Consider the following 140,700-nt stretch of genomic DNA (forward strand, 5'->3'; position numbering starts at 1 on the left):
GATTATTATTTACATAAATTATGCTAATGTTAGTAGGGTATGAATGTTAATAGCTACCGTATTCTCACGCTGATAAATACCAAACAAAACTTGATCTTCCCTTATTGTAGCGTAGTTTGGTTATGCCGAAAAATGCTTAGGTGGTAAAATTATAAGATATACGACGCACATTGTATATAGCTATATAAATACTTTTATGACTCCTCCATCTTGTAACATAATCACATAACCAACACAAAATAAATTTGTTTGAAATGGCTACCAGATGGTGACATTTTATATTACACAAAATATATAGACAAAGAAATAAAATGTCATACTGACGAAGGAATAGCATTATACATATCAAACAAAAGAGACACTATAAAATAAAGTGCATGAGTGGGGTTTACAAAAACTCTGCCAAACATAAAGACTTAAAACAAAAAACAAAACAAAAACATAAGAAAATAATTAACTGGAGTAAAATAAAAGATTATGGCTGAAAATATAAATGAATATAAGAGAAATTGTGTTCCATAAACGATAAATTTAGGATGGAAATATTATGACTGTACATTTACGACTTTGTCATGTTGGTAATTTTGTATTTGGAGTTTGGTTTGGTTTTATTTTAACGTCCCATTAACAGCCAGGGTCATGTAAGGACGTGCCCTGCAGGTAAGGCGTTAGAATTGTACCTGCTGCTCCTATGGCATGATCGTAAAAGGCGACTAAATTTAGGATGGTATCTTTTGTCTTCTTCCTAATTTACTTTCTCCTTCCTAACGTCTCACTTGACACCACCTCACTTTGGTCTTTGGTTGAGCGCTCGCCACTGTGAGGTAGGCTCTGTGTTCTGTCATCTGGCCGAGACACACCAAAGTCTATAAAAGTGGTAGTTTCTGCTCCTTCTTAGCGCTTAGCATACTGGGAGTGGAAAGACTGGTTCGCTCGCTGCCAGTATAATATGACCGGGTGGGGTGTGTTGTTTGGTGTCTTCGGCAGCATGATTCAGTGAAATAGCACTATAAAAAGGGTAACCGTTCCACTATACAAAAACACACAACACGAATATACCGCTGTCTCCCAAAACGCAACACACTGCATACATGGGAGGCCGTCCTGAAGAGACACTGGTTGTTAATAGGACGTTACATGTAATAGGAGATTTCAGAAAAGATGGCGATGACGTCACACAAAGTACATACGGGCGCTCAAAGGTACAACTCTTATATCTGTACACATAAACATTGAGGGAACACAGCCGCTTGCGTTGCTTGTTTACATTTTATTGTAATAAATAGTACGGCAATCCGAGAACTATTGTGTTATTTTAATTTAAATAGATGTAAATAAAAATATTTTACAACAATATACAAATTTAAACATATGGTATTCATATATTTTACTCTGTTTATACTCCATTTCCGACCGCTACGAGAAAACACGGTCGCCATTACGTATAAACATTGACAGATATATTGCAAATATCAACTTGAAACTACAAATTAAATTCAAAGTCTCCCAAAATATAATTATAAGCAATTACTCTTTTCGAAGTGTTACTTGATAAAACACCTTACGATGTGTGATTAGTGCAAAATTAAACATTTGCTTTCGTAGGTTACCCCAAGCCCACGGCAGCCATTACAGTACAGCCGGGAACCCGAATTTCGTCCATTTTCAGTGTCATAAAATTATATATTCTGGTTAATTTTTTGTCATCAATTTTAAGGATTTAGTTTATAACATAAAAAGGAGTCAGTTTGTGGGTTCTTTTTATAAAATTTTAATTTATAACATACAAATGAGTCAGTTTGTGGGTTCTTTTTATAAAATTTTAAAACAAAACTTTGAGTATTTAGGATTCTCGAAGCCGTGCACAATATGTATACTGGTCGGCATTTACAGTACTACGATCTGTAATTTATATCAATTTAAATGAAATCTACCTAATATGTATTCAAATTATCTAAATGTAATATCACTTCAATTTGAGACTTAACACAGCAGTCTATGGCATAAAAGAGGCTGAAAATGAAATAATAAAAATAAAATCTGCAGCATAAAAACTGAACGATTTCAGCATTTTTTTTCGAGATCGGCAGCCATACGTGTACGTGTAACACAGTAGTTTGTACTTTTTGAGATAAAAGTGTCGGTAATTATTTATATGATTTATTTCCCCAACATTGCTGTGGCCTGTGGTGATCTACCAGCGACGAAGCCATTCAGGAGCGGCCATTGTCTGGTCATGTGGTTCACGTTTTGTTTATATCATATCGTGATGTAAACAGCCTTTTCATATATAACAGAAACATGATACATTGAAATAAATCATCTATTCATAACAATTTTTTTCACAACCTGAATTATATGAACATGATCGGGTACATGTGCACGTGATGGCCCAGCAGCGATTCGATAGGTGGCTTCGACACTAAATCTACACAAGTAAATTTAGCAATAAACAAATGAAAATATAAAAATGTTAACATCCGTAACTTGTGAAACAATAAGAAAACATTTCAAAATCAGAATTTGCAAGTATGAAAGTGTAAACTTTTGTCAAAGTATCGATTATGAAGCAGGGATGTACAATGTACGTATCTGTTATTGTTTTTATTAGTCGCCATACTGTGTTTGTACCTTTGAGGACCCGGATGTAAACTTTCTGTGACGTCACGCCATCTTTTCTGAAATCTCCTATTGATCAAACAAACAAACCAATGTCCCAGATTTGTCGGTAGAAGAAAGCCGGAGTACCCTGAGACACCCCCTCGATCAGCGGTCAGTACCTGGCAACTGCCCCACGTGTTTCGAACTCGCAACCCAGAGCTAGAGAGCTTGTGGAAATATGTCAGGACGTCTTAACCACTCAGTCACCGCGGCCCTTTTTGGAGCTGCGTCTGTATCGTGATTAACGATCTATTTTTTCTCTTCTCCCTAACTGACCACTTTTCTTCATAACCTCTCATTTTACTCCACCTCAATTTTGGCCTTCGGTTTAGCTTTCGACACTGTGAGGAAGGCTCCGGGCTTTGTCACATGGTCGAGACACGCCATAGTATGTAAAGTGGTAGTTTTTGTTCCTGCTTAGCGCTCAACATAAATAAGTGGAACGACTGGTTGCCCGTTGTTAGTATAATGTGGTAGGGTATGGTATGCTGTCTGGCGGTATGTTTCTCAGAAAGCACTAAAAGGGCAAATTTTTCATTATAACAAAGAGAGACAACACGAACATATTGCAGCCTTCATAATTATAGACAATTAAATAAAAACAATGTATAATTTGCACACAGGAGAGGCTGTCCTTAAATAATCCGATAAGCGACTAAAATTTTACTATTTCAAGTTAACCTTAACATTACCAGTTTTAACTGTGAACTGTGCTTGTGTGAACTGTGATTATGTAACCGGGTGTAGTGTGCTTGTGCAAACTGTGATTATGTGACTGGGTAGAGTGTGCTTGTGCGAACTGTGATTATGTGACTTGATGGAGTGTGCTTGTGTGAACTGATTATGTGACCGGGTGTAGTGTGCTTGTGCGTACTGTGATTATGTGACTGAGTGGAGTGTGCTTGTGCGAACTGTGATTATGTGGCCGGGTGGAGTGTGCTTGTGCGAACTGTGATTATGTGACCTGGTGGAGTGTGCTTGTGCGAACTGTGATTATGTGACTGGGTGGAGTGTGCTTGTGTGAACGTGACGTGGAGTGTGCTTGTGTACTGTGGTGGAGTGGAGTGTGCTTGTGCGAACTGTGATTATGTGACTGGGTGGAGTGTGCTTGTGCGAACTGTGATTATGTTGACCGGGTGAAGTGTGCTTGTGCGAACTGTGTTTGGGTGGAGTGTGCTTGTGCGAACTGTGATTATGTGACTGGGTGGAGTGTGCTTGTGCGAACTGTGATTATGTGACTGGGTGGAGTGTGCTTGTGCGAACTGTGATTATGTGACCGGGTGGAGTGTGCTTGTGCGAACTGTGATTATGTGACTGGGTGGAGTGTGCTTGTGCGAACTGTGATTATGTGACCGGGTGGAGTGTGCTTGTGCGAACTGTGTATTGTAGTGTGAGTGTGCTTTGCGAACTGTGATTATGTGTGAAGTGTGCTTGTGCGAACTGTGAGTGTGGTGGACTGGTTGGTAGTGTGCTTGTGCGAACTGTGATTATGGTGGATAGTGTGCTTGTGCGAACTGTGATTATGTCACTGGTGGAGTGTGCTTGTGCGAACTGTGTATGTACCTGGTGAGTGTGCTTGTGCGACTGTGATTATGTGCTGGTGGAGTGTGCTTGTGCGAACTGTGATTATGTGACCGGGTGGAGTGTGCTTGTGCGAACTGTGATTATGTGACCGGGTGGAGTGTGTTGTGCTTGTGCGGTGAACTGTGATTACGTGACCGGTGGAGTGTGCTTGCGTAACTGTGCTTATGTGACCGGGTGGAGTGTGCTTGTTCGGTGTCTTAGCCTTAGGCGGCATGCTTCAGTGAGATAGAACTTAACACGAATACAATATACCCCCGCTACCACGTCTGCCAAAGGTCAAAGACATTCGCATGACAGAATCAGAGTTGCAAGAAGACATGTGCCGATTGAGAAAGCCACATGACTGAAATCATGTTTGACACACTTGTGCAATTTGTCATACATATATATCCGTACGAGTCGACATAGGACTTAGTCTTTTCTATAAGTAACTTTGTTGTCATTGCATGTTTGGATTTCATGTGTAGGGAAAGCTCGTATTTACTGCAGCCTCCCAAAATCTGCACCACACACTTCACACATGCACAACACCGCGTACATCGGAGGTCGTCCTTAAGGTGCCCTGCAGGTAGGGCGTTAGAATTGTACCTGCTGCCCCTATTGCATGATCGTGAAAGGCGACTATATTTAGGATTTTATCTTTTCTCTTCTTCCTAACTGACTTTATCTTTCCTAATGCCTCCCTTGGCACCGCCTCACTTTTGGCCTTGAGATGAGCGTTCGCCCCTGTGAGGAAGGCTCTGGGTTATGTCCCCTGGCCGAGACACACCAAAGTCTATAAAAGTGGTAGTTTCAGCTCCTGCTTAGCGCTCAGCATACAGGGACTGGGACGACTGGTTGGCCCGTTGTCAGTATAATTTGACCGGGTGGGGTGTGTTGCTTGGTGTCTTCGGCGGCATGCTTCAGTGATATAGCACTATAACAAGAGGCCCATGGGCCTCAACGGTCATCTGACTCATTGAACAAAACAACAAAGTCACAGTATAAAGTATTGGTTAACGATTAATATAAACAATACAAGGAACTCCTTAGTTGAATATGTAAGTTTCTGAAATAGGTAAATGTCATTCGTTGAACAAACTTGGTAGCCCTTCATCCATATATGGTTGTAACCCATTTACGGATTTTAAAGCCAAATTTCAGCAAAGCTTCCATTTTGGACATCCGCCATACTATCCCCATGGGTCTTAGCTCGGTCCTTTATAAAATATGATTGTCCTCACCTAAAGTTCCCCTTCAGAATCAATTAAAACCCCTATAGACCAATTTTCCTTGAGATTGGAGACTGAAACCTGAAAAAAGGAAGTGGGCCAGCGGCCATCTTGGAAAACCAAAGTCTTAATGAAAATGTTTGCATGTTGTTCGGCATTAATTTAAACCCCTATAGACCAATTTTCATTGAGATTGGAGACCGAAATCTGAAAACAGGAAGTGGGCCAGCTAACATTAAGAAAATTTGCCCTTTTGGGGCCCCACACCTCAGCCCCTAGGGGTCGGACCAGACTCATATATATAAAATACGATTGTCCTTCCCCAATGATGTTTCACACCAAATATGGATGAAATCCATCCAAGGATGAAGGACAAGTAGGATTTTAAAGCTTAAATTAAGAATATTTCCCCTTTTTAGGCCCCGTCCCTCTGCCCCTAGGGGTCGGACCAGGCTCATTTATATAAAACATGAATGTCCTTCCCCAATGATGTTTCACACCAAATATGGATGAAATCCATCCAAGGATGAAAGAGGAGTAGGATTTTAAAGCTTAAATTAAGAAAATTTGCCCTTTTGGGGCCCCACCCCTCAGCCCCTAGGGGTTGGACAAGGCTCATTTATATAAAATATGATTGTCCATCCCCAATGATGTTTCACACCAAATATGGATGAAATCCATCCAAGGATGAAGGAGGAGTAGGATTTTAAAGCTAAAATTAAGAAAATTTGCCCTTTCGGGGCCCCACCCCTCAGCCCCTAGGGGTCGGACCAGGCTCATTTATATAAAATATGATTGTCCTTCCCCAATGATATTTTACACCAAATATAGATGAAATTCATTCAAGGATGAAGGAGAAGTAGGATTTTAAAGCTTAAATAAAGAAAATTTCCTCTTTTGGAGCCCCGCCCCTCAGCCCCTAGGGGTCGGACCAGGCTCATTTTTATAAAATATGAATGTCCATCCCCAACGATGTTTTACACCAAATATGGATGAAATCCATCCAAGGATGAAAGAGGAGTAGGATTTTAAAGCTTAAATTAAGAAAATTTGCCCTTTTGGGGCCCCACCCCTCAGCCCCTAGGGGTCGGACAAGGCTCATTTATATAAAATATGATTGTCCATCCCCAATGATGTTTCACACCAAATATGGATGAAATCCATCCAAGGATGAAGGAGGAGTAGGATTTTAAAGCTAAAATTATGAAAATTTGCCCTTTTGGGGCCCCACCCCTCAGCCCCCAGGGGTCGGACCAGGCTCATTTATATAAAATATGATTGTCCTTCCCCAACGATGTTTCACACCAAATATGGATGAAATCCATTCAAGGATGAAGGAGGAGTAGGATTTTAAAGCTTAAATAAAGAAAATTTCCTCTTTTGGAGCCCCGCCCCTCTGCCCCTAGGGGTCGGACCAGGCTCATTTATATAAAATATGATTGTCCATCCCCAACGATGTTTCAAACCAAATATAGATGAAATCCATCCAAGGATGAAGGAGGAGTAGGATTTTAAAGCTAAAATTAAGAACATTTGCCCTTTTGTGGCCCCGCCCCTCTGACCCTAGGGGTCGGACCAGGCTCATTTATATAAAATATGATTGTCCTTCCCCAATGAAGTTTCACACCAAATATGGATGAAATCCATCTAAGGATGAAGGAGGAGTAGGATTTTAAAGCTTAAAATAAGAAAATTTGCCCTTTTGGTGCCCCACCCCTCAGCCCCTAGGGGTCGGACCAGGCTCATTTATATAAAATATGATTGTCCTTCCCTAATGATGCTTCAAACCAAATATGGATGAAATCCATCAAAGGATGAAGGAGGAGTAGGCTTTTGTATAAATAGTCTTACACACGACGCACGGCGCACTGCGGACGGCGCACGGCGGACGGCGCACGGCGCACGACGACGGACGAAACACGATGACAATAGGTCATCCTGACCTTCGGTCAGATGACCTAAAAAGGGCAACAGTTCCACTATACAAGAAGACACTACATGAATATACCGCAGTCTCCCAAAACACGCACCTCGCACAACATACACGCAACACACCGCATACATGGGAGGCCGTCCTTACATGACCATAGCTGTTAATAGGACGTTAATTAATCAAACAAACAAACAAACAAATGTACCTTTGAGGACGCGGATGTAAACTTTCTGTGACGTCACGCCATCTTTTCTGAAATCTCCTATTGATCAAACAAACAAACCAATGTCCCAGATTTGTCGGTAGAAGAAAGCCGGAGTACCCTGAGACACCCCCTCGATCAGCGGTCAGTACCTGGCAACTGCCCCACGTGTTTCGAACTCGCAACCCAGAGCTAGAGAGCTTGTGGAAATATGTCAGGACGTCTTAACCACTCAGTCACCGCGGCCCTTTTTGGAGCTGCGTCTGTATCGTGATTAACGATCTATTTTTTCTCTTCTCCCTAACAGACCACTTTTCTTCATAACCTCTCATTTTACTCCACCTCAATTTTGGCCTTCGGTTTAGCTTTCGACACTGTGAGGAAGGCTCCGGGCTTTGTCACATGGTCGAGACACGCCATAGTGGTAGTTTTTGTTCCTGCTTAGCGCTCAACATAAATAAGTGGAACGACTGGTTGCCCGTTGTTAGTATAATGTAGTAGGGTATGGTATGCTGTCTGGCGGTATGTTTCTCAGAAAGCACTAAAAGGGCAAATTTTTCATTATAACAAAGAGAGACAACACGAACATATTGCAGCCTTCATAATTATAGACAATTAAATAAAAACAATGTATAATTTGCACACAGGAGAGGCTGTCCTTAAATAATCCGATAAGCGACTAAAATTTTACTATTTCAAGTTAACCTTAACATTACCAGTTTTAACAGTGAACTGTGCTTGTGTGAACTGTGATTATGTGACCGGGTGGAGTGTGCTTGTGCAAACTGTAATTATGTGACTTGATGGAGTGTGCTTGTGTGAACTGTGATTATGTGACCGGGTGTAGTGTGCTTGTGCGTACTGTGATTATGTGACTGAGTGGAGTGTGCTTGTGCGAACTGTGATTATGTGGCCGGGTGGAGTGTGCTTGTGCGAACTGTGATTATGTGACCTGGTGGAGTGTGCTTGTGTGAACTGTAATTTTATGTGACCTGGTGGAGTGTGCTTGTGCGTACTGTGATTATGTGACTGGGTGGAGTGTGCTTGTGCGAACTGTGATTATGTGACCGGGTGGAGTGTGCTTGTGCGAGCTGTGATTATGTAACCGGGTGGAGTGTGCTTGTGCGAAATGTGATTATGTGACCGGGTGAAGTGTGCTTGTGCGAACTGTGTTTTGGGTGGAGTGTGCTTGTGCGAACTGTGATTATGTGACTGGATAGAGTGTGCTTGTGCGAACTGTGATTATGTCACTGGGTGGAGTGTGCTTGTGCGAACTGTGATAATGTGACCGGGTGGAGTGTGCTTGTGCGAACTGTGATTATGTGACTTGATGGAGTGTGCTTGTGCGAACTGTGATTATGTGCCCGGGTGGAGTGTGCTTGTGCGAACTGTGATTATGTGACCGGGTGGAGTGTGCTTGTGCGAACTGTGATTATGTGACCGGGTGGAGTGTGCTTGTGCTAACTGTGATTACGTGACCGGGTGGAGTGTGCTTGCGTAACTGTGCTTATGTGACCGGGTGGAGTGTGCTTGTTCGGTGTCTTAGCCTTAGGCGGCATGCTTCAGTGAGATAGAACTTAACACGAATACAATATACCCCCGCTACCACGTCTGCCAAAGGTCAAAGACATTCGCATGACAGAATCAGAGTTGCAAGAAGACATGTGCCGATTGAGAAAGCCACATGACTGAAATCATGTTTGACACACTTGTGCAATTTGTCATACATATATATCCGTACGAGTCGACATAGGACTTAGTCTTTTCTATAAGTAACTTTGTTGTCATTGCATGTTTGGATTTCATGTGTAGGGAAAGGTCGTATTTACTGCAGCCTCCCAAAATCTGCACCACACACTTCACACATGCACAACACCGCGTACATCGGAGGTCGTCCTTAAGGTGCCCTGCAGGTAGGGCGTTAGAATTGTACCTGCTGCCCCTATTGCATGATCGTGAAAGGCGACTATATTTAGGATCTTATCTTTTCTCTTCTTCCTAACTGACTTTATCTTTCCTAATGCCTCCCTTGGCACCGCCTCACTTTTGGCCTTGAGTTGAGCGTTCGCCCCTGTGAGGAAGGCTCTGGGTTCTGTCCCCTGGCCGAGACACACCAAAGTCTATAAAAGTGGTAGTTTCAGCTCCTGCTTAGCGCTCAGCATACAGGGAGTGGTACGACTGGTTCGCCCGTTATCAGTATAATGTGACCGGGTAGGGTGTGTTGCTTGGTGTCTTCGGCGGCATGCTTCAGTGATATAGCACTATAAAAAGGGCAACAGTTCCACTATACAAGAAGACACAACACGAACATACTGCAGTGTCCCAAGACACGCACCTCGCACAACATACACGCAACGTGACAGTTTTATTAGTGCGTGTCTGCTCTATTCTATTGTAGCAGAACTATCTATCGAGTTATCTTTATTTTCTGCATATATGTGAGTTTGTAATCCATGATATATTATAGAGCAACCGACGTACAGATATTTCAAATACAAGCAATATGTCAAACACAATGCTAATATATTGATCTTTTCATGATTATAACATTAATATAGTACTTTTACTTTACATGTATATATACTGAATATTATCATCTAAATAAAATTAACCATATATATACACACACGTTATTCGTCTTTGGGTGATGTAATAATTACATTGAAATATGCCATATCAAACGCAAATCGTCTCGATAGGGTCGAGCGCTAAACAGAAGGCCAAAAGTGAGGCGGTGTCAAGGAAATGTTAGGAGGAAGAAAGTATAGTAGGAAAAAAGAAACTATCCTAAATTTACAGGAAATGGATTTCTCATGGGAGACATCGACTGCTTGGGACACGAGGGTACTCGAGGGGACACGAAAAGGATACTTTCAAAAAAAATCAACATATTTCTGAAATGTCTGATAACGTTGATAAACTTGACAATGATGTCCTAAGCCTCTCAAACGTTCGTACATAGTTGATAATAGTTAATATCATATGTGCAGTAATGTTCATACTCATGAATCAAGAAGAGATTCAAATATTTTAGAATTGCAATACTTACAACGCACAGGTGTAAACATATTTACAAATACAGATAAGAGCTGAAAATGCTTTTTGGCAGTACTGTCAAAATCATTATATTTACATATACATGTGACACTTCCACTATACAAGAAGACACAACATGAATATACCACAGTCTCCCAAAACACGCACCTCGCACAAAATACATGTACACGCAACACACCGCATACATAGGAGGCCGTCCTTAAATGACCATAGCTGTTAATAGGACGTTAATTAATCAAACAAACAACATGTACAGGGCATTGAAATGTACACATACTGTCTAACCATGTCTCCGATTTGATACAAGCTCTCTTATTGGTCCACTCGCTCCTCGGAGTCAATCAGAGAGCTTCTATCAAATCGGAGACGACAGACAAAAAATTGCCGAGATCCGTGATAAACTGTTCTGTATGACAATAAATGGAGCGTGGGGATCGCTAAGGGGTACCAATGTGCAACCTTTATAAGCATGTGATTTTATATTGAGGATCTGTACTTCAGGGATGCATTCGTTTAATGGATGGCGATTTCATTCGGTCTGTGCTCATTAGGGAATCGTGACTTGGGGATGTAGCGTGTACTTTTCCGACTAACGATTTTTACACGAATCCTCGTAATTCAACTTTCGATATGAAATAAAGGTCGTCCATCATATTATATACCATAGTGACCAGTAAGGAATTGTCTTTAATATAAACTAAAAAATACCCAGATCGGATGATTGATGTGGTGTTCAGAGCATTTTAAAATTAATTACCCCATTTTCTGGAAATGGGATACAGGGCTACATAAAAAACCTTTCAGTATTTTTATTATTTAAAAAAAAAATTGCGTGTCGTAAACCCGTGGTTCAAGTTAATTCACGGGTGATTTTATCTAATCATTAAGAATTAGGAATTGTGAACAGTGCTCATATTTAATTGAAGGCTATTTTTCGACCAAATACGCCGATATAAGTTTCCGTGTACATTGTTTTCACTTCAAACCGACATGGTCAACACGTTTTAGTGTTCGTAATGCTTGTCATTTTTGACATGAGTCGGCAAAGACATACATCATTGACGGACATCGTTTCTGCAGTCGGAGATCCTAGTTCAATACAATCATCACCTAAAACATCAACTTTAGGCATTTACAGTTTCAAATATGTTTATTTGTCAACGTAACGTACCTGTAGTTCATGATCAGTTGGACAAACCATGCTTTACCTTTCGGCCGCCATGTTTTGTTTACGCAGTCAGTATAAAATGATTAGCCGTAAAGTTTCGTATTTTACTCTGGATAAAATCTTGCTACGATGTTTTAAGGATGTACTCCTCTGAGAAGTCAAAAAATTTTTTGTATTAAACTTTTTTGCTCATATAGATTTTTGGAAATAGGAATTCATATCATAAAAGAAAGTGGAAGAAAAAGCATATGTCCGTGTGCTCGTTTTTGAACTATTGCCACTCAAAGATACCGAGTTAACAAAATATTGGATTTTATGGGAATTTTGTCGTTTTGGCCATATACACAAGAGATCAAAGCCATAATTTCCTAATGAGGTGTTTGATATGTATGGATGTTTGTGGAATTTACTTTCCAGTAGTCTTCTTTACAAATATACCAGTTTTGATCAATAAGACTAATATTTTTCTTCAGAATAACAATATATGTTACCCCTACCCCTTAATTTTGATCTACAAAATGCAACATTTTCAGCCATTTTTGCCAAATTTAACACTTTCTAGAAAAAGTTCTGGTATTAAACTTTTGTTAATATTTTGCATATCAAGAGGGAAAGGGTTGTTCTTTCTAAATCAGGCAGAAAAATGAGGGGTCCGTGTGCTTACTTTTTTGCCCCATTTGAATATTTGTTATTTTTCAGTATTTTAGAGTAAAAAATAAAAGTGCTCAAATTACCATTAAGTGTTAAAATAAAGTGACAAAAGTGTATCATTTCACACATTAATGCTCAATATTTTGATTACCACGAAGCCAGTAAAGATTTACAGCAAAAAATAAGCTCGATACAGCTAAAAATTCTGGCGCAGTGATGATTTAAGTAAAAACAATTTCAGAATAAAATAATGGTAAAATTGTGGCTCTACTCATAGCGAAAAAAAGACACAATTTCAAAATGGCCGCCAAATGGGCCATTTCTTAAAATCCCCGTATAAAAATCTACTAACCCGACGCCATATTCCAAGGTACTGCCAGCGACCAAAACTATACGTCATCGTCTAAAGCCATATACCGACCGGGAAACACGCTAATGATATAGAAAAATGCATCACGAAAACACCATTTCTATCGGTGAACTGCAAAATGAAAACAATAATATGAACAGGTTGGTGACATGGCAATCGCTTGTTTATCTTGCGAACTGTCAATATACCGGAAGTCAGCAAATACGCACGCATCAACCGGTGATGGGACCAATACGCAAAAGCCGCTTGGCTCAGCCATTAGCGGCTTAAAAAATAGCTCGTCATCATTTTCGCCCAGTCACGACACATCTAGATTTTGATTCTTTTTATTTCGTGTATTAAATAATTGAACTGACACAAACCGTACAGTTGACAAGTCATGCATATTAGTTTTGGGCGCCACAGAGACGCAGGGTGTAACATGTATACAAAACTTGTTTCTTCACCAATAAAGTCCTTATTTAAACAGTGGCTGTTTCTTTTCGCATTATTGGCACGAAGAGTTTAGATTATATTTATAGATAGAATTTATTAATATAACTTGTCAAATTATTTAATTACATAATCATTCAGATACATTCTGTCTTGGGCGATGATCGGTTCGGTTGATTTTTATTGCAGGAGTTCCATTGAAATGTATTTAAATATTTTCACTATTTTTAAAAACTTGGGAATTGTAAGTGACAACATCAACAAAACAACAGATGTGTGACGTACACTCTAAAGATCTAGAAGGTCGACGAATTTCACTTCCACTTTCAGGAATTTTCATCGGTTAGGCCTATTGCCCTGCAGTTAGGGCGTTAGAATTGTACCGGCTGCCCCTTTTGCATTATTGTAAAAGGCGACTAACTTCAGAATCTTATAGTTTCTCTCCTTCCCAACGTCTCCCTTTGACACCGCCTCACTTTAGCCTCCTGTCAACGGTACTATGCGATCACAAGACAACACTATAAGACAATAGTGCCCTCAAAGAAGGTTATAATGTTTTTATTACATAACGAATTGAAGAAAATAAATAAATGATAGAACAAACAATAATGTTCGATCAACAATTACAATATATTTAGAAGAGTGCTGCCACGTCAAACCTAATGGTCGGAGGCGTCTTAAAGATACATTTTCCCAGGCAGAAATCAGGCAGAGTACTCACTGCATATTTCGTTGCTTGCTCAGTATCGGTTGCTGCTGACGGCTGATACGCAGCTGCTGGTACCGCCTGTGGGTTGAATGGTACAATGCCACGAGCCCTAAAACCGCTTACTATATTTTGTCCGGAGACTTCATTATCCCACGCTTTTCTGAACAATGCAGGGAAGCTTCCCTTGTTAACCACATGATAAGCAGACTTGGCAAGGAACTCCGAGCATGCTTCATTATACTGTTTATTGAAAGGTCCGAACACAGATCTATCTAACGGCTGCAGCATGTGCGTAGTGTGGGGCGGGAGGCAGAAAATGTGGACATTGTTCTGGACGGCCATCTCCAGTAACCCCAGCGTTTCGTGTAACGAATACATGTCCGTCTAACAGGAGGAGCTGGGGACGGTCTTGACCACATTGTTGTAAAATTACATCCCGGAACCACCGTTCCCCGAGCTCCTCCGCCGCTTCTGAAACATTCATTCCGTGAAGGGAAGCCGATGTCTTCCCTTTCACAACCACCATAGGGGACATTTTAGTTCCCACACCATTTACACAGGCCATAATTGTCAAACTAGTCCTATTTTCCGACACCCGGCTAACAACATTCCTGGCACCTTTATGTGAGATAACTTTTATGGGGTGTGTTGGAATTGCTTCCCCGTCTCATCTGGCCCTGCAGGTAGGGCATTAGGATTGTACCTGCTGCACCTATTGCATGATCGGGAAAGGCGACTATATTTAGGATTTTATCTTTTCCTAAATTACTTTAATGTTCCTAACGTCTCCCTTGACACCACCTCACTTTTGGGTTTTAGTTGAGCGCTCGCCGCTGTGAGGAAGGCTTTGGGTTCTGTCCCCTGGCCGAGACACACCAAAGTCTATAAGAGTGGTAGTTTCTGTTCCTGCTTAGGGCTCAGCATAACGGGAGTGGGACGACTGGTTCGCCCGTTGTCAGTATAATGTGACCGGGTGGGATGTGTTGCTTGGTGTCTCCGGCGGCATGCTTCAGTGATATAGCACTACCTGCTGCCCCTATTGCATGATCGTAAAAGGCGACTAAATTTAGGATCTTATCTTTTCTCTTCTTCCTAACCGACTTTATCCTTCCTAATGCCTCCCTTGGCACCGCCTCACTTTTGGCCTTGAGTTGAGCGTTCGCCCCTGTGAGGAAGGCTCTGGGTTCTGTCCCCTGGCCGAGACACACCAAAGTCTATAAAAGTGGTAGTTTCTGCTCCTGCTTAGCGTTCAGCATACAGGGAGTGGGACGACTGGTTCGCCCGTTGTCAGTATAATGTGACCGGGTGGGGTGTGTTGCTTGGTGTCTTCGGCGGCATGCTTCAGTGATATAGCACTATAAAAAGGGCAACAGTTCCACTATACAAGAAGACACAACACGAACATACCGCAGTCTCCCAGTACACTCACCTCGCACATCATACACGCAACACACCGCATGCATGGGAGGCCGTCCTTACATGGCCATAGCTGTTGATAGGACGTTAATAAATCAAACAAAAAATATAGCACTACAAAAAGGGCAACAGTTCCACGATAAAAGAAGACACAACATGAATATACCGCAGTCTCCCAAAACACGCACCTCTCACCACATACACGCAAAACACCGCATACATGGGAGTCCGTCCTTAAATGACAATAGTTGTTAATAGGACGTTAATTTATCAAACAAACAATCAAACAAATCCCCGTCTAATCACAGTTCCATATATTTTGGGGTTTTGGATGAAGGTTTAGCTCAGTCAGAATTGTGTTTAGTTCATCAAAGTATTTGTTTACAACTGCATAATTAAGCATTCTTGCACGAGAATTGCCGAGTTTTTCGGGCTTCCTAATTGTGATCTCGGGATGTCGCCGTTTCACCCCTTCCCACCAACCCTTGCTTGGAAGCTTGTGTTTAAACGGAGTGGCCTTCACTTTCCGGCAAAGAATAGCCGTGCGGGCATACAAATGACGGTGCAATATTCTCATTCCCCGTTTCGACGCCTCAATAACGTTTTCAACGATATTGTTTTCTACGTCGCTCCTTCCGGAAACTTTGTCTCCCAGCGTGGATTTCGGGACGTTGAAAGTTGCCGCCGCTCTTCGGACAGACATGTATCCATTTTTTACAGCGTCCACGGCCTTAACTAGATCGGAATGGTTGTACCTTAAAAGTGTGCCTCGTTTTTTCTCAGACATTTTTCCTGCAAAGAAACGTTTAATGGCTATTAGTTGTTATCTTTTAAGTGTAATAACGGAATTAATAAATAATTTATTAATAAGTGTGAATTAAATGTATACACGTATTTATAATATTAAATTATATAATATATAAAGACTGTCCAGACGATGCATAGCGCTAAAAGTTTGATTAGAGTGTTTAAATCTCTGAAAAAATAATATTTCCTTTGCATGTATGTGCTTTTATTAATTTACATTATATTTTCTGAATATCTATATATTCATGAAAAATAAAAGAATGAACTTTTGTTCACTTTTTCTGATTTATTTGTTCTAATTTTCTGATAGATTTAATGTTTAAAACATCTGTCCGACTTTTTATGACCTTTTGTCGATAGGACTTTAAAGTCGGACACTGTAAAAATACAGAATCTCGTTGATTTGTGTTTGCATAAGTGCAAAATTAATGCCAAACGTGGAAAATATTCATAAGAAATTTAAGGGGAAAAAATTATTTATTTTCTGGGTTATACATACCAATAACTTCCTTGTTCATTAACCTCCGTATAGCGACCTTCAAATATACCGCCATGCCAACTTCCGTTGTCCGGAACACAGAGGTCGCTTTCCGGATCAGATTTTAATTCGAACGGATGTCGTATTCTACAAGACGCAACATCGAATGCGCCCTTTCATAACAGGAAACGCAGAGGAAAGAAATCACAACAATGGGATGTTTGTATTTAGTTTACTTCGAAAATACAAAACTGTCCGACTTTTGATGGTCCACAATCACAATTTCGAATCTGCATTTGTAGAAAAAAAATGGAGTCTGTTCATAGAGCTGAAAAACCTTAGCATTGAGATCATTTTGCATGATACAGTTGCTAAACCATAAACATCGTGTTCATTTCGATCCTCAAACAGGATGTCTAGGGTAGCTGTTATAGACCGAAACCGATTGCTGAAACGAATGCATGCGTTTCCATGGCAAAGCCATCGGGTTTTTGCTGCACGTATGGTTGATAATGCTTTATCCCATAAACTCCTGCTGTACACTTAATTTAATACATCGAACTTCTGGGTAGAGTAGTGAAACAACTTCCAAATAGCTAAAAGCATCTAGTCCACCTGTTGTAGCAATTTGTACGTTTTCATAAGATGGCGTAAGCATAAAGCAAGTCTATAATTTCTACAATTTACAAGCAAGGTATACAAGCAAGCTGGTTCAAAGTGTATCATTCTTCTCTGCAGACCTAGCGAATGAACGTAATTTATTTAGAAAGTTTCTTTTGCTCTTAAGTTGTTTACAATTACCAAATACAAATTCACTTCAATTTTGATTTAAAGTTAAAGTCTTCAGAAAGATAAAACTTTGTAGATAGGAAAAATATTTGAAATTTCAGTTTGCTTGATTAAAGTTGTATTAACAACAAGGATCATGTAAGGACGGCCTCCCATTTATGTGGAATGTACGGAGTATGAAGTGCTTGGTGTGTGTTTTGGGAGACTTCGGTATACTGGTGCTTTGCCTTGTACATTTGTAAACTGGAACTCATGCTCTTTTATAGTGCTATATCACTGAAGCATGCGCCTACAGGTAGGGCGTTAGAATTGTACCTGCTGCCCCTATTGCATGATCGTAAAAGGCGACTAAAAGGATCTTATTTTTAGGTCACCTGAGACTTATTCTAATCGCCTTTTGTCCGTCGTCGTGCGTCGTCCGTCGTATGTCCGTAAACAATTTATATTTTCGACTTCTTCTCAAAAACCGCTGAAGCAAATTCAAACCTTCTAAGGCATAAGAAAATATAGATATAACAAATCTATATTAATTATCAATAACATAATTAATAAACATTTAATACATATTTCTTGATGTTTAAAATGAAAATGTAACATGTTACTTAAATTGAATAGCAGAATATCATGGCAGTCTGCGAAGTAATCCATGAAGTTCCATAGACATTAGGTCTATGGATATTTCAAATTGTATCATACTTTCTATAGGCCGCAATTTTTTCCATCATTGAATGATTGGTCAAAGTAATAACAAACTCTGTTTTTCAATGTTATTTTACTTGTATAATTATAACGTGCCTTCAACCCACTGTGCTTAAGCGGCGTTTGGATTTCTGACAAATAGCTGGCAAGCCTCGCACCACATTTGCCCACATTCAAATTTCAGCCAACCTCCCCAAATCTGGCAGTGAGGCATGGATGTACGCTCCCGTGTCTCATCGTCATAGGGCGTTAAAATTGTACCTGACATAATCTACTCTCTTTTCTGCTACAACTTACTGGTAAACATGATAACAGTTTTCTTCTTTTTCTTTTCCATACGTCCGCCGTGCAGGTAGGACGTTAGAATTGTACCTGCTGTCCCTATGATTTAATGGTCATTTAAGCATTGAACGTCTTTCAGTTGGCATTCATAGCCAATACAAATACCAATTGGACTGGGGCAAATTCCAGCTCTTCATGTTGATGAGTACATTTACAAATGTCATTGGAGTCATGTTTTGAAATTCTAGTTAGTGAAAGGTAGTCAGAATTGTTCAGTCCACTTTCTGAATCAAAATCAATTCTTTAATGTTCACCTATTAATGCGATATCCCTATCATTCTGTATTAAAGAATTAATTTCACTTTTGTTGAAAAATGTTATGGATTCATTCCAGTCATTAATGTGCAAATGATTCAAGTGCATTTCACAAAAATGTTCACTGTTGTTGACATGGCATGGACAGCATCTTGATCCTGCATGCAATTAATGACTTTTTTCTACAAAAGTTATACCTACATTCTGCAGTAACAGTTATCAATTTATCACCCTATCTCTCACATACACAGCATACTGAATGGCTATTCCCTGAAGACTGGATTTTTAAGGGTATACATTGTGGGCTGAACACAACCTTTGATGTTTTGCCAGGGGGTACGTAGTCATCTTCAACAGTAATAGTACAAATATTTTATTTGCAACAAACCTGTGTGTCTTTTGACGCCAAGAGAAATCTGTGCAAGTACACATGCATGTCACTATCTATAAAACAGGTAACTGATTCTTTATATTCCGGAAGTCCACTCAGCCATCTCCTGTTTTTCGGTTTCTTCTTTTGCCACATTTGACACAGGTGTATGGTTTAGGACCATCTCCAGGCATTCTGTAGAAATAAAAATAGAAAATAATTATGTAAATACGATCCTTATGAATCCATGAAAGTAATTATGTATTATAGATAAAAAGATACAATCTCTAAATCATACCAAATTAAAAATTGTGTATGGCTAATGTTTTCTGTTTAAACATTTTAAATATATATATGTATTAAGCTTTATGGCCCTGCAGGTAGGGCATTAGAATTTTACCTGCTGACCCTATTAAATGATCATAAAAAGCGACTAAATTTAGGATCTTATCTTTTCTCTTCTTCCTAACTGACTTCATGTTTCCTAATGCCTCCCTTGGCACCGCCTCACTTTTGGCCTGGAGTGGAACGTTCGCCCCTGTGAGGAAGGCTCTGAGTTCTGTCCCCTGGCCGAGACACACCAAAGTCTATAAAAGTGTTGGTTTCTGCACCTGCTTAGCGCTCAGCATACAGGGAGTGGGACGACTGGTTCGCCCTTTGTCAGTATAATGTGACCGGGTGGGATGTGTTGTCTGGTGTATTCGGCGGCATACTTCAGTGATATAGCACTATAAAAGGGCAACATTTCTACTATGCAAGACGACACAACACGAACATATCGCAATCTCACAAACCACTTCACACACGCTGCACACTGCATACATGACCCTGGCTGTTAATAGGACGTAAAAATAATCAAACAAGCGTGTTTGTCTCGATCTAGTCTGAAATGTCCTGCAGGTAGGGCGTTAGAATTGTACCTGCTGCCTCTATTGCATAATCTAGCCCTGCAGGTAGGGCGTTAGAATTGTAACTGCTGCCCCTATTGCATGATCGTAAAAGGCGACTAAATTTAGGATCTTATCTTTTCTCTTCTTCCTAACTGACTTTATCTTTCCTAATGCCTCCCTTGGCACCGCCTCACTTTTGGCCTTGAGTTGAGCGTTCGCCCCTGTGAGGAAGGCTCTGGGTTCTGTCCCCTGGCCGAGACACACCAAAGTCTATAAAAGTGGTAGTTCCTGCTCCTGCTTGGCGCTCAGCATGCAGGGAGTGGGACGACTGGTTCGCCCGTTGTCAGTATAATGTGACCGGGTGGGGTGTGTGTTGCTTGGTGTCTTCGGCGGCATGCTTCAGTGATATGGCACTATAAAAAGGGCAAAAGTTCCACTATACAAGAAGACACGACATGAATATACCGCAGTCTCCCAAAACACGCACCTCGTACAACATACACGCAACACACCGCATACATGGGAGGCCGTCCTTACATGACCATAGCTCTTAATAGGACGTTAATTAATCAAACAAACAAACTATTGCATAATCGTAAAAGGCGACTAAATTTAGGATCTTTTCTTTCTTTCAACCTTACGTTTTCCTTCCTAACCCCTCCCTTGACACCGCCTCACTTTGGCCTTTGGTTGAGCGCTCGCCCCTGTGAGAAAAGATCTGGGTTCTGTCCCCTGGCCGAGACACGCTAAAGTCTATAGAAGTGGTAGTTTCTGCACCTGCTTAACGCTAAGCATAACTTGAGTTGGACGACAGGTTCGCCCGTTGTCACTATAATGTGACCGGGTGGGGTGTGTTGCTTGGTGTAATCGGCGGCATGCTTCAGTGATATAGCACTATAAAAAGGGTAACATTTCCACTATGCAAGAAGACACAACACGAACAACCCGCAATCTCCCAAACCACTGCACACACACTGCACACATGACCCTTGCTGTTAATAGGACGTTAAAATAATCAAACAAGCGTGTTTGTCCTGATCTTGTCTGAAATGTCATGCCGGTAGGGCGCTAGAATTGTACCTGCTGCCTCTATTGCATGATTGTAAAAGGCGACTAAATTTAGGATCTTTTCTTTCTTCAACCTTACGTTTTCCTTCCTAACCTCTCCCATGACACCGCCTAACTTTGGCCTTTGGTTGAGCGCTCGCCCTTGTGATGAAAGCTCTGGGTTCTGTCCCCTGGCCGAGACACACCAAAGTCTATAAAAGTGGTAGTTTCTGCTCTTACTTAGCGCTCAGCATAAATGGAGTGGAACGACTGGTTTGCCGTTTTCAGTATTATTTAACCGGGTGAGGTGTTTTGCTTGATATTTTCGGCGGCATGCTCAGTGATATAGCACTATAAAAAGTGCAAGAGTTTCACTATACAATAAGACACAACACGAATATACCGAGGTCTCCCAAAACATACCCGCACATCATACGCGCTTTTTTGTTTGTTTGTTTGATTAATTAACGTCCTATTAACAGCAATGGTCATGTAAGGACGGCCTCCCATGTATGCAGCGTGTTGCGTGTATGTTGTGCGAGGTGCGTGTTTTGGGAGACTGCGGTATATTCATGTTGTGTCTTCTTGTATAGTGGAACTGTTGCCCTTTTTATAGTGCTACATCACTGAAGCATGCCGCCGAAGACACCAAGCAACACATCCCACCCGGTCACATTATACTGAAAACGGGCGAACCAGTCGTCCCACCCCCTGTATGCTGAGCGCTAAGCAGGAGCAGAAACTACCACTTTTATGGACTTTGGTGTGTCTCGGCCAGGGGACAGAACCCAGAGCCTTCCTCACAGGGGCGAACGCTCAACTCCAGGCCAAAAGTGAGGCGGTGCCAAGGAAGGTATTAGGAAAGATAAAGTCAGTTAAGAAGAAGAGAAAAGATAAGATCCTAAATTTAGTCGCTTTTTACGATCATGCAATAGGGGCAGCAGGTACAATTCTAACGCCCTACCTGCAGGGCAGAAAAAAACTCGATGAAAAGCTTTTCTGCGATAGACACATCACACACAACTCCAAAGGCAGAAAGTTTAATTTACACTGACGACAGGGTCATTTAAAGACGGCCTCTCATGTATGCAGTGTGTGAAGTGCGATATGCGTGTTTTGGGAGACTGTGGTTACTATAGTTTACATTTGTATATATGGAAAACACATTTATGACCATTGTTTGCTCAATTTTCGTAGGATATGGGTCAAACTTAGTTAGAATTATAACCTCATATCCATATTGTTCCTGGCCGACCCCGTGGGGACAGAGGGGCGGGGCTAAATGGGGTCAAATAGGCTAACATTTCAGAAATTTTCTAAAATTCTGGAAATGGTAGAATCAAATACTCTTTATGGATGGAAACGTCTTCAGGTGTTTTATAAAAGAAAATGTGAACTATATGACCCTGGGGTCTCACGTTTCCCCCTGGGGAGGGGTAAAGTTTATTTTAGTTTATATATGAAAACACATTTATGAACATTATTTGCTCAATTTTCATAGGAAAGGAGTCCAACTTGATTAGAATTATTATCCTGAGATATAGCATTTTAACATCCATTTCGGTCCTCGCTGACCCCATGGGGGACCAGAGCGGCGGGGCCAAATAGGGTCCAAATAACTTGAAATTCCAAAAAATCTTCTTCTGAGATCACAGATGTGATGGAAGCATATACTCTTCATAGATGAAAAAGTCAAATTTATAAAATCACTGACCGAATTCAAAGGCCAGTATATTAGTGTTCATGTCATTGTTTCATTCTAAACGAACTCAGGTGACCGTTAAGGCCCATGGGCCTCTTGTTGTGAATAGTAACTATTGTAGAAAATGATTAATGATTTCATAGCAATGTATACATTTAAATTTCTATATTGTATTTGTTGTTGCCTTTGTGGCACGTGAATAGTAGTACTAGTACTATAAATGATGAACAACAGAGAGCATAGGGGAGGCAACTCTGATAAAAAGGATACTAGGCGTTTTGCTTTACATTGATTAGTATATTTGGAGTTACTGGTTTAAGCTGAGCGCTAAGCAGGAGTATAAACTACCACTTTCATATACTGTGATGTGTCTCGGCAAAGGCACATAACCCAGAGCCTTCCTCGCAGGGGCGAGAAGGCCAAATGTGAGGCGGTGTCAAGGGACACGTTAGGAAAAATAAAGTTAATGAGGAAGAAGAAAAAAGATGATATCCTAAATGTAGTAGCCTTTTACTATCATGCAATAGGGGCAGCAGGTGCAGGTACAATTTGTTTAAACTGTTTAAACTAGTGATATTTTGTATACCTAAATTGATAGATCATTTCTTTGAGGTGCATACCACAATCTAAACAGTTTCTATCTCTGGTCAAACAAAGACAACATTACACACCTCACATTTCATCGCTGCCTATCTACTAGGCAAAGGAACCTTTGGCTTTAGCATTACACAATCAACTCTCTTTTCTGATACAACTGGTAAACATGATGATACAGTTTTCTTCTCTTTCTTTCCATACGTATCAAAAATATATTGGAAAATGCTTTCCCTAAATTCAGGCTGTCGAAATGTGATGAAAAACTGCTTGTAGACTGCGTATACAAAACAAATGCGTTTACAATCATAATGTCAATAGAATAAAATAATAGAACTTTCCTCCAATGGAGTTTACATCTTAAATATGAAGGATACTGGGAGACAAATTGACTACTTTACACCTAGTATACCGTGATTATAGGGGTTTACAATAGCAAGCTGTGACACAGTGATTTTCTTCAAACCAGTTCTGTGTCTAATAGTACGAACACATGACGAAAAACATCTAAAACCTTGTGAATAGGTGACACAATAGTTATGTTTTGGTCACAACCCCTTCCTATTAGGCTTAGAATTTTCTCCCGGAATGATTTTTAGCCATTTTGGCCTGGTCCCCGGCCGGACACCAGACATGTCCAGCAGGTGGCCAAGGCTTTCAGGCAGCTTCGGGATGGTGCCCGAAGAATTTTGACTCGAAGTTAAAATCTCTCCAGTGTCTCGTAGATTTTCATAACCGGCCACATATCCTTCACACATCGTTAAGTATCGTCCGATATCCGGCCCCGGCCGGGAATCGAGCGGCTGCGAGGTAGGCTCTGGGTTCTGTCCCTTAGCTGGGACACACCAAAGTGGTAGTTTCTGCTCCCGCTAATTAGCGCTCAGCATACAGTGAGTGGGACGACTGGTTGGTTCGTTGTCAGTATAATGTGACCGGGTGGGGTGTGTTGCTTGGTATCTTCGGCAACATTTTTCAGTGAAAGGGCAACAGTTCCACTATACTAGAAGACACTACACGAATATTAAAAAAAAACACGCACCTCGCACTACATACACGCTACACACCGCATACATGGGAGGCCGTCCATACATGACCCTGACTGTTAATAGGATGTTAATTAATCAATCAAACAAACAAACCATTGAACAGTTACATATCCATTCTTTCTATGCCATCTTAAGTCATCTCTATTGCAAAATTTCACACTGTTCTACAGAGTTTTTAAAACATAAAGGCATTGCTGAACTATTTTCTCTTATAGTAGATAGGCAGATTTGGATAGTATTTTTTTTCAAATACACAGATGTATAAATAAATGTCTACAGATAAACATTGATACAACTTTACATGGGAGATGATAAGATTAAAAACAACACGGTATTTCTTACCTCTTTTTACCCAAGAAAACAAAAACATTGTATGTATATCCGGTTTCCGTATCTGCAAGAATCCATGATTTTAAACCAAACTCAACAGGTTTATCTTTTATAAACTGACGTATTCCTGAAAATGTATGTCTTGAGGCAAACAATTCTTTCATCTATGACTACTTTACGAAACGCTTGGAACAGTTCTTGAGAAATTTTGTATAAATGGTTCAGCAACGAATTGATTCTGAACAGTTTGTCATCTTCAACAAAACATTTAAAGATAGTGATACAACAGACCTGCATGTGTATCTAATAAAAAACGCAACATAATTTGAAGCATGATCCGAAATATATTTCATACAATAATACAGTTTGTAAGTGCTAATACTGCATCATTAATATACATGTCGCATCAACTCAAAATCCATGTAGCACGAACTATGTGTCGTATTGAATACCAGGATAATGAAAGGCGTGCATGGGGACGTGCCAGAAGTCTGGTAATATCAACAAGCGAAGGTGTCTGTCAACATCTGCTGTTCCAGCTCGCGTTGCACCGGCAGTTAGATAAAATCTGTAAATCTATAAAGCCATGACATCAATTGCATTTTTCTATTATCATAATTTAATTTCATAGGTTAGAATTTTGAGGTTTTTTTTTTCATTTTCCCCCCAAAGACTGAACGAATTGTGCGTCGAATATTATGACTTCACACATACAGAATGACAGAATGTTTTCGTGGGGAATTTTAAAAGCGGTATAGTCATTGGCCCAACTAAACTATTAAATATAGCTAAGAGCCTAAGATATCAATGCGCCACAACTCTTCTTTTTTGTGTAAAAATAAGTAAAAGCAGTGAAATTATTGACTAATTAGTACCTACTTGAGTTATTAAAATTAAACTTTAATCATTATATATAAGGTGTATGCCATCCGTTACCATAATTTTGTGCACCTTGAAAAATCGTTGGCAATGGATTTTATTTTTTATTATTATTATTAAGTTTTGTGAATGTTATATATTGGTTATATAAATCTTTATCTTATTTCCTTGCTATACTTTCCTTTCTTTTCTTTCTGCTCTACTTATAAGTACAATATACCTCTATCAATATATACATTGTATATACATTTGTATTATATGGCTTAGCATACATTTAATCTACTATTACCACCTTACTAATAACAGCCTTCATGAGTGAAAGATAGTATGAGAGAAGAGAATATATGATTATGTATGCTTTTTTTATGTGTGGACGGAATAGTGTGATTGTTCTTGAATGATTAATATAAGATGAAAGTATGAAGTGTGATAAATGATAGATAATAAAGACGATGTGATGATGAATGTTGATGAAGATGAGGATGATAATAATTATGTTGATGATGATAAAGATGATGGTGGTGATGATGATATTGAGGATGAAGATGATGTTATGATGATGAGATAGATGATGATGATGATGATGATGAAAATCATGGAACGATGTTGGCTGTGATGATGGTGACGATTGATGATGTGATGAGGATATGAGTAAGATATTTTGAGAAAGAGCGTGATCAATGGTGATAGAGACATTGAATGTGAATAAGAATACAAGTATTTATTATGTGGTGTATTGCACATGAAAATGAAATAAAAAATAAATTATAAAAAAATATTTTGGTTATATTTATCGGGTAACTTATTAATCTCTGATTTAGCTTACATTATGTCAAGTCTTTTACATTTACTAGAAACTTGTCGCGCTCAAAAACAAAACCGGTGACATTTTACTTGAAGTTTGAAAGTTTAGCTGAAAAAGTTACAGTGGACTAGATATGCAACCACAAGCAATATTGGCTTAAGTTATTCTTGTTGTTACTTATCTATATATCTAGTTATATTATCCATTATGTTTACTTCTTTCTACAATATTTTTAGACAGTTATTAATTTTCCAAAAGCGTGGATGTAGGAAGGGAGACTACTCTGCCTACCTTTTAAATTGATATTTCGATTACCCCACAGGTGCCCCTTAATTCAATTCAAAACGAGGCCACCCACTGTAAATAACGAAACACATTGGACTGTGTGCCGGATCGTAGACAGGATATTTAAGAAAAAGTGTCAAAGTTACTGAAAAATGAATCAAGTTCAGCACTCGGATGCAGGTTTACGTGGAATAATTCGATATAACACTACATAAGGTGACGTGAACTCAAATAACGCGGGAATATTCATACGTCCGTTTTGGCCAGGTGTGTACTGTACACACGGGTGCGTTCAGAAACGGAGGGTACGATGTTTGTTTTTGTTTGTGCCCAGTTGGGTTATAACCCTTTCTGAAAGAATATATGTGTTGAACATTACAGAATATTCGTAAGTTATGAATGGAATACTAATTTACCCATATATGTTGTTATTCGGACCCATATTGTAGAAGTTTGACCTTTTCATTATGAGGCCCCCACTTGGGCACTTGCCAAACGGTGTCTATTTTCGTTGTTTACATGTCATATTAGACTGTTTATATGTGAAACAATTGTGATGTTGCGATGAAACTCTGTTTCTCTTAATGGATAAAAATTCCTGTGAACAAAGATCAAACGATGCCGATGAAAGTGACTGTTTGTTTTGATCGAGTTCGAGTCATCGTACCCTGTGGTGACGGGCACATCTTGGTTGGAGAATTAATCTCTAAAGCTGTTTTACGATACAAGAAGGCCGTAGGAAAGGTAAATATAAATGTTTCGTATAAAGTGTATATACATTAAGTAAACCACGTAATTACAAAACCCGACAAGTATACAACGACTGGGTACAGGTGAGACATCCGATGTGTTACCAATCTATAAAATGGCTGACAGACGCCAGTAATGAAAGGGGTGTCAAATTTCAGGTGTGTTCAGTGATGGGTGTGATGGAATTAGAAGATTACAAATACTTATTCTACATCTTATTAAACCAGGCACTTGTGGAACTGCCATTGCTGTTATCACTGTAACACTATTATTATCGGAATTTTTACCCTGGGGTACCAAAAGGGGGTACGGTCAGAACCATGTCATGTTAAGGGACTGTCAATATTAAATTACACCTAGATCTACTGTATGTAGTTGTGTGTCAATTCAGGAAATAGTTCATTTTATTCATGACTACTGACCCTATTGATACTGTTGTGCTGCAGGTAACAGACAATGAAGTTCCATTTACTTGTGTAGGGAAATTGGAATGTACGTACTGTGTAGCTAGTGCACTGTACAAGTATTATTGCCTCTAGGCCCTAGGCAGTAACATTTACTGCACAATACTCCAATAATCTATTTTGGATGATTCATTGCTTACCAAGCACCAAAATATTCATGTGTTTTTGCAAAACTTTGGCTAACAACCTAGTTTGGGAAACATTGTGAGCCTGCAGCTCAAGATCAGTGTATCCAATCAAATATGCATTATCAAAACCCTAATAATCTTATCATAGAAGCCATAGGTTTTAGATATATAATATTATATGAAAGAGATACAGTATGCAATATATGATTATGAATTTCAAATTTGTGTGTGTTTAGTCTGGATGATACAAATTTTGTTCAATACTTAATAAATAAAAAGAAACAATACAAGGACAACATGTGCATGCATAACTAATTAAATGATATTGTGTTGGATTTTACATGCAGCTGTCATGATCTCTCATCATGGTTGCCATTTAATGCTAATATTGATAATATCGTGAGTTCAGCAAAGCATCTGCAGTCTGTGACGTTATTTTTTTTCGTTGCTAGTCATTTGGACTAGTAAAACCCAAAAATTTAGTAGTCCGGTTATTTAATCACTAGTCCAAATTAAATAAATACAGCCGATTACAATTTTTGACCCAAGGTACAGTCTGCATAGATGCGTTGATGAATGCAAATTCTCACAAAATGAGGCTTTCAGAATGAAATAATCGCATACAGAGGACATTAAAAAAGTGTTGAAAATGCAATTGACCATCGTTGTCATGAATAGACCATTTTATACTGATTTTAATTGGGTGAAGAACCAACCACTAGTCCAATCGGACTAGCTAGTTCATTAAAAATTTTTTTTTACAATTGGCAGCATCTGACTAGTGCTTAAAGTCGCAGCTGCATCTGCAAGTGGATGGGGTTTTATCCTTAAGCTTGTACAATGTAATGCATATGGGACACAACTATAATTGTATGATACAATTATAGTTGTGTCCCATATGCATTACATTGTACAAGCTTAAGGATTAACATGACTTCCACGATTTACTAAGATGAGTCCTGGCCATATGCATGAATTTCCGATAGATGGGACTTATCAAAATTTTGAGTATCATCTTATCTCTAGAGCTATATCTCCTTGCATCAGGTCTTGTCAAGATTTGAATTTTGGTGTTCTATATAGCTAGTTATATATAGCTAGAGTAAGAGGTAGCTGACTCGAACGCCTTAAAAAATTGTCAGTGATTTTCAGGGTATTTCGGGAAAAATGTTTTGTAACAAATTGGGAAATTTTAATTGCAATAATTAAGAGCAGTTTTGGGAAAAAATTACCTGTTACTGATCATGGTATTATAGGTGATATCAAATTATAAGTAAAAAAATATTTTAGCAAGTACAAATTTAGTGTACTTCATATTTTCAGCAAGTGACAAAAAATGTAAAATTTAAGCCATGCTATGTATGACATGTACCCTAACCCTAGTATATTAAATCCAATTTATATTAGTATCATAAAAAATAATCATATTGGTGCTTTACTCATATGCTGGAAGTCAGAATACCGTATTTCACTGCAAATAAGACCCCTCCCGCAAATAAGACCCCCCACCTATTTTGACACATTTTCAGACTTAGGGGGGATGTCTGCAAATAAGACCCCCCACCTATTTTTCAGTTTACTGGATGATGGATTTGAGCAATGGAGTAATTAAAAATATCACCAAAATGACTTTATATCGGAACTTCTTTTTGTTTGTTTTATCGGCATAGAAAAATCACGTAGTAAACAACTGTTTGTGTGCTTGTTATTTTTTGTCATTTAATTCAAGTTAATTCACGGGTGATTTAATTTAATTATCAATAACTACGAATTGTGGACAGTGCTCATATTTAATTGGAGGTTATTTTCAATAAAATACGCCGATATATGTTTCCATGAACACTTCATATCGGCATGGTCAACACGTTTTAGTGTTCGTACGGCTTGTCATTTTTTACATGAATCGGCAAAGATATTCGTCATTGATGCAGATCGTTTCCGCAGTCGTGGATTCTAACTCAATACAATCATTACCTAAAACATTTACTTAAGGCATTTACAGTTTCAGTCTTGCTGTCTTGGCAAGGGGGATAAGAACCTGCCCCTTGTCTCAGCAGTTCATGGTCTGTAAATAAACAACATGGCAGCAGCATATGTTCCCATCTGGAAGTCTTTGATCTACTGGGAATTAGCAGGGATTCATTTGTAATGGTCTGAAGGAACTGTACCTATTTTGAAATTTTGGGCTCTATGATATCAGAAACAGACCTTGCTGTTTGTTTTGATGTCTATATAAATATATCAATGTTCATGTATACATAGAAAGCAGTGCAGAGTGTGTGTTAACAGGCCAGGTGATAGTTCTAGTGATGTTGATTTCCTCTTCTCAGTTCCGTGATACCATATGTCATATCGTATCATGTATACTACAAGATTCACCTGCATCAATTTATTATAATTTTTAGAGAAACAGAAACTTGTACTTACATTTGAGTTGCTGAACATAAATGACTATGTGGCAGCTTCCTTCAATTGCTATGAAATTACGAATGGATTCTCTAATTATAATGCTGGGCTATTATTTCAGTGCTTAGGTTTTGATGGATGGATATAATTGGTAACTTTTTCTTGATGCTACATGCATGCCATAATTATGACCATATTGGCAGTTTTTAAGGACTTTGTGATGTGAGATTGAATATTAATGTGTATTCACCTGGAGGTGGACTATAAGTATGGTAGGTATATGCAGTCATTAATTTATTCCTTTGGAATTCAAAATGCCATATTTTGAATCGAGGTAATTTAATTATTGATCATATTATTATATTATATACACTGGATTTAATGAGTATAGAGCTAGCTCAACTAGATCTGCAATTATAACAATGCAAAATCTTCAGATATGTATTAAAATAAAAATTTATATTATTTATATGTAGTATTATATTAAATTGTATAAATGTACAATTTGTTTACCTAGATGGTACCATATGCATTAGTATTAAATTGATGTACTGTAAAAAAAAAATATTACTTTTGTGGCAAGCCGCAACTATTTTATATTTTGCATTTTCAAAGTAAAGCTATCACTTTTTTGCCAGGACAATTGGTTTCAAAAATAGAAATAAACCTTATGTACTTGACTACTTGTGTATCTTGATATACCACATACTGGTACATCATTTTCCGTCATCGGGTGAATCCTTCCTTGAGTAAAGAAGGAATACATATATAGCTAGCTATAGGAAGTAAGAATGATAAAACATAACATGATCACATTGATTTTTTTAGAACATTAAAGACAGTTGTTCATTAATTTGCAATCCAATGGCCAACTTTGATGTTTTTTAATTTTTGCAGCTGTTGATCAACTCTGGGATCCAGATCCAGGATCCTTATAAAATAGACCATTTGCACTATATTTATCATGAATGACTTTATGTGTGATTGAATTGCATGCAAAGTGCAAGTGTGGGCACGGATATGCACATGACTAATTATAATTTAATTTTACTGACTGCACAGCTGGTGATCATGATCATTGGAAAGTTCTTTCTAGTAATTTACTTACATATACGGTCACGCATAAATTGTCTGCCAAAAATCTGAATATGATGGTGGAAGCTTTGATTAACTAGAAATTATATTAACATAATTATTAATGATTAATCTTGATACGTATGTACCCAGGTACTTATAATGATCAAAAAAGATTTCTAAAATTCTTAGATAATATATAATTTCTAATTGTACTTTGTTTCATCAAGATTATGTTATTAATCAAATTCCGTTTTTGTTAAAAGACCAGAACTGTTGCTATTATATTGCTTTTGGTGGCGACTGTTGCATAAAATATATGTGCCAGTGAGATACGGCATAATGCCATGTATTCTATAAGAATTGATTTAGACCAATGGCAACGACCATGGGCCCACTGCAGCTGTTACAAAGAAATATAAAAAGGGGAATATAGGGTATACCATATAGGCACAATTAATGCTAATGTACATATATATACATACAAAAAGGGCAATGTAAGCCCATATGCTGGCCTACTGTTACAGCTAGGGAACACAAAAAAAGCAATATATAGGGTAAAGTCAATGTGCACTCTTACAAGAAAACAAAAATGGCAATGTAGGCCCATGGCCCACTGTTACAAATGCAAGAAAACACAATTGCAACATGGCTGTACAATATCACAGCCTAACTATACAGACATGCATACACACAATGCATACAGTTTCTGATGAGGCTGTCCTAAATTATAATGACCCTATAAAGCTTGCTGTAATATTAGGATGTTATATAAAGCTTAATCTTTCAACCAAAAGTTATAGCATCTTATAATATGTAAGTTTATCTGATCTACATGATCATAAGGTAAACTTTGATCAGTTATAGTTGATCTGTTTGAATTATGATTAATTGTATCAGCTATCTTGTTGAACCAAGGACAATGGTGTTACATCATAAACAGTGATAACTGTATAGTATACACATGCTGGACTTGTATACAATGCTGAATTTCTATGGTTTAAATTGGTTTTAACATCAAGCATTATAATTTGAAGTATTTCTGGTATATATTGATTACACTAAGTACTGCTGGTGACTGGAATGATCGAGTTAACATTATGTGGGATACATTTGGAGTAATGTGTTCTGGTACTTTTACTACAGACTTTGTATGTAAGCTACCAGATATCTGTAGTGAGAAGACCTGACACCTGCTGGTTTAATATTTAGAGGAGATAATACAACTCCTGGTAATATAAGAAGATTCAGTGATCACCATGACATTGAAGATTTTGAAGGACAAACCTCTTAGATAAGTGTGTTTAGCTATGTGATATTTTGAATACCAAATGAATAATCTCCATGGTTTTCCTTCGTAAATGTATGCCTTAGGGTTTAGCTGACCAGGTTTATAAACGTATTATCTACTCAAAGTTGAGAGATGAGTTGGCTGATGATCACATAATGATCTACAAGACGCTCATGATATCTTCAAGATGCTCTTGCAATTTGGTCTTCATGGTACTGAATCTGAACCTTAAAGCATCGTGAACAGGGGAAGGGGAAAAGACTTTTTTAAAACAGAATTTTCCTGGATTACAAAGCTTAAGTGAGCAATGATGCCATTTCATTAACTGCATGATATAGTTGCCACGGAAACAAAATCTGTTCGATAAATGGTGTTGATCTCGGTGGATTTCCTTGGAAAGCTTAATTATAAGTGGAATAATATGTATATGTGAATGTGTTTGTCATTTTCCTGACTGATTACTATTTTTAGTTTTTTTCTTTAACTTTTATTGCAAAAATATGATGAAATTGATATATTGTGAAGCTCAACATTGAAATCTCATCCAACTGTTCAGGACTGGTTTTACATTAGTAAGAGCTACTAATACTGGCATTAAACATAGACTTAATTGCTGTGGAGATGGATCCGATCTTCCTGGATCATGAAATATGAGAGGCATGAAACAGTGATAAACAATGTTAACATGATGTGCTACACAGTACACTTCATATCCGTGCCATATGCATGATCAACATAAGTTGATATTAAACTAAGCTGTATAAATGTTAATGTACTTAATCAATGTTGGTTGCAGAACTGCGTGCATGCTTAAGCATTGCAAATCTTCATTATTTGATCCAGGCAAAAAAAAAAATGTACATGTATTTCAAGTATTAATTTCCGATATATGACGTCAAATGACACATAGGTATTAATCGGTAGATATTTCAGTAGATCATATTTCTATATGGACAATGGATGTGGATTTTTAGAAGATAATATGGTATACTGCAGTTACACATCACACTGATGGAGTGTAGAAATTCCTGGAATAAAACCTTTGATCAGCAACGTTAACCTTCAAAGTAAGACAGGGTTTTATAATTCCCATGAGGACATATTTGTGTGATGGAGCTGTCTCATTTTAAATTAAAACGTAAAATTTAAATCAAGATAGGAAGCTTAAGATTGATAGAATCTACAACAACGGCTGTAATGTTGTCCGTAATACTGGAGGAAGACAGTTCTGATGAGGCAAGTTTGTTGACATAATGATAATTATTTTACTAAAACTGATAAAATGAGCACTAAAGATCTGTATTACCATGGCCAGTTTTTGTAAATCATGAGCTTATGTATACTGGTGATTGTCTTCAAATAATAAGCTTAAAGGATTTGATAAGTTAATTTACTTTCAATATTTTTTTATCCGATTCTGCTTTACAGATTAAGGGGAGAAAATCAAGGAGTTTTATATTTCAGTTCTGAAAAATTGAAGATACCAATTTATATATCCAAACTGATCATGAGTCAGTTTAAAACTTGTTTAGAACTGTCAGAATTTAAGGACCTAGTAAAAACCCTTTGTCTTGGCTGTGAATTCATCAAGTTAAATATAACTCAAAATCTGTACATGTATTGCAATATAAAACTGTGAAATGGTCATGATCATGCATTCATGAGTGTTCTTTGTCTGCAGAGATTTAATGCAAATTCTATTTACTTCATAATTTGTAGTATTAAATTTCCTGATTTATAAAAGTTTTATCATGCCAGTATGTATTGTGTAAACAGACTCCTGGGCTGTTTACTTTGTCCAGGACCTGATACATTCTTGGTCTGACATTTCACAGACTATGTACATGTATATAATACACCTGGTGTCTGGCAACATTGATTTGGAAATGCTCTTAAAAATGTTTACCAGGGTAAATGTTGACTTGGAAAATTAAAAAAGTAATTGATACACATGTATTCCCAGTTTATATAGAAAAATATAGTTTTATGCCCATTATTATACCTTAAAAAATGGATGGGTTTCACGAACACGCTCACAACAAATTCATGGTTATAACATAGTAATTTTTATTCCCCATCAAGGTTTCTATATGATATATATATATTATGTAAATAACAAACTATGCTTATAACGAAGCCATTTTGTTGGTCCCCAGAGGTTCGTTATAACAGTGTTTTACTGTAATGATATATTTTCAGATGATAATTTTAATTTGTGAAGTTGGTGGATTTGTAGCGTATATAGTATATATATCATCGCACAGATAAATGCATTTAATACTGTCAAAAAGTTCAGCAAGTGTATACATATATATATATAGTGTGCTTTGGTATAAATAGCTAGCCGATCTTATTGGTCTTGATGATTTTGATGTCAAATCCAAGATCTACATTCTAGTAATGTACTGAAAACAGTGGACCCTAGTTGCTAATTAAAGCAGGTCTATTGTGTCTATTGGGTGGAGTTTCTACCTGTAGTTAAACATGGAATGCTGACTGGTATCAAATCAAATATTGATATAGATACTACACAAACACAATGTATCAGGATATGTATACCTCTAACACCTGTGGTGGGGACTTGATGCATGCACACAGCTCTGATGGGATCTTTCTATTGACGTCCCAGTATTATCAATAAAAGCCAGAGTATATTTACGTTATGTAACTACTAACAGGATGGAGTAGAACTTTATGTAGACAATTTGGATTTAGTACACCCGGTTTATGTACATATAATTATGTCAGATCAGGTCAATGTTACACGAACATTAGCTAATGGATCATGTTATGTAAGACACAATCCTTTTAAGTACACTTATATATGAAGGGACAGCTGATAATTAGCTAGGTGCTTGCATTGCTGAACAACATATTTTAATCAATTAGGTCTAATATCAGCCTGTATAGTATATTGTTCTATTGAAATCATGTTGAATTGAATACAATGTGTATTCTTTATTTCTTATATAGGTACTATATATGATATATCATGTAAGATGATAAAAAATCCAGTCATTTATTTGTACAACCCAAAGTCTGGCTGCAGTTATTATAATGCACAATTAATATTATGTTATAAATATGATGTAGTATAAAAGGATAGTTCAGAACCAAGTTTAAAATATTTTTGTTTTAAGGAAAGTGTACGTAGTGAATTTCTTATTCACATGTACAATTATAAACCTGTCTATAAAGACACCATGAACAAGTGGTCTTAAAATACACAGGTTTAATTCTAATGCATCATGTCCTCAAAGAAACAGAAAATTTTTGATTTACTCAGTCACCCCTGCTGAAGACATATTTTAAAAAAAATGCCTCTCTTGATTTAGAGGTTGGAACAGTTCATTGTGAGATTCTAGGGGTGAATGAATTAATGAGGTGGCCGTGGTCTTTGTATCGAGAGGTAGTCAATGATGCCAGTATACTAGTTGAACTTACTGTAGATTCAAAATCATCACAGCAGATTACCTGTCTGATACCTTAAATGTATTATTGCAATGAATTAACCGTCTGTTAATTACATTTCAGTCAAGTGACCACTGGGTAAATGTTCACAACCTGAAGACCAGTGCTGATGGTGGAATACTAGACCCGGATGATGTACTCAATGATGTGGTGGATGATAGAGAACAGGTAAGAGGCAATATAAACACCTAGCTTCAACCTCTCTTCTCCCCTACTTCTCAAAAAAAAAAAAAATAAAAAAAATAACCAGAACAACAACAAAAATTTCCAAGCAAAAAACAAAAGAAAGAAAAAAACAAACAAATTAAAATAACAATAAAAACAGAAGACATTAACCTAAAAGATGTTTGTTGACACATGAATCTACATGGTCTTCTATATATGGTTAACACCTAAAATCTACCTTTAGGTGAGCCATTACATACATCAAGAGATTGCGTGTTTCCTTGGAGATCAAAGTTTGAAAAGAAAGATATGTATTGGCTTAACCAGGAAAACTAGGATATCTTTAGGTCATTGACTTGTCGAATTAGATAAATCACTGCCTTCAAATTTAGCATCTGAAAAGTTTATTTCAAGTGTAGTTGTCCCAACTTTTGTTAAAGGAATTTAGCTTTTGCATGCTTTTATGAAATAATTGCAGATGATATAGACAAAGTCAGGGGTTCACTGAATGAAGAATATGCAAAGTACGAGTAGGGATTATGTGTGAAGTTCACCAGAATGTGATCTGACCCCTATAGGTCATGGGACTGTAATTTGTCAGAAGGATCTGAATTTTACCATATATCTTATATATTTGTATAGCTATATTTGTAGCTGGTGTGTTTAGTGACCAATTGGAATGACTGTCCAACCTGCTCTCCCATCCCTAACTTGTTACCCACTTTATTTGAGTCGGTAGTCTGTACCTGTACACTGCTGACAGGTCCCAGCTGACACACACTGTAGTTGGTCAGGGTGAGGAATGTGTACTGGTCCACTAATGAGGTTATTAGTTTACTATGTAGCTGTGCCCACAACCTCAGTCGGCAAGTAACCAAACCTTAACTCATTCACAACTCTTTTTATACATGGCCATTTAAAATTTGGCATTTGCATTATTCGATTGACCGCTTTAAAGTTCAGATGGCAGCTTAATTCGATAAATGGTTTAATTTGGTCTTGATCTGTGAAAAGCTTTCTTGGTGTGATTGTGCTCAGTGTTACAGTGTGTGTGTGTACCTGAGTACTATTTGGAATATTCATGATCACTCGACTGTACACTACTCAGCAGAGGATTTCAATTAGCACTCTAATTACATTCCAACAAATTTTGATCCAGTTAATCATAGATTGGTAAATTGTTTGCATTACTAACATTAGAATGGATAAAATGGCATTAAAACCTGAAGGAAGCTGGAGTTATTAACGTGTATATACGATATTTCTCAATAACAGTGTTATTTATATGAAGAGTTACATGTTCTTACTTCTTGAGTTCAACAGCAGATGTTAATTAATTTTCCATAGTATTAAAGGTAAACAGGTATTTAAGGAATTTGTATACAATATCAATAAACACATTGCATACCAAATCACCAGATGGCCAAGTGGTTAAGATCCACAAGCTGCCCATGACCTGTATGCAGGATTTCATTTTGAATCCCACGTGCACATGGGGCAGTTGCATATAGGTACAGCTATATATATAAATACTGACGGTTTTGCACTGGGACTCTGGCTTTCCTCCATCCGATATAACCAGATGCTTATAATTAAATGATCCTTTGTTATTATAATCAGGTGTGAAACAAAAGCAAAAGTGCAATATCAAATTCAGGAATGAGGTTTTGATTTATTATTTTGAGTGTGTTCAAAATCAAAAGAAAATCATGGCAGTACAGTCTAGTATCACAATGTAAGATATTCCAGCGTTGATCAATAACATATAACTTGGGGCTATTAAGCCATTAGCTTATAAAGACTGTTGATAAAGTAATTGGTCTGATTGGCCTGTAAAATAATCCAGACACCAAAATTGTACTGGACATCTTCATTGCAGGCTCCATAAACCTTTTACTATCTATCAAGTGTTTTATTATAGCCGTGATAAACTGGGGCTACACAATAATTGGTCCAGTCATGGCAAACAAATCGGAGGTCTAGGCTTTTATTTCTATCTCAATGGTTTATAAGGCAGGTCAGCTATTATCTGACCGGGATATCACAGCCTCTGCTGTAGGTATAAAATCTACTGAGACATACCAGCAGCATAGTATGGTAGGCATTATGGGAGTGTTAACAAGGTCTTTCACATCTTTATGCTAAAGAGGTGAGGAAGTGGGTTGGGGCTGTTAATCTGTTATATATCATGTACTTGCTGCTTGTTCAATTTTCCATGATACCTAGTTAGCTATAGCCAGTATTATATATATGGCTTTTTTTAATTATCTTAAGTTGATATGGAGTTTTTATTGGGGTATATTAGTTTCGTTACCATATTGAAGATATATTAAAACACTGTACTGCTGGGCATGCATGCAGTTAGCTGATTAATCCAGAACCTGTAGTTGCTATATTCATGATGCAGAGTTATCTACACTTTGGACACATATATATCAATTAATCATTTAATTGTTAATTAAATAAGATTTTTATTCTGTCCTTTTGGTCCTCTTGTCCAATTATCTCCCCTGTACTTTCACTCCACTTGTTTCTATATACTAGATCTCCATGTTGCTGTAATAACTACCAAAGTACCATGTAAACTCACACACCAGTACATATAGATACAGACAATTACTATAATTAGCTGCCAAATTTCCAGTGATATATCAATGCATACTGATGACCAGACCCATACAAGACAGATAAAGAGTCCAAGGTTATAGCCCTAGAGAAATATACTAAGTAAGTGCATCAGTGTGACCTAGTACATGAATCAAATATGACCTATATACATGTACACCTGGCTTGATAAATTGAGGTCTACATATAATGGCATGGACAATAAATGGTAGTTTGGCTGTATTAGATCTACTGACTGATACTACATCTGATGCTTGCAATATAGCTTCCTAGTTTCCCATGTTTTCTTTATTGAAATTATCTAGATACCTCCTCCCCCATCCACCCCCTATTAAATTTATATTTTACTTGTTAATTTAAATTTACACCAGCCTCCCCAGGAGGTATATGCAGTAGCAGCTCCCCCTCAGGTGATGCTACAGTTCACAGTGGAGAACACATGGTTTCCATCACCATATAATTATTTCATTAGCCTTCTGTAAAAGAGAACATCTGGTGTTACCAGAAATGGAATTCCTTCTAAATTATGAATTTAAAACATAGTAGTAGTGTAGTAGTATAACTTAGCCTTGTACAGGTCCAGTCATGCAGCTTTCAGAGCATAATGAGGCCATAAAAATATACCTGTCAGTATATTAATTATTATCCCCCAGCTAGCCCCTTATCCTTCAGTACCCCTTATCCTTGGTTTTCACTGTTACAACATTCCATTTTATCTCCTCATCCTCTAGATATTTCATCTCTCTGCCTGCTCTGTATAATCACATTATCAGATCAGGTATATCACTTTTGTACATGTAAAGTAATTATCACATATACACACATAACAGCTGACAATATTCCACATGCCTAAAACTTGACTACAATCTTGAATCTATATATATAGATCTTGATGCTAAATGAGTCAGTGCATCCTAACAGTTAATTATAGTATACTATCCTACTTTACTGATTATCAATTCAAGCTTAAGTTAGAAATTCTGGTTATTTTTGTTACCATGTATATACATGTAATTAGCTATAAGGTATACGTAGTCTAGTATATAGCTATTATACCGTACATATTTACACGCTAAGCTAGCTAAATAGCTCACTTGCAATAGATGAAAGCTGAAAATTTACTCGAAGATTGTGATCTATATTATAGGCTTTATAAGACCACTGATTGATGATTTACAGTGTCATCACATGAAAATGTCACATATAGATGAGAACACTCACACATACCAGACACTAATGTACCCATATTTAAGAGCAGTCTGAAGTTGTATGATCATAAGAGATATAATGTTAACTTTAAAAATCAGTCCAAGTTAGATATGATTTAAAATTTATCCTTCGACAGGTCATTAAAAGCTTATGATACTGGTAATATAAAAAGTTATAAATACTTCACCAACTGTAGATTTATCGTCACTGAAATCAATATTACTGGTCTAACTAATACTGAAGATGCTGCTGCAGATAAATGGTGAGTGCATTATATTCTCCATAAGCTGTATATGTCTACATAGCTGCTTTGATGCGGATGAGTTGTTGCCATATTAGAAGGGGTAACCACACACCTGCTTTACAGGTTAATTTATTTGTTCTTTATAGTAATGTTACATTTATCAATCTGAGAAATTTTAAAGTACCAATGCAAACATGCATGTAAATAATGTTTTTAATTTCATATTTAATTATTAATGAGTTAAAGATAATTTAACACGTGTAAATAATGCTTCTAAGAGTATCAGAAATAAATCCAGGCCTTGGTGTGTATATATCCTCTATATAGAATTGGAATACATGCACATGCATTGAAAGTTTTTTTGCAATGTCATTAAAATTAACTGTAGGGAAATCACCAATGATATTGTTTTTTGTTTTAAAAAAATTGCATTTTAACATTTTTGCATCTTATTTGGTTTGCAATGTCTAATGTAAGTTTTGATTTAAAGTAAATATAGCATGTGTGATGGCATTAAAATTAAAGGAAAAGTGTGAAATTAAAAGTCAAATATAATCATATATATAGCTTAATCTATCTCATGAATTTAAAGGCAATACATACAGTGAAATGTAGTCAGTCTCAAAGATAAAAAAAAAGGAATCAGAAGGTACACAAATGATAGATGTATTTATTGAAACTCCCTGAAGATCACAAACTTTGTTTGCTGATTCATTTATGCGAGGACATGAACTTCAAAGTAATTACTTACACGGCCCAACGGCTGTATCGACCTTTACTACTCAGATCCTGGGTATTTTATCTGTAGGTTTTCCCACAGTGTTGTACCTATAGTATTGTTATGGGATAGTGTTGGGGGACTCTCAAGACCCTAATTGGTGTTATTAGGGAGTGACCTCAAGGTCGTGACCTCCACTAGCATGAAGGTGTTTTAGGTCAAACGTGTGGCTCTTATCATAATTATACCATGTGTTCCTGTATCTTATGATGGTATATCTTAGACTATATAGACAAGCTCAGAATTAAGGAATTAAAGAACGGGGGAAAACATAGCAGCACCTGCCCAGATACATGTAGGAAGCTAAAGCTATCCATCTGTCGATGAACAGAGCATCAATGATGAGTGTGTCCTGTATTTCTTTAGATCAATATATGAACATAAAGCTGCCAAAGCTTTGAACAGGATCTAATCACAGAGTGTTAGGTACATAAAACTATCATCTACAGCATTAAAGTTTAAAAGGCCTGAAGAATCTAAATGTCGGCTAGTTTTACCAACAAAGATGACATTTATATGGGGGAAAATAATATCACTACAGATAGGTAGATAATATACAAATACCAAATGGTGCGTGTCAGTTGTTTTCCTATATTTACCAGTTTTACCTGGGAGTACTACTGAACACAAATGTACTGAATGTCCATTTAACTCTCAGCTTTTATCATGCAATGCCTAGAAAGTCTCTAGTCTAATATAAGCTAAAAATAGTACAGTTATGTCAACAGCAAAAACAAATTGTATTTGTAAATACCTATACAGTATCAATTTTGCTGTGTTAACTGTCCATTTATCATGATAAAGACACAATAAAAAAAACTTAATGATTGGTTAGCCAGCTGTCAATCAAACTACCCTGGATACTGCACATTATCTTTCAATTTGCATTGTCATGCTTTGACTTTTTTGCTAGATTGAATGAGTACACATATATATGCATGCAAGGGTGTCTTTCTGACAATGTATGAAATATTATATTTTCTCTGTATCTTTTATTTCATGGATTGCAATTTAGAAAAAAAATGAAATTTTGATAATGGTATAGTTCCATCACTGGAATATGAAATTCATGGATTATGAGTGCAGTTATTAAAAATATTGATCAGTCATAGATACATTTGTAGATACTGATAAATAATTCTGCACTATATAGTGGTTTATCATGTATATTCTGTATCTCCCACAGTTAATCGCTGACTATGAAGAGCAGGGAGGAAATGTTTACCAGCCACACAATGGTGATGGAGCCAGTGCTAGTTCAGCTGGAACAGCTAGTCCGGACATGTTCAACCCTCCGGACCAGAGTCCATCCTTCTCCCGGAAAGAACTGCAGGGAGATCAGCATGACATTGTGGTCACAACCAAGGATTTATCTACAGGTACAAGCTTTTCATACTGACACATATCAATGTCATCTATCTAGCCATATTAGATACAAGGTGGAAATATAACTCATCAAGTTATTAACGTTGTCAAGGAGATAAAAAGCTCATCTGTATTTTATCAATTTGATACAAAGGTCATCAGTATGGTGTCTATGTTGTCAAAGAGATAACAAAGACATTGACATGTATAGTCAAGGTGATGATGCGGTCATCGAAAGGTTGTCTATGTTCTCAAGGCAATATCAAAAGACAGCTGAAGGTTGTCTGTCTTGTCAAAGTGAAAAAAAGTTGATCATTCTAAATTTTGTCTGTAGTGACTTTTTTCTCCTCTCGACATATTACCACTGGGTTGCGATATACTGATCTGATCAGTGGCTTTTTAGGTCATCTGACCCGGACTATAGCCATCATGCTTCGTCCGTCGTCGTCCGTCGTCGTCCGCCGTCCGTAAACTTTTCACATTTCAATCTTCTTCTCAAGTTTGACCAGTGGGATTGAGCTGAAACTTACCTGAAATGATCCTGAGATGGTCCCGACAAAGTGTTCTTATTTTTCGGGTCGTTCCGAAATCCAAGATGGCGGCCACAGCCGCCATCTTGAAAACACATTTTGAACTTCTTCTCAAGTTCTACCGGTGCGATTTGGCTGAAACTTGCATGAAATGATCCTGACATGGTCCCAACAAAGTGTTCTTATTTTTCGGGTTGATCCGAAATCCAAGATGGCCGCCACAGCCGCCATCTTGAAAACGCATTTTGAACTTCTTCTCAAGTTCTACCGGTGCAATTTGGCTGAAACTTGCATGAAATGATCCTGACATGGTCCCGACAAAGTGTTCTTATTTTTCGGGTCGATCTGAAATCCAAGATGGCCGCCACAGCCGCCATCTTGAAAACACATTTTGAACTTCTTCTCAAGTTTTACGGTCATGCAATTTGGCTGAAACTTGCATTAAATGATCCTGACATGGTCCCGACAAAGTGTTCTTATTTTTCGGGTCGATCTGAAATCCAAGATGGCCGCCACAGCCGCCATCTTGAAAACACATTTTGAACTTCTTCTCAAGTTCTACCGGTGCGATTTGGCTGAAACTTGCATGAAATGATTCTGACATGGTCCCGACAAAGTATTGTTATTTTTGGGGTCGATCCGAAATCCAGGATGGCTGCCACAGCCGCCATCTTGAAAACACATTTTGAACTTCTTCTCAAGTTCTACAGATGCAATTTGACTGAAACTTGCATGAAATGTTCCTGACATGGTCTAAGTGTTCTTACATCTCTGGTTGATCCCAAATCGAAGATGGCTACCATTACACGATATCTAATTAATTTCCTATATGATTATTGCCAAGGTAATCAGATGACCGTTAAGGCCCTTGGGCCTCTTGTCTTCGGGTACTCCTGCTTTCCTCAACCAACAAACCTAGCACGTCCTGACATGACCCTGGCTGTTAATAGGACGTTAAGCTATTAAATCACAATCATCCTGACGTCCCAAATAATTCTGTATCTATATACCTAGAGTTTTGTTATAGTTATTTTTCCCAGAATCAGTTTTTAAGGTCAAACTAATCATTTTGTAATTTCATGTACAACTTATGTCTTCATTAGAGATGTTTAGATCTTGAATAATCCTTTTGTTATTGTCGTTAAATGTGTTATTACCTCCTCGTACAGGGTCTGGGCTGACGGTCAGACATGGCAGTGAGCCTATGTTGAATGTTACAGAGGATGACCAGTCAGCAGAATCACCATTAAAGGTCAAGCCAATCAAGGTTTGTATCCTTTTAAGATATTAAAATAAGTGTCATTTACTACATCTAAACAGTTACAAAGGTCCAGACATTCTGGACTCCATAATAAAAGTTGTATATTATTTAGCCTGTAACACAATATGATAGATTACCTCCCCTTAATTGGGGAACGTGTGTAAAGCGAAAATATTAAAGGTTTTTTTTTTTTGCTGCTTCATTCTAACCTATTCATCACTATGGAATTACATGTATATATAATTATGTAAGGTATTTAAAGGAATTTTATGATCCTCATCACAAAGCTGTTAAAATTTTTATTAACAGTATGAAGTTATGTGTGTAATTTGTAGTTGTCTGGCATTGGACCAAGAGAAAAGGTATTTGGGTGTAATTAGGTCTGTTCTGTCACTTCCTTATATATTTGTCCATTAGAGCGTCACCAAGGTACCTCAGGATATATTATTGTTCAGATAAATCTTTTGACACTTATAGGGCTCATTTAAAGTCATTTTGGTTGGTTAAATGTACTGAAAAGTGAGAAATAAGTACGTAATACTACAGCATTGGGATATCTAAAGCATTAAAGACATTAAACTTGTCAGTATGCAATTGTACAGGTGACTTCAATGTTTCAGAAATTCTTAAAATTCAAAATATAAAGAAATATCTGAGTAAAAGCTTATTTGAGGTAGATTTGTACTGTCCCAGAATAATCACAATGATTTTTTCAAATTAAGGAAACAAAACATGAAAAAAAATAATGATAGTGTAAATGGTTAGTAATCAATATCTGTAGATAGATAAATGGCTTGCATGTAGATAAATACAATGTTTATTATCATGGTATAAAAGGGTATAAACAAGTGTGTTACATATCTTAAGTTTGAAATATTTATACATTAATACAATTTAATGGAAATAGTTTTTAAAGAGCCCTGGTAGTTTACTTAGGAGCATTTAGATTTCAAATGCTGATTTCACTATTCATAACATTTAAATGAATTAACAAAAAAAGTGATTGGTATATATATATATACCAATCACCTGGAATGTTGTATATAGAAAGAGCTAGAGAATAACATTGATAATTATCTGGTAATAGTATATGATAAGTAGCCTAACCCATTCTTTACTGGCACACTTCATTACCTAGACTGTTGATACAGGTATCATGGTATACCTGTTATGTGTAGGTAAGAACCCGGAACAGTATTCATTAGACATAAACGTCTAGTCAGTTTCATTTGAATAAAAAAGAATATGAGTTAGAAACATACATGTTCATGGATTTTTTTCGAAATACTTAAAATTAAAATCAAGATTTTTAAATTTTACTGTCATAAGCAAATTTAGTTTATTTAGTATTTAAACGGACTTTGAAATTGATATTAGAATTATTGATATCTTTTCCAATAAAAGCTAACCATGCTTAATAGACATAATCTGGTCTGGTACTTTATCACTTTACTCATTCACTTGAGTAACCAGATTCCATCACACGACCTTTGACCTTGGCAGTGGGACAAACTTACAGTGTATTTCACTTTCCACACCAGTCCCTTACTTTTATGTGTATATTATTATTTCTTACCCACAAAACACATAATAATCAGCACACAGGCCTGGTCCTGTTGATTCTGACACTGCTCCACTGATTGGGTTCTCTACCATATGTTGTGATAGTACTTAATTTCTCCCAGGATCCTATTAAGCCTTCAGACCAGCTCATGGTTCATACTTAAGGCTTTGTGATGTGTTTATTTTCAAAACAAAAACCTCTTCAGCATTAGGATGTAAAGATGTTTTTGTGAAAAGGACCATAGGTATTTATATACATGAGTGTACATGTATATACATACCAATGTACACAGGTGTCAAAAATGAGGAGAAAGCTCATTAACAGAACCAGTTGGATGGATTTTCAGGTGAAAGATGAAGTCAAGCCGGTTGGAATTATGCACGTCAAACAGGCATCTCTTGATGAAGGAAAATCAAAGAATCCTTTTAGTCGATTTGCCAGGGATTCTTGGAGACAGTCCGTTGGATCTCGTCCAGATATGTATAAATGGTTGGAGGCACAGGAACGACAGCAGGACAAGTACCAACAGCCAGTATGTATTCAATTTCCACTGTATAAATCTTCTTATATATAGATTATTTGTTCTGAGACATTTTATTTTGTTGTCTGAGATTAATGGTACAATGTAAATGGAGATCTTTGAGATTTGGTGGATGGTTAATTAGGCTAGATATCTGGCATTGCAGCACTCATCCATTTACCTCTTTATCATGATTTTCAATTGACCAATGTGAGGTAGTTGCTAGGTACTGAGTATGGTTCTTCTCAGGGAACCTGTTATGTCAATAAATTCAAAAAGTGTGTAGAAACAAAACTACTGTGCATGTAGACTGAAGTGTATTTATAAAGAGCCAATCTACGGTGGAAATTTTCTATGGAAGTGAAGTAGGTTTTATCATGATTCTTAAACAAATTTTGAGTAATGGAACTCAATATAATCTATTGTAGGCCAAACATTATGCTGTGTGCTAAGCCGATGTACTGTTAAAACATAACCTACACAGTCATCATATCAAGCATTCTGAATATTTTGGAATACTGGCTAAACAAACATTCAAGAGATATCATTTTGCAATGTTTCTTGTTGAAAAATGTCCAAAGTATCAGATAATATGTATAAAGAGAGGCTGTGCTTTTCGCTTTTATTAGGTCACCTGAGACGAAGTCTCAAGTGACCTATTCTAGTCGCCTTTTGTCTGTCGTCGTGCGTCGTAATTGCGTCGTCCGTCGTCCATCGTATGTCCGTAAACAATTTACATTTTTCAACTTCTTCTCCAAAAACTGCGAAGCAATTTCAATGAAATTTTGCACAAACCTTCTAAGGCATAAGGCCAATCAAAATTGTGAATTATATGGTCATCACCCCCCAGGGGGCTGTGGAAGGGGCCAAAAGGGGTTATTATATTGAGTCAAAATTTCAAAAATCTTCTTCTCTACTCACAGATGTGGTAGAATCAAATACTTTTCACAGATAGAAAGGTCTTAAGGTCCTTTACAAAATTGTGAATTATATGACCCTGGGGGTCTGTAGTTTCCCCCTGGGACCCCCCTGGGGGCGTGAGGAGGGGGTTAAGTTTACTATACTGGGAATTATATGAAAAACACACATTATTTGTCATTTATATAGGAAATGAGTCAAATGGTTGCAGCATCAGTGTGAGATAGCATTTTAATATCTATTAACAAATGGTCTAGGATCCGACCCCTGGGGGAAGAGGGGCTTGCGGGGCATAGGCTATAACTCAAAAGGGATATTCAAAATTCTGGAAATTATTTAACTTCAAAATGTTCTTGTTGAAAAATGTCCAAAGTATCAGATAATGTGTATAAAGAGAGACTGTGCTTTTCGCTTTTATTTGTCATAGATCTAATAATATAAGGATGACGAGGTCATTAAAATATCTTTAATATTTTGATTTACAGATGGAAAGGAGAGAACCAGTTGGTAGCGTAAGCGTAGAAACAAAGGAAGACAACTCAGTCCCTCAGCCTGTGATCAAACCAGCCCTCACACCAAACTTATCTGAGTAAGGCTTTGTCTTATTACTATTAACCACCAAATCATTTTAATCTTTAATATCATTATAACTAGGCTATTGCAAAGCTTATGTAGTAATAGAGAAAGAGATGAAAAAACTTAGAATATTTTGATATAGGAATTCTATATGAGCTTAATGTTGTAAGCAGAAGAAATGTAAAATATCATGTTCATACCATTATAAGCTCAAGTTCTCTAAGGTTCTAACTTACAAATGGATATGTTTACTATAGCTAGCATGTGCAGATTAATAGAATCTAACATGGGTCGTTTTGTGTCAAAATTGATGACGTCATCTACAATACACATGGCAATTACGCCGCATGTATTGACGACGTCACGTTATTGTCTAGCGCATGTGAGCTGTCTTACACGCCCCTGTGTAAGATAGAGATATCTTTTCCCTAGCAACCACGGGATATCCCTGTGAAGTATGGGAGAAAGAGATATCTTTTCCCTAGCAACCACGGGATATCCCTGTGAAGTATGTGAGATAGAGATATCTTTTCCCTAGCAACCACAGGATATCCCTGTGAAGTATGTGAGATAGAGATATCTTTTCCCAAATAACCACGGGATATCCCTGTGAAGTAGGTGAGATAGATATCTTTTCCCTAGCAACCACGGGATATCCCTGTGAAGTATGGGAGAAAGAAAGGTCTTGTACTTCTATATAATGCTATACATCACACATTTTCAACGTGTGTATTGGGGTAATGTCTTCACTTGAAAAAGAAATAACATTGCAAGGATGGTTTTAACTGAATGTATAAATGATCTGTTCCAGTCCTGTAGAGATTGTCCTCATCAATGATGGAGGGCCACTCGGTATCCATGTCGTCCCAGAGTACAACGAATCTAAAAAGTAAGTTTATATGTATGTTATATAGCCTTTATTGTGATCTTTAGGTATGTGTACAGCTAGTCTGAAATTAATGATATGCTATTACAGCAATTAATGTGGTCTCAAAGTTGAATAAGCCTTATTAGTAAGTACATTTTCCGGGAATGGAATTTATATAAGTTAGAAACATGTTTTCCATTTCACAGATATTCTATGTTTTGTATGTATACATATACTGTATACCAAATATATGTTTGTAGGGAGCTAGGACTATTGGTCCAGGGTATAGAACCAGGAGGAAAAATCTTTAAAGATGGCCGCCTTAGTGTTAACGACAGAATTGTTACCATCAACGGCACCAGTTTACATGGTGTCAGTTTTGCCAGGTTTGTATAATTCTACTTTATTATGTACTTGCTAGTTGTCAAGGAGAGAAGTTATGAAATTTCAGTCTGGCTTTTAATTGATAACATATCAAACAGATCAGTTACAGAAATAATCCTATGCTTGTCGAAGTCATTAGTCAAGTTTAGATGCTCTGACCAGCGCATGTTTTTGCAGGTCTAAACTTTTATAACGATAAAAAACAACATACAACAATCTCATGACTTATTTCTGCATGCTTTGTAAGCAGGTGTTTTAAAATGTCAAGGCAGTTTTGTTTTTCAAAAATAATAGTACTGCAACAGAAGACTATGGACTTCCACTGTGAAGCTAGAATTAGCACTAATTTAGATAATTTCCCTATGTGTTTTATTTGTGTATATAAGATTGAAACAAAAAATGTTCTAAATTCAAAGTACAACAATAGATAAGTCAGTTAAAATTAGATTTAGTAATTAATTGATAATTAAGTCGGTGTAAACAAGATAAATGAGTAGTATCTTGTTGTTTGGGTGTGTGTTACACGTTGATGGGTAAGGGAGTGATATAGACCTGCCAATGTAATCTCCCACGGAGATAAGCTTGTTACCTACAGACTAAACATGTGTCAGCACTTCAAACAAGGACAGGGAATGGTACAGTACAGAGATAGAACCCTGCCAAATGTGTCAGTTCTCTGAAGATCACTACAGCATTAATAGGTTACTCAACACAGAGTTTTACCAACTCATCCGAGTAAACAAACATTGGAGAGATCATGTTGTTGTGTGCCTCCAGCTGTGTAGGCTACAAGTGCTACAGTTGACATAATTTGTGTCTACTGATATATGTGTTACATGAAGGTACTTATTGTACATAGTAAGTCTTGCCTATTCATAAAAACACTAAGAGGATGTGCTTTGTAAAATGTCCATGTGGAGCTGGATGAAAAAAGTATTAATTTCCCTATTGTTATATAGAAAATCAATCCAGCCTGTAGTTTATTGACTGACAATTTTATTTTTCTGATCAATATATGAAGTAAGGATCTTATTAGCGTTTCTATTGGCAGAAATAATACTTGTAAAAGGTAGGTGTTTTAAGGTACAGTTTAGATCTAATATGCTTATGTATATGTGTAATGGCGAATTTTTCTATTAATTATGATATGTATTCCAGGGCACAAGAAATTTTTCGGAAGGCTATGACCACACCAGAAATCCAGCTGTTTGTGGTGAAGAAGAAACCACCTCTTCCAAAGAATCCTCCGCCACCAGTCGCCCCCAAACCTCGGAGCCACACACCAGTCAAACCCTCTCCTCTCACTCTACCTATCTCTAATAAACTGGACCTGGTGGATCAGTTGTCTCCCCTTGGCCCTGAGATCACCAGCACTCCAACACCTTCGAACCAGAGTACAAGTCCTGACTCACATGAGGGCAAGTCTCCTCTGTCACAGCGGACATTCAGGGAACCTATTCGCGCTGCCCATCACCATGCCAACCCACTGTCCCCAATACGAAAGGTTCCGCCTACTCCACCTGCTAGAAATCCAAAGACCTCGCTCTCAGCAAATCCTGAGCCTACAATCTCCACAATCAAGGCTCCCACAAATACCAAAAGAATTGGCAAGAAAATCGCCATTGAACTCACAAAAGGTAAAAACATTGAAATCATTTTCCCAATTTTGAAGTATAAAAGATAATGATGCTTTGAATTTGTGTCGGTAAATCATTTTAAGGAATTATGAATTTTTCGTTTATGAGTTAAGTACAAAGATAGTGTTTACAAAAAAAATTCTGAAAATTGATTATCTGAGTTAAGATTAAAAAACCTACAAAAATAATTTAATCTCAAAATTAGAAGAAGAAAAAATCTGAAATTGATAGTTTGGATGTTTCATTTTTACTTTGAAGGCCCCAAAGGGTTAGGATTTAGTGTGACAACTCGTGATAATCCGGCTGGAGGAGACTCCCCTATCTACATCAAAAATATACTACCAGAAGGAGCAGCTATATTAGATGGCCGACTCAAGGCTGGTGACAGGCTGTTAGAGGTAAGCTAGGAGCTACACAATCATTTACATACTCCTATCAGTGGATATAATGAGGTAACGTTAAGGGATTATTACATCCTCAGGGTTTGTACTGGGTGTTTCATAAATAGGGTCTTCCTCAGATAAAATGGGGTCCCCTAATGTAAATAGAATGGAGTTTTAAAAAGTGGGGGACTTTTGATTTTCTATGCTTAAAAAGGATTTTTGGACGGCATATTCGCAAACCCTTATATATATTAGATAATGTAACTTGCCACTTGTTAATTATAGAGACTTTTACATCTCTGATGCTGTAACTTTGTAATAATTACTTGGTGAATCTGTAGGTTGGCCTAGGCTTGGTTTCCATAACTAGGTAAGCATTAGGGTGATAATATCATCTTGCAAATTGATCTTGATTACTTTGGAATTAAATTAGTGGGTGCTGAGGCCCTGGCTGAAGAAAGTGGCATTTCATTTAAAAATATGCAATTATGAGTGTGACTGTTTTGTATACAGATAAAGTGATTTTAAGAGTTAACTATTTTGTGTATAGATAAAGTGATTTTAAGAGTTAACTGTTTTGTGTACAGATAAAGTGATTAAAGAGTTGACTGCTTTGTGTACAGATAAAGTGATTTTAAGAGTTAACTGTTTTGTGTACAGATAGAGTGATTTTAAGAGTTAACTGTTTTGTGTACAGATAAAGTGATTTTAAGAGAAATTACTGTTTTGTGTACAGGTAAAGTGATTTTAAGAGTTAACTGTTTTGTGTATTTTAAGAGTTAACTGTTTTGTGTATAGATAAAGTGATTTTAAGAGTAATTACTGTTTTGTGTACAGATAAAGTGATTTTAAGAGAAATTACTGTTTTGTGTACAGGTAAAGTGATTTTAAGAGTTAACTGTTTTGTGTACAGTTAAAGTGATTTTAAGAGTTAACTGTTTTGTGTACAGTTAAAGTGATTTTACGAGATATTACTGTTTTGTGTACAGGTAAAGTGAATTTAAGAGGTAACTGTTTTGTGTACAGATAAAGTGATTTTTAAGAGTAATTATGTTTGTGTACAGGTAAAACAGTTTTAAAAATTAACTGTTTTGTGTACAGATAAAGTGATTTTAAGAGTAATTACTGTTGTGTAGAGATAAAGTGATTTTAAGAGTAATTACTGTTTTGCGGACAGGTAAAGTGATTTTAAGAGTACTTGCTGTTTTGTGTACAGGTAAACGATGAGGATATGATAGGGAAGACACAATCAGAGGCTGTGACCAGGCTCAAAAACTGTGATATGGGTAGTGTTGTTAAAATTACAGTATCTCGACAGGAAGTGGATCAGGAGGAACGTTTCCGTGTCCCTCGCAAATTGGTACGTATATAGGGGTGAAAGGTTTGTTACGAGATCCAAAGTATTAAATGATATTATAGTCAATGTGGTGTGTAATATTGGCTAAATTGTCTCTTTACCTCTTTGTATTTATCAGAAGTGACTTTAAATACTGAGGATTGGATTGCAATAAAACATTGATGATAATTTCACGTTAATTATTATATGATAGACATTTTTTCTTGCACAAAAAAGACAAGAATATATTGCAACAATAAGCCAATCTGAAGATGTATGAATATGGAAGGTTATGAAAAGCCAGTCACTGAGTACCATATTTGGAGCATGAATATGATCATTTAGATTAAGGCATGCTCCACTCTACTTCAGTGGCTGCTGTAGCACGCAATGACTGCTTGAAAGATAAATGGTAGTCTACAAGGATTATTGCTTTTGTTAATGATTATTGACATCTGACATGAGTTCTGGAATATAGGTTACATTAATTTAAAAAAAAATTTTAAGACATATATCTTAGATAAAGTGCGATGTAGGATGTACATTTCAACTGATTTTCTCTAGATATATAGACAATTAGCTTTCTGTTATAAACTGTTTAATAAAGGATTCTGCTTATGAACCCGAAAAGATTATTCTAGTCTTTCAAGTAATATTTTTATAATCATAAATTCAGAAAACCTGAATTTCCATAACTGGTCTTTGATTCCTACATTAACAAGTCTTTCAATATATTTTACTCCTATATACTATATCATAGGCTTATATATATATTTATAGCTGACAAAATCTTTGCTGTTGTTCCTGATGTTTTAATTTGCTATTTCTGTTGTTTATATTCACATATCTCACATTTTATGAGTATCTGTTGAAGCCATGAAGATGACAAGTTGTCCCCAAATTTGAGTTGAGGTCAGAACTGACCTATCACTTATCTGTGTATGGAGCCCAGTTGATAACCACACCCACGGTGTTTTAGACACACCCACTTGTGTGTTGGTGACACGCCCCCTCCACGGTTTTGTGTTGGTGACATGCCCACAGTTTGAGAACTAACCCAGCTATCACTGCTTTGTGTGTGCCACTGTAGATGTTTATCGTACCAATGCTACCTGTATCAATTATATGCATGCTAACTTTGTGGGTGTAAACTCCAATATTGTCACATCTTAACTAGTCTTCATTTACCTGATTGTGTATAGGTGTTATATATAAAGTTTGATCTTCTTTGTGTCCCAGTCTGTTCTCTTTACATTTTCATTTCTTGGTTTTCCTTTTGCTCAGTATTGTGGTTTGTGTGGACTAGAATTAGTTGCATAGTGTCATATTTTCGTAGCTAATTCAAGTTCAGTTTTAGTTTTATGTTCATATCAAGTCTCTGGTACATGTTCATGCTCAATCATTGGTTTATGATCATGTTCAGGTCTAGATTGTTTTTGAACTTCATACAATTTTCATATTCATGCATGAGATTATGTTCATAGTTTAGTTTTTGTTTATGTTTATGCTTTTCATTTGTTCCTGCCTGCTTTCATATTAATTCTTGATGTCTCTTTATTTACTTGTCTTGGCTACAAATTAAATTCAGGTCGTTGAGTTTAAATAATTAGTTAGGATGACAAGGAGCTGCATTTCTACTACTAAATAAATAAGGAACTTTCTGTTTTGTATGTCATCATTTGGGATTCTGTTTTTCTTCTTTCCATATTCTCTAGATGTGTTTCTATATGGCTTTTTCATGCTTTACTTTACCTGGTAGTTAGGTCCCTTACCTCTACTACTTTTTTTGTTGTATTGCTTTGAATTATAATTTCGTCAACTTTTTCAAACCATAAATTCAAATAGGAAAACTTTTAACTTAATAATGTTATAATTTCACAAATATAATCTAACAGCAAAATCAGCGTAATTATTATTCCATTAGACAGCTGGATCACTTTTCACCATTTCATGCATTAAGTTGATTTCATGCAAGTGTCCAATTGCATTTTTTGTTAATGTTCATCTCTGTAATTTGATGATTAAGATCAGTTTTAGTATGACTTCAGCAGTTTGTGATTCATATAAGTGTTCTTAAAATATTGTACTTGTTATAGAAAGTTAGTGACAGCATTGTAGGACATTAGAATAGTGTTTTATTTCAACTTTGCTTCAAGCAAGTGAACAAAAATGAATGATAACATAGTACTTGTAACCATATATACATTAATCAGTTTGATGTGTTTAGTGTAGTTAATTCAGTGTGTGTTATAGTTTTCATTTGTCTCCATGTCATTGCAGCAATGTGTAGTAACTGATCAGTAAAACAGGTTTATAACAGTTATCTCCCCTTATAAAAAAAACCTGCTGCTATTAAGTTAAAAGCATGCATTTTGAATTTAAATCATTGTTTGCTAAAATTTTAACGTATGATCCTTGCTTTCTAATTATGACAAATGAAGTAAGTTTTCTATAACAGTAGAGTAATTACTCTGCAGACCTACAGGATTTATAAAAAAGTTTGGCTTAATTTAAACTTAAAAAAATATAAAGTTTGTGTTAAATAGACTAAGAACAATGTGTAGTGTTGATTGTACAGAAGATGGCAGGGATAAACTTAGCGTATCAATTAGATAAATCACATTGGTCAAACAGGCCAAAATGACAAAATAATAAAAATAACAAGAGGTCCAGATTCAAATATTGAGTCTGTAATATTAGGGAGCGGTAGCAATCCTGATTTTTGAAATTTATGAATATTAATTATGATTTTCTAGAAGCATTTACACAGCATTGTTTTAATATTTAAAAGTAATTTTCTCCCTGCCAACTTGCCACTTCTAAATTTGTAGGCACGGTTTGTGTGTGCATGTACTTATATATTTATATGTATAGAATAGTTCTAGATCTCTTTTTTTGTGTTATAGTGATAATTTGAACACTTCAATTGTTATGAAAACAATAATCACATAAAGTGACTGTCTAGATCAAATACTGAAAAATTATTTTAAATTGCTTTAACATTTGCAAATAAGTTCTGATGTAAAATGTAATAGAAAGTGTAGTCACAACTTTAAATAAATGTTAATTTTCGTTTAATTACTATATATCACTAATGTAATTTCATTGTATTTACTAAACCATGTCTTTTGAAGTGTTCAGACTTATTGTTGTAGCTAGCACAATAACAGTCAAATTCTGATGAAACAGTCATGACCTCTGACCTCTCCCTGGACTCCTCTTGTCATCTTCTTGTGCGTTTTCAGGATAATGAGAAAGAAAACCAAAAACCAAATGTCTTACAGCCCACAGAAAAGTCCGGTGACGACGGAACACTTGTTGGGATGAGGAACAAAGAGATCATAACCCTTGATATTCCTCTTAAAGAGTCTGGGTCGGCTGGATTAGGGGTCAGTGTAAAGGGCAAGACCCAAACCACTGAACATGGACAGAGAGATCTGGGCATCTTCATCAAAGCTGTGATATTTGGAGGGGCAGCATCAAAGGTAATATATGGGGATACAGTTGAACATTTCATTATAAGCAATTGCTGATAAACTCTTAAACCGAGAAAGGTCATCTGATATATGCTTCTCAGAATTTTAACTTGCAAATTAACCTAGAAATTAATCTAATTTGGATGGAAAGGAATGTTTAAGTATGAAATAGAGCGTAAGATAAAACCTATACTCAAAATCATTGGGTAAGAATGTGATAAGAGTTCAATGATTCTATTGACAGGATGGAAGGTTAGTGATTAACGACCAGCTGTTGGAAGTGAACGGTGATGTGTTACGAGGCCTTTCCAATACGGAAGCAATGGATACACTACGGAATGCCATGCAGAAGGAGGGCCCGCTAGTGGGATATATACATTTAGTGATAGCTCGGAGAATCGGGGCTCCGTCCCCCTCTCCCTACCAGGAGTACACAACGGACTACATGTTGTTTGATGAACAACGTACTAGTGGTGACGATAGTCAGGAAAATAGGGTAGAAATAGAAAGTGAACGGACGTCAGGTGCTAAGGGAGGTAACTCTAAAGAGAGTAACAATAATATCAAAGATTATATTGATGGTGCTAAAGCGCGTAACTCAGCATTAGAGCGGCTGATGAGTGGGGGTAATGGCCTACGGAATGACTCCTATACACGTGCTACAACAGATCAGGATATGGAGGCTGTGGGGCTTCGTAACGAATCCTACACACGTGCCACCAATGATAGTGCTAACATGTTTTTACCAGGAATGTCTCCTGCTGCGAATCATCAACGAAGTGCGCCCACTCTCCGGCCTCGTGGGGTCGAGGCGGTGATGATTGAGGACGACCCTAGCCATAAAAAACAGGTAAGGCTGGAGATCATCCATATCTATTGAAACTTTATCAACAATGAATGGGCAATAGAAACTTCTGTAAGTTGTATGAGTTTTCAGTGTAAGTGTGATGAAATTCTTAACGTCAACTTTGACCTGAACCTTCAAACATCTCCTTATTAGGGTCTATAAGGTAAAGAAATTTGAAGTGTCGCAAGACAAAGGACATCTTTCAAATATTAAAATTCCTTTGTTGTAATTTATACAGGAAAATATATTGTAGCAGTCACAACTTTTGAATAAGACCATTTTATGTGAGTCCTGAATAGCCAGTTTCAGCACAATTTGCCTTGTGTATATACTCCACTATTAATACAGGTAACTTAGTTAAAAATGGCTTTATATCTGGAACAGTTATGGTTTGTATCTTGTGGTTGTAAGATTGTACTTCTTGAAACACTTATCTAGAATTATGACATGAAGATGCGTCCACATTCGACACTGGGAATCCTGAGGGGTTCCCCTCCTGACTCCAACAGTAGCAGCTCCGAGGACCTGAGGGAACACCCGCCAAGCTGGCTGAGAGGCCCCGACTGGAACAGACATCCCAGTACACCTAGTGATAGACATCCTAGTAACACTAGTGAAGAGCCCATGTGAGTAGTTACACGTCAAACTGTAGTAAAGGTCATGTTATACACTTGAGTGACCATTTTGATACAATGGTTAATCTTCTTTTCGTTTATGAAAGATATATTTATAAGCTAGATTTAATTTTACAGGTTTTAAAGTGTAACACATCATTTCACTTTAAACAATTACATAATAAAAATAACCAAAGCTTGTGATAGCTTTATTTTATAGTTATGACAAGGTGGCATAGAAAAGGGTATGTCATTCAATGAAATATGAAAATACCTGATTTATAATCTATAACTTCACTTAAATTGTCCTTAACTTTGATGTCAGGAGTCCCTTAGTAACAGAGCCATTTGCTCGTGATGCTGTTGGACGACAGAGCATGTCAGAAAAAAGGCGGGGCCATCAGGACCCTCGGGGTAGCGAATATTACCAGCGAGCCAAAACAATACGAGACAGTCAGAAAGGTAATTCATTAACAAAGCTATTAATCCCTATTTTGATAAATATATAATGGTGAGTTTACTTTCCTGTTTATTTTATCTTTAGTTGTTTGTAGATTGGTTTACAATAATCTCATTAATCAAATAAGTAATCTGCAATCAATTTAAGAATTGACTGATTTTGCTTTTTTATTTGTTAATAATATCCATGCTAATTTTTTTATTAAAACTCATTTTAAATGTTTATGTAGTACAGTACTGTATAATTTGTACCTTGTATCATTGCTTTATCTCAAACCATATGATCACACCATGGCAACCATTCTTGTCACATTACCATAGCAACAATGCTTGCTATATTATCAAGCAGCCATGCATTCATCACACATTACAATAGCAATCTAGCAGTACTTCCATCACTTCCATTGTATCACATTGATTATGTACCAAACTATTATTACCACAGCATCCATGCTTATCATGTTACCATAGCAACATTAGAATGCTGATTTTCACCTGGTGAAAGTTTCCTTCTCTTGGTACATTCCATGAAAGTTTTGCTGTGTTCGTTTTCAGATGAAAAGACAAAAAAACGGCGTTCCGCCTCCTTTCATGTGGCAGGTAGCAACCTGAGTTCTGTTGTTGATTGTATAGTAGTTTATGCACTTTGTAGTATACCCGGGAGCATGGCCTCAACTGATTCTCGATCCTTCTATCAAACTTCTACCAAACGTTGGCAATGTGTCCAGACAAAAATTACATCATGTCCTTAGATCAGAAGGCAATTTAAGTGTATGTTTTGAAAATTTAGTTTAAATAAGTTTTAATTTTTCAAAATTATTTCTATCAGTGTTTGAATAAATATTAAACAGAATTCAGAATAATAATTAATTTTAATATTTTGTAGATTTTTAGTCACAGTAAAAAAGTCTTGAAAAAAGAGTCATAATTGTGCAACAAAATGATTGTCTGGATCCATTAATTACAACTACTGGTAACCTATAAATTATCTACAAGTATTACTTCACAGTCAACTAAAGAATTTATTTCAATTTGATTGAAACACATTATCATATTGCTGAATTAAAAGTAATTTGCAAAAGTTTGCATTCATGTACTGATGAATAATAATTGTAGGCCTTCATACTTGTAATGGTAGTGATTTGAAGTGAATTTTTTACAGTTCCATATTTCTTATTGTGGAGAATATTTTACATTTAATTCAGCAAAATTAAAACCATTAAATGATAATTATATTTTCATAACAATGTTAATTGCTTATTTTTAATCCCATAACTATTCTTAGTAAATGAATGCAAACATTTATTGTATATGAAAGCATCATATAGTTTTAAGAAAACATACAGAGATGGCAATTGCAAGCATTAGGTAACACAAATTTAGGGACCAGTATTACAATATAAACACCATTATCTATAATATTTACACTAACTACAATTTCATATTTTCATCAGTTATGTCCATCACTCCGGGCCTCATTTAATTCAATCTAAGTGGCTTTTTATTTCTCCATTTACTTTAAACATGAAATCCTATATCTTGGCAATACATGGATGCCAGTGGAGGTGGTTTGACCATGTCTATAACTACCATGATATATTATATACCATTTCAGTACTTCCTTCTATAAACTCTGTAACATTAACTGTTCTGTAAAATATATTTATTGGATCAAAAAAAAGAAGAAAAAAAAGACAATCCCCCAAAAAACACTTATATTTTACACTATATGTGTGAAATATTACACGGGTATTAAGTTTTTGCTTATGATTTAATATTTAAATAATACATATACAGCTTTTTCTAAACATAAAGGCTTATAAAACAAGAGCACTTAACTATTAATAATCACATGATACAACTAATCTTATCATTATCATGCTTACCATTTTGTAACCTTGAGAAACTTGTACTCGGATATATAAACAATCTTGTAATAGAGTAATGTACATACAAAACCTCTATACATGTATATCAACCAAATATCTGGAGAGCAATTAAATGAGATTGAAGTTAGTGCACATAAAAACAAAAACTAAATTCAATTGTAGTTGTTAACAGACTCATGTTCATATGAAATGAACGAATACAAAATATACCAACAAATAATATTAAATGCATTAAATTTGTTGTTTGATTCTTCTTATTTTGTTAAATTATTTTGATTTGAATTTGATGTTTTATCAGTAGAATGCTTATTAGTTATGACAACATTTTATAACCATCATGCTATGTTACCCTTAAGAATTGATTGATTCAAGAAAATACTTTCCAACAATTACATTATCAAGCATAACACTTCTAAGACATTCATACTGTTGCTTATTTATAGATAATTGATCAATATTTAGGATCAGTATTAATTCATTTTTTCTCAAAGTATTTCACAAATAATAATACACATTTAAATGCTGGTTAAAATATTATATATAATTGTGCCATATATATACAGGATCTGTCTAATTGTTCCTAATTAATTGTAACATGTGGCCATTGTTAATCCAGTATGTATTGAGGGTATACTTATCCATTTCATGTAATTTGACATTTTAGTTATATACAGTGTACTGCCATGGGAAATGCATCTTGTTGAATTTATTTCAAAGTTGGATCTGGTCAATATTGGTTAATAATGCATTTTGTTTCTGTGCATGAGATTAAAGCTTCTTGCATTTCAGTTGATTCTCTTGGAATGAACTTTTCTGGAAAACTGATAAAGGCTTTAGTACATTGTACTGACTAATAAACAACACCACAGCAGTCGCACAGATATCTCTGTTTTGTAATATAAAAAGAAATGTGGACTATTAACTGTTTTGTCATGGTTGAACATTGGTTATCAAATAATTAGACTGATAACCTGAGATTTATAGTTTATATCACAGATTATCTCCCCTTATTTGGTTAGCCATATCAATTTTGGATAACAAAATTACAAGGAACAATTTGAATGATGATTTAAATATTCTAGATTCTAATGACCATTCATTTAAAACATATCTAAGAGTATTTGGCAATTAATATTTGCAATTTAGTTGTACTTGAAATGAAATGGTTTTTGTCTAGAAAGTCTGTAAAATGTTTGCTTAATAATAACAATAGCTTTTAAAAGGGAGAAAAAAATTATCTAAATAACATAGAATTGATCTATGTACGAAAAATACATGTCAGTCATCAGCTAATAGAAGGTTGAAATATACTTTAAAGAATCCTGATTTCAGGAATTTCTTTTCATAAAATTAGATAATTCCCTCCCCAAATCAGAATGGTTGTGACTGTGGAATTGTTTACTAGAATCAATGCATGGTACTAGTCATTTCTAATGGCATCCTGATGACAATCCTTTATAATCAACCTTTCTAACTGTATGTATATATTCCTCACTTGCACTTTGTCCTTCCCTATGCATCTAGGTCAAGGTCACCAGCGACGACCTGGTATGATACGAGTTGGCTCAGCTGAGTCGCTCATCAGTCGCTCCAAACCTAACATACCCCCGCTACAGCTGCATGGAAACACACAGCGTATGTATCGGTAGACTTTTATAGACCTTATCTGCATAACTTGATGTAAACTGTGTTGATTAACTAATATTTATATTATTTTGGTGAGGTACGGCATTGTCTGCCCACACAACATATTGTATATCTGTTACAGACACAGTAGTGAGACTTACAAAAAGACCTAATATATATGTTGAAAATCTAATATTCTCATTAGTTTGGTGTTGCCTAGAGTTATTTGCCCTTGTGAGCAGATGTTGATTGCGTTCCATTGAGCAACACCATCAAAGTGTTAAAAACAGTGTTTTTCATTTGGAATTTGTGTCAGTAATGATATATTAATTAACAAGAGCAGCTTTTCTATATAATGAAGATTCTTTATTTTTACCCATAGCCTTATGAGTGTATACAATGTGATAATTCAAGGGTCAAATATTGTTAGAGATTATCACTTTTCTGATTTCTCTATATAATTCGTGGCAACGCATCAAGTTCATTGTTACAACATAAATATCTGAAATTGTTACATACAAACATTATTCATCAAATACCTGGATATTTCATAACTGGGTTCTTACATGTGATACATATTTCAAAATATATATACTTATATCTTATTAGTTTTGTAAGAAAAGATATGAAGTGAAGGAGAAAGAAAATGGTTATCGATAGAATTTATTCCACAAATTTTATTTAAAGTGCAGTGTAAGACTATGGTAGATATAGCAGTACTAGACAGTGAAGTGGAGAAGATATAAGCTGGTTCTTGTGTCATTGAAATATTCAAATGTACTGCTCTAAAGATTGGAATATGCAATTTAGTATGAAATAGTTTCATACCTTTAATTATGTACCTTTTGGTTTTGGTCATTATTGTAAGCAAACTAAAAGAAAATATCTGATCTCTTTAGCATATCAAAAATAGTTTTAAAGATTATAGCTTCACTTATAACAAGAGATTGTATTGCTATCTCCTTTCTTTTGTCCTGTAGCAGGCCAGAAAGTGACATCAAGCTCTAACTTAAAGCGATGCAGTTCCTTGGAGAATCTAACTATGACGGGACCTGGTGACCATGACGATAGCGGGGAGATCGCAGACAGTGATGGAGAGGAGCCTAGTCAGGAGGATGAGGACCCTGTAGTCCCTCGATCTATGATGTCACGAGGGCGAGGGACTAACGACAGCTTTAGGGCGGCTGTAGATAGGTCCTATGATCCTGTGGAACATTCCACTATGGAAACACGTAAGTGTTTAGTCTCCCTCCAGGAAACATGTAGGAGATGTTAAGTAAGGTGACAGAATGATAAGGGACATAAAAATTTAAAAAAAATTCTTGTGTTCATTAGATGTTCATTTGAAGAAGTTTTTCTTTAATAAACTCTGATAAGTTTGAGTAATGAACAGAGTTAGTCGTAAGTGTTTAGAGCTGATCTAGATGTTAGGACATGGCTGATTGTATTTAAAACACACCAGTTCCTTTGTTCCTGAGATTTTTATCATTAGATATGTGTCCAGCTTTAGAAGAGCAATCATTTTATTTGCATATTCAGTAATTCAAAACATGTTACAGGATATGTTTTATCTTCTTACTTTACGTATTCAGGTTGTTGATCTTGTCCTTCCATTAAGTAATTATCATGACTCTCAGAAATTCTGTTTTTGGAATTTAACTTAATATATTGATTCCATACAAGGGTTAGAGTTGTAAACACTGTAGATGTGGTATTAGTGTGTCCTGAGACTTTAGATGTTAGAGGAAGGTGTTGGCTGTAACTGTCCTGTTTAGATGTAGGTTACCAATAACTCCAAATGACATATACATGTACTCAGTGCTCAAATATACACATACAATCTACAATAAAATAAGATGTTATTGCAAACAATAAAAATTATCTACAACCAGTTTGATTAATTGAATAAAGAATACCTAAGCTGCGTTAATGGTTTGCCAACATTTATAGTTCTTCGGTAGACACATAGGAAAATGCTATATTATACTGCCCAGTGACACTATTCAGAAAGATAAATACATTTTTAGATATGCTATGGATGAATGAATCTTATGTCAGATGGGTTCTTTCTGTCAAAATCAACGTTAAGTTTTTTGATGATTTCAAACAAATACAATCTGTGTATCAGACATGTGTGTGACCCTATCCAAAGCTTGTATGTGTGAAATCCCTGTATCATTACCTAGTTTTCCCCTAGGTTAAAAGTGTGTGTGCCAACCATTTCGTTCAGTTTCAATTATTGACTCTAATGTAATTGAAGCACTCCAAATTGTTGAATGTCGAATAAATATTTTTGACAACGACTGAACTGCATGGGTACATAGGGTTTCCTAGGTAACAGGATTTAAAATTATATACTGGTTACAGAACATCCGGAGAAGCAGGCTGCATGTTAATTTGGTATCTGGGCATCATGTCTGAAACCAGTTAAACCATTTTTTACATAATTATGTTTTATTTTCTTTTTATTTTATTATTTTCTCAATTTGTTATAAAAAAGTGAGTCTTTGTATGTTAAAGCCCTATGTGTGACGTTCAACATCTCGACTTATTATTATATATACCATAACATCAAATTATAGCCAATCTAAATGTTATAACCTTAATGGATTGTGGGTATACATAATATATTGGGGCTAACATAGTCACTGCTTATTTCTGGTTTGGTGAATTACCTCCCCTGGCAATATTGTTCGGTAAGCAAATGAAATGATAATTACGGTGTAGATTGTCATTGTAAGAATTCATTTTAATCATTTAATCGTTTAATAATGAGAATTCTTCTATATTTAACTCTGTTTTAGATCTGTTATAAGAAAATATCTTAATAAATACTTCCAACACTTGATTTTATATGTTGCTATACATCTGATATGATAAGTTTGTCAAAAGTAATAGGTACCTTTCAGATATATTAAAGTGCTAGTAAATAGTAATTAATTTTCCCCTATTTGTAGATTCTGAATATCAGCTGATTATTGGAGTTTTCTTCCAGAAATAAGCAGTGTCGGATATATATATAAATGTATTTTTAAACCCTATGTTTTAACCATTAAGTCATATTGACAAAGTATTGATAATTGTGTTGAGGAATCAGAAAACTTCCAACCTGTACCGAGTTATACTCTGTTATACCAGTGCAAGGTTCAGATCATTGCCTCACAAAGGGAGATCACTTTTCATTTGATTGGAATTAATTTGCAGATGTAAGTAATTTACTTAAATCTAATTAGGATACTATGATTATTGTACCTATTGTAATGGGTAAATAATAGTTTGAACACTTTGAAGATAATCCATACATTATGACAAGCCAAAACTGATTCTGTTATCATTATGTTTGACCACACAGGGGAAGGTATGTATAGCAATAACAGTGGCCATCCCCATGACGACGGACACACACTGCTGTCTGCCAAAGGCAGTATGGGGTTCACATACTCGGGCAATGGTACTCTCATTTATAACCTACAGTACTGCACGGCGTCTGTCTATCTGGCGGTGTGTTGTAACGTTCCTCATTGTGTCCATCTGTATGTCTACTTGGACAGACTGCTTTGGACCAGTGGTTTTATGTAAATGACAACAGCATCTTGTGTGTCCAGTCGGAGCTAATGTGAAAGTTTATGTCATTTGTGGATCTGATTGTTAGCCTACTTATCATACCATGAAAAAGAATACCAATCATTAATGCAAAGCGTGTAAAAAGTGAATTCGGCTCTTTTAAAAAAAAAAAAAAATGGAAAATCTCTGTTTGGAAAATAATTATTTTTCAAAAAGAACTTTATATGGATTAGATTGTTTAATTATACAAAGAAATTGAACCTGTTCATTTCTGTGAATTGATCGGCTAAGAATGCATTGTAAGTTGCTATCTATCAGATCTTCACAATGACACATCGGACATCTGGCCTAGGTATAGTCACTTTGCTTCAACTTGAAGACATAAATAAACTTTTTTAATGAAATAATCAATCAAAAAGTATTACACTTAATATATCGAAATTCCTGAATTAGATAATTTAATTTCCTTCATTCTTATATTGTTTTGCTCAAAAAATGCCATATCATAGACTTTGTTGATAAGGGAAGAAATGCTGACAAAACTGTGGCCAGACCTGAATAGGATTTGTTTACTGACAACAAGTTATGGTCGATATAACCCTGTAGATGTACAGTGCTAATGTACCTGTATGTGCTTCAGGGATACATCAATTGACAATACGGCAGTTTAGAAATCGTAAAATGACAGGGTTTGAGTACAACACATAAACACCACCTTTACATGATTGTGACGTTATATATGGACTCTATGATGTCACTAGATGGTGGGATTAACTGTACTCTAACCATGTCATTTTACAACCTTTATGCCGTCATATTAATTGGCACAAGCGTCCACCTGTTAGTAGAAATTCTAACACCTTTTTCATGGTCATGATTTTAATTTCTTCCTTTTGAGTTAGTTTGACTAATCAACTAACACAAATGACAATAGTTGGAAATTTGTTTGTTTTTATTTGGGGAAAAAGACCCATCATTTATGGGTTATTACATCCTAACTGAACTCCAATAATTAAATAATTGTTTGTGACATTGTGCCATTTATCTCAAATCAATGGGAAGTCATGCAAGATTGATGGAATCAAGCATTAAAACGGTATATATACAAATCTAATATAAAGGCCTAATGCTTTGGTTTACATATAAATGTATTGCAGCAATTAGACTAAAACCATTGCAGATTTATATTTGTCTACATTTCAATTGTCAAATTAGGTATATTTTTTTTGTAAATATTGAAGTCAAGAAATAGATTTTAACCATGATTGATTCTATTAATTGGATATTTGAGTAATGTATGTTTTTGGAAAAGTGAGATAATGTACATGTTTTTGGAAAAATCACGTCAATGTGATTCATAATTATTACAGCAACAGATTTGAATTGATATTTTTTCCATTTTCATAAATGAATAAAAAAAATAACAAACTGCTGTTATTTTAACATTATTCAAGCTGAAGTCAAGAAATAGATTTTAACCATGATTAATTCTATTAATTGGATATTTGAGTAATGTATGTTTTTGGAAAATTCACGTCAATGTGATTCATAATTATTACAGCAACAGATTTGAATTGATATTTTTTCCGTTTTCATAAATGAATAAAAAAAATCACAAACTGCTGTTATTTTAACATTATTCAAGCTATTGAAAATAAAATAAATAGTACTATTTCACGAGACACAATTTCTATTATGTAGCTTACAGTATACAACAATACAAAGTCCTTTAACACCATTTAATCTAGAAAATACACTTCTTAGAATATCTCTATTTGTGCTTTATCGTACCTGCAACATAATATACCAATATAACATCAATCATTAATCTTGCATTTACTCTCACTGTTAAACTAATATAACTTGTTTTCAGTACTGGTTTTTGAAATCTCACTTATCTGAGAGACCAAAACATAAAAGTGTATGTGATAATTATCTCTACTTTCAACCACAGACAGTGACTGAGAAATCCTGCATGATTGTTGTTGTGTCCAGCAATATTTCCCCGCACCACAGAACCCTCAGTATACAACTGTACAGTATTGTTTGACACTTTAAGTCTTTTGTATCGTCTCCTGTTGTTAAAAATAAATTTAGGATATTAGACACAAAGGTCCAAAGATGTGACGTCTAAAATCTTAGTCGTGCCAGGAATAATTTCAAATATCATAAACTGAACAAAACAACAGATTGTAGATATCATGCACACAGAATACTTCATAATGATCGTTTTTATGTTCCTTTTTATGTTCTGTACACAAAAGTACGGACATATGTATGTTTGTCTTTATGATTGAATAATGACTTTTACATGTATTTTACACAAAATCTGGAATTTACAATATATACTATTACCTGGTGTCGTAGATCACATGTACTTGATTTGCCTGTTTTCATTAAACAAAAAGGATGTGTTGTGGTTGCTAATTACGAATCAAGGGGACGCTGTGTGTACGATCATTTTCCCTTCACCTAGAATCAATGCATGATGTAGATGGTTATGGGCTAAACTTGGTTTTGACTTTAATTATTATTTTTCAATAATTCACTACCTCAAATCTTTACCGTTTTTACCAATGATAATTTGCATGACTTGAGATGATTTCAATGTGATTTGCATGTTAAAATGAACCTGATTTTTGGTTAATTTGTCTCTTGCTGTTTCGCTCAGATACAGAAATTATAACTAATAATTAGACAACTTGTTGTACATTTGCATGTCTGTTGTGTTTAAACTTGTTGGACTCAAATTTAGACAACAGCAAATATTTTAGGATGCTGTAAATATTTTTTTGCTAGTTTCGAATTGTTCAATCTAACAAACCAATGATTAGACCAACATCTGTCTCAGTATAAACTGAGAACTCATTCATTCAATAGTTTTAGATTGCATGCAATTCTAAATTTAAAATATAATGAGAGCTTTTCATTGTAAAAACATAACAAATTGTATTATAATCAAGACAAATTTATATATATGGTGTAAATGGAATTGATGTCCTATCTACTCATGGCAGTACTCATTTTATAGTCCGCATAATAGTATGGTGCATTGTAAAAATGGTTTCTAAATTTTCAAGGTAAAGAATAAACTTTTATGAAAAGAAATGAAAATTCCATTTTAATTACAACAGCACAGATATGAAATTTTATACCTTTACAAACCCATACATATAAGAATAAATGTTTAAATGAAAAAACATGTTTTTGTTAGTAATGAATATTTCATAAATAAAAGATGTTTATGATATTTTATTTTGCTTCCAGTTGAGGAAGAAAGTAGTGGAGAGATATCAGGGCGAACTAACTCCGCCCGTTCATCAGTCAGCAGTGACGCAACAAGTGAGGACAAAAAAGGCGGCAGACGGAAAAACAAAGATAAAAAGGGAGCTAACATATTCAAGGGTATTTTCAGGTAAAAAACAACAACACATGACTAGTTTTTGTGTTGCCTGCAATGCAATCCGTCAATATTTGCAAGAGTTACGGGGCTTTAAAATTGTCAAAACAGAAAAATCTATGGTTTCCGCTCGATAACTTTAGTATTTATCATTAAATTTCAACTTAATTTTTTAAAATGTTTTATATACCGGTAATGGTCAAAAACCGTCAATATTTGCAATAGTTACAGGACTTCAAAATCGTCAAAACAGATAAATCCTTGGTTTCCGCTCGTTAGCTTTAGTATTTATTGTCTGATTTTAACCATATTTGGTATGTTACTTTATAAATATCAATGAGATCTTAGATTGGTTCAATACTGGTCAAAATCTGTCAATATTTGCAAGAGTTACAGGATGTTAAAATAGTCGAAACATGGTTTTCGCTTGACAACTTTAGTATTTATTGTCCGATTTTAACCAAACAAGCTGGTTATTAACAATATTTTCAGCTGTAAATAACTATTTTCTGTGCAGGTGACACATCCACTTCCGTGGAATTTTTGTATTCAGTATTTCAAGAATTACCCAATGTTAGCTGCCCTTACATGGAAGTATTGATTCTGACCTCATGTAATTTTGAGTCTTACAAAATACATTTCTGAGAAAATAATGTCACTACAATGTACAATTGATACCTATGCACAAAGGCAGATTACTGTGACATGCAAAAACAGAGTAGGCCTACTTATACTTACTATATACTAGTTATCTTCTACTTAAAACTGTTAAGTATATAATGTGTACAAATCTACATATGCGATAAATGCAAATTCAAATGTAGAAACAGGCTTTAATCTAAAGGTGTAATGTATCACTGGTATTTGATCTTTGGTTGTAGACTTGGCAGGAACAAGAAGACAGCTGAAGAAAACAGCAAGGCGGAGATAGATAAACAGGAAGAAGAAGCCGAGCGCCATTTCATCACACATGGCAGCCGACAGCGTGAATCCGAGGGGTAGAGTATCACTTCCACAATAACATTCACAAAGAAAAACAACCACAGATTGCACAAGTTTAATTTCAAAATTATCAGTACCTAAAGCAGTACTTCAAAAAATAATGATAATGTTATTCTTTGTTGATGGATGGACTTCTGTGCTCTTTAAAAGTTTTTTATTAAAAACTTTGTATTTTCAGAACTGGTTGATGTTCATGAATGATCAGCTTAATTACTATTAATAGACAAATAAGACAAGAAATACAATTGGATGATGCCTTAACCAATATATCCTTTTTATTACAGTAATATGGGTCAGCAATGGACTTCTGTAGTTATCTATATATCCTTTTCATTACAGTAATATGGGTCAGCGATGGACTTCTGTACCAGACACTCATCAGGTTTTTCCTGTGTCGCTCCCCCAACAACCATCATCAACATCCTTGGATAGTGAGCAGATACCTCGTGGGGCCACACCCAACAACATGTCACGTGCCGAATGGATCCAACACTTACGTTCGGAGCACCAAAGGAAACACAAGGAGCGCCAGGGGCGGTATCCACTTGATGACCGAGAGGAGGGGTACGAACGGGAAATCCAGGCTACAGAGGAACAACAGGTACATCCAATGTACAGGCAGGACAGACCACATTCAGTAAGGATTGAAGTAGTGTAGTCGGCACCAGGGCAAGTGGTGCGGTGCTGTGGTGTTGTGATGGTATTGCATGGTGTTTATGGTGTTGTAGACTCACTTAATGGTGATGTTATTAGCTCCGCTGGTTTGGACAGCCAAGGGCTTGTACGTACTGTTAGTTTTTATATGTCTGTTTATTTTATCGACAGGTGGTGTTTTCTATTTTTTATTATCATTAAAATATTCTATGTACCAGATTTGTTTGGGAGAATTCTGTATTCAAGGCAAAATGATTGTGTAAATGCTTGGTGGTGACCTACATTGGTCTGAAGGGTTGGGCCATAATTAAATTGATCAACTAGATTTAAACTGATTGATCATGAATGCATGTTGTGAATATTACTCATGTTACTGTTATTTCCCATTGTCTTTTATTTAAAATTATGCAAATAATGGTTCTGAACTTAAAAGTGTCTGGAGGGGAGGAGCAACTTAATTCACTTGAAATCTAATTTTGAATGACGTTTTTTACTCTTGTTTCGTCCTGTCGTGTCACGTCGTGTTTCATCTGTGTTTACTTTATATGGAGGTGGGGCATTTATGTCTAATATATAACATTTCTAGTTAGAGCATTGTTGTTTTTAGGCTTTTGAGTAGAGGTTGTGATGATGGTTTGTTTGGTATAATATTCTAACACACATGTACTATATCACATATTATTTTAGTGTGTTGTGTGTTTTGTTATCAAGTTAGCCATAATTGTGTTAAGTATATATACACTTGTTCATGTATTCCTGCCAACCATTTAGAACAAACACCTACTAAATTATACCTGTGTTATTTCATCAACAGGATAGATTCGTTATAGTTTTTGATACTGACTTATAAGAGGCTGCTAAAAATCATATTAAGGTTTGTCTCATCAATTATAGCCAATACATACAGCTGACTTTAAAAACATTTATTTTTGTATTTATCTCTTAGTAACAATTATATTTCATATCAGCAAAAACTTTTATCAACCTTAAAAGTTGCAATTTGGAAGAAAAAGATGCTTTAAGTTTTCACTCTCAACAGCTCTAATAGCTCTGCAACTGCTGCATATGATTTCCCCCCCTAATTTTTGTAGCTTTTATTTACCTACCGGGTTAAGTAGATTTAGATTTATTTTTAAAAAAATTTCAATATTTTTTTTTTTTATTTTGCATTTATTTTGAAGGGATTTGATTTTGATACACTAACTGAATACTAACTTATATAGATAAACTTGATGTGAATCCAACCTCTTATTATATTTTAATTAATTACTCAAACTTTTCTCAAATTTAGGATCACTCTCATATGTCATATACTAGTATTAACATTAAAATGTGTTTGTCTTGGCATTTATCAAATTTCTTTTATATTTTGAACATTGAAAATAAAATACTTTTATTATCAAAGTCTACACATATTTCCATCTGCATTTTATATTTTTTCATCACTTATTTTCGTAATTTGAAGTTATGTCCTTAATAAATAAATAAACAACAAAACATATGGAAGAATTTTGAAGATGATTGTAAGTCAGCTATAATTTCTGTCTTTAAGATAATGATGTTTAACTGTATTTTAGCACTATTAGCATACACTATATTTTATAACTGTATTTGAGCACTACAATATTAAAAATTTTCCAGGATTAGTGATTTTTCTAACTCATTTGTGAATTTTTCAGAGGCTTGCATCAGAAGGTTACAAATATGAAGGTCAACCAAGGTCAACATCTAGTGACAGCTACTCATTTGAAAGTCAAGGTCATCCAAGGTCAAGGCCAAGTTCTAGACAACAGCAGTATGAAAGGTATAGCATCTTTCTGTAAAAATTTCTTTTAAATAAATATAATTATATCTTTCGTTGGATTTGAATAACATTATAACATCATAGCTGTAGTTATTTGTAAGTGTTGCGAAAATTCTTGCAAATAAAAGACTTTGGCTGTATAATTGAGATATGCGAAAATTCTTGCAAATAAAAGACTTTGGCTGTATAATTGAGATATATTTTCAAGATAAAATATTTTAGATTGGGGACAGTATATTTGTTATCCTCATTAATGCTCAATACCATTCTAAAACTGCCAAATTGTTAAGAAGAAAGTGACATGGCACTGTATTGGTATGAAAGCTGTTACTATTTTTAACAGTATTTTGTTTGACATTGACAGGCCACCACCTCAGCCCCACAGCTACACGGACTATATGTACCAGAGTGCCCCACCCAACATTCCCTACCAGCCCCCTGCCCCATGGCCTCACCCTGGCCAAGACAATATTCATCTACAACATAATTACCCACACATGCGACAGAATAGTGACTCATACTCTGACCAGAACCGTGATAACTTTGTGCGGCGTCCTATCTCTCGGAGTCATACACCAGTAGAACAATGGCGTGAAGACCACCTCAGTTATCATCGGAAGCCACCATACCAACCTCCAGAACCACACCACAGAGATAGTGGTTACAGTTATAATGATACAGTGTATACTTATAGAGAACCTTTATACCCACCAGTGGCAGGAAAGAGACAAGTACATACAATAACACAGCCAGGATCGGCCAAGGTATGACCCTAGTAACCTGGCCAAAGTCAGCCAGAATAGAATCCTGAATATCACGGCTTAGGTCAGCCAAAGTGTGAACCTCACTAAATGGATAAGGTCCGTCAAAGTTTGACCTTCATCTACATGGATAAGGTTAGCCAAAGTTTGACCCTCACCTACATGGATAAGGTCAGCCAAAGTTTGACCCTCCATAACAAGGCCAAGGTCAGCCAAAGTTCGACCCTCTATAACATACCTTAGGTATTTCCCTCGGCAACTGGGCCATGGTCAGCCAGTGTTTGACCTTCAATGATATGGACAAGGTCAGCTGAAGTAAATCCCTCAGTTACAAGGTCAAGGCCAGCCAACCCCTAAGTACCAGCGTGTCGCTTCAGTGCTTTTCACATCTTGATGTGAATGTTCAGCATCTCTCTCAGACTGACCAACGTTGTACAGCACAGAAATTACAGTTTCGATGTCTCACACCATGTCTGCCTGAGTATAGATTTAAAAGAGTGCACAGCAATTTCTCTCTGTGGGGTTACCATTGATATACAACACTTAAGTATTCTTAGTCCGGTTTAATACAGACATCGAAGAGTTTATTTGTTACAAAGTGCTTTTGGATACTTTCAAAGGATAATGAATAGAGTATTGCCATTTCGACCAAGTGTGTTCTTCAACTTGTATATCCAGTTCCTGTTACAGTAGAGATTTTAGCCAGATCAGACTGGTCCAATATGTTCCATTAATCATTGCCACATATCTTTATTCACATGTATATGTAGATTTCCAACTGGCTTTACATCTACATGTATTTGGTTGAAGCTGTCAAACTCATTGTGAGGTATATGTAAATGTCACCTCATTAGATCAACATGGGAACACTAAAAATTAAACTTATCTGGTATGAATGATGTATGCAAATGTTTGTATGCTATGAATGATGTATGCAAATGTATGTCTGGTGTGAATGATGCATGTCCTATTGCTTGCCGATATAGATGTCTAAACTTCAACTCAGTATCAGTTTCTCAAAATGTATGGAAATGCAAATAGTTAAATTCTATTTAGTATAAAATAGGTTGCATCAGATTGAGATGGGGATACCAAAATATCTACCAGAAATCTTTACCAAAATTGTTCAGTTTGAATTAATATTGAAAGTGATGTTTTGTCATAACATATTCTTGGTTTATACTTTCCTGTGTTTCCTCTAGTAGGTTTGTATGCTACTTGTTAATGTGTGCTGTTTATCCTGCCATGATAACCGAGATATCTAAACTGAGTCTGTTCAGTTCTAAGATTTTTATTGGGACTATAATACATTTTGTATGTAAGCTATGTATGTTTGCATCTATCATCTTAATACTTAAAATATCTTTCCTTGATTATTGCTGAACTACATATACATTGAGAAATTTGCACATGACCTTTACAGAAAAATTAATGGCATCCAAAAGAATGTTCGAAAATAAAAATTGATCTGAAGCAGTAATTTTCTAAAATCAAATTTTAGTGTTTCGCTGCATTGATTAAATACATATGGTTGTTTTCATAGGTAGAAATGGTTTTAAGAAAACAAGGTTTTATCCTTTTATAACAGATATTCTACAGAAATCACTCAAGATTTTACAATACTTACGTGAAGTTGTATGTCTATGTTCATCAACCTTCTTTCCATTTGTATTTGTACTTTAATTTGGTCTGTGAGTGTGGAAAAAACCAATGTCTTTCACTTGTATATTTTGTAAATGCTTTCTGTTATTACAGTACATATGATTTACAAACATTAAAACAAAATGTTACCAGGTACTTGATATTGTGTCCAAGTTTATCATAATCTCAAATACATTATCATATCATTTCTAGGTTACTTAATTAGTAAATCACCAGCATGAACTCTCTTTTCTTTAAAATTTCTCATGTATGTATAAATATAGATATTATCTTATTATACTAGGATAGAGTTATGATTTGAACATATTACAACAATACATAGATGTTCATTTCCTATTCATAGTTGATGGTTAGACTACTTTTTTTTTAATAATGGGTCCAATTTTGGTCAAAGAAAGCGATGCATACAATTCATGAACGCTGGTTTAATATTTCTGCATATATACTGTACTGTAACTTTAGTTGTTACATTTAGGAAACAAAGTTATAATATTTCTTAAAATCACTGATTTTATTAAAAAATGTTTACAGTCTGTATGTTAAGTGTACTTCTGAATTTCTGTCAATTAATTTTCGTTACGTTATTAAGCAAAGGGTGATCATTAAGAGGATATTAGCCTCAGTAAGTATGTCGGATACTTTTATTAGGATCATTTTCTTATGCATGTACATGTAATACAGTTAACATGAAACGGTGCTATTGTGTAGTTTTAAGCATGCTATTTTACAATATGAACAATACAGTATGTGCCTGCCAATGGTTGTTACATTTTTGTAGCTAGCTCTGTGTGTTGTTAAAGACTGTCACACACAAGATCACTGTTTTAACAATGTTAAACATTTTTATCGTACGATTATTGAAATATTGCCACAGAAATCAATAACTAGGGTACTGATTAAGTTGATGTGGTGTTGTATGATGTTATAAAGGCAATTTAGAAATAACTGTCATATACAGTATTATACTGTTAAACTCCACAAAGAAACATAGCGCCAGTAAATGTGCTCATACAAGCAACAAAATCAGAGATTGTGATTTTGAAGTATAAATTTTAATATTGATTATAAATCAAGGAGTTTTAATTTCCATGGTTGTGAAATTCTTGGAATTTTTAATTCCAGTTGACCAGTTTTACCTTCATTTATTTAATTAAGTGAGATGGGGTACGGGGAAGATTAAATTTAAAGCTGTAGATTTCTGATGTGTTTGATGAAATCCTATTGTTGATATGAGATCTATATTTTACTACTGCAATATGATTGTGGTATGATATGGTACATTGATCTCGCAGTGGAACCTGGTAACTACTGATGTTAGTTCCTTGAATGCAGTTTATAACATGAAAATCAAATCTAATTTGAAAATAAGCATTTTCCTAAATATCATTTGTAAAACGTTTCTTCGATAAATCCTTGAATGCAGTTTACAACATGAAAGATGAATCTAATTGAAAAATAGTATTTTCCTAAATATAATCTGCACAACGTTTTTTCAATAGCTGACTATATAGTTAGGTATGTCTTAAAAAGAAGGTTTGTGTTTGTTCTATTAAATTTATTATGAAAATCTATACAATGAATGACGTAACAGAAGGTTGTGGATTTGCCAACATTATGAATTTATGATTTGGGTCTAAATAACACTTTTAAATTGATTCATAAACACAATGACAACACAATGGATTCTCAGAAAGCTTCAATCTTACATTTAATGCCTTTCTCATATTTGTTGATAATGCACAGTGTTTATATTATACAGCATATCTGTAGAAACTGATATACAGAGCCTGTTGTTTTCGAAATAAGTCTGTACCTTTTAATTTTTTCTTTTCTACCATTGAAATGTATAACACAGTGCTAGCCTAATGTATTAATTAATATTGGCCAAAAATAATTTTAATTTTCATAACATTCCACTGACTTGTAATATTCTTGGTTTATCTGTAGAGACTTGTGATGCAATCATGCTTTAAATTAGATGTCGTTTGTGCTAGTCCAGGGCAGTCGAGCAAAGATATGGGCTATAGTTACTGAGGATTATTACAACCAAAGATAATACAGAAGTATTCAATCACGATATACTGGCCAGTGATTTTGTGGTATACGAAACCCCAAATTACATTTATAAGTGAATTCTGAATCATTGTAGATTTATGTATGTAGAAAAATACTTGGGGTTTGTGTTAATGCCATCACTATATCCTTTAAAAAAATCCATACCAAATATACACAGAGACCCCATTTTGTACCGGGTACATGGGAAATAAGGATGGATGGGCTTCACTTTGTTGTGACTTTCTGTTCATTGGCAGAGAAAATGGTGCATTTTACAGTCAGCCTACATTTCATTATATAAAATTATTTCTATTACCAGGGGTATTATAGTGCAATAGTGTGAAGTACCTTAGTTTGTAAAAATCATTGGTATAATTTAAGTACCATGCAATGATAGGTGATTGTTCTCTCTCTCTCTTTCAAAATAATGAACTTCAGACTCGTTAGAAATTGGTCATCCATCTGTTTACTAGATCAAACTGATCAAGCTGTATTATATGGTTTTCATCATACTTATAAATAGGGTGAAATCAGATACCTCTCAATTTATTAAAACAAATGTATTTACAGAGAAGGAGCATGTTTTCTGAGTGTCATTTCAGAGTATATTTCTCATGTTTACAAATTAATTTAATCCATGTTTTAATTTAAATGTGTTGTGTAACTAAATATAAATTGTGCCTTTTGTTATTAAACACATTGTCCAGTAAATTATGCAAACTTCAAGTTTCGTCCATATGTCCTACTGATTCTTTTTAAATATATAAAACAATATTTTTCATATTCTTGAAATTTGACCTTGTAAATGAACACTCTCTTAATGGAGATATTTTTACACATGATCTGTGACCTTTTGTTTTAATTATGATTATTTTATATATTGTGTATATCTGTCCAAAGTAAATTGTACTGTTAATGGTTGTGAACATATTGTTGACTCCATACACATGTAAATTTCACCATCATTTCAACATTTTGTTGTATATCTGTCCAAAGTTTTACAGTTCAAATGTTATCCTTGTGTCCTACAGAGATATAAATAGAAAAAATACTAGTCATTTTACTTTAGGCATCAGAGCTGAACACATGTATATTTCATTGTATATATACCTTGATTTCCGTGCAGCTCAATACAAAAATTGTAGATATCAGACCGTTATCTATCCATTGTCATCAAACAACCATATGTTGCAAACTTGTCTTTTTTTTTTTAACCTTGATGGAGACTGTTAGGATGTTGAGCAGACTTATGATCATGGCATGATTTTGCAAACTAGAATTAAAGATATCTGTACATTTTAATTGAAGTGAATTAATTGATAAATAAGAGCTCAATTAACAACAAAAAACATATTAAAAAGGGTAATTTTTTAACTATTCTTGTGTACTTCATAATACCATGATCTTTACCTAGATGTGGCCATCCAGATACATATTACTGATGACAAGCATATTTACCTCAAAAAACTAAATTATTCATGTCATTTATTGCTCATAATCCTTTTCCTTTTAACACATTAAAAAAGGGACCAATAGATTCAGTATACTATTAAATTTAGACCAGTTTACCGGCTTCAGTTTGTATTGTCAGTTGATAATGGAGAACTAAACATACATTATTATCAAATACAATAACTAATATTGTTAATTACATGAAAATGTGTTTTTAAAGTTCTAGTTCTACATAATATTTTATGTTTGTGATCGATTTTACAAAACATAAATGAATTTGGATAGAGATATGTAGATCCTCAGTATGACCCATTAATAGTATACAGTATACAACTAGAGTCCTTTTAAACATCGGTGCAAACCACATCCATCATTGTGACTCATTTTATATTTTTGTATAGCAATACATAATTATGGAAGTTATAATAAACTTCAGTTACAAACTATATCATGTGTTTTGCATTTAATTTGATTATAATTAAATTCTCTAAATGCCAGCAACAAGAAAAAGTTTGAGGTCATTTTGTTTTGATAACTCTTTTTCCACGTGATCACCTGCTTACCACCTGCTGATCCGTTTCCATCATCAAGTAATTTAACCATCCACAAATAAGGGGCTAATGGCAGAGAGTTGTCGCTGGCCTCATTTGCCCAGACGTGTAGGGCTAGTGCTTGATGGGTATACCATCAGCATAAAGTCAAGAAGGCTAGTGCTTTAGGGACATACCATCAGCATGATGTCAAGAGAGCTAGAGCTTGATGTGTTTACCGTAAGCATGAGGTCAAGAGGGCTAGTGCTCGAGGGACATACAATGAGCTTGATGTGTATACCATAAGCATGAGGTCAAGAGGGCTAGTGCTCGAGGGACATACAATCAGCATTTGGCCAGGAGGGTTAGTGTTTGAGGAATATACCACCATCAGACCAACAGGGCTAGTGCTTGATATGTATACCGTCAGCATCAGGCAAAGAGGGCTAAAGCTTAATAGGTATAACGTCATCATCAGGCCAAGAGGGTTACTGCTTGAGGGATATACCATCAGCACCAGGCTAAAATGGCTAGTACTTGATGGGTATATCATCAGCATCCGGCCAAGAGGGCTGGTGGTTGATGGGTATACCTTCAGCATAAGGTCAAGAAGACTAGTGCTTTTTGGACATACCATCAACATGATGTCAAGAGAGCTAGAGCCTGATGTATATACCATTAGCATGAGGTTAAGAGGGCTTGTGCTCGAGGGACAAACCGTCAGAATGAGGCCAAACAGGCTAGTGCTTGATAGGTATATCATCAGCATCAGGGCAAGTGCTTGAGGAATATACCACCAGCATCAGACCAGGAGGGCTATTGCTCTGGGTATATCGTCGGCATCTGGCCAAGAGGGTTAGATTACTGCTTGGGGGATATACCATCAGTACAAGGCTAAATGGCTAGTACTTGATGGGTATATCATCAGCATCCGGCCAAGAGGGCTAGTGCTTGATGGGTATACCGTCAGCATAAAGTCAAGAAGGCTAGTGCTTTAGGGACATACCGTCAGCATGTTGCCAAGAGAGCTAGAGCTTGATGTATAAACCATTAGCATGAGGTCAATAGGACTAGTGCTTGATAGGTATACCGTCAGCATCTGGTCAAAAGGGCTAGTGCTTGATAGGTATACCGTCAGCATGAGGTCAAAGGGCTAGTGCTTGATAGGTATACCGTCAGCATTTGGTCAAAAGGGCTAGTGCTTGATAGGTATACCGTCAGCATCTGGTCAAAAGGGCTAGTGCTTGATAGGTATACCGTCAGCATCTGGTCAAAAGGGCTAGTGCTTGATAGGTATACCGTCAGCATCTGGTCAAAAGGGCTAGTGCTTGATAGGTATACCGTCAGCATTGGTCAAAAGGGCTAGTGCTTGATAGGTATACCGTCAGCATGAGGTCAAAAGGGCTAGTGCTTGATAGGTATACCGTCAGCATCTGGTCAAAAGGGCTAGTGCTTGATAGGTATACCGTCAGCATGAGGTCAAAAGGGCTAGTGCTTGATAGGTATACCGTCAGCATCTGGTCAAAAGGGCTAGTGCTTGATAGGTATACCGTCAGCATCTGGTCAAAAGGGCTAGTGCTTGATAGGTATACCGTCAGCATCTGGTCAAAAGGGCTAGTGCTTGATAGGTATACCGTCAGCATGAGGTCAAAAGGGCTAGTGCTTGATAGGTATACCGTCAGCATCTGGTCAAAAAGGCTATGTGCTTGATAGGTATACCGTCAGCATCTGGTCAAAAAAGGCTAGTGCTTGGTAGGTATACCGTCAGCATGAGGTCAATAGGACTAGTGCTTGATAGGTATACCGTCAGCATCTGGTCAAAAAGGCTAGTGCTTGATAAGTATACCGTCAGCATGAGGTCAATAGGACTAGTGCTTGATAGGTATACCGTCAGCATCTGGTCAAAAGGGCTAGTGCTTGATAGGTATACCGTCAGCATCTGGTCAAAAGGGCTAGTGCTTGATAGGTATACCGTCAGCATCTGGTCAAAAGGGCTAGTGCTTGATAGGTATACCGTCAGCATGAGGTCAAAAGGGCTAGTGCTTAATAGGTATACCGTCAGCATGAGGTCAAAAGGGCTAGTGCTTAATAGGTATACCGTCAGCATGAGGTCAAAAGGGCTAGTGCTTGATTGGTATACCATTAGCATCTGGCCAAGAGGGCCAGTATTTGATGGGTAAACCGTCAGCATCTGGCAAGAGGGTTAGTGCTTGAATGACATACCACCAGCTGCCTGACACAATGGTGATCAGTCTACAAGAAGTAACCAACCTATCCCATTCCTAATTGCCCGACAGGGTCGTAATTTCCATGTCTTATTTCAATGCATTTTTATAACCCATAAAGGTCTGTTTTCATCAAAAGTGGAGTATCGGCTATAAGTCGTTATCCGTATTTAAAAGATAAAAGAGGCAAGGGGACATGGCAAGTTAGCCGATACGTTACAAAGGTTTTGTGACCATGTAATACACATTTTACATCATAGCGCATTTTCTTTTAAATGTCATTGTATTTACTGTTTAACAAGTAGTTGCTTATTCAAAGTATCAAACAATATAATATTGGCTCTATATTTAGGTACTATATTTTATGGCGGAAAGATATCACTACACAATGTATGGTGGTAAGTTTCCCTGAATGATGACGAGAAAATGGTCACCACTGTATAAATATAGAGCTAAGTTATGAGATAAATAAGTTCCCCAACGCGTGACTATTGTTTATCATGTTTATCTAAACTCTCATTTGTTAATTTTCAAATTTTTAAAAGACACTCGCTAAAGGTCGTGTCTTTTCAAAATTTGAAAATTAACTATCTCGAGTCTGATAAACATGATAAACAACAGTCACTTGTTGAGGAACCTCTATGTATCTTGTATTTACACGCTTATAGGCAAAATTAACGGGTGGGTATTAAACATTTCACATGGTAGCGCGTTAACTATCTTAGGTATAGGCTAACACATTGTTGGATAACCAGCTTCCTTAACGATGAGCAAATGACAACCAGCAGTGCATCAGCATGCAGCTCCTAGTTTTGAAAATTTTAGGTTAAGAGATTTTTTTTAGGTGTAGTGACTAAATGAAAACTTGATATTTTGAGCCAGAGAATGAAGCTCATAAAGCTGGGTCCTTGAGACTAAAGTTCAAAGATACAACCACCTGCTGGCAAGCCACGTAGCGATTGAACCGTGTTTTGACTGCATTTAAAAGTGAAAGGTGGATTTGTATCCATGTCATATGCGTCTCCGCTAATTTGAACGCAACTCCTCTTTCATTGGCTACGTGGGGACGCAAAAAACGTCAGTATGTTGGGCGTTACGTTATGTTCATTCTCGATACTCTAGGGGTTACAATAACTGACGTTATATCCACCCCTGGACTATCTCATAGTAAATCTGAAGGCAGTTCAGAAGAAAATATCTGACCAATCACAGGCCTGCAAGGATTTCCTTTGAAGACTACAGAGAGAGCGACACCCAACTTCAAAGCAACACAATCAACCACAGTGTACCGTTATACAGCTCTTTTGATGTATATCAAAGGGCTGAATTACGGTATCTGTTCTATCCTGTTGCCTCTAGTTTTACTATGAGATAGTCCAGGGGTGTAGAGATCGTATGTGATCGTAACCCCTGGAGTATCGAGGATGCGTTATGTTAGAAGCACAGGAAAGTATTATGCAAACTTGCTAGACCAGCTGAGAACCGCCATCCATGAAAACTGCTCAAGTGAAAATGCTTTTAATTAAAGAAGTTTTGCTGCAGTAGCAGAGTGAGAGGGGCAAGAAATATTCGCCCGCCCACAATTGAGAGGTGGGTAAATGGATTCGGTTCTGGCATGATGCTACTGTAGATAACTGGTTATTTATCGACTGTATGTTTCTCTTCTGTGTCCCATCACCATATTGAGTAGTTGAAGGACTTGTCAGGATTTGGCCATGTCTGACATGTTGCCAGAGGCTAGGGGTCATGCATTCACCACTTATCTTCTTGGTCTAGAGGGCTAGTGGTATTGTGACTCCTTACAGTTCAGTGGTGGCCCAGAGGTATGTAGAGGGCTAGTGGTCTAGTGACACCTTACAGTTCAGTGGTGGCCCAGAGGTATGTAGAGGGCTAGTGGTCTAGTGACACCTTACAGTTCAGTGGTGGCCAAGAGGTATGTAGAGGGCTAGTGGTCTAGTGACACCTTACAGTTCTTCAGTGGTGGCCCAAAGGTATGTAGAGGGCTAGTGGTTTAGTGACACCTTACAGTTCAGTGGTGGCCCAAAGGTATGTAGAGGGCTAGTGGTCTAGTGACACCTTACAGTTCGGTGGTGGCCCAGAGATATGTAGAGGGCTAGTGGTTTAGTGACACCTTACAGTTCAGTGGTGGCCCAAAGGTATGTAGAGGGCTAGTGGTCTAATGACACCTTACAGTTCAGTGGTGTGACCCAAAGGTATGTAGAGGGCTAGTGGTTTAGTGACACCTTACAGTTCAGTGGTGGCCCAAAGGTATGTAGAGGGCTAGTGGTCTAGTGACACCTTACAGTTCAGTGGTGGCCCAGAGGTATGTAGAGGGCTAGTGGTCTAGTGACACCTTACAGTTCAGTGGTGACCCAGAGGTATGTAGAGGGTTAGTGGTCTAGTGACACCTTACAGTTCAGTGGTGGCCAAGAGGTATGTAGAGGGTTAGTGGTCTAGTGACACCTTACAGTTCAGTGGTGGCCCAGAGGTATGTAGAGGGCTAGTGGTTTAGTGACACCTTACAGTTCAGTGGTGGCCAAGAGGTATGTAGAGGGCTAGTGGTTTAGTGACACCTTACAGTTCAGTGGTGACCCAGAGATATGTAGAGGGCTAGTGGTCTAGTGACACCTTACAGTTCAGTGGTGGCCAGAGGTATGTAGAGGTAGTGGTCTAGTGACACCTTACAGTTCAGTGGTGGCCCAGAGGTATGTAGAGTGCTAGTGGTCTAGTGACACCTTACAGTTCAGTGGTGGCCCAGAGATATGTAGAGGGCTAGTGGTCTAGTGACACCTTACAGTTCAGTGGTGGCCAAGAGGTATGTAGAGTGCTAGTGGTCTAGTGACACCTTACAGTTCAGTGGTGGCCAAGAGGTATGTAGAGTGCTAGTGGTCTAGTGACACCTTACAGTTCAGTGGTGGCCAAGAGGTATGTAGAGGGCTAGTGGTCTAGTGACACCTTACAGTTCAGTGGTGGCCCAGAGGTATGTAGAGGGCTAGTGGTCTAGTGACACCTTACAGTTCAGTGGTGACCCAGAGATATGTAGAGGGCTAGTGGTTAGTGACACCTTACAGTTCAGTGGTGGCCCAGAGGATATGTAGAGGGCTAGTGGTCTAGTGACACCTTACAGTTCAGTGGTGACCCAGAGGTATGTAAAGTGCTAGTGGTCTAGTGACACCTTACAGTTCAGTGGTGGCCAAGAGGTATGTAGAGTGCTAGTGGTCTATAGTGACACCTTACAGTTCAGTGTTGACACAGAGGTATGTAGAGTGCTAGTGGTCTAGTGACACCTTACAGTTCAGTGGTGGCCCAGAGGTATGTAGAGTGCTAGTGGTCTAGTGACACCTTACAGTTCAGTGGTGGCCAAGAGGTATGTAGAGTGCTAGTGGTCTATAGTGACACCTTACATTTAAGTGTTGACACAGAGCTATGTAGAGGGCTAGTGGTCTAGTGACACCTTACAGTTCAGTGGTGACCCAGAGGTATGAATAGAGGGCTAGTGGTCTAGTGACACCTTACAGTTCAGTGGTGGCCCAGAGGTATGTAGAGTGCTAGTGGTTTAGTGACACCTTACAGTTCAGTGGTGGCCAAGAGGTATGTAGAGTGCTAGTGGTCTAGTGACACCTTACAGTTCAGTGGTGGCCAAGAGGTATGTAGAGTGCTAGTGGTCTAGTGACACCTTACAGTTCAGTGGTGGCCAAGAGGTATGTAGAGTGCTAGTGGTCTATAGTGACACCTTACATTTAAGTGTTGACACAGAGCTATGTAGAGGGCTAGTGGTTTAGTGACACCTTACAGTTCAGTGGTGACCCAGAGATATGTAGAGGGCAATTGGTCTAAAGTGACACCTTACAGTTCAGTGGTGGCCCAGAGGTATGTAGAGTGCTAGTGGTTTAGTGACACCTAACAGTTCAGTGGTGGCCCAGAGATATGTAGAGAGCTAGTAGTGGGCTAGTGACACCTTACATTTAAGTGTTGACACAGAGCTATGTAGAGGGCTAGTGGTCTAGTGACACCTTACAGTTCAGTGGTGGCCAAGAGGTATGTAGATTGCTAGTGGTCTAGTGACACCTTACAGTTCAGTGGTGGCCCAGAGTATGTAGAGTGCTAGTGGTCTAGTGACACCTTACAGTTCAGTGGTGGCCCAGAGGTATGTAGAGGGCTAGTGGTCTAGTGACACCTTACAGTTCAGTGGTGGCCCAGAGGTATGTAGAGTGCTAGTGGTCTAGTGACACCTTACAGTTCAGTGGTGACCAAGAGGTATGTAGAGTGCTAGTGGTCTAGTGACACCTTACAGTTCAGTGGTGGCCAAGAGGATATGTAGAGGGCTAGTGGTCTAGTGACACCTTACAGTTCAGTGGTGGCCCAGAGGTATGTAGAGGGCTAGTGGTCTAGTGACACCTTACAGTTCAGTGGTGGCCCAGAGGTATGTAGAGTGCTAGTGGTCTATAGTGACACCTTACAGTTCAGTGGTGGCCAAGAGGTATGTAGAGTGCTAGTGGTCTAGTGACACCTTACAGTTCAGTGGTGGCCCAGAGGTATGTAGAGTGCTAGTGGTCTAGTGACACCTTACAGTTCAGTGGTGGCCAAGAGGTATGTAGAGTGCTAGTGGTCTAGTGACACCTTACAGTTCAGTGGTGGCCAAGAGGTATGTAGAGTGCTAGTGGTCTAGTGACACCTTACAGTTCAGTGGTGGCCAAGAGGTATGTAGAGGGCTAGTGGTCTAGTGACACCTTACAGTTCAGTGGTGGCCCAGAGATATGTAGAGGGCTAGTGGTCTAGTGACACCTTACAGTTCAGTGGTGGCCAAGAGGTATGTAGAGGGCTAGTGGTCTAGTGACACCTTACAGCTCCAGTGGTGACCAAGAGGTATGTAGAGAGCAATTGGTCTAAAGTGACACCTTACAGTTCAGTGGTGACCCAGAGGTATGTAGAGGGCTAGTGGTCTAGTGACACCTTACAGTTCAGTGGTGACCCAGAGGTATGTAGAGAGCAATTGGTCTAAAGTGACACCTTACAGTTCAGTGGTGGCCCAGAGATATGTAGAGAGCAATTGGTCTAAAGTGACACCTTACAGTTCAGTGGTGACCCAGAGGTATGTAGAGAGCAATTGGTCTTAGTGACACCTTACAGTTCAGTGGTGGCCCAGAGGTATGTAGAGGGCTAGTGGTTTATAGTGACACTTAACAGTTCAGTGGTGGCCCAGAGGTATGTAGAGGGCTAGTGGTTTATAGTGACACTTAACAGTTCAGTGGTGGCCCAGAGGTATGTAGAGGGCTAGTGGTTTATAGTGACACCTTACAGTTCAGTGGTGACCCAGAGGTATGTATAGAGGGCTAGTGGTCTAGTGACACCTTACAGTTCAGTGGTGACCAAGAGGTATGTAGAGAGCAATTGGTCTAAAGTGACACCTTACAGTTCAGTGGTGACCCAGAGGTATGTAGAGAGCAATTGGTCTAAAGTGACACCTAACAGTTCAGTGGTGACCCAGAGATATGTAGAGGGCTAGTGGTCTAGTGACACCTTACAGTTCAGTGGTGACCAAGAGGTATGTAGAGGGCTAGTGGTCTAGTGACACCTTACAGTTCAGTGGTGACCAGAGGTATGTAGAGGCTAGTGGTTTAGTGACACCTTACAGTTTAGTGGGTGACGCACAGAGATATGTAGAGGGCTAGTGGTCTAGTGACACCTTAGTGGTGGCCAGAGGTATGTAGAGGGCTAGTGTTTAGTGACACCTTACAGCTCATGGTGGCCCAGAGATATGTAGAGGGCTAGTGGTCTAGTGACACCTTACAGTTCAGTGGTGACCCAGAGATATGTAGAGGGCTAGTGGTCTAGTGACACCTTACAGTTCAGTGGTGACCCAGAGATATGTAGAGGGCTAGTGGTCTAGTGACACCTTACAGTTCAGTGGTGGCCAGAGGTATGTAGAGGGCTAGTGGTCTAGTGACACCTTACAGCGTGTCAGAGTATGTAATGTCAGTGGTGACCCAGAGTATGTAGAGGGCTAGTGGTCTAGTGACACCTTACAGTTCAGTGGTGACCCAGAGGTATGTAGAGGGCTAGTGGTCTATAGTGACACCTTACAGTTCAGTGGTGGCCCAGAGATATGTAGAGGGCTAGTGGTCTAGTGACACTTAACAGTTCAGTGGTGACCCAGAGGTATGTAGAGGGCTAGTGGTTTAGTGACACCTTACAGTTCAGTGGTGGCCCAGAGATATGTAGAGGGCTAGTGGTCTAGTGACACCTTACAGTTCAGTGGTGGCCCAGAGGTATGTAGAGGGCTAGTGGTCTAGTGACACCTTACAGTTCAGTGGTGGCCCAGAGGTATGTAGAGGGCTAGTGGTCTAGTGACACCTTACAGTTCAGTGGTGGCCCAGAGATATGTAGAGGGCTAGTGGTCTAGTGACACCTTACAGTTCAGTGGTGGCCCAGAGGTATGTAGAGGGCTAGTGGTTTAGTGACACCTTACAGTTCAGTGGTGGCCCAGAGATATGTAGAGGGCAATTGGTCTAAAGTGACACCTTACAGTTCAGTGGTGACCCAGAGGTATGTAGAGGGCTAGTGGTTTAGTGACACCTTACAGTTCAGTGGTGGCCCAGAGATATGTAGAGGGCTAGTGGTCTAAAGTGACACCTTACAGTTCAGTGGTGGCCCAGAGGTATGTAGAGGGCTAGTGGTCTAGTGACACCTTACAGTTCAGTGGTGGCCCAGAGATATGTAGAGGGCTAGTGGTCTAGTGACACCTTACAGTTCAGTGGTGACGCACAGATATATGTAGAGAGCAATTGGTCTAAAGTGACACCTTACAGTTCAGTGGTGACCCAGAGGTATGTAGAGGGCTAGTGGTTTAGTGACACCTTACAGTTCAGTGGTGGCCCAGAGGTATGTAGAGGGCTAGTGGTCTAGTGACACCTTACAGTTCAGTGGTGGCCCAGAGGTATGTAGAGGGCTAGTGGTCTAGTGACACCTTACAGTTCAGTGGTGGCCCAGAGGTATGTAGAGGGCTAGTGGTCTAGTGACACCTTACAGTTCAGTGGTGACCCAGAGGTATGTAGAGGGCTAGTGGTCTAGTGACACCTTACAGTTCAGTGGTGGCCCAGAGGTATGTAGAGGGCTAGTGGTTTAGTGACACCTTACAGTTCAGTGGTGACCCAGAGGTATGTAGAGGGCTAGTGGTCTAGTGACACCTTACAGTTCAGTGGTGACCCAGAGGTATGTAGAGGGCTAGTGGTTTAGTGACACCTTACAGTTCAGTGGTGACCCAGAGGTATGTAGAGGGCTAGTGGTCTAGTGACACTTTACAGTTCAGTGGTGACCCAGAGGTATGTAGAGGCTAGTGGTTTAGTGACACCTTACAGTTCAGTGGTGACCCAGAGGTATGTAGAGTGCTAGTGGTCTAGTGACACCTTACAGTTCAGTGGTGACCCAGAGGTATGTAGAGGGCTAGTGGTTTAGTGACACCTTACAGTTCAGTGGTGGCCCAGAGATATGTAGAGGGCTAGTGGTCTAGTGACACCTTACAGTTCAGTGGTGGCCCAGAGGTATGTAGAGGGCTAGTGGTCTAGTGACACCTTACAGTTCAGTGGTGACCCAGAGGTATGTAGAGGGCTAGTGGTCTAGTGACACCTTACAGTTCAGTGGTGACCCAGAGATATGTAGAGGGCTAGTGGTCTAGTGACACCTTACAGTTCAGTGGTGGCCCAGAGGTATGTAGAGGGCTAGTGGTCTAGTGACACCTTACAGTTCAGTGGTGACCCAGAGATATGTAGAGGGCTAGTGGTCTAGTGACACCTTACAGTTCAGTGGTGGCCCAGAGATATGTAGAGGGCTATTGGTCTAAAGTGACACCTTACAGTTCAGTGGTGACCCAGAGGTATGTAGAGGGCTAGTGGTCTAGTGACACCTTACAGTTCAGTGGTGACCCAGAGGTATGTAGAGGGCTAGTGGTCTAGTGACACCTTACAGTTCAGTGGTGACCAGAGTATGTAGAGGGCTAGTGGTCTAGTGACACCTTACAGTTCAGTGGTGGCCCAGAGGTATGTAGAGTGCTAGTGGTCTAGTGACACCTTACAGTTCAGTGGTGGCCAAGAGTATGTAGAGGCTAGTGGTCTAGTGACACCTTACAGTTCAGTGGTGGCCCAGAGGTATGTAGAGTGCTAGTGGTCTAGTGACACCTTACAGTTCAGTGGTGACCCAGAGGTATGTAGAGTGCTAGTGGTCTAGTGACACCTTACAGTTCAGTGGTGACCCAGAGGTATGTAGAGGGCTAGTGGTCTAGTGACACCTTACAGTTCAGTGGTGACCCAGAGGTATGTAGAGGGCTAGTGGTCTAGTGACACCTTACAGTTCAGTGGTGACCCAGAGATATGTAGAGGGCTAGTGGTCTAGTGACACCTTACAGTTCAGTGGTGACCCAGAGGTATGTAGAGTGCTAGTGGTCTAGTGACACCTTACAGTTCAGTGGTGGCCAAGAGGTATGTAGAGTGCTAGTGGTCTAGTGACACCTTACAGTTCAGTGGTGGCCCAGAGATATGTAGAGTGCTAGTGGTCTAGTGACACCTTACAGTTCAGTGGTGGCCAAGAGGTATGTAGAGTGCTAGTGGTCTAGTGACACCTTACAGTTCAGTGGTGACCCAGAGGTATGTAGAGGGCTAGTGGTCTAGTGACACCTTACAGTTCAGTGGTGGCCAAGAGGTATGTAGAGTGCTAGTGGTCTAGTGACACCTTACAGTTCAGTGGTGACCCAGAGCTATGTAGAGGGCTAGTGGTCTAGTGACACCTTACAGTTCAGTGGTGGCCCAGAGATATGTAGAGTGCTAGTGGTCTAGTGACACCTTACAGTTCAGTGGTGGCCCAGAGGTATGTAGAGTGCTAGTGGTCTAGTGACACCTTACAGTTCAGTGGTGGCCCAGAGGTATGTAGAGGGCTAGTGGTCTAGTGACACCTTACAGTTCAGTGGTGGCCAGAGGTATGTAGAGGGCTAGTGGTCTAGTGACACCTTACAGTTTCAGTGGTGGCCCAGAGGATATGTAGAGGGCTAGTGGTCTAGTGACACCTTACAGTTCAGTGGTGGCCCAGAGGTATGTAGAGGGCTAGTGGTCTAGTGACACCTTACAGTTCAGTGGTGGCCCAGAGATATGTAGAGGGCTAGTGGTTTAGTGACACCTTACAGTTCAGTGGTGGCCCAGAGGTATGTAGAGGGCTAGTGGTCTAGTGACACCTTACAGTTCAGTGGTGGCCCAGAGATATGTAGAGGGCTAGTGGTCTAGTGACACCTTACAGTTCAGTGGTGGCCCAGAGGTATGTAGAGGGCTAGTGGTCTAGTGACACCTTACAGTTCAGTGGTGGCCCAGAGAGGTATGTAGAGGGCTAGTGGTCTAGTGACACCTTACAGTTCAGTGGTGGCCCAGAGGTATGTAGAGGGCTAGTGGTCTAGTGACACCTTACAGTTCAGTGGTGGCCCAGAGATATGTAGAGGGCTAGTGGTCTAGTGACACCTTACAGTTCAGTGGTGGCCCAGAGGTATGTAGAGGGCTAGTGGTCTAGTGACACCTTACAGTTCAGTGGTGGCCAAGAGGTATGTAGAGGGCTAGTGGTCTAGTGACACCTTACAGTTCAGTGGTGGCCCAGAGGTATGTAGAGGGCTAGTGGTCTAGTGACACCTTACAGTTCAGTGGTGGCCCAGAGGTATGTAGAGGGCTAGTGGTCTAGTGACACCTTACAGTTCAGTGGTGACCCAGAGGTATGTAGAGGGCTAGTGGTCTAGTGACACCTTACAGTTCAGTGGTGACCCAGAGGTATGTAGAGGGCTAGTGGTCTAGTGACACCTTACAGTTCAGTGGTGGACCCAGAGGTATGTAGAGGCTAGTGGTCTAGTGACACCTTACAGTTCAGTGGTGGCCAGAGGTATGTAGAGGGCTAGTGGTCTAGTTGACACCTTACAGTTCAGTGGTGCCCAGAGGTATGTAGAGGGCTAGTGGTCTAGTGACACCTTACAGTTCAGTGGTGGCCCAGAGATATGTAGAGGGCTAGTGGTCTAGTGACACCTTACAGTTCAGTGGTGGCCCAGAGATATGTAGAGGGCAAGTGGTCTAGTGACACCTTACAGTTCAGTGGTGGCCAAGAGGTATGTAGAGTGCTAGTGGTCTAGTGACACCTTACAGTTCAGTGGTGACCCAGAGATATGTAGAGGCTAGTGGTCTAGTGACACCTTACAGTTCAGTGGTGGCCCAGAGAGGTATGTAGAGGGCTAGTGGTCTAGTGACACCTTACAGTTCAGTGGTGGCCCAGAGGTATGTAGAGGGCTAGTGGTCTTAGTGACACCTTACAGTTCAGTGGTGACCCAGAGGTATGTAGAGTGCTAGTGGTCTAGTGACACCTTACAGTTCAGTGGTGACCCAGAGGTATGTAGAGGGCTAGTGGTCTAGTGACACCTTACAGTTCAGTGGTGGCCAAGAGGTATGTAGAGGGCTAGTGGTCTAGTGACACCTTACAGTTCAGTGGTGACCAAGAGGTATGTAGAGTGCTAGTGGTTTAGTGACACCTTACAGTTCAGTGGGGACCCAGAGGTATGTAGAGGCTAGTGGTTAGTGACACCTTACAGTTCAGTGGTGGCCCAGAGGTATGTAGAGGGCTAGTGGTCTAGTGACACCTTACAGTTCAGTGGTGGCCCAAGAGAGTATGTAGAGTGCTAGTGGTCTAGTGACACCTTACAGTTCAGTGGTGACCCAGAGGTATGTAGAGGGCTAGTGGTCTAGTGACACCTTACAGTTCAGTGGTGGCCCAGAGGTATGTAGAGGGCTAGTGGTCTAGTGACACCTTACAGTTCAGTGGTGACCCAGAGATATGTAGAGGGCTAGTGGTCTAGTGACACCTTACAGTTCAGTGGTGGCCCAGAGGTATGTAGAGGGCTAGTGGTTTATAGTGACACTTAACAGTTCAGTGGTGGCCCAGAGGTATGTAGAGGGCTAGTGGTTTATAGTGACACTTAACAGTTCAGTGGTGACCCAGAGGTATGTAGAGGGCTAGTGGTTTATAGTGACACTTAACAGTTCAGTGGTGACCCAGATATATGTAGAGGGCTAGTGGTCTAGTGACACCTTATCAGTTCAGTGGTGGCCCAGAGGTATGTAGAGGGCTAGTGGTTTAGTGACACCTTACAGTTCAGTGGTGACCCACCAGAGGTATGTAGAGGCTAGTGGTCTAGTGACACCTTACAGTTCAGTGGTGGCCCAGAGGTATGTAGAGGGCTAGTGGTCTAGTGACACCTTACAGTTCAGTGGTGACCCAGAGTGTATGTAGAGGGCTAGTGGTCTAGTGACACCTTACAGTTCAGTGGTGACCCAGAGGTATGTAGAGTGCTAGTGGTCTAGTGACACCTTACAGTTCAGTGGTGGCCAAGAGGTATGTAGAGGGATAGTAGTTTAGTGACACCTTACAGCTCAGTGGTGGCCCAGAGATATGTAGAGGCTAGTGGTCTAGTGACACCTTACAGTTCAGTGGTGACCCAGAGGTATGTAGAGGGCTAGTGGTCTAGTGACACCTTACAGTTCAGTGGTGACCCAGAGGTATGTAGAGGGCTAGTGGTCTAGTGACACCTTACAGCTTCAGTGGTGACCCAGAGGTATGTAGAGGGCTAGTGGTCTAGTGACACCTTACAGTTTAGTGGTGGCCCAGAGGTATGTAGAGGGCTAGTGGTTTAGTGACACCTTACAGTTCAGTGGTGGCCCAGAGGTATGTAGAGGGCTAGTGGTCTAGTGACACCTTACAGTTCAGTGGTGGCCCAGAGGTATGTAGAGTGCTAGTGGTCTAGTGACACCTTACAGTTCAGTGGTGAGCCCAGAGGTATGTAGAGGGCTAGTGGTTTTCTAGTGACACCTTACAGTTCAGTGGTGGCCCAGATATGTAGTTAGTGGTTCCTAGTGACACCTTAACAGTTCAGTGGTGTGCCCAGAGTATGTAGGGCTAGTTCAGTGTCAAGTGGTGACAGTTCAGTGGTGGCCAAGAGGTAATGTACAGGGCATAGTGGCTACGTAGGTTAGTGACACAGGCTTACAGTTCAGTATGGTAAATAGACACTTATAAAAGTGGAGCATGGTGAGGAGGACAGTTAATGTCTCTGATTTAGTTGTTGTCTGCTTCATGCATGATCTTTTCTGTGGTACTATCAACCATTCATAAACACTATATGCTATGGGTTTATCCAGCCCTTCTAAAAACCGTCTAACTACATAGTGTATCATTCGACCCTTTTACTTCAAAATTGGGGTGTAGCTGACTTAATTCATTTGTGGTATTGTATCGTTTCTTGCCGACCTTAAAATTTCTATACTAAAATGCATTCAAGAAAACTTGAAACATACGTAGAGACTTAAATCAAAGGGGGTTAGTTAGGGGTGCATACCACAAATTTTTACTTGGGCTTACACAAGAAGTTCTCATCCCTCACTTTCACTTTATAATTCAATTAACCCATGCAGAACCCCGCAACGTAAGTTGCGTGGACGGGATGTTCGTGCAGTCCTATCTATGTCTGGCCTGCACACTACAACTTTGTCATGGCAATGCCCTCCCTAAGAATGCTATGACAGATGTTTTTGCATTTAAACATTTGGTACTCACTTGAACCGCCGTGACATACAGGAGAACTATATAGTTTCTGTGCGGCAAAGTCCCAACAGTATTCTATTGGGAGTTGATCATACCTAAAAATGTGCCCTGCAGCACACGAGATATGTGCTCACTCCAATCTGTCTGGAGACAAGGTGCTAGTTTAAAGATAATGACAACACAAACCTCCTGTTACAACAATCACTGTATAAATACTGTTTACACAAATCAACTGATTAAATTTGTTACAATTGGATCTCAAACAACATGATTGATTGCGGCTACAAGTTGCACTCCAATCAGACACAAACACAAATAAAAAGTTGTTCCATTATTTGAAACATGATTAAATTAATGACTTATGAAGTAGCGCAATACAGTGATCACAAATTAATGGTGGCCAATCAAGTTATGTAAACAACTAGTGACACCTTACAGTTCAGTGGTGGCCAAGATATGTAGAGTGCTAGTGGTCTATAACCTTAACAGCTAGTGGTGGCCCAGAGATTATGTAGAGGGCTAATAGTGACACCTTACAGTACAATTACCTGACCAACAGAATATTTATTTTTTAGTTTTTTAAATGACAACCTAAAACATTCACCCGGTGGCCCAGAGCATTTCCGTTCTATTCATCCAGTTCTTATTATTGTGACACAGTCCTTAAGTTAGGTGTAGCGTTTAGTATAATGTATAAAAATTTACATAAAAGTAAGAGTAATGTAGAAATCAAATTGGGCTAGTCAAATTCAGTGACACTTTCAATGATTCAGTGTAACCCAAAATTCAAGTGTAGAGGGGATAAAAACTGTTGCACTTTTTTTGAAAGGCTTAAAAGTTTTGATATATAATCAGAATTTAAGAGGAACATATAGGTTGAAGTCAAATTTATTGGGTTTAATTTACAATATGGTAAAGCAGTATGTTGTCCTTAAATTATGGCAAAATTGTAGAGGGCAACTGGTCTATCATTTCAAAATCAGTTCAATTGATAAAGGAAGAGATATAAAAATCTAATGGTCTAACACCTTAAAGTTTAGATTACTGAGGTAAAGTGACCCTTTAAATGTCCTTAACCAATAAGGGCCAAGTAACATCACTAACAACAAAGGTATACTAAAGATGGTGTGCTATCATGGCTTTGTACATGTACAAAAGTTTATTCCCCAGAGGGCTATGTTTAGTGACAAATTCCATCCAACTTTGGTACCAAACTATATAATCAAAAATACACTGGTCAAATTTCCCATTATACTACTGTTAGTTGTAGGCAAATCATATCTACTGGTAGTTGTAGCTGTATAGCTAAAATGTAGAAATATTAAGTTTAAAAAAAAAAAACCATATGAACCATTTAATACGCTATTTCCAAATAAAATTGGTATAAATTCTTTGATAAAGACAATATGTCCTACACACCAACACTTAAATCATTAAATTACAAAGAATCATAAATAATCACTTTTGAGCAATGTCTTGTGTATCCAGAAAATTTTGTTCTGCTAAATCAATATCCCTGATTACCATCAGGCAGGCGTTATGACCGTGTTGTTCGGGAAGAATGAATAATTCCAGGGATTTCTGGGGGAAAAAACCAACAAAATCCAACATTACACTTTAGAATTAATTTTGACTTATTAACATTTATTTCTCATATCAAATAATACATGACATTAATTGTACATCACAGATTTTCAAGAATTAAGAACTTTGTTTTGTCAAATGGATTGGCGCGAAAAGGCCAAATGGTGCACTTTTTGATTAAAGCATGATACTAGGCACAGATCACACCAGTCGTATGGTAGAATTAAACGTGTTAAGTTATACAATTTGTTTTGCTATGCTAAACACATTGCACCTACCTTTTTCACTACCCTTGAAGTGCCTTTACTTTTGCAATATACTGTTTTTCTGCATCTTCTTTTGAAATCCCTTTAAAAACAATAGAGAGATAAAAACAATGGATGTTTCAAATCTGCCAATTGTATTAAAAAAATATCAATAAAAATTTATAATTTACCAAAATACAATGTTTCACTTATCTAAAATACCAACGTTTAATTTTTAATCTAAATATCAATTTCCCCGCTGTTCCAATTTTAAGTATCTTGACATTTAGTTTATCAAAGTTACATTTAATTAAAAGTTTAAAATACAGCAAATTCATTTAGTTAATGAATACCAAATGGTCAATTTAAAAACTTATTTAAATTATATTAATCAAATGTTATGTTTTTTTTCAATTTAATACCAATTTTTCAAATTTTTAAATTACCAAAATGCCATTTAAGTTTAATTAAAATTCAATGTCTAATTAGTTTACAGTTAAAATGTTTTTGCCTAATGTCGTAAAAATACCACTTTCAATATGTCATGGCTAAAGAAGTTTACCCAATTTTCATGTCTTGTACCAAACTTTGATTAAGATACAAAGTCATATATTTTCAAAGTATTTTTTTGATAATAAAATTTTAAAAAATCAGTTTAATGTTGAATTTTAAATGTAACATATCAGTTGCAAAATACGTATTACCAAAGTTTTTGAAAATTCAATGGATTTAAGTAAATTAATTTTCATAGTCAAATAATACATGTTGCATTTTAAAATAAATAAATCAATTTGGTTTGAACAATGCCTAATTTTCAAAATATTTATTCTGCAAAATAATATTATATTACAATTAAAGTCATTTACGTAAAAATACCACAATTTCCAATAATCAATTCAAGTCCATCTAAATACAAATGTTCAATGTTAGAATTCAATAATACATTTTCTGGGGGTTTTTTTTTTAAAATAGTCAAATGTAAATTTGGAATTATTTTTGACATTTTCAACATTTTTTCTCATATAAATATTTAATGGACATAAAAACATCAAATTTTTTCAAGAATTAATGAAATTTGTTTTTTCAAAATGGATCATTGAAGCATATTTGACTTCATTTGAAATGATATAGCTTTATACATTCCAAACCCACATTATAGTTTTTTAAATTGTTAAGTTTTGCTAAATTTAAATTATTATGCTAATGTAAAAATTTATCGCACTTTTTAACTTGAAGTTATATAACATTTATGGTAAATATCCAGCATTTCTTTTTGTTAAGAATAACCTATTCATAATTATTTATAAAAAAATAAAATTGATGTTTAAGCAACATTGATAAAGCATTATTTCTGATTATCAATTAAAAATAGTAATGTACAAAAATTTTTTTTGCAATTTTTGAATTACCATGACTTTATTTTATTTGAATTGATTAAATTCTAAAATTTTATAATTTTACGCAAAGTACAAAAGACATTAATTTCAGTATAAAAAAATTTTTGTAACTTTATTTTAAAATGTCAAAAAAATTTGGTTTGGAAGACATATTTTCAAATGGGCTAAAGTCCAAATGCAAAATTTGATTTTGATATCCACAGTTTAAATCTAAAATATCAATATACTTAAAAATGATACCTAACTTTTGCAATTTAATCAAAAATAACAATGTTCAACATTTAATCTAAAAATATCAAATTTAAGTATGAATAAAGTTTTCAAAATACCTGTTAAATTTTCAATTTAATAAAACATGAATTAACCAAAAGAAATGTTCAAAAGTAAAATTCAAAATTTTAATTTAAATAAAGAGTCCATCATTTTAAAATACTTGGCAAATTTCATTCAAATCAAGTTAATTGGGTTAATAAAATAAGTACATGCTTTTAATCTTATTAAAATTTAAATCTTGTTATAGTTCAATTCCAAAAATAAAACTTATGTCAATACATAAGTATATATAATTTAAAAGCTGAATGAAACGATAGTATAAATGACAAACAATGTTCCCGACAAGGTAATATATGATGTTCAATTACCATCAATATCAAGTTCAAGAGACTTGTCAAACAATACAATCAAAATTTAGTCTAAAATTAATTATTTCCTGTCCGTCAAATGTAAAATTATACAAAGTTCAATTAGTAGTTAAATAAATCCAATGTTCACATTTAGTCTAAAAAACAATGTTTAATTTACATAATGCAACATAGTTGACACATACCGATTTTTTAAAAATCCAATTTTAAGTTCAAGTTAAAATAAAGCAATTTGGTATATCAAAGCATCAAAATGTAAGATATCAATAAAAAAAATAACTTACTAATCAACATGTGCATTATTTCTGCGGCAATTATAAATATAAATCATAATTCACAAATAAATCAGAACAAGACTTACCTTTTTTACCATTCCAAGCATCCCATTTAGCTTTTCCTTTAAAATCTAACATTCCTGGTTTGTCCTGAAATATAAAATAAACACAATTAAATACTATCAAGCAATCTTGCAGAATTATTCATACATGTATATATATGTCAGGACACGATGTCCTTAGGGCCTGTAACTCTAACATTGACATAAATTATATAGCAAAATGTTAAAATTCTTTGAGGATTGAGGTGTGTTGCATTATAGGATGAAAATCTGTCCATGACTTTTTTTATTTGAAGTAGTTAATTTCTATTAATTGCATTAATAAATGTACACACCTGCAATATAATATCACAACAAAGAAATGTATGATACAAAATGATTTAACATGATTTTATCATATGTCTGAAATGTACACATTTCTGACAATATGAATATAACTTGCAACAAAGAATGAGTTGTGATAATGATACAAAAAATTTAATTTTCATGCAATGATTATGATATCTTCACTACCGGAACCTATATCGGAACTATATTTCGGCCATCTGACTACCGTAGTTACCCAACTTAGCAACCATCACCGTTTTAAATTGTACATAAAGGTAGATTTATTTATGTAAATATATAGATTGAACAGTGTTTTGATTGCGTTAAAGGTGGTATGAACGCAATGGGATACAGACATATTCAACGCAATCAAAACACTGTTCAATCTCTATATAAGTATATAATACACAAGAATACAATTTTTTATAGCTATCTTTTATATATATAAGTATATAATACACAAGTAGATACGTCATGCATATACATAACTGGCTATATTTTTGGTGGTATAATATTTTTGCAGTTTCAAGGGAAATTGCTATATGGTTACAAATATTTGATTTGTAAAAGTAGAGAAATGGAAGAATTTATAGCCACACTAAAGTTAAAATTTAATTTTTTCATATTTTAAGAAAAAAATATTAAAGTTTAGTCTACTGCTCATAGTATCCCAGATGTGTCATGTAAAAGTGAAGTACAATGTATACATAACAGTATTTGTATTCTAAATATTGAATCATTGATTAAAGATTACCCATGTTTGTACTGTCATAGTCAAGACATTGGTGTGAGTCATTCATTTCTCATCAAAGTTTAAAGTCCATATATAGCTAGCCAATCATGTCCAAGGGCATATCTAACCGAGGTCAAAATGTGGCACAAGCGAGTCATTTTTATGTAATGATACATGTGTATAGATATATACATGTATATGTCAATGTCCCAATGGTAATTACTAATCACTTTCATTCTAATAAAATATACTAAGTCTTATGCATTGTGTGCCTATTGCTGGGCTCACACTAACTTTCCAGTTTGCTTATTTTAGCATAAGTTGCGAAAGTGATTTTTTTCTCTTTAGCAAATAAAAATTGCATTCACAGCACAGCATTTCATAATGAAAAAAATTAAATTACTAAGAAGCATCAAATAATTGTTCTATGCATCAATTGAAATACACTCATACAAAAGGTCCTGATCATTCATTAAACCATACTCCGTAGTGAGTATTGCAACTTTACATCCCTTCAGCATTAAAATATATATGGTACAGTAACTGATTTAGATTTGCTATGAAAGTAATGCGACTGATAAAGAAAAACGATGTTTGAAGCTCGTATCCGCGTGATTGGATATTGGGTGTGTGAAGAAAATCTTAAGCATTTTTTGTGAATTAGGATGAATTTATTTCAGCAATTAGCCAGATCAATTTGTTAATAACCAAAATGGGAATGGGTAGCGTGAGCTCAGTATTGACTGCTTCCAGAAACCACAAAAACAAAATCTAACTTACATATTAGTTTTGGATAAAAGCTCTAATTGTCTAAGTTTAAGTGTGTAAGCTAGAGTGTTCAGCACAGCTCACCCATGAGAGTCATTAACCATCAACCTAAAAGCTTATCCAAGTACATTAGTGTACCACTGCAGGCGCGGATCCAAGGGGGGGGGCGGACCCGGCGTACGCCCCCCCTAAAATAGGAGAGAGAGAAAAAAAGAAAAGGGAAAAAGAAGGGGAAAAGAAAGAGGGGAAGGAAGGAAAAGAAGGAAGAAAGAAAAAAAAAGAGGAAGAAAGGAAAAGGGCAAAAAAATAAGGAATTAGATAAAGAGTGAGAATTAGACAGAAAGCTCCATTTCCTATCTTTACCGTTTGATGTTATCATTTTAAAATCTAAATGTATTCGCCTTTGTGGTACATAACTGTTACATGCATGAACATAAGGTTTTATCTCCATCGCTTAAAAGGTACAATTTAAATCCCTTCAAGTAGTTACTTTTTCCTAAAAAAACGATAAAATCCCAATATATTGGATAATTTATTGTCATTAATATTCAATATTGACAGGTTATATCTCGATATCCTTAGCAAATAAAAGAAAATGGGGAGGGGGTAGGTGGAAGAAATTGTAGCTGGCCATGAGTCTTCGCTGGTTGACTATATGCCATGCCCTTCGTTCTTCAGGTAGTAAATGATATATTACACATTTTTGAATCAGCATTAAAGTCCTGTATTAAATCCGACTATCAATTCACAAATGTGTGCGTACTTTCAAAACGCCAGTTTCAAGATTACTACTGACGTTGAATGCTTCTAGAAGCTTTCTATTTGTCCTAAGAAAATGTGTGTAAAGAAAAAGTGGAAAATCAAACCAAATGGAGAACCAAATGCGACAGAAAATGAGAGCTTCTAGGGGTCTGGGTGTACCCCATGGCCAGATGCCTTCCTTGTTTGTTTCAACAAAAACATATCTTACCGATAATGTTATATAAGATGGGACAAACGATGTTAAAAAATTAATGCACATGACAAAAGGCTCCCTATTAGAAAAGAGGATGATAGTAATGATTCCTGGCACCGTATGGCCATAGACAAGACCACTAGCCTTCTTTTCTGTCATTGTCCAATACACGAATTATGAAGATTGTGTATGTTAGGGGAAATAAATTATCTAATCTGGCAGATAATGTATAAAAGTAAAAGCTTATATCGTTAAAAAAGTTCACATACATTTTTATTAGTCCTATAAAACCCTTCAATAGGCGAGCCCTACCTGCAATATTGTAGCTCAAAAGTATTTTAGACTGAAAATGGTGTCTTCTTTAGAGCTACAATTGTTCCCTATTACTGCTAATGGAGCAAAGTGATGATTATGCAAACCATTATAAAACGTTTGTTTTACATTTTATCGTACTTGTTTGATATAGCTTATCTACTAGGCAATAAAACCGAACCACATAAATATCAAATTCTCATCGAGGCATTATTTTTTTACATTATACATATGAAGGTCTTTCAGAACGGAATTTATACGGCAAGTTCACAAAATGTGATTTTGACGTTTTGTGAGCGGTACGGTAGATAGTAAGCATGGTATTTATGTTTGTTTTGGACAAAAATAATATGTAAATGCATAGTAGGTACGTATATTCGTTCTAGGCGGCCCCCAGACCCCCATCCTTTTCTTTGCTTCGTGCCTCTATAAATATTAAGATATTAGGCAGTGCAATTCTGTAACTTTATATTCAAAATATGACATTAGACGTCAAAAATGATAAACTAAAATGTTTACATGGCTTCAATTATTTTTTGGAAAAAGTGTACATGAAGTCATCAGAAAGCAGGATTTATTAGCATTTATTCGAGGGATTCTGGGGGCCCCCCACCCTTCTTCGCTTTATGTCCATATAAATATTAAGATTTTGATATTGCAATTCTGTAAGTAAAAAAAATTAAATCAAAACTTCAAATAAAAAATATGACACTTGACACGAAAACCATAAATAAACATCCTTAAATGGCTTCAATTATTTACTGGAAAATGTGTTCATGAAATCCTCAGAATGCAGGATTTTGCACCATTTATTCTAGAGCTTCTGGGGGCCTAGGCGGCCCCAAGACCCCTCGCCTGATTTGCTTGGTCACACGCCCCCTCTAACCTCAAAACCTGAATCCGCCCCTGCACTGGACCTGTTGTAATTCTCAAAATCCTGTGTTATTCCCCGTTATGATTACTAGTATCCATAACAATTCATTAATCCTATAGTATCAAGACAGAAATCAGTGTCAGTTATATTAAGGAAAATTAAAGTAGCAATTGGCCCATCGGGCATCTTGAAATTCTCAAAATTCTTATTTTTCATCCTTTTAAATGATTTTCAAATATACAACAACACAAAATTAAATTACATCCACGTATATCAATTCAGAAATCCATGTCAGTCGTTAGAGATAACAGCTCCATATTTCAACACTTTCAGCATCAAAACCTTAAAGATGCTCCACCGCCGACATAACATGAATGATATTTATTATTTGAACAATAATTGGTGTTTAATCGTGTATATATGTGCCTGATTAACACAAAAAATAACATAAAATAATTTATTTCGCCTTTGGTGCATACGCAATCATTACTTCATTCCATATAGGATATAGTACGTGCTACGGATTTTTTTCGGGTATGATGCTTTGAAATAAGCTCATTAATCAATCGAGCCGTTCAAATGCTCTAATGATCTGACAAATGTAATTTTCATCAGACAGAAGTTCAGTGCTATTGCTCTTTATTTGTAAGTGTTCAAGTGACTTATACTACTTTCCAATAGAATCAGCTGACCAAAAACGGAATATCTGTTAGGGAAATAAAATTTCTTCCTTCTCTAAAGGGGGTCTTCCTTCTCAAATGGGGTTATAAGGGACAAGGATAGAGTGTGAATATATGAATAAAAAATAAACAGAAAAATAAGCTCCATTATTTCCATAAATTGCACTTTTTAACATTTCATAATTAATGATTACTGAAACATCTGGCCACACTCTTTAAGGCCTTGCCTTCAATCATATTACAATATATTTTGATATTGAATGTTAAGTATTCTGTCATTATAAGTAAGCCAATTTTCATGACTCTATAGCAAGGTCTCCTCGTTTTGGAGAAGTTGTTTAAAGGGAGAAGATGATGCTGGACAAACAATGGATGCCGCTCCATGGCATAAGCTCAGGTACGTCTTTTGAGCAGCATCCTCGATAATCCAGAGGTTACTATCACTGACGTTATATATACATCCCAGGCCCTAGACTATCTCACAGTACAGCTGAAGACAACAGAAGAAGACACAGGTAATTATGATTCATTAACGAACATCAAAGCAATTGATTAATGGTATATTCTGATTGCCTGTACATGTGTTGCTTTGAAGCAAAGTTTGGCGTCGATCTCCTAATCAACAGGTCCGGGAAACCACCAACTTGCGTATTATATGCAAGCTAGAGTATTATAGCCAAATTGGAATATGAATTTGTTACTAAAAATAGCCTAAATTGTTGAAATCTCAAATTTTGCTATACTTAAATTGCCTTGATATATGCCAAGATAAAGTACAATTTACTGAAATTTGAACTTGATGCTACTTTTCATTATGTATTGCATCTATTTTCAATACTTTCCGACCTGGAAATATATCTAAAGTTTGCACTTGTGTTATATGTTTCATAGTTAAACAGGTTGGGGACACTCCCATATATGCAGGATAATCCTGCATTTAAGTACCGGTAATAGTCCTGCTTTTGAGGGATACTATTGTTACGCAAATGCAGGCCCCATAGTTAGCAATAGAAGTGATTTTGATTGTTAGTGACTTTTACAAACATTTAGATAATGAAATTTGTTTTCATTTAACTAATAATGTGGTAAATTGTAAAAGTGATGTTGCATGACGCCCTTTTTTGATGAAAATGTTTAAATCAACTTTATCCGTTTTCATTTCACAGAATCCTGCATTAAATTATTTAATTATTACGCAAATGATTTGCGTAATAAAATTATCCCTCAAATACAGGACTGTTACTCAAATGCAGGATTATCCTGCATAAACGGGGGTGTCCCCAACCTGTTAAATAAATGCGATTTGTGGAAATATTTGGGAAAAGTTAATCTTACAGCAATTTCATCTATTTTTAGTAACGAAATCCATACAGTACATAATACAGTAATACTCTAGTTTGCGTACAAAGAGAGTCTCTACATGCCTGCAGTGGTCGGTCATTTTTTTCTTCTGAACTAACTACTCCAGTTTCACTATGAGATAGTCCAGGGGTGGATATACGTCAGTGATAGTAACCCCTGAGTGTAGAGGATGTTCAGGCAGATGAGCTAGAAATGAACCACATTTAGCTAAAGGCTGTTACTGTTAGGGCCTAACGGGTGATCAACACGATTAAGAAATACTTTGTAAACAAAATTATAACACATTTCTAACGCCAGATTATGTGTTATCAATATATGGTGTGCTTTAATTATGACACTTACCTCAGAGTTTGACATTTTAGATATTGTGGAGATTAGTCTGGTCTGGATTACGTTGGAATTCTAAGTGTTGTGTTTCGCTCTGCCCACGCCTTTCTCACGCTACTAATTCTACAGACGGGATGTACATGTAGCGCCCTCTATTTATAACAGTGAGGCCAATCAGGGGTAATTTTATGGGAAAATATGTTATACTATTTCGCAACGCTTTGTCTTCTTCTTTTTTTCTTCCAGATCTAGAGTCAGACTGAAAGGGTTGAGTGCATTTGGCTTTGAGAGGTTGCATGCAATTAAATGTTGGTTACATGATTTTTTGGCAGACCTGAAGGGGTTCAGGTTTGTTATGCTTGCTACTGAAGTTGGTACAGTAGGGAATTCCTGTCTGAGATGGTTCTGGGGAAAAACGAATATTTGTAAACATTTTTGTTTGTGTAAATTTGATTTTATTAGTGTGCACTTCGAGTTCTTCTGTCTCCTTGTGATAAGTGTTGAGATGGAGTTATGGCATCAGTTTTATCAAGGACGTATATAAATCCTTGGTTTTATTTATGATCTTATGGAATGTTACCAGTCTGGCTATTTTTCTTCTTTTTGCTAGGGGCTCCATTTCTAAGGCAAAAAAAAGATATATATATATATATATCTGTTTAGGGTTACCCGACCGACCCTAATTTTTTACCCCCAACCCTAATTATTTTTACACTTTTCTAAGAAAAAAAAAAGTCGGGATTTGGATCTCAGACACCGGTTCCGGCCATCATTTTCACCGGGGCTAATCGTACAAACCGAACTACGCTATTTACGCTCGTGGAAACACTTTTCTTACATAGAAAAATGTCGTTTGGGGAGCGTACGTGATAAATATTTGCTCGGTGTTCAACTCACGGGCAAGAATTCAAAAATACAAGTTGCCCACGGAACAGTAGAGTGTTTGGCCAATGCGTAGAAGCAAAATTGATGTTTTATTGTATTATACTCTGTCCTGTATTTCGCGCACAATTTAGGCAGGTTTGTCATATTCTGGTTGAAAAGTGTGATTTTCGTGTTATATATTCAAACAGATATATATACCTAAACGAGAAACAGAGCTAAAACTGGATTCAGTTAATAAAATTATCGCAGATTTCAATGATTAAGTGCCTTTTTCTTGTTGAATGTTACTGTTATAACAAAATTTTCTACATTACGCATGCGAAAACGCTTACCAGCATAGTGAACAACATACAAGGCAGTGGATACATATTATAGTTCCTAAATCATTTCTTCATTTTTCAGTAGAATAGTACGTGCTGCCCCTATCGCATGATCGAACAACTAAATTTAGGTTCTTATCTTTTTTCTACTTATTTTCTTCTTCGAAACGTCTCCCTTGACACCGCCTGACACGAGGTATGATTAATGCTCTTAGCGCTCAGCACAATGTGAGACGACTGGTTCGCCCGCTGTCAGTAGCATGTGCCTAGCTAAACCTATATTATACATGTAAGGCCTTTTCCCGTCAGATTTAGCGGACTTAATGTGACCGGGTAGGGTGTACGTGTTGCTTGATGTCTTTAGTAATATACTTATATCACTATAAAAAGGACAAGAGTTTCACTATATAAGAAGATACAGCACGAATACACCACAGCCTTCCAAGACACGCACCATTGTCAATTTAATGTTTTTGGCGAGGTCGTCAATAGTGAGAATGAGTTGGGTTTCAGTGGAGATTTCTTGTCGAAAGCTTTGCAAGTTGTCCTATGTCTCTGGTTGTCAGAAGCAAGGATTTGTAAGTGATCATTTTCATATACACGTACATGCACACCCTACAATTAGGTCATTTTTATATGTAAGAAGTTATATGCATTTCTTATCGAAACATGACTTGTACATACATGTAATGTATGTACATGTACATATTAATGTACAAGTATACATGTACATGTAAATATTAATTGCTACATATACAATGTTCATTATGTATTACCAAGAAGAATCAAATGATTTGCTAAGTGCCACTAATTTATATAAGTGCAAACGCCCTAAGCAGTAATTTTTACTGCCAGAAAGCAAATGTAACTATATATAAATCTTTGCTGAAAGCCAACACAATAATAAATTCACACTAACATCATATAGGTAGACACTTTGGACATTATTTTCCGTGCGCGGTTTTCAAGTTGAAATTATGCACAATTAATATACTACGTTGTACATGTTCACGTGCACAAATGTTGTGAAATGTACATTTATATATTGTACGTGCGTGTACGCGTGTCGATAGAGCCTTACATTTATATAGTTTTTCACACAGGAATCTCAATCTGTCACCCGTGACGCGTACAGTTCGGTGAACTTTCCACTCCTAGTCGAGTCCTAGCCCCCAGGGGTCTGTTCTCGGCCCAAGCTTACATAACCATTACAATGTACATCGGAAAAAAGATTCAGAAACCCTCCAAAATGATCTCGATATATTTAAACTAGCTGACTGGGAAAAAAGGTGTTTCTGCTCAAGGGCTTCAATATAATGGTCATCCTTGGTACTGCAGGTGTTCCGATCACTTACGATCTCTACACCCCTAGACTATCTCATAATAAAACTGGAGGCAACGGAGCAGAACAGGTAATTTAGTCGTTTGATGTACATCCAAAGATCCGTATAACTGTACACTGTGGTTGAGTATGTGGCTTTGACGTTAGGCGTCGCCCTCTCTGTAGTCTTCAAAGGAAATCTTTGCTGGCCTATTGGGCCTGTGATCGGTCCAGGGGTATAGAGATTCTAAGTTGCTGGCCTATTGGGCCTGTGATCGGTCCAGGGGTATAGAGATTCTAAGTGATCGGAACCCCTGGTGTATCGAGGATGTTCAATGGTATACGCGATATTTGATTGAAGGCAATTTGTGAAGTTTCCGTGAATTTTACCACTTTTGACCCTGCCCCTCAGGCCCATGGGGTTTAGGATCATATAATGAATAATTTTAGTTCAACTTTGGCTATGGAAAGTTTGTACAAAACATTGGAGTTTTTTCATCGAAGAAGAAGTCGAAAGTATGGTCTGTTTGCGACGGACTACGCTGGATAAACGACGAAGTCTCGGACGACCGAAAACAACTCATTGTGGGTTGTACATCAACAATCTCAAAGAAATAAACCTTCAGATGTACAACGTGTAAACTTTATGATGAGTGGCCTTGCCTGTGGTCATTATATCATAATTATATAGCTAACCAAGCACCTAATGGTCATTTCTCTTTACATGCCTCTGTAATGGACCTCTTAATTATCTTCCAGCGTTACTCGTCTACATACATGTATGATATGACCATTAATGAAATAATTTCAGAAAAGATTCTACAACCGAAATTAATTATATTCTACATTATAATACTTACAACAGATAGTATCATCTCTTAAATTATATATACACCAAATTGATTTCAAAGTACATTGACGTGGCATGTACAGTCTATTATATAATGACAATTGACCGGTATGGATATAGCTTGGTTTTGGTATTCCTCTATGGTTTATTGTAAGTGCATACATTATACAGCTGATTGAGAACAGCAAATCTCATCTCAGACAGCCTTTAAAGACATGCGAGAGCATCATCGTAACGGATAACTATACATTTCACGCAAAAAATCCCAAACCTGTAATTTAGGCCCATCTGGCCTCTTGGAAATTCTTCGAACCCAACATTTTTTGCTTAAAATGACTGTTCACACCTTTCACAACGCATTAAATTAATTAATTATGTAGTAAATCAATAATGGTTTTTACGCATATATAACAGCATTTCACGACTAACACTAAAACCTTAATCTGATAATTTCGGCCAATTAGCCTTTCTCCTTTAAAGTAAAATGATTTTCATACCGACCACAACACTTTTATCAATTATGGACCATTGTTGAGACCCACATGCACCAGGGGTCATTATTATAGATTCTACCAATGTGGTATAGCAACATATGGACTGAATCAAAGGTCCTTAATTTTTATATTAGATATGTACTTCATTTGAAAAATGTCAAAACATATTGTTTGTTTGATTAAATTGACGTTCCATTAATAGTCAGGGCCATGTAAGGACGGCCCCATATATGCGGCGTAGTGCGTACGTGTATGAAGTGCGAGTGTGTGTTGTGGGAGACTGCCGTATATTCGTGTTGTGCCTTCTTGTATTGTGGAGCTCTTGCTGTTTTTATAGTGCTTTATCACTGAAGCATGCCGCTGAAGAACCAAGGAACCCACCCAACTCGGTCTCATGCTACTGACAGCCGTCCCACTCCTTTAATGCTAAGAGAAGCAACTACCACTTTTGGACTTTGGGTGTGTCGCGGCTAGGGGACAGGACCTTCCTCCTAGAAGCGAGCGCTCAACCGAAGGCCAAAAGTGAGGTGTTGTCAAAAGGAAGACGCTAGGAAGAAGGAAGTAAATTAGAAAGAAAGAAAAGATAATATCATAAATTTAGTCGCCTTTTACGATCATGCAATAAGGGTAGCAGGTACATTTTCACGTCCTACCTGCAGGGCATATGCAAGTTAATTACAAGAAGAACGTCACCCTGAAGATCTCAACGTTTCGGTATTGACGTTATAGAAAAAAAATAACCTGACGTTTCTAAAACTATAACCGTGTATTAACCAATAAGCGAGAAATCAAAGCCAGTCACAGATAACAGGTCCGTTTTCGGTTATTTAGAACAACTGGTTCGACCGTGTGTTAAAGTCATTATTTCAAGTATAAATCCTGACGCACTTGCTTTTTTAATACAGGCCTGTGAGGGCTTTGTCAAAGCGCATATAAAACAATATAAAACGCCAGATCCGTCTTTAATTAATAAAAGAACAACTAGGTTCAACCAGTCAAACCGTATAATCGACAATAGCCCAGTATTTTGACACTTACACTAAAATTTTAACAGACGCCGACGCCAGGGTGATTCCATAAACCCAACTCTTTTCGAGAGACGAGCTACATTGTAACTAGGTAATGATACTTTTGTTTTTAAACATTACTGTTTTTTGCCGATTTATCCGCTTTGTGTACTATGATCTTTAATGAATTATTTTGTGAATTTATGAAAAACTATAACTTGCGCCGCAGAAACCTTATACAGGGTGTTCAAAAGAACATGTCCCGACTATAAAACAGTTCTTCGCGAAAAAATATTATTGCATGAATTACTACATTATGGATAGTAAACGATATCAATATCTGTTGGGATACAATTAGGTACTGCTAGAATTTCATAATGAAACAATATAATGCCATTAGTGCCATCATCGGAAACAATAATACACGGGTTATTGTAGCAAACATCTTATTTTTGACGATGAGTTTGTTTGTTTGTTTGATTAATTAACGTCCTATTAACAGCTATGGTCATGTAAGGACGGCCTCCCATGTATGCGGTGTGTTGCGTGTATGTTGTGCGAGGTGCGTGTTTTGGGAGACTGCGGTAAATTCATGTTATGTCTTCTTGTATAGTGGAACTATTGTCCTTTTTATAGTGCTATATCACTGAAGCATGCCGCCGAAGACACCAAGCAACACACCCCACCCGGTCACATTATACTGACAACGGGCGAACCAGTCGTCCCACTCCCCGTTTGCTGAGCGCTAAGCAGGAGCAGAAACTACCACTTTTATAGACTTTGGTGTGTCTCGGCCAGGGGACAGAACCCAGAGCCTTCCTCACAGGGGCGAACGCTCAACGCAAGGCCAAAAGTGAGGCGGTGCCAAGGAAGGCATTAGGAAAGATAAAGTCAGTTAGGAAGAAAAGAAAAGATAAGATCCTAAATTTAGTCGCCTTTTACGATCATGCAATAGGGGCAGCAGGTACAATTCTAACGCCCTACCTGCAGGGCATTTGACGATGAGACTAGTACTGCATCACAAGTGAATTTTAAGCAGGTAACTGTACCTAAATGTTACATAGAATCAAGAAAATGTTTTCCTTACACCAATATTCCAGTTTTTAATCTCTTTGCAAACCTTTGAAACTACAGAAGTACTTTATATGTGGCATATGAGCTGTATGCGTTTATCCGCACCTACTAATCAAATTGTATGAATATACCTGTCAGAATTGTCTAAAATATATATCTGGACTTTTCTGTGTTTGGGTTTTATTAAGCATTAATATTGGTTGTGTTTTCTGAAACACCCTGAACCTATACCCCGCCTCAAACCCTCCCTGACTCCCGTAAACATATCAATTATGTGATTATTACTCTTTCTAATATAGAATGTCTGTCTTCTCCTCGCGAATTTTGTTTGCTTACTTGTGGCATTGGTTCCTGTCCTTGTGTTAGTTAGATATTTTAATGTCATCAGATTAGAAATAAGCCCTGGTCATCGCGGCTCCTTTAATTGTAAACACACAAAAATGTGTGGAGTCATAGTGCATAAACATATATAAAAGAGATTGGCAACTCCGCCATTTTTACGATCGACAGATGGGCCCTTGGATTTGTCATGGAAGTTCAATAAATTCTAGATAGCGTTAGTACAATTATTGATTTCTGTTTTGAATGTAGTTAGTAAACACGCTTATTTCTTTGTTAGAAAAAAATCATATCAAACTGATAATTTAGAATATTTCGAGATCTTTTCTTAGAATTATTTTAAATCCATGATATATACAAAATGTTATACTTTGCAAATAGTGGGTATAAAAATGACAAATACGCTGGAACCAATCCCTAAAAAACTGGTTATTCTGCTAACTAAGCAATATCAGGATTTCCGTATAGTGACTAAAACGCTATGTACTTTACAGTGAGGAAACTACTTCCTAAATAAACATAAACGGCTTTTCACGGTATTCAACATTAGATTATGCAAATACGACCTCACATGAGTTGGACATCTGGGTCGATTTGATTGATGATTATATACAGAGATATTTCATTTTGAAATATCCAAATTTGAGTAGCTAAAAATAAATGTTGACAGACTTTTGTCTTTATCAATACGATAGTCCGTTGAATGTGTTCGTGATAGAACTTGAGTAGAATAAATTAATTTGAATTACACTTGACTTGTATGTTGTGCCAAAACTCGTGTAAATTTAGAAATCATTTCATGATTAAAATTTTACTTTGTACCTCATAAAGAGAGTTAAATATCAGTAAAGGACTATGAATAGTTTGGGCTATTTTAATCCCCAAAGCCAAAGATTAACTTATACTAAATACCGCTAAAACGTCTACAGAAACTGGCCAATATTAACAAAACATTCATATTTGGTTGATTATCATTGCAATGACACGCAGTTTTCATATCAGTGCAATTAGAATGTAGACTATATATTTGAAAGGAGACGATTTGATCACAGTTTGACGGATTGGTGCAAAAAACAATACTTTACCTAGTCCTTTGCCATCGTTCCCATATAGAAAAATGAGGCTGTCAGGAAAAGATTAACTGAAGCATGAATAAACCATTAAATGAAAAATTAAAGTATGATTTTGATAAGAATGGCTTTGAAGTTGTTGAACCGAAGGGAAAGTAAATTTTGACGAAGTGTCCATTGTAACAGAGGAGGTATTGTAAAATTACCTAAATAATAGATGTCTTAACTAGACCACAAACTTCTATAAATAATTTTGCGTATATTTATTTTCTCAAGGATGCCCAAGATAACACAGGAGCTATCGTGATTAACTGAAACTTATCAACCAGAATATATGTATTTATTCTCTTATACCTACGGGTGTTATACTGGCTGATCTGATTCGTTGCAAACAACAGGATGTGCGTTGAAAATATCACAATTTTTATGTACATTTGTATTTAGAACTGACTTAAGGTCACGTTTTTTCCGAACTTTTCAAAATGGTGGTTATCATATTTGTTAAGCTGCAATTAAAGGTTGAGATATGAAGAAAAAAAAAAGAAAAAAAAAATTAAAAAAAACCCCAACTTTTCTATATGTGGATTTGAATGATACGGTAGAATAACTTTATCCTTCATATCCACATATAAAAGAGTCTTATGGTATGTTATGTACAACATACATTAATCTAAGCCGTATTTAAGAAGCATATTGAACGAGTGTGAAGCATTGTTAGAATTTATGTATGTATAGATGAATTACTTCCCTTTATTCTATATCTAATGTTAAAGTCTAATGTGCCATAACGGGGCGAAAAGTTTGACATGCTCTTTTTTACTGCAGTAATTTAATTAAAACCATAGGATTTGATGAGTTAAGTTGTGAAATTAATCATTCAAAGGGTCAGACATGAAGGATTATGCCAAATGATAAAATGAAATTAGTTTAATACAGATTTTTGCACTATAAAAGGTATTGCTTAAATGCTTTATGTATGTTAAGATGAAAACTTGTTTGCAGAATTTACTTTCCAATATCACTGTAAAACTGTTGAAGTAAATTGTATTAATTGATATCTTATTCACCACCATTTCGAGAATTGTAATACTTACAATGCATAGGTGTTACTTCTAAAAGTAAAGATAAGAATTGAAAATGATTTCTGACAGTACTGCCAAAATCATTACAAATGTATATTCACAGTGCAGTGGAATTAGTACATATGATCTGCAGGTGTAAACATACATAAGGCATTAAAATAATAAATTTACAGTGCATGAACTAACGTTAATAAGGTATCTTACATCTTTGTCTGTCCATTTGAATAGTTTTCACAACTTAATTCATCAAACCTTATAGCTTTCAATAGAAAACTGAAGAACAAATAACATGTAAAAATTTTCGCCAACTTATGACATAACTTTAAAGTATTTTGATAAAGGTAGGTCACGAGATTATGATCACAAATTTTGTCCCCTTTTACGATTTCATGCAGTGGAACATTAGAAACAATTATGACAAACTGCATGCAATGTAGGTGTTGTTCAAAGGTTATCTCATAAACAAACAAAATAACTTAAAATCAGAATATGACCAGTTGACAGATTATACCATTCATTAGATATTATAAGACTCTTTCAGGATAGGGATATTCTACCAGAGGGTCACAAAATGTTGTTTTTGAAACATTTTACGACGCCAAGGTAAAATATCTCTACCCTTCATATAAACTTACGAAAGGGTATTTTCATTCATATATTCTATTGCAATGTTACAACTACAACATCCTGCCATTTTGAAAGAAGTTCGATGATAACCGCGACTGCGAGGCAATTCTTCATGCTTGCAAAGTTACGTGATTAACGGTGTTTGCACCTTTCAAAGTAAAACCTGTCTAGTTTCTGAAAAAATATTAACATTTTATCGAGAAAATAGTAATATGGTTTACGCCATGACGTCATGAGGCTTTATTGCATGGGTAGCCTTGTAATACAACCTGAGGCGACACCCGTAGGTATGAGACACCAGCCAGTATTAAACCGGTAGGTATGAGAGATCAGCCAGTATTAAAACCGTAGATATGAGAGACCAGCCAGTATTAAACCGGTAGGTATGAGAGATCAGCCAGTATTAAACCGGTAGGTATGAGAGATCAGCCAGTATTAAAACCGTAGATATGAGAGACCAGCCAGTATTATACCCGTAGACATTAGAGACCAGCCAGTATAACATCCGTAGGTATGAGAGAAAATGAACGATGAGATATGAAGCCAAGTTATAAGCTGCAATATCAATTCACATTTGTACATTGTTGTTAGTAATTATAAAGTGATTTTTGCATATATGTTTCATCATGATAGTATTTTGTCCGTGCATTTGAATGATATTCACTTCTTATTTACTCATGGTTGATGCTTTTCAATAGATTACTTCAGATAAAGAACATGTCAAAATGTTCACCAATTTATGACATATATTCATTAGACTGAAGGTATTATTAACAACTTAGAATGCTCCCGTGCATGCGATGTGTTCTGTGGTATTTCCGTATTGTTTTTTAAATTAATAATGAGAGCTCTTGATTATTTTAAAGTCCCATTTTACTGACGGATGTTGCAAACGACATCGACCTGCGCTCAACACCCGGCCACGCTTCATTTATGTTGAACGTTATGCATGAAAATAAACTACTGCTAATCCGTTATAGACTATGGTCTGTCTTGGTTAGGGAACATACCCCAGAATCCTCCTTACAAAGGCCACACTATAATCAAATGTAAGTATGTCTGAAGTTATTGCAAATGGTGTTGCAACATATGGTGCCAGATGGTTTTCGTCGGAGTTTCGCTATTACAAGAAGACAACTTTTAATAAGACATACTGCAGTCCCCAAAATAAAAACACAACACCCCACATACACTAGTAAGGACGGCCTTCCGTGGATATGTTTTCTTTCATACCTACGGGTGTAAAACTGGCTGGACCAGGGCAATACACTCATGTCGCCTGCGGCTGTATTGCGTGGCTACCCATGCAATAAAGCTTTGTGATGTCAGTGTGTCAACAAAATTTCTATTTCCTCGGTATAATTTCAACATTTTTTTCCACAAACTTGACTGGTTTTACTATAAAAGATGCAAACAATGTTTTTTTTTGTTGAAAATGTCACGTAATTTTCCTGTATGAAAAATTGACTTTCAGCCATGGATTTCTTCGTATTTATTCCAAAGTGGCGGAATATTATATTTGTAAAATTGCAATAAAACGTCGAGGTATGAAAGAAAAATACTCTTTCATAAGTGGATATGAAGGATAGGGATATTCTACCATCGGGATCACAAAATGTTGAAAAAAACCTCGGCAAGCCTCGGGTTTTACTACATTTTGTGACCCTCGGGTAGAATATCCCTATCCTTCATATCCACATATGAAAGAGTCTTATAGTCTTGCATGTGCGGTATAGGAGGTGCATGTTCTTGGAGGCTGCCGTATATTCGGGTTGTGTCTACTTGTATTGTGAAACTCCCGAGCTTTTATACTGCTATTTCACTGAAACATACCACCGAAGACAACACAAAACAAACCCTACGCAGTTATAATAGATTTGTACCTGTTGCTGTCAATGCATCACATCGCCTCACTTTCGGCCGTCATTTGTGCACCGTCCTTAATGACCTTGACTTTTAATAGGCGTTCATTTTATCAAATTGTTTGTCACACAGCATCATTGGCAATTCAATTTTATTTCATTTCCGAACCTGCCAATTTACAATACGGTGTGTTCCTATTACATTTGTAATCTTATTGGAAACGCGCAAGATGAGAATATTAAAAATTGCATTTATCTTCTTTACCATGGACGCCATCATTTGGGCGTAAAGCTATGTCTTAGTTAATTTTGTAAACAAAAACAATGCCCTCGTGTTCTCCGTGATATCCAGGTACAGTGTCCTTTCGGATCTTTGTCCATTTCCCCTCGCTTTCTATCTGATCAATCAGATTTTCAAACCGTCCCTTGTACTCATCCACCGTCGTAAGGTGGAAGGGTCGAGTGGCCATTACAAAATAACCACCTGCAATATATAAATGAGATGGGTCTGATATAGAAACAAAACATAGCGAAGTATATCTAACTCGCATACACTCACCTCATAAATTGAGTTAATCCCTATAGAAAATGATCTGCCGGAAACAGAAACACAAACTTAAATAGAACTTCTTCCACAATAGGCAGGGTTATTCAACTCTCAGGACATAAATTAAACACTGCAGCTGTTGATTAACAATTTTTTTTATACCACACGTGGTATTAACTTTGAACGCAGTCTGATTTGACACGATGAACTTTGACCGAGCTACTTATTTCTCAGTGTCACGTCATCTAAAATAGTATTTCTACTACAATAGGCGGTGTTATTCAACTCTAGACATTAATTAAACACTGCAGCTGTTGGTTAATATTTTTGTTTATACCAAACTTGGTATTAACTCTGTACGCATTCTGATTGGCTGACACGGCTAACTTTGACCGAGCTACTTATTTCTCAGTGTCACTTCATCATTGTCAACGTCATCAAGAATCAAATGACATCATTCTATTTTGTGATCGCCGCTTGACGTCCAAACTGGTGTTGGAAAGCGTATGCGTCGTGGTCGTTGTGTCAAAATACGTGACGTTTTCATACATGTTAAATTAACCTTATGTGTTAATAATACATCTTGACGGACACGAATTTCACTGAGGAGTTTCGTACATTTCACGTCTATGAAACGAAATTGATCTTGATGGTAATGGCTTGATGATTATTTGGCGGGAAATAGACGATGCCGTGTCGTGCGAATGCTTTTATATTTATACATGTAGTCCAACATTGAGTATTATTTCCCGGAAGCAACTATGAAAATTTGTAACTCAATAAGACGTTAAATAAGTATTATTTAACCCTAAAGATGTTACCAATTAGAATATTTTTGATATCGATGAATTCTTTATCAAACGATGACTTTTGAATACTAATTAGTGTCTTTTTGCTGATGAAAATATTACTACACCTTATTTGCATATTTCGGTAAATACACGTAACCGTATCCACGCCGTATTTATATCGACTTAAAACAAATATGATTGTGGTAGAAACAGGTCACACTACTCGTGGTTGTTGAATATTGAATTTATTCCACACTCGTAAGTTATTTTTTTTGAAAGTTACAAAAAGACACGAGCTTGTAACTTTAAAATTTAAAAAACTAACTCTTCAACAACCACTCATTGTGTAACCTATATTTACACAAGATTGAGATTAACAAAATAAGGAAAGCAAAATAAAACAAAATAAAGTAATAAATTAGAAACATTGACGTTGTGTATTGATTCGGAAAAAAATCCCTTGAATTAACCAATGGAATTATACATTGGAATATTTTATTTATCAAATAGTCTAATAAAAATCCTTCGGGATATGAAAACTGTCCCTAATACATTTAGTAATCTGCCGTTAGTTATAGCTCCGAGTTTCACTATAGGGTGTTGATGTGTGTCACATAATATATAAAGTACACATAGAAAAGAAAGAATGCACTTGGAAATGCTCGGCAGGAAGTAGGAGGCGGAAGTCAATACTAATTAGACTAATAGGTGAGTGAGTAAATATATGCATTACCTGGTTTAACGAGACGCACGACCTCTCGCAGGCAATCGCACGGCAGATGCATGTTGGTACAGCCTCCGCAAATGACGACAGCGTCGTAGGTATCTATGGATGGAAACAGGAATGAAGGTCTTAATGGAATAATCCTAAGAGGGCTTAAGTTGGTTGCGAGTTCCTAGTTCCGTTTAACAAACTGCCCTTTTGATAGTGCTTTCTCGCTGGCACATGCCGCCAAAGACACCTACCGGTTACATCATACTAACAATGGGGAAGCTTGGTATGATTCGGTGTGGTTAACTAGGTTGGGCGTGCTAGTTCATGTATACCAAGCAGGTTCACTTCAGGGTAGGTTTGGTTTATTCGTGTCGCATTACTAGTCCGACTCATTAAGGACATCATCTCATGTGTACAGTATATGTTTCATATCAGAACTGATTCCCCTGTATAGTGCAAATGCAATGAAGCATGCAGCTGAAGAAACTGAACAAACATATCCCATCAGTCACATTATTATTACAACACGCAAATCAGTCGTCCCTCTCCATTTATGCTGAGCGCTAAGTAGGGACAGAATCCACCACTTTTATTGACTATGGCGTGTTTCGGCCTGGGGACAGACCACATAGTCTTCTTGATTGGGGCGAATGTTCAGCTCGTGGCCAAAAGTAAGGCGATGCTCAAGAGACGTTAGGACGTAGAAAAGTAGTTAAAAGAAAAGAAAATGATAAGATTTCATTTGTACACTAAACATACAATGTATATACCGGTATACGTACATAATTTGAAACTAGAAATTGCAATAATTGATGTAGCGGGTGATACCTGATAACATTGGTCCGAGAGTTTTGTTTCTATTGGTAATGTAATGACGTTAATATACCGCGTTAACGTCATTTCAGCGGGAAAATTACAAAGAGTTACGTTCCATCAACATTGGGTATACTAGTCTCCCATAGACATTATCGGGTATCACGTGGTACAGTAATTAGTCCCATTTATATGTATATGAATACTGATATTGTATTTTAAAAAAAATATGATTCAACAGAGTGTAGAGTTTTCGGAAAAGTTTGTTTATTTTTTGGTTTCGACTTATCCACTCACCTGGTGGTATATTTTGTTCTTTTCCATCAAAATATGCACAGATGAACTTTTGGTAGACCCCCTTTTCACGCGCTTCATCCAACATTCCTTGAGATGGATCTAAAGCGTCCACTTTGACAAAACCGTGCTTTATTAACTGGAAATAATTATAAAAGATGTTTTACGAGGGAGGGGAGGGAAAACATTTGTTAAACATTTGTTTCCAAACCAATGTGGTACAAATTGTCTTATTGACCTACAACACTGGCTATATACACGAAAATGTTTATCGACAGCATACACAGGATTAATACCAAACTATATACGAGTACAACTTACTTATTTTAATTCATCTTCGGTACGTAAAACAGAAGTGCGTTTCGACCACAAATGCAATCTTGGTTTAACGTCATATTTGTTTGTTAGTCTGGTGATTAACTCACGTCCTATTAACGGCCAATGTCATGTATGTACGACCTCACATGTATGCGGTGTGTAGAGAGCTGTGGTATCACCTCATCAGATTAACATATAATGCGTAAGTAAATATAAACCATCCTTGTAATACATTGTGTAATTTATTAAGATAAATACATAACTATGTTATTTTTTAAACTTTATTGTGGAAATTTGGAAAATAATGGTAAAGCAGTTACGTCTATTCAATAAATTATGAAATGATGAAACGAAAATTTCCTTCATTAGTGTGAGTTAAACGAACAAAGACACACAACAATAATATACTACATGCATCGCAGACACGCTACAATAATAGGACGTTTACATAATCAACAGACCAACCAACTGCAGTCGTACTTTTTCAGATGTAAAGGCAGACAATAATTTACTATACGTATCATGACTTATTACTAGAGACATGCCCTATCCAAATCCTACCTTCTCGTATCCTAGTGATATATAGGATACTCTATCGAATCCTACCTTCTCGTGTCCTAGTGATGATATATAGGATACTCTATCGAATCCTACCTTCTCGTGTCCTAGTGATATATAGGATACTCTATCGAATCCTACCTTCTCGTGTCCTAGTGATATGTAGGATACTCTATCGAATCCTACCTTCTCGTAATGCTCTATCAAATCCTACCTTCTCGTAATGCTCTATCAAATCCTATCTTCTCGTAATGCTCTATCAAATCCTACCTTCTCGTGTCCTAGTGATATATAGGATACTCTATCAAATCCTACCTTCTCGTAATGCTCTATCAAATCCTACCTTCCCGTATCCAGCTAGTAATATAAAGAATGCTCTATCGAATCATACCCTCTCGCCAACCATGCCTGTGCCTGCGGCCACGTCAAGTATGTATACATTCTCCCGTCCATTCGGATACAGATCACGTGTGACATCAGCAGTAATTGCAGGTCCCTTATATCCATCCTCACTCATTTCCTAGATAACACAGAAATTCAGAGACTTCGTATACATGCGATGCTAAATTTTGAAGAATATTCTCAAATACATTTAAACAATAACTATTTTACTACGAAGCAAAGAAGATGTACTGAAACGCATAATGCAGTGTTAAGTGAGTACGGTTCTCATCATATATGTTTGTTTCCGAAGCAAATTGAAGCTTCATGTCTAATTTTATCGCACATATTGCCTCAATACCCATAAACAAACGATTTTCTTGTAAAAATTTTACATTATGCCTCCATTTTGAAAAAGAAGACGATTTCCACCCTCTACTACAACAAAAGGTCAAGTTTATGTTCACTAAGTAAATCAACGGAAGGCCAACATTCATGTGCATAGGTAGAGCATTTCATTGTAGTATTCAGACATACGGTTCATTTAAACCTCTGTTTATGTAGTTTATGCGGAAGCCAGGTGTTTATTACAAAACAAATTTGTATGTCAATGATATTCATATAATATGTAATATATAATGATATTATGGTATGTATTCATTTGTCGACCCAAATAAGTTCTAACAACAACATTACATAATATATTTTTACTCGTGACCATCCGAACACTGGACGTCGACGATTAACCCCCATATACCCTCCGTACACGGAGCAAAATCTGGCCTAGGTATGCATTTATTTGCTCCAATTGCGGTACATTTTCCATTCAATTGGCGCAACGTGTCTGTGACAAAATCCTGGTTGAAACTTGGCGGTATATTTATCAGGGGGATACCCGAACCTGAGTTGAGGATTATGTCTTCAGTGCAATGATTAAGACTGGAGGGAGGAGTGTAACGGTTCTGGATCAGGTCGATCTCCGGCCATCTGGTAGCTAGATCAATTTGAAGAGTAGTTGGTTAATGTTCGGAGGGTCCCGGGTTCGAACCTCGGTCTAGACATGTATATGTTCCTTTTGTTTGTTTGTTTGATTAATTAACATCCTATTAACAGCTACGGTCATGTAAGGACGGCCTCCCATGCATGAGGTGCGCTGCGTGTATGTTGTGCGAGGTGCGTGTCTCGGGAGACTGCGGTATATTCATGTTGTGTCTTCTTGTATAGTGGAACTTTTGCCCTTTTTATAGTGCTATATCACTGAAGCATGCCGCCGAAGACACCAAGCAACACACCCCACCCGGTCACATTATACTGACAACGGGCGAACCAGTCGTCCCACTCCCTTTTTGCTGAGCGCTAAGCAGGAGCAGAAACTACCACTTTTATAGACTTTGGTGTGTCTCGGCCAGGGGACAGAACCCAGTGCCTTCCTCACAGGGGCGAACGCTCAACTCAAGGCCAAAAGTGAGGCGGTGCCAAGGGAGGCATTAGGAAAGATAAAGTCAGTTAGGAAGAAGAGAAAAGATAAGATCCTAAATTTAGTCGCCTTTTACGATCATGCAATAGGGGCAGCAGGTACAATTCTAACGCCCTACCTAATTACACATAGGAAACTAAACAGGGTCTTCAACCTTAAATCATTAAGGTCTTCAGACATATTAATGACTGTAGGTCGATGGGTTTTTCCCTGAAATCTCCAGTGTACTCCACATATTTTATCAAACATATTCTTAAATGACCCTGGTTGTTCACGGGGCGTTATAAAATAGACACTTAACTCAACATAAAAAAAATCTCCTCGAGATATATTTTAATATTTTTTTTTAACAAGAAAAAAATTATTTCAGAAAAAAGTGTACAACATGTGTATAAATGGTATTATAAATACAAATTAGGATAATAATCATATTTTCACAATTTGTCATCAGTAATTCCCTTAAAAATGCCAATTTTCATGTTTTTATTAAGACGCACAGCATATTGTTTCATTACTTTGTTAGTTATAAATGGCGGCCATCTTGAAAAAGAATCGGAACTAGGTACATTTTGCAATGGTTTCCGGTGTCATATCAATTTGTATCCCCCATCAAAAAAGTATCCGGATACTTTTTTGCCCATCAAAAAAGTATCCGGGGATACTTTTTTGCCCATCAAAAAGGTATCCCCCCTATCAAAAAAGTATCCCCCCATGACATCAATAGTGATTGTTATAATTTTAGTTGGCAGTAAATCAAATGGTCATATACATATACCAGGAGTCCCTTTACAGGTGCCAGGTAACTAATTACACCTGGTCAGGTATTACCTAACTACCTAATTAGTGGTGGGAGGGACAGGTACAGGTGTGTCTATAAATAGGCACTGTCAGATAGTCACCTGTACACAGTTGTATTACCAAATGTTTACCTGTACAGGTACATCATCCCTTGATTTTATTGTGCTTGCAAATTTATACAATTTATTTATGTTTTCTAACATATGTTTAAAACTATATATATAGCTCTTAACTTGTACACATATATAATTCATCAAGACCTTTGTTATTAATAGATACAAACACATTTATAAGCTTATATGTATATATGAACCAATTAATTGATTGATTACATTGATTTTGTATCTGAAAAAAAAACCAAAATACCTTGTCATATATATTTCAGATGACATATTTACTAATTTAATGAATACAATGTATTAAATTATTTTATGAGTGCAAAAGTGTAAAATTGTATGTCAGTTGTAATTCAACTTTATATAAGGATTATACACTATATATGAATACATGTATACATATAGTTGCATAGATCTGGAAATAAAATCTACAGCTTTGTTGACAAAATCTCAGAAAGATACTCATATATTATCAAAAAGGAAATATGTGTGAGAGGGAAAATTTATAAAATATCTATATATATTTAAATACTTGTCATTGGTGGCGCTTTATTTATATTAGTATAGCTGTAGCTGAAGATGTCTCTGGGAAGTGGAGTATAATATACATGTATATACATATTTTATGACCAATGCAAAAGAAAGTATTTGGGGGAGATATTTGTATTATCGAAATGTGGGATATAGAGGGATACATATTTCATGATCATCAAAAAGTATCTAGGTAGCAATTAGTGTAATATCTGGGGACATATTTGATAGCCATAAAAAAAGTATCTAGGGGGAGATTTAAGTGTCATATCTTTATTAGGGGGATACTTATTATGGCCATAGAAAAAGTATCTTGGGGGAGATTAGTGTAATATCAAGGGGGATACATATTTGACATCCATCGAAAAAGTATCTAGGGGGAAATAATTATAAGTCTAATATCTAGGGGGGATCTTATTTGATGGCGATAGAAAAAGAAACTAGAGTGAGTAATTATATATTCTAATATATCTAGGGGGGATACATATTTGACGGCCATCGAAAAAGTATCTAGGGGGAAATAAGTATGATATCTAGGGGGGATCTTATTTGATAGCCATAGAAAAAGTATCTAGAGTGAGATTAGTGTCATATCTAGAGGGGATACATATTTGATGGCCATAGAAAAAGTATCTAGGGGGAAATATGTCTAATATCTAGAGGGGGATACATATTTGATGGTGATAGAAAAAGAAACTAGAATGAGGTTAGTAATATCTAGAGGGGATACATATTTGATGGCCATCGAAAAAGTATCTAGGGGGAAATAAGTATGATATCTATGGGGGATCTTATTTGATGGCCATAGAAAAAGTATCTAGAGTGAGATTAGTCTAATACCTAGGGGGATCCATATTTGATGGCCATAGAAAAAGTATCTAGAGTGAGATTAGTCTAATTTATCTAGAGGGGATACATATTTGATGGCCATAGAAAAAGTATCTAGAATGAGATTAGTCTAATATATCTAGAGGGGATACATATTTGATGGCCATAGAAAAAGTATCTAGGGGGAAATATGTCTAATATCTAGAGGGGGATACATATTTGATGGCCATAGAAAAAGTATCTAGAGTGAGATAAGTCTAATATATCTAGGGGGGGATACATATTTGATGGCCATAGAAAAAGTATCTAGAGTGAGATAAGTTCTAATATATCTAGAGGGGATACATATTTGATGGCCATAGAAAAAGTATCTAGGGGGAAATAAGTCTAATATCTAGGGGGGATACATATTTGATGGCCATAGAAAAAAAGTATCTAGAGTGAGATTAAGTCTAATATATCTAGGGGGATACATATTTGATGGCCATAGAAAAAGTATCTAGAGTGAGATTAGTCTAATATCTAGGGGGGATACATATTTGATGGCCATAGAAAAAGTATCTAGAGTGAGATTAGTCTAATATTATCTAGAGGGGGATACATATTTGATGGCCATAGAAAAATTATCTAGGGGAGATAAGTCTAATATCTAGGGGGATACATATTTGATGGTCATAGAAAAAGTATCTAGGGGGGAAATAAGTCTAATATCTGGAGGGGGATACATATTTGATGGCGATAGAAAAAGAAACTAGAGTGCGATTATGTAATATCTAGGGGGGGATACATATTTGATGGCCATAGAAAAAAAAGTATCTAGAGTGAGATTAGTCTAATTTATCTAGGGGGGGGGGAGAGGATTATTTGATGGTCATAGAAAAAGTATCTAGAGTGAGATTAGTATGATATCTAGGGGGGATCATATTGATGGCCATAGAAAAAGTATCTAGAGTGAGATTAGTCTAATATATCTAGAGGGGATACATATTTGATGGCCATAGAAAAAATTATCTAGTGTGAGATTAGTCTAATATATATTTAGAGGGGATACTTATTTGATGGCTATAGGAAAATTATCAAGGGGGAGATAAGTCTAATATCTAGGGGGGGGGATACATATTTGATGGCACATAGAAAAACTGTATCTAGAGTGAGATAAGTCTAATATATCTAGGGGGGATACCATATTTGATGGCCATAGAAAAAGTATACTAGAGTGAGATAAGTCTAATATATCTAGAGGGGGATACATATATTTGATGGCCATAGAAAAAGTATCTAAAGTGAGATAGTCTAATATATCTAGGGGGGATACATATTTGATGGCCATAGAAAAAGTATCTAGAGTGAGATAAGTCTAATATATCTAGGGGGATACATATTTGATGGCCATAGAAAAAGTATCTAGAGTGAGATAAGTCTAATATATCTAGGGGGGATACATATTTGATGGCCATAGAAAAATTATCTAGAGTGAGATTAGTCTAATATATCTAGGGGGGCGGGGGGATACATATTTGATGGCATAGAAAAAGTATCTAGAGTGAGATAAGTCTAATATATCTAGGGGGGAGATACATATTTGACGGTCATCGAAAAAGTATCAAGGGGGAATAAGTATGATATCTAGGGGGGATCTTATATGGAATGGCCATAGAAAAAGTATCTAGAGTGAGATTAGTGTAATATCTAGGGGATACATATTTGATGGCCCATAAACAAAAAGTATCTAGAGTGAGATAAGTCTAATATCTAGGGGGGATCTTATTTGATGGCCATAGAAAAAGTATCTACAGTGAGATTAGTCTAATATCTAGGGGGGGGATCAATATTTTAAGGTCATAGATAAAAAAGTATCTAGGGGGAAATAAGTATGATATTTAGGGGGGGGGACTTATTTGATGGCCATATAAAACAGTATCTAGAGTGAGATAAGTCTAATATCTAGGGGGGATCATTATTTGATGGTCCATAGAAACAGTATCTAGAGTGAGATATAGTCTAATATCTAGGGGGATCCATATTTGATGGCCATAGAAAAAGTATCTAGAGTGAAATAGTCTAATATATCTAGAGGGGTGATACTTATTTGATGGCCATAGAAACAGTATCTAGAGTGAGATTAAGTCTAATATCTAGGGGGGATCCCTTATTTGATGGCCATAGAAAAAGTATCTAGAGTGAGATTTAGTCTAATATATCTAGCGGGGATATATATTTGATGGCCATAGAAAACAGTATCTAGAGTGAGATAAGGTCTAATATCTATGGGGGATCTTATTTGCATGGCCATAGAAAAGGTATCTAGAGTGACGGATTAGTCTAATATCTAGGGGGGATACATATTTGATGGCCATAGAAAAAGTATCTAGAGTGAGATTAGTCTAATATATCTAGAGGGGGGTACATATTTGATGGCCATAGAAAAAGTTATCTAGGGGGAGATAAGTCTAATATCTAGGGGGGCGGGGGGAAATACATATTTGATGGCCATAGAAAAAGTATCTAGAGTGAGATTAGTCTATATATCAAGGGGGAGGATACATATTTGATGTCCATAGAAAAAGTATCTAGATTGAGATAAGTTCTGATATCTAGGGGGACTTATTTGATGGCCATAGAAAAAAGTAGTCTATGAGGTGAGATTAGTTCTAATATCTAGTAGGGGAATACATATTTGATGGCCATAGAAAAAGTATCTAGAAATGAGATTAGTCTAATATCTAGAGCGGGGGAATACACATATTTGATGGCCATAGAAAAATTTATCTAGAGTGAGATTGAGTTCTAATTAAAGATCTATGCGGAGGGATACATATTTGATGGCCATATAAAAAAGTTATCTAGAATGAGAATTACCTATATAAATCAATATCTAGGAGGGAGACATATTTGATGGCCTATCGAACGAAAAGTAATATAGAGGGAAGAAATTAATCTGGTTGCTATTAACGAAGATAAACATATCTTGTTTATAATGAAATCGCTATCATGTTAATGAATATATTTCATTATTAAACGAAATAGAAAAAAATACTACATGGCAATGTTTTAGGCTTCCATACAGGAAGATTCCTATCTAGTATTATAACAAGAAAGTAGGTTATCTTGTTGATGTTAACAGGATAACCTATCTTGTGATAATGGAGATAATTTATCTCGATATTAGAAGCTGGTAACCCTTCATTATCATTAGGTAACTTAGATCTTATTATAACAAGACACTGTTATCTCATTATAACAAGACATGCTATCTCATTATAACAAGACATGCTATCTCATATAACAAAACATGTTATCTCGTTTATATACAAGACATGTTATCTTTTTATATAACAAGACACATGTTATTCATTTATCTTATTATAACAAGACATGTTATCTTATTATCTCATTATAACAAGACATGACTTTATCTCATTATAACAAGACATGTTATCTCTTATTATAACAAGACATGTTATCTCATTATAACAAGACATGTTATCTCTTATAAACAAGACATGTTATCTCATTATAACAAGACATGTTTATCTCATTATAACAAGACATGTTATCTCGTTATAACAAGACATGATATCTCATTATAACAAGACATGTTATCTCATTATAACAAGACATGTTATCTCATTATAACAAGAACATGTTATCTCATTATAACAAGACATGTTATCCTCGATTATAACAAGACATGTTATCTCGTTATAACAAGACATGTTATCTCAGTTATAACAAGACATGTTTATCTTATTATAACAAGACATGTTATCTTATTATAACAAGACATGTTATATCTTATTATAACAAGACATGTTTATCTCATTATAACAAGACATGTTATCTCGTTATAACAAGACATGTTATCTCTTATATAACAAGACATGTTATCTTATTATAACAAGACATGTTATCTCATTATAACAAGACATGTTATCTCGTTATAACAAGACATGTTATCTCATTATAACAAGACATGTTATCTCGTTATAACAAGACATGTTATCTCTATTATAACAAGACATGTTATCTCATTATTAACAAGACATGTTATATTAATCAAGACTGCTATCATTATAACAAGACATGTTATCTCATTATAACAAGACATGTTATCTCTTATTATAACAAGACATGTTATCTTATTATAACAAGACATGTTATCTTCATTATAACAAGACATGTTATCTCATTATAACAAAACATGCTATCTCATATTATAACAAGACATGTTATCTCATTATAACAAGACATGTTATCTTATTATAACAAGACATGTTATCTCATTATAACAAGACATGTTATCTCGTTAGTAACAAGACATGTTATCTCATTATAACAAGACATGTTATCTCATTATAACAAGACATGTTATCTCATTATAACAAGACATGTTATCTCAATTATAACAAGACATGTTATCTCATTATAACAAGACATGTTATCTCGTTATAACAAGACATGTTATCTCATTATAACAAGACATGTTATCTCGTTATAACAAGACATGTTATCTCATTATAACAAGACATGTTATCTCGTTATAACAAGACATGTTATCTCATTATAACAAGACATGTTATCTCGTTATAACAAGACATGTATAACAAGACATGTTATCTCATTATAACAAGACATGTTATCTCATTATAACAAGACATGTTATCTCATTATAACAAGACATGTTATCTCGTTATAACAAGACATGTTATCTCATTATAACAAGACATGTTATCTCGTTATAACAAGACATGCTATCTCATTATAACAAGACATGTTATCTCGTTATAACAAGACATGTTATCTCATTATAACAAGACATGCTATCTCGTTTATAACAAGACATGTTATCTCATTATAACAAGACATGTTATCTCATTATAACAAGACATGTTATCTCATTATAACAAGACATGTTATCTCATTATAACAAGACATGTTATCTCGTTATAACAAGACAATGTTATCTCATTATAACAAGACATGTTATCTCATTATAACAAGACATGTTATCTCGTTATAACAAGACATGTTATCTCATTATAACAAGACATGTTATCTCATTATAACAAGACATGTTATCTCATTATAACAAGACATGTTATATCTCATTATAACAAGACATGTTATCTCATTATAACAAGACATGTTATCTCATTATAACAAGACATGTTATCTCATTATAACAAGACATGTTATCTTATTATAACAAAGACATGTTATCTCATTATAACAAGACATGTTATCTCATTATAACAAGACATGTTATCTCATTATAACAAGACATGTTATCTCATTATAACAAGACATGTTATCTCGTTATAACAAGACATGCTATCTCATTATAACAAGACATGTTATCTCGTTATAACAAGACATGCTATCTCATTATAACAAGACATGCTATCTCGTTATAACAAGACATGTTATCTCATTATAACAAGACATGTTATCTCGTTATAACAAGACATGTTATCTCATTATAACAAGACATGTTATCTCATTATAACAAGACATGTTATCTCATTATAACAAGACATGTTATCTCATTATAACAAGACATGTTATCTCATTATAACAAGACATGTTATCTCATTATAACAAGACATGTTATCTCATTATAACAAGACATGTTATCTCATTATAACAAGACATGTTATCTATTATAACAAGACATGCTATCTCGTTATAACAAGACATGTTATCTCATTATAACAAGACATGTTATCTCATTATAACAAGACATGTTATCTCATTATAACAAGACATGTTATCTCATTATAACAAGACATGTTATCTCATTATAACAAGACATGTTATCTCATTATAACAAGACATGTTATCTCATTATAACAAAACATGTTATCTCATTATAACAAAACATGTTATCTCATTATAACAAGACATGTTATCTCATTATAACAAGACATGTTATCTCATTATAACAAGACATGTTATCTCATTATAACAAGACATGTTATCTCATTATAACAAGACATGTTATCTCATTATAACAAGACATGTTATCTCATTATAACAAGACATGTTATCTCATTATAACAAGACATGTTATCTCATTATAACAAGACATGTTATCTCATTATAACAAGACATGTTATCTCATTATAACAAGACATGTTATCTCATTATAACAAGACATGTTATCTCATTATAACAAGACATGTTATCTCATTATAACAAGACATGTTATCTCATTATAACAAGACATGTTATCTCATTATAACAAGACATGTTATCTATTATAACAAGACATGTTATCTCATTATAACAAGACATGTTATCTCATTATAACAAGACATGTTATCTCATTATAACAAGACATGTTATCTCATTATAACAAGACATGTTATCTCATTATAACAAGACATGTTATCTCATTATAACAAGACATGTTATCTCTTATTATAACAAGACATGTTATCTCATTATAACAAGACATGTTATCTTATTATAACAAGACATGTTATCTCATTATAACAAGACATGTTATCTCATTATAACAAGACATGTTATCTCATTATAACAAGACATGTTATCTTATTATAACAAGACATGTTATCTCATTATAACAAGACATGTTATCTCATTATAACAAGACATGTTATCTCATTATAACAAGACATGTTATCTCATTATAACAAGACATGTTATCTCATTATAACAAGACATGTTATCTCGTTATAACAAGACATGTTATCTCATTATAACAAGACATGTTATCTCATTATAACAAGACATGTTATCTCATTATAACAAGACATGTTATCTCATTATAACAAGACATGTTATCTCATTATAACAAGACATGTTATCTCATTATAACAAGACATGTTATCTTATTATAACAAGACATGTTATCTCGTTATAACAAGACATGTTATCTCATTATAACAAGACATGTTATCTCATTATAACAAGACATGTTATCTCATTATAACAAGACATGTTATCTCATTATAACAAGACATGTTATCTCATTATAACAAGACATGTTATCTCATTATAACAAGACATGTTATCTCATTATAACAAGACATGTTATCTCATTATAACAAGACATGTTATCTTATTGTAACAAGACATGTTATCTCGTTATAACAAGACATGTTATCTCGTTATAACAAGATATGTTATCAAGTTATAACAAGATATGTTATCTCATTATAACGAAATACATTATTTAGTTATAACGAAACACTGTAGCGATAGATTTTCTTGTTATAATGAGATAGCTATCTTGTTATAATGAGATAACTTTCTTGTTATAACGAGAGAAAATAATTACTGTATGGCATGTATAGGCTGCCATACTTCAGTAGTGTTTAAGTTAACTTGATGCCGTTCTGATATAACATTATTTTTAAGCTGCTCTCATTATTTTTGTGTTTTAATATTTTTTTTATCTTTTCTTTTTCAACATATTTCAAACTGTTTAAAATCTTCTAGTCCATCCAAAAGGTGACAGAGAATGGCGGAATATGTAATATCAAATGACACCAACCACATAATAACAAAATGCTCCAGAAATACATGTATAATAACAAACACTTGTATTTGGTTTCATTGTTTACATTTATTTTGACTTACACAGAAGAGAAAGGTTGCACACATATAATGTACACATATAACAATTGAAATTCATCTGTTCATATAATACTTAATGCCAATAGCTGCCTATTTATATATATGTATATATAATATATATGGTAAGTTTAAGGTTGAGGATATAATGAAGACAGATCTTTCAGATAGAAATTGAAATGAAGAAATGCTGTAATGTAATTACAACCTTTTTGTTAGATTTTATGCAACGAAGACCCCAACTATAAAGGGGATTTGATTTTTAAATAATCATCCTTACAGATTCTTGTTATTGTTGCCAATACAATTTGTTTTTTTTTCACGTTGAAACCATAACTAACAATTCATTGGCGTTTGTTTTGATAAATATATGAATAAATTAGATAAATAAATAGAAAAATAACTTTGTAGACATGAAAAACAACATTGTCATGTTAAGTTCCCTTTATGTCACATTTGTTTGTTGTCCATGTACTTCACACACACAGAATACACTTGACCATTGGGTCAGTTTCCGCCATGCCTAAACATCTCTTGTGGCACCATCTGCCACAGTTGGTGCATTCGTACATGGTTTTCCCTTTCTTCTTCCCAAAACAGAAGGGTAAGTCACATCTCCTTGCAGATGATACTGTGGCATTTGCTAGGAGTTGTTTCAATGCATATCTTCTGTAGGAAGCCACATGACACTGGCGCATGATTGCTGGAGTTTTGTGTCTCACAACTGCAACAGCATTCTGAAATATATACAGTAAAACAATATATTTCATTTCCATGTGATGTTGTACTTGCATATGTTATTTTCTTTCTTAACATGCATTGAAGTGAAATCTTTCCATTTGAACGAATATAAACGGTATGCAGTTGAACCTCCTTTACTTACAGGTCATGTTTTATTGGTATAAACCAAATTTTGCACTGTTTTATTTCACTAAATAAATATATTCAAATCATTTGAAGTTTTATCAGCATTTCTCTGATTTCAAGTTGACAAGGTTTTGCTGTTTGAGATACATAATCATATTTCTAAAACTAAATCAAGAACCATCTTCTTGAAAAAAGAAAATTGGATGACTTCTAAACAGCATTGCCTTATACATATAAAGTTATTATGAGCAAATTTTATAGACAAAGTAGTAGAGACTGAAGGTAATAAATGGTGCCTACCATCAAAACAAATACTCCACACGAGTTGCCGTCTTCTTGTACTGACGAATGTCGCTCCCCCATCTTCCATGTCTGTAGCCCATTCTCTCTTTTCTCCATGAATTTCCTATCAAATCAAAAGTTGATTATCAGGTTCATTCCAATGAAATATGTGAAATATAGCATTTCAAATTCAAGCTGTATCGAAGCTTTACTCGAGTAATTGATTGTTCCCATAGTTCACAAACAGATTGATATTAAGTAGTATAAATAAGTACATTTCTGAATTGTGCTTTTTCAATAATATAGAGGCATACATAAACTTCACTTACTCGCTTTTGTCTTTTGAAGACAATCCAGTTTTATAAATATTAGATGTAGCAGTTACCTACAACAAATAGGTATTTGCAGACTTAATCAATAATGATCATCATGGATATGAATGTTAATTTACCTCCAGTGATTCACAAATTTAGCTGCCCTGTCATGGTTTGGCAGAGAATCCAGCACATTGATTTCCTGGCTGTCCATTGAGGCAACAAGAAGGAACCAGTGGTGTTTATGACAAACTGGCACCAGAACATGCTCATATGTGTGAAGTGGTATCTGTAAATCCGATAATGGTAATATTATTTGTTGACATGTTAGGTAATTACATATTACTACAAACACTACCAGTAATTTGTTTCCAATATGCTACAATGGTATTAATTATTAAAATATCTTTTCCAGAGTTTTATATGTAAAATCCTGACAATGCTCAGTAAAATGTTTAAAGTGAAAACTTGACAAACAAGGGCTTTGTAGCTGTGATTTTGAGCTGTAAAAAGCTTTTATATATGTCATTTGAATATACAGCTAAGATTTATACCTGAGGATATAGCCATGTGAAATTTCCCATTTCCCACTGCACTGGTAGAAAACTAGGTAGGATGTAGGTCTGATCACTGCTTAGAAGTCCCAAATAGGCATGGATGACCTGTTTGAATTAAAAGTAAATAATTTATTATTGTCACATGCGATGATAAAATAATGAAGAATGTTAAATGAGAGTTTATTTCATGGGGTTTAATCAAAACAAACCCTAGAAATGTTATAAACAAAACTTTTGAGAAAATGTGATGTTAAAAACCAAACAAAAAATAAAAACAGAATGTATTGAGCTATTGAAACAAGACTTGTACATAAATAATACTTCTTATAAAGTTTCCTAAATATTCCAGAACAATATAGCATTGCTCTGATTATATATTGCAATACATTAAGACTAACATCACATTTCCCCTTTTCACAATGTGAATGAAAGCAGTACATATAAATGGATCAGTTTTTCACTAAAATATACCAAGTCATATTTTCTTTATTTTATCACCCAGTAATAGTATTTAAAGAAACCAAGCAGTGATTTTCATTTTGAAATGTCTTTTTTTTTTTTTCTTTCAAAATCCATGTTCATTCATATTCATTACTTCACTCTAAAGGTCAGATACATAGTAGGTCACATCTGGCATTTTAAAAATGTGAAGTTATATTTTGAAAAAAGGATTTACCTGATCATTTAACCATTTCTGTGGCAACAGAGTTTTCACATCAGCAGGATGAAGCGTGACTGTTCCAACAGTGATTTTTTTGTTTGGTATCGTCACAGGCCCATGTAGCTCACTTGCAAGGGGAACCTCCTTCAAAGTTTCCAGTATAGTTTCAATGTCTATGTTGTCCCTAAACATTGCTGTCATCACTGCTGATGATAACATAGTCGTTGAAATGGGCTCCTGAACATGTACAAAGGATTGTGAAGAATACCATCTGATGAGAAGATCTCCACACTCCTCCTGATCTTCCTCATACCTCCTTCGCCCATTTAAGTAAAATGAAAGGGTCGAGGAGTCCCTTGCAGCATATGCCATGCAGCCAGGATTCCTGGGTCTTGGCATATTCATAGCACCACACTTCACAAAAATGTCACTGACATCCTCTGTTGGTAGGTCCTTGAAAAATTGAGAAATTGTTTGTGGTGTTGTCTTACTACATGTAGCATCTGTCTTCGATGTCCTTGATGTGGCTCTCTGAGATGTCCTTGTCGTTGTTTTTTTCACTGTCACTTTCTGATGTGTTGGTACAGAATGTTTTCTCCTTGTACGCAGTTTCTTGGATGTTTTTACAGTTTTTAAGTGTCGTGGCACAACTCTCTTCCTAGGTTTTCTTAGAACACATTTCGCTGAAGTCTTCTTTGTGGCCTCTTTTTTCTGTTCACTCTCTTGGGTACGTTGCTCAGGGATGGCAGGAAAATATTTCTTCAGAGACTTTACGTTTACCTTTGTCTTCTTTCCATCGAGTCTGAATACACCTTTCCCCACGTGTTCTGTAATTCTGAATGGACCAGTCCACTTGTTTAACATCTTGTCTCCTTTTCTGTTGATGCGTTTCTTATTCTTGAAAAGCACAAGATCCCCAACATCCAACATAGCGCACTCATGTTTCTTGTCATATTGGGTCTTTTGGATCTTCTGAGCAACTCCAATCTGTTCTTTGGCATCTTTGCGGGATCTGAGGAGCTCCGTAAAAGAGGTTGTTCGATCGTCAATAATTTCCTGGTAGTCCAACTCTGTCAATTGCTCATTGATCCCTACAGAAACTGGAATATCCAGCTGAATGGGCAGAACTGCTTCTCTTCCATAAGTTAGGAAAAAATGTGTTGCCTTTGTTGATGTCTGTATGCAGGTCCGTGTGGCAAAGGCAATTTGCTGGATGTATCTATCCCAGTCATCTTGGGTGTCATTCACATACTTTGAAATTGCACAACACAAAGTCTGATTGTATCGTTCGGTTAGGCCATTTGTTTGCGGGTGGTATGGAGTCGTTAGTCTGTGTTCTATTCCGAGCTTACTGCATAGTGTGTCATTGACCATATTACAGAATTCTCTACCATTGTCTGTTAGAATCACCTCCGGTGTGCCATGTCTGCAGACAGTCTCGATTACAAAATCGGCAATTTCATTTGCATCTTTGGATGGAATCGCTTTGACCTCAGGCCACTTGGTTAGGTAGTCCGTTAACACAATGACATATCGGTTTCCTCTTTCAGTCAGTCGAAGAGGTCCAACAAGATCCATACCAAGCATTGCAAAGGCTTTGTCTTTCACAGGGATTGGGTGTAGGACAGATGGAGTCTTTGCAAGATGATTTTGTCTCTGACATGAATCGCAATGACGCACATATGTTTCAATATCACTAGTCATGCTAGGCCAATAATACCTACTCTTGATCTTTGTTAAGGTCCTATTCATCCCTTGATGACCAGACATAGGATCATTGTGACAGGCAGCTAAGATGGTCTTTACTTCACCTGGTTTGATGACTCTGAGTTGTCCAAATTTTTTGTGACGATAGAACAATGTGCCATCCTCAAGACTATATGGTTTAACCTTCTTCCTGAAGTTACTTTTTGTAGATGTTGCCTAGAAAAAGAAAACAACATTGAAATCAGAATTTTTCCTTAATATCACTTCACCTACATACATTTCCTGTAACCATCAAACAAGTATTCCCTAGATATTACACAAATTTTCCCTAGCTATTTTTTCTATGGCCACCAAATATGTATCCCCCTAGATATTACACTAATTTCCCCCTCGATACTTTTTCTGTTTCTATAAAAAATGTGTCCCCCCTAGATATTAAATTAATTCTCCCTAGATACTTTCTCGATGGCCATCAAATATGTATCCCCCCCTAGATATTACACTTATCTCTCCCTAGACACTTTTTCTATCACCATCAAATATGTATTCCCCCTGAATATTACATAAATCTTTCCCTATATACTTTTTTGATGGCAATAAAATATTTATCCCCCCTTGATATTACATTAATTTCTCCTTAGACACTTTTTCTATGGCCATCAAATATGTATCCCCCTAGATATTACATAAATCTTTCCCTAGATACTTTTTTGATGGCCATTAAATATGTATACCCCTAGATATTACATTAATTTCTCCCTAGATACTTTTTCGATGGCCATCAAATTTGTATCCCCCCCTAGATATTACACTTATCTCTCCCTAGACACTTTTTCTATGACCATCAAATATGTATCCCCCCTAGATATTACATAAATCTTTCCCTAGATACTTTTTCTATGGCCATCAAATATGTATCCCCCCTAGATATTACATAAATCTCTCCCTAGATACTTTTTCTATGACCATCAAATATGTATCCCCCCTAGATATTACATAAATCTTTCCCTAGATACTTTTTTGATGGCCATCAAATATGTATCCCCCCTAGATATTACATTAATTTCTCCCTAAATACTTTCTCGATGGCCATCAAATATGTATCCCCCCTTGATATTACATTTATTTCTCCCCTAGACACTTTTTCTGTGTCTATCAAAAATGTATTCCCCCCCTAAGATATTACATATATTTCCCCCTAGATACTTTCTTGATTGTCATCAAATATGTATCCCCCCTAAGATATTACATAAATCTCTCCCTAGATACTTTTTCTATGGCCATCAAATATGTATCCCCCCTAGATATTACATAAATCTCTCCCTAGATACTTTTTCTATGACCATCAAATATGTATCCCCCCTAGATATTACATAAATCTTTCCCTAGATACTTTTTTGATGGCCATCAAATATGTATCCCCCCTAGATATTACATTAATTTCTCCCTAGATACTTTTTCTATGGCCAACAAATATGTATCCCCCCTAGATATTACATTTATTTCTCCCCTAGATACTTTTTCTGTGTCTATCAAAAATGTATTCCCCCCTAAGATATTACATATATTTTCCCCTAGATACTTTCTTGATTGCCGTCAAATATGTATCCCCCCTTGATATTACATTAATTTTTCCCTAGATACTTTTTCGATGGCCATCAAATATGTATCCCCCCTAGATATTACATTAATTTCTCCCTAGATACTTTTTCGCTGGCCATCAAATTTGTATCCCCCCTAGATATTACATAAATCTCACTCTAGATACTTTTTCTAGTACCATCAAATATGTATCCCCCCTAGATATTACATAAATCTTTTCCTAGATACTTTTTTGATGGCCATCAAATATGTATCCCCCCTAGATATTACATTAATTTCTCCCTAGATACTTTCTCAATGGCCATCAAATATGTATCCCCCCTAGATATTACATTTATTTCTCCCCTAGATACTTTTTCTGTGTCTATCAAAAATGTATCCCCCCCTAAGATATTACATATATTTTCCCCTAGATACTTTCTTGATTGCCATCAAATATGTATCCCCCCTAGATATTACATTAATTTCTCCCTAGATACTTTTTCGATGGCCATCAAATATGTATCCCCCCTAGATATTACATAAATTTCTCCCTAGATACTTTTTCTATGACCATCAAATATGTATCCCCCCTAGATATTACATTAATTTTCTCCCTAAATATACTTTTTCTATGGCCATCAAATATGTATCCCCCCTAAGATATTACATTAATTTCTCCCTAGATACTTTTTCTGTGTCTATCAAAAATGTATCCCCACCTAAGATATTACATATATTTCCCCCTAGATACTTTCTTGATTGCCATCAAATATGTATCCCCCCTAAGATATTACATAAATCTCTCCCTAGATACTTTTTCTATGATAGCCATCAAATATGTATCCCCCCCTAGATATTACATTTTTCTGTCCCTAGATACTTTTTCTATGGCCATCAAATATGTATCCCCCCTAGATATTACATTAATTTCTCCCTAGATACTTTTTCTATGACCATCAAATATGTATCCCCCCTAGATATTACATAAATCTTTCCCTAGATACTTTTTTGATGGCCATCAAATATGTATCCCCCCTAGATATTACATTAATTTCTCCCTAGATACTTTTTCTATGGCCATCAAATATGTATCCCCCCTAAGATATTACATTAATTTCTCCCTAGATACTTTTTCTATGGCCATCAAATATGTATCCCCCCTAGATATTACATTAATTTCTCCCTAGATACTTTTTCGATGACCATCAAATATGTATCCCCCCTAGATATTACATTAATTTCTCCCTAGATACTTTTTCTATGACAATCAAATATGTATCCCCCCTAGATATTACATAAATCTTTCCCTAGATACTTTTTTGATGGCCATCAAATATGTATCCCCCCTAGATATTACATTAATTTCTCCCTAGATACTTTTTCTATGGCCATCAAATATGTATCCCCCCTAAGATATTACATAAATCTCTCCCTAGATACTTTTTCTATGGCCATCAAATATGTATCCCCCCTAGATATTACATTAATTTCTCCCTAGATACTTTTTCTATGACCATCAAATATGTATCCCCCCTAGATATTACATTAATCTTTCCCTAGATACTTTTTCTATGGCCATCAAATATGTATCCCCCCTAGATATTACATTAATTTCTCCCTAGATACTTTTTCTATGACAATCAAATATGTATCCCCCCTAGATATTACATAAATCTTTCCCTAGATACTTTTTTGATGGCCATCAAATATGTATCCCCCCTAAGATATTACATTAATTTCTCCCTAGATACTTTTTCTATGGCCATCAAATATGTATCCCCCCTAAGATATTACATTAATTTCTCCCTAGATACTTTTTCTATGGCCATCAAATATGTATCCCCCCTAGATATTACATTAATTTCTCCCTAGATACTTTTTCGATGACCATCAAATATGTATCCCCCCTAGATATTACATTAATTTCTCCCTAGATACTTTTTCTATGACAATCAAATATGTATCCCCCCTAGATATTACATAAATCTTTCCCTAGATACTTTTTTGATGGCCATCAAATATGTATCCCCCCTAGATATTACATTAATTTCTCCCTAGATACTTTTTCTATGGCCATCAAAAATGTATCCCCCCCTAAGATATTACGTTAATTTCTCCCTAGATACTTTCTCGATGGCCATCAAATATGTATCCCCCCTAGATATTACATAAATCTCTCCCTAGATACTTTCTCAATGGCCATAAAATATGTACCCCCCCCTAGATATTTCACTGATCTCCCCCTAGATACTTTTTCTATGACCATCAAATATGTATCCCCCCTTGATATTACATTTATTTCTCCCCTAGATACTTTTTCTGTGTCTATCAAAAATGTATCCCCCCCTAAGATATTACATATATTTCCCCCTAGATACTTTCTTGATTGCCATCAAATATGTATCCCCCCTAAGATATTACATAAATCTCTCCCTAGATACTTTTTCTATGGCCATCAAATATGTTTCCCCCCCTAGATATTACATTTTTCTGTCCTTGATACTTTCTCGATGGCCATCATATATGTTTCCCCCCCTAGATATTACATTTTTCTGTCCTTGATACTTTTTCTATGACCATCAAATATGTATCCCCCCTAGATATTACATAAATCTTTCCCTAGATACTTTTTTGATGGACATCAAATATGTATCCCCCCTAGATATTACATTAATTTCTCCCTAGATACTTTTTCTATGGCCATCAAATATGTATCCCCCCTAAGATATTACATAAATTTCTCCCTAGATACTTTTTCTATGGCCATCAAATATGTATCCCCCCTAGATATTACATTAATTTCTCCCTAGATACTTTTTCGATGACCATCAAATATGTATCCCCCCTAGATATTACATTAATTTCTCCCTAGATACTTTTTCTATGACAATCAAATATGTATCCCCCCTAGATATTACATAAATCTTTCCCTAGATACTTTTTTGATGGCCATCAAATATGTATCCCCCCTAGATATTACATTAATTTCTCCCTAGATACTTTTTCTATGGCCATCAAATATGTATCCCCCCTAAGATATTACATTAATTTCTCCCTAGATACTTTTTCTATGGCCATCAAATATGTATCCCCCCTAGATATATTACATTAATTTCTCCCTAGATACTTTTTTCTATGACCATCAAATATGTATCCCCCCTAGATATTACATTAATCTCTCCCTAGATACTTTTTCTATGGCCATCAAATATGTATCCCCCCTAGATATTACATTAATTTCTCCCTAGATACTTTTTCTATGACAATCAAATATGTATCCCCCCTAGATATTACATAAATCTTTCCCTAGATACTTTTTTGATGGCCATCAAATATGTATCCCCCCTAGATATTACATTAATTTCTCCCTAGATACTTTTTCTATGGCCATCAAATATGTATCCCCTCTAAGATATTACATTAATTTCTCCCTAGATACTTTTTCTATGGCCATCAAATATGTATCCCCCCCTAGATATTACATTAATTTCTCCCTAGATACTTTTTCGATGACCATCAAATATGTATCCCCCCTAGATATTACATTAATTTCTCCCTAGATACTTTTTCTATGACAATCAAATATGTATCCCCCCTAGATATTACATAAATCTTTCCCTAGATACTTTTTTGATGGCCATCAAATATGTATCCCCCCTAGATATTACATTAATTTCTCCCTAGATACTTTTTCTATGGCCATCAAAAATGTATCCCCCCCTAAGATATTACGTTAATTTCTCCCTAGATACTTTCTCGATGGCCATCAAATATGTATCCCCCCTAGATATTACATAAATCTCTCCCTAGATACTTTCTCAATGGCCATAAAATATGTACCCCCCCCCCTAGATATTTCACTGATCTCCCCCTAGATACTTTTTCTATGACCATCAAATATGTATCCCCCCTTGATATTACATTTATTTCTCCCCTAGATACTTTTTCTGTGTCTATCGAAAATGTATCCCCCCTAAGATATTACATTAATTTCCCCCTAGATACTTTCTCGATTGCCATCAAAAATGTATCCCCCCTAAGATATTACATTAATTTCTCCCTAGATACTTTTTCTATAGCCATCATATATGTTTCCCCCCCTAGATATTACATTTTTCTGTCCTTGATACTTTCTCGATGGCCATCAAATATGTATCCCCCCCCTAGATATTACACAAATCTCACCCTAGATAATTTTACT

At 36.3% G+C, this 140,700-nt stretch overlaps 4 protein-coding genes, 1 long non-coding RNA gene and 2 pseudogenes across 16 annotated transcripts; 1 reads left to right on the plus strand and 6 right to left on the minus strand.

Annotated features, from left to right (window-relative positions):
* Window positions 1-13,903: 13,903 nt before the first annotated feature.
* Window positions 13,904-14,356, minus strand: LOC138316502 (uncharacterized). The gene has a single exon (XM_069258195.1). It carries the CDS (start codon window positions 14,354-14,356, stop codon window positions 13,904-13,906), a length of 453 nt encoding a protein of 150 aa, XP_069114296.1.
* A 4,875-nt stretch (window positions 14,357-19,231) lies between these two features.
* Window positions 19,232-24,458, minus strand: LOC138316503 (uncharacterized; annotated as a pseudogene).
* A 26-nt stretch (window positions 24,459-24,484) lies between these two features.
* LOC138316504 (uncharacterized) lies at window positions 24,485-25,040 on the minus strand (annotated as a pseudogene).
* Window positions 25,041-26,751: 1,711 nt separating this feature from the next.
* On the plus strand, window positions 26,752-78,370 carry LOC138314815 (partitioning defective 3 homolog). Of its 12 annotated transcripts, none has more exons than XM_069255375.1 (24): window positions 26,752-27,456; window positions 36,360-36,464; window positions 42,504-42,696; window positions 44,382-44,479; window positions 46,384-46,569; window positions 47,961-48,064; window positions 48,863-48,940; window positions 49,180-49,305; window positions 50,462-50,940; window positions 51,199-51,338; window positions 52,540-52,683; window positions 55,905-56,144; window positions 56,380-56,985; window positions 57,421-57,608; window positions 57,922-58,058; window positions 58,611-58,655; window positions 61,469-61,579; window positions 62,551-62,802; window positions 64,923-65,021; window positions 68,402-68,549; window positions 69,416-69,532; window positions 69,876-70,173; window positions 71,005-71,064; window positions 71,870-71,994. In XM_069255375.1, exons 1-23 carry the CDS (start codon window positions 27,331-27,333, stop codon window positions 71,038-71,040), a joined length of 4,056 nt encoding a protein of 1,351 aa, XP_069111476.1. In that variant the 5' UTR covers window positions 26,752-27,330; the 3' UTR covers window positions 71,041-71,064; window positions 71,870-71,994. The 12 variants fall into 12 exon arrangements, with proteins under 12 accessions (XP_069111476.1, XP_069111464.1, XP_069111466.1 ...); XM_069255363.1 differs by lacking the exon at window positions 71,005-71,064 and adding an exon at window positions 72,359-78,370 and having other exon boundaries at window positions 26,753-27,456; XM_069255365.1 differs by lacking the exon at window positions 71,005-71,064 and adding an exon at window positions 72,359-78,370 and having other exon boundaries at window positions 26,753-27,456; window positions 69,876-70,137.
* Window positions 78,371-94,801: 16,431 nt separating this feature from the next.
* LOC138314812 (uncharacterized) lies at window positions 94,802-97,644 on the minus strand. Its single transcript, XR_011207421.1, has 3 exons — window positions 97,517-97,644; window positions 95,151-95,220; window positions 94,802-94,869 (listed from the first exon to the last, which is right to left on the minus strand). It is a non-coding gene; the product is annotated as an uncharacterized lncRNA (long non-coding RNA).
* A 17,252-nt stretch (window positions 97,645-114,896) lies between these two features.
* Window positions 114,897-119,314, minus strand: LOC138316912 (methyltransferase-like protein 27). The gene is made up of 4 exons (XM_069258558.1): window positions 119,189-119,314; window positions 117,925-118,060; window positions 116,833-116,925; window positions 114,897-115,245 (listed from the first exon to the last, which is right to left on the minus strand). Exons 1-4 carry the CDS (start codon window positions 119,312-119,314, stop codon window positions 115,061-115,063), a joined length of 540 nt encoding a protein of 179 aa, XP_069114659.1. The 3' UTR covers window positions 114,897-115,060.
* Window positions 119,315-130,477: 11,163 nt separating this feature from the next.
* On the minus strand, window positions 130,478-135,315 carry LOC138314813 (uncharacterized). The gene is made up of 5 exons (XM_069255362.1): window positions 133,224-135,315; window positions 132,545-132,652; window positions 132,128-132,279; window positions 131,695-131,800; window positions 130,478-131,264 (listed from the first exon to the last, which is right to left on the minus strand). Exons 1-5 carry the CDS (start codon window positions 134,976-134,978, stop codon window positions 131,004-131,006), a joined length of 2,382 nt encoding a protein of 793 aa, XP_069111463.1. The 5' UTR covers window positions 134,979-135,315; the 3' UTR covers window positions 130,478-131,003.
* Between the last annotated feature and the right edge of the window lie 5,385 nt (window positions 135,316-140,700).

This window comes from Argopecten irradians, chromosome 2 (assembly GCF_041381155.1).
Source record: "Argopecten irradians isolate NY chromosome 2, Ai_NY, whole genome shotgun sequence".
Lineage (NCBI taxonomy): Eukaryota > Metazoa > Mollusca > Bivalvia > Pectinida > Pectinidae > Argopecten > Argopecten irradians.

Excerpts from the sequence above, each read along its gene's own strand:
- LOC138316502 (XM_069258195.1), bottom strand. The coding sequence starts at position 14,356 with ATGTATTCGTTACACGAAACGCTGGGGTTACTGGAGATGGCCGTCCAG.
- LOC138314813 (XM_069255362.1), bottom strand. The coding sequence starts at position 134,978 with ATGTCTGGTCATCAAGGGATGAATAGGACCTTAACAAAGATCAAGAGT. Across the intron at positions 131,801-132,127 it reads AAATTTGTGAATCACTGGAG|GAAATTCATGGAGAAAAGAG; the intron begins GTAAATTAACAT and ends TTGATTTGATAG. Across the intron at positions 131,265-131,694 it reads GTGGAGTATTTGTTTTGATG|AATGCTGTTGCAGTTGTGAG; the intron begins GTAGGCACCATT and ends TATATATTTCAG.
- LOC138314815 (XM_069255363.1), top strand. The coding sequence starts at position 27,331 with ATGCCGATGAAAGTGACTGTTTGTTTTGATCGAGTTCGAGTCATCGTA. Across the intron at positions 48,941-49,179 it reads GAGTACAACGAATCTAAAAA|GGAGCTAGGACTATTGGTCC; the intron begins GTAAGTTTATAT and ends ATATGTTTGTAG. Across the intron at positions 52,684-55,904 it reads TCCGTGTCCCTCGCAAATTG|GATAATGAGAAAGAAAACCA; the intron begins GTACGTATATAG and ends GTGCGTTTTCAG.
- LOC138316912 (XM_069258558.1), bottom strand. The coding sequence starts at position 119,314 with ATGAGTGAGGATGGATATAAGGGACCTGCAATTACTGCTGATGTCACA. Across the intron at positions 118,061-119,188 it reads CAGGCATGGTTGGCGAGAGG|TTAATAAAGCACGGTTTTGT; the intron begins GTATGATTCGAT and ends AATTATTTCCAG. Across the intron at positions 115,246-116,832 it reads CGTGCGTCTCGTTAAACCAG|GTGGTTATTTTGTAATGGCC; the intron begins GTAATGCATATA and ends TATATATTGCAG.